Source organism: Lissotriton helveticus, chromosome 2_1 (assembly GCF_964261635.1).
Source record: "Lissotriton helveticus chromosome 2_1, aLisHel1.1, whole genome shotgun sequence".
NCBI lineage: Eukaryota > Metazoa > Chordata > Amphibia > Caudata > Salamandridae > Lissotriton > Lissotriton helveticus.
In genome coordinates, this window is record NC_136059.1 from 1,119,735,388 (window position 1) to 1,119,879,566 (window position 144,179).

The following is a 144,179-nucleotide window of genomic DNA, read 5'->3' on the forward strand; positions in this document are numbered from 1 at the left end:
GGGCTCCCCCTCCCAGCCACCATTTTAGTTTTGGTGACCTGGTGGCTGGGAGTCTAGGCAGGAATTTTTTGTAGTCGTTTTTGAGGTAATTGCAGTTAGCGCTAGTTTGATTTAAATTTAGAGTTGAATATATTAGTGGCTGACTTACTGTTAGGATGGAAGATTATCGAGTTTTGGAGGCGCTTTGTCTTCTCTCGGAAGCTGGGAGAATGGACTTAGTGATCGGCGGAGGCCGGTGCGCCCACCGCGCCAGGCCTCTGCTGGCGTTGCGGCTGCTGTGGCAGCTTGCTCGTCCCCTCGGAAGCGACGGGCGACTTCAGTAAGTGAAAGGGACCGGTCCTGTACTCGGAAACCGGCCCCGTCAGATGAGGTGCGCGTTGGGGACGGGGAGGCTCCTGGCACGTCGCGCGACACTCCGCGTGTGGTTGCGGAGGTAGCTATGTTGTCCCCCGCAGCGGTGCGCATTTCAGAGGAGGCCCAATTGGTGGAGCGTGTGGTCGGTTTGGGGCCTCCCCGAATGCTGGTGGCAGGCGTGGAGGCCGGAAGGGGAGCAAGAAGCGCTCCTCTTCGCTTACCGCATTAGAGCGTCGGCCGGAGCCGGGAGCCGGCGTCCCTTCTAGTATGTCGCGAAGGGGCTCTGTGCACTTGGGGGAGGGGCGGGCGCTGGGAAGCGAGCGGGGAGCCGGAACTTGCCTCATTTACTGTTCAAGGGCAATTTCAAGAGGAGGTCATGTGGGGGGCATTGCAGGCGGCGACATGGTGGAGACAGGGAGAATTTGTGAGGCGGTGTCCTCTGATTTACAAGGTGTCCATTTTGGTTCCAATATTGATTTGGTGGATGAACAGTATTTGGAGGAAGGGATGTTGGTCAGTCCCTTATTGTTTTCTACCCCGGCATCTGTAAAAGGAGATGTTTTGTTCATGCTAGGGAGTTCTAAAGGCGATGGAGAGTGGGCGCAAGTGGGAGAAGGGGGTTCCAGCAAAGGAGGTTTTTCTTGTTTGGGTGTGGGGCAGTCGGAGGGGAGGGAGTCATTTGGAGGTACGTCAGGCGGTGTGTGGTCCATGTCAGCAAGGGAGAGTTTAGGTAATTTTGTTCCCAGCTCTTTTCCACAGTTAGGTGGAGATTTTGAGCTAGCAGGCAGTGTTCAGGCTTGGGTGGGTTTAGATACATTTCCCTCTTGGCAAAAGGACTGTGGAGCCGTAGGATGGATGACCAGTTCTCTGGTAGGGTGCGCAGGGGGAGTCTGAATGTTGATAAGGGTAGGGGTGAGCAGCGAGGTGAGGAGAAGGGAGTAGTAAACGGGGCTAAGAGTCGGGGTCCAGCTTCAGCAGTGGTGGCAGCTATGTTGGATTGGAGTGAGGATGAAGAGGTAGGTGGTTATTCCCCGTTGGTGAGTACGGGCAGGGCTGTGCAGTTAGGTCGGATAAGAAGGCGGTCAGCTGGTGCAGTGTTTCCTAGATGGCAGGGGCTGAGGCGGCTTTGGTTCTGAGGGATTCCAGTACACCAGTCCAAACTTTTTCTTTTCAGGCGTCAGATTGGCGCGGCGGCCCGGACTCGGTAGGGCGTTGTACGTCCCAGTTTCGCCGAGGTGAAGTGAGGGTAGACCCTAGCGCGACACTTTCCATACCGCCGAGGGAGCCCGTCGCGGTTAGTATACGAAGGTCCGGCGCGACCTCACTGGCCCCAACGACTAGCAGGTCTAGGTGGTCTGCCTTACCGACGGCTATGGAGCTACAGAGTCAGCGCATCGGGGAGTACAGGCGGGTACAATCGGCTCCCCCCCAGGAGGACGTTCAGAGCCTGTGAGAGCTAGCGTTGGTAATGCAGGGTCGGGTAGGACCCGTGGTGTTGATTTTGAGAATGCTGGGCTTCAGGTGGTGGAGCCGGTTTCGCTTGATTATGATGACTACAGCCCAGAGGAAGGAGAATTACGGGAGATGGCAGGGGAGGGCCCTCTCAGGTGTCGCATAGTGTTTTGCAGGTTCCCGAAGTGGGGCAGCAGATTCGGGATAGACGAGAGTGCGGCCCATCAGTGAGGGCTCCTCGGAAAACAAATGCACAGGGATTCTCAGCGCGGCGGTCAGAGTCCGCTAGAGCAGTTTCGCTAGAGCCAGGTGAGACCAAGGTTACACACGTCACACCTAAAATGGTGTCTGTGGGGACAGCAGTAGAAGGGGTTGGGGGGGTGGAGGAGGGGAGGTTGCTTAAAGGAAAATATGTTAAAGATACAGGTGTGGGCACTGATGAGAGTCCGGGCAGCGGGAGGTAAGGTGGAGAGTGGGACTAACACAGATGCTGCTGGGGGTGTTAAAGAGCCGCTTGATAGTAAGGAATTAAAAATTAAGAAGCTGCCTTACATGGGGGTCACTAAGCCTTTGGGCGCTCATTTAATGCTGGCGACAAAAGAGCGCATTTGGATAGGTGAGTATGTTGAGATATTGACGGTTCTACTCGGGAGGTCAGGTCAAAGGAAGGTTCTAAGGAGGAGGAGTATGAATTGGCTAAGCACCCTAAAGTTCCATTGACTATTGAGAATTGGACAGCGGCTTTTCTAATATATGCAAGCGTGTATTGTGAGAAATTCCCGGAGCGCAGCGTGTCTATATTTAAATATATGGATGTGATTAGGAAACCACAGCTTAATGGGGGGAGGGTATGCACGGGCTCAATATGATGAGGAGTTTAGGGCTCGGATGGCATGGCATCCTGAAGCAAAGTGGGGGGAGTAAGATACAGATTTATGGCAGCATACATTGAGGGCGGCTTCAGGTGGCAAAACCAAATTTACAGCTAGTGGTTTGCCGTTAATTTATCAGCCCTTTCAGGGCAAGCCCACCCGGGGTGGGGTGGGAAGCGGCTCGGCCACACAGTCTGGAATTGGAGCGTGCTGGGACTTCAACAAGGGGCTATGCACTAGAGAATATTGCAAATACAGACATGAATGCTCCAACTGTAGTAAGCGCCATCCCCTTGTTAGATGTTGGGGGCCCAAACCTCCAGGTAGCCAGCAAGGGAATCAGGCAGGTGCAGGTACATCCGGCACCCCACAGCATTTTCAAGGGGGTCGGTGGGGGTAGAGGGGCGCAGGGCTCTGGGCCAAATGGTTCCTACGCCAGTTAGATTGTCAAAGCTACAACAGGCACTTCAGGAGTATGAAGATGTAGGAGTGAAACAGAAGCTTTTGGAAGGTTTTCAATATGGTTTTCATTTAGTTTATCTGGGGCCAAGGCAGAGGAGGTGGGCGGATAACTTGAAGTCAGCGTCTGAACTTAGTGGGGTGGTGCGAGAAAAACTGAGCAAAGAAGTGCATGAAGGAAGGATGGCAGGCCCTTTTGATGACTGGACGATCCAGAACTTGATAATATCACCTATTGGAGTGGTGCCCAAAAAAGAGTAAGTTGTACAAAAGGGGGTGGTGATGGACGGAGCATCTGAACCAATCAAACACTCACACCCAGTCAACAGATCTGGGTTTAACCCATCACCGTTCTTTAGCCCACTCTGCCACCCCAGTTCAGACATGGCCATATGCAAATCAGTCTGACCCTGTGCCTCATGGGAACAGTCCAGCCCGAACTGCCAAGCCATGCCTTCCCTGGACCGGAAACAAGCTTCCGAGGACCGGTTTCTGGCATTTCAGCCGTCTTCAGCCTGGCTTGCTTGAATCCAGTGGCAAAGTGAGCAAGGGACTCACGTCTGAGCATACCCTGCCAACTTATGGCGAACAAAGTGGTACAAAAGTGGGTGGTGATGGACGGAGCATCTGAACCAATCAAACACTCACACCCAGTCAAGAGCAAGGGCAGTACAGGCTAATTCAGCATTTGTCGTGGCCTGAGGGGTCTTCGGTGAATGATTTCATTGATGAGCAGGCTGCATCGGTTTCCTATTCCTCGGTTGACGTGGCCATGTCACTTGTAGTGACCGCAGGCGCAACTGCAGAGATGGCAAAATGTGACATTAAGTCTGCATTTCGGTTGCTTCCAGTCCATCCAGATGATTGGGATCTTCTGGGTATCCATTTTGAGGGTAAATGGTACGTGGTCAAAGCATTACCGATGAGTTGCTCCATGTCATGTGCTTTATTCGAATGTTTTAGCACCTTTTTGCAGAGGCATTTCACGCACCACTCGGGTCATACGTTGGTGACACACTATTTGGATGATTTCTTTTTTGTTGGTTCCCCGAGCTCCGGGGAGTGTCAGACAGCTCTGGACACCTTCCATGGGCTCATGGGGGAGTTGGGGGTGCCTTTGGCTCCTGAAAAAACAATGGGACCTTCCACAGTTTTATCCTTTTTGGGTATTGAGATCGATTCTGTAGCAATGCAGGCTCGCTTGCCGGATGACAAAAAATCTAAAATGCTAGAATTGCTGGGCTGCATGCTGTCAAAACAGAAGGTGAAGGTGAAGGAGATTCAAGTGTTGCTGGGACATCTTAATTTTGCCTGCAAGTTGGTCAGAGCAGGAAGAACTTTTTGTAGGTGATTGGGCAGAGCTTTGGCTGGTCAGCATTTGCCTCACCACTGTGTCCACTTGTCAGCGGGAGTGAAGGAGGATTTGCGTATGTGGTCCTCTTTTCTCACTTCATTTAATGGTGTGCCATTGGTCAGAGAGGAGGATTTTCAGTGGGATGTGCAAATGTTTTCGGATGCTGCGGGCAGTGGGGGTTTTGGCTTGTACTGGAATGGGAGGTGGTGTGCAGAGAAATGGCCACAGAACTGGAGGGATGGCGGGAGGACCATAACATTTCTTGAGCTTTTCCCATTGCTGGTGGCATTGACCCTTTGGGGGGAGGAACTGACACACAAAAAGGTCTTGTTTCGGGTTGACAATATGGCAGTAGTTGAGATCGTCAACAGGCAGTCAGCCAGGGATGAGCAGATTTTGAAGCTAATGAGAGTTTTTGTGCTCGGCTGCCTGAAGCATGACGTTACCTTTCGAGCTTTATACATTCCCGGTGTGGACAATGATATAGCTGATGCTTTGTCTCGTTCACAGTGGGGGAGATTCCGTGGACTGGCCAAGTAGGCGTACAGGACACCGACCCCAATGCCGACGCATCCGTGGTATGTAGGCAACGTAGGGTATTACAACTGGTGGTAGGTTCTTTGCCTGTGTCCACGCGTACAGCATATTCACTGGTATGGAAGGAATTTTTGGAGTCTGGAGCACGTGGATGTTAAGAAGCTTGGCGTCGTTCTGAAGATGTAATACAGTTCATTTTGGACCTCATAGAGAGAGGCCTTTCAAGGGTGACCATTGCAGGAAAGTTAGCAGGCATTTCTTTTATGGGGAAACTCTTTTGGGGTTATTCTCCTTCGGCTGGCGAGGTTGGTAAGAGAATGCTTGAAGGTTGTGCTAGAGAGCGGGTAGGTACTCAGTTGTCCCGTGCTCCCCTATCATGGCAGACTTTGGCTCACCTATTGGAAGTTCTACCTCTAGTTTGCAGGGATGATTTTAAAGCTTGTTTGTTTGCCGTGTTGATGGCATTAATGTTTTTTGGGGCCTTTCTGGTCTCGGAGTTATTGGGTTCCAAATCAAAAAAGGGAATTTCCTGGCGAGAAGTGTTTTTCTCTGATGAAGGGGTGCATGTTTGGCTTTCTAGTTCTAAAACTGATCAGAGGAAGTTGGGAAAAGGGGTTTGGTTGGAAGCACGGTCCCCGAAGGTTACCTGTCCATTGCGTTTAGCTCGCCGCTGGAGGACACTGCCATGGGGGCCAGACTGCGACCCTGTTTTCCAGCACATTAACGGGTTGCTCGTTACAGCATACCAACTGCACATGGTGTTGCATAAAACGTTGCAGAAGATTGGTTTGGATGGGGAGCGATATGGAACGCATTCTTTTAGGATTTGGTGCAGCGACAGAAGCGCATAATAGGGGATGGTCTCAAGGGGAAATCATGCGGTTGGGGCGCTGGTCTTCCAATTGTTTTCAGCGTTATGTGAGGGGCAACGCGGGGAGGCGCATGCATCATCCTCCTTGCCTTAAGATTCATTGTATTTTTCTTTTACAGGTTCAGTAGCTGGGCCCCAGTCTTGAGAAGTGACAGTTTGGATAGTGGGGCATTCGTTCATCAAATGGGCCCGGATTCAGGAGGCTCAAAGTTATTTTGGAACAATGTTGGGTTTTAATAATCAAATGTTCAATATTGTATGGAAAGGGAAAGGGGGTATGCTTTGGAGGGAACTCATTCCATTTTTGAATAAGGCGATGGTGAGAGGTTTATGCCCGGATATCCTTTTGATACACCTGGGAGAGAACGGCCTTTGTGGGGTGAAAGGAGTGGTTTTGTTGCGGGCGATTAAGAAGGATTTATCTTTAATTAAGGAGCGCTGGTCTGGTTGCCATGTGTTATGGACAGAATTAGTTCCGCGGTGGATCTGGAGAGGGGCAGTGAATCCTAGAGCCATTGACCGGGCTAGGAAGAAGGTGAATTCAGAGATTTCTAGGTTTTGTCGTCAATTGGGTTTTGGAAGAGTGTCTCACAGTGATATCCGTTTTGAGTCGGTTGAATTTTTCCGTGATGATGGAGTCCATTTATCCAAGTTGGGTATGGACCTCTATTTGTTGGAGTTAAGAGAAGTTTTGGCTAAATGTTTGAATGTGCAGAAGTGAAGAGTTTTTTTGGGATTTTCCTATTGGGGGGCTGAAGGGGGGTAGATTCCCTCCCCCGCCTTTCTGGGTGGCGGGGTCTATTTGTTTTTGGGCAGTTTGTGGCAGAAGTTTGTTTATTAATGGGTAAGTTGTGTTATCGACAGGGAAAGGATAGGTTGGTTGTTTTAGTTTGATTACACGTTTTGGGGGATTGACAGATGTGAAGGGGCAGGCATGGGAGTTGGTTAACGCAGGGCTTTGTATTTATAGGTTATAATGGTTGATATGGTGATGTAATGTTTTTATAATGTTTTTGTAATGTTTGAAATGTTGTATTGTATGGGTGGGGGAGGGGTCATGAAATTTTAGGGGAGGGGGCGTGGGCAGGGTTAGGGTTGTTACATATTTAGTGAGGTTTAGTTTTGGAAGGCTTTTGCAGAGGATAATTTAATATGTAATGCGCACCTGTTCCAATAAAGCGGCCTTTTCCGCATACACTTTGTCATGGTCTGCTTCACCCTCCCTCACCCCTCCCTCCCAAGCAGGTCAGCTCTGCCTCAGCTGTTCCCCGCTCCATTTCTATGCCACGGAGAATCTGTCCTGTATCCCCAAGTTTCACCCACAGTTTACTGGGGTAGCAGGGGTACGGGCCAACATGGATAATGTCGGATGTACAGGGACTAGTCACTAACGGCTAGGAGAGTCTCTGCAGCAGGCCATGCCCCTACCTACTCAATTTCAAGCATGCAGAGGTAACTTGGGGCTGCTAAGATCCCTATGAGTCAAAAACAACACTGAGGTAACAAAAACTATTCGCACAATGTAGGGATTGACTGTTGACATGCAGTTAAAGGGCCCCTATTCTATCCTGTGCCACACGTCATAATATGGGGCTTTCCAAAGTTGGTGATTAAATCAAGGTTACCCATGAAGGATACAAATTCCTCTACCACAGTATGCAAGGCTCTTGGTGTCCAGGCCAAGAGAACCGCGTCATCTTCATACAGTAATGCGGGGACCAGCAGATACCCTATTCGTGAGACATAGGTAGTTATGCTGGAAAAATGTGTATTCAAATTATTAATATAAGACTAAACAACAGAGGAGCCAAAATGAGTCCTTCATGCACCTCTCTAGCAAGCAGGAAGGTGTCCGACATTTCACGTGCAGAACCATATCTCACTTTAGCTGTTAGGTTTTCATTCATAGTGAATAAAAAGTCACCAAGATGCAAGCCAGGTTCTACAGCATTAACTGTAGTTTGACTCTATTTATCCAGATAGGCCAGGTACAGTGCGAAGTGCTTGGCTATGGTATATTTGCCTCTAATCAGGTGCAAACTACCCTGCCCACAATCTTGACGGTGCTATCAAGAAGAGCGATTGGACGATAGCATTTAGGCGCACTCCAGTCCCCCTATTTAAAGATAAGAAATATGATGGACACCACCCAGGAGCACAATATCTTATTACATAAGGAGTTATTAAAGGCATTAGTGAGCGGGCCCTGAATATCAGTATTACATTTAATAAGGTCCATGGGTACCCCATCCAGGCCTGGAGCTTTTCCGCCCAGACTTTGCCATATAGCAGCTTCAACTTCTTGTAATGTGATTAACAAAGTTGGGGAATTACTCAATTTATTCCGTAAGCGAGCCCCTACAATGTGATAGAGTATACCAAACTGCAAAAAACAATCAGAACCAGACACATCACATGATCAGAGGGGACTTACCAAAGCGTCCCTTTACTGTGGTTACTCGTGGCTGCGGATCCCAGCAGGTCCCAATCCGTTTTAAGCAGAGATTCCCTCCTCTCGTTCAAGGTGTTTTTATAATGCATCCTAGCTGCCCTTATCACCTGAGACTCTTTCAGGGAAATATGGAGCGCCTGACTGATGAAGAGTGTTGTCCTGAAACCCGTCCCAGGATGCTTGTTTCCGGTCCAGGGAGGACCTCGCTTGGCAGTTCAGACTGGACTGTTCCCACAAGGAACAGGGTCAAGACTGATTTGCATGAGTTTACAAAATCATTATTATAAAAATGTACCAAATAAAAGTAATAGGGACTCAAAATATCTTCAACAAGTAATGCTTGAAATGCAGGACAGCCAATTTCTAGGACCATGACTTCCACTTTAAGATTCAGTTGGACCCAGATAGAGACACCACCTTTCGCTGGGTCAAGAGAAGAAGGGGTTGCAGGACAGGTATAACAAGTAAACCCAGTACACTATAATGCCACTATTTTGCAAGTCAAGCCAAGCAGGATTTATTAACTTACCTTTGATACCAGTGATGTTCCAGCCCAGCTAGGAAAATGGGCAAATAGGTCCCATGGCCTCCGAACAGAGACCTCCAAATGGTGCAACAAACCCCCTGGAGAACTGATAGAGGGAGATTGCCCCACTGAGAGGGAAGGGAGTTCTAAACATGCATCCTCTGGGGTATGACCTAGCACTAGAATGTCATTCCCAGTACCATTAATAAGGGTTGCTGCTCGAGGAGCATCAGGCATCAGGAAGTCAATCTACACTAGATAAAGCATCAAAACAATTAACTACAGTCACATTGAATACATTCTTATTACACAAGAAAGTGGGGTGAGCCAGACCAGGCACTTGCAGGACACAAACCTCAGGTAACACGCAAGCTTTGCAGTAATTGCCATCAACATGAGACTTGGGTGGTTGACATTTGGTGGCCGGCAAAGGGGGAAGACAGGATTTATAAAAGTTGCCTTGGGGCAATAAAATGATGTTATTCATAACAGCAGATTTACTCATGCACCCAAACTGCAAACTTTGCACCAGATAAAGAGACCAGAAGTTCATAATGACCGTCACATTGTCGGTCTACAGTACCAGACTCTATCCATCCAACCATGTGAAGGGGAAAACCTCTGTGCCGGGCAAGCCAGTCCAGAGTTTTGTTGAAAAAGTTCCTCATGAGTCTCCTTCGATCCTTACGAAGAGTGGGGACTCCAGGTAAAATCACCACATAGGGCCAGGAGGGCGGGGGAAGGTTGTTAACTGCCTGGCTGGGATTTGAAGTGGGCCCAATGACCGTGTTCCCCCTCCCCTCTCCCAATAACAATTTTCTTGGGGATTTGAATTATACACATTTTCACCTGACCGAGGCAGTGAGACATAATAGAGAGATTTAGCCCAGCTGCCTGTACGACAAGATCAAGAGAGTTTTTATTCAGTAATAGCCTCCGGGATGGATCTGGACCAGTAACGCTAATAAAATTGCCTTGACCAGCATCCATAGCCTGATTTCCCTTAGGTACCAAATTCTGAACTGTTGCAGATGGAGGTAGCAATGGACTGAGAAGCATCTCCGAGTAAGTACCAGTGTCTGAGATTAATTCAAGTATTCCATCCATATCTTTTTTGCATACTTCAGTGTTTCGCCCTAAGGGGGACGGGTATGCTCAGATGTGGGTCTCATGCACACTGTGCCACTGGAACCAAGTTGTACCCGACTGATGAGCAGATAAATAGTGCAAAACCGGTCCTGGGCTGCTTGTGTTCTGGTTCAGGGACGACCTGGCTTGGCAGTGCCGACTGGACTGTTCCAATTGGAGCAGGGTCAATACTGATTTGCATATAGCTGGGTCCAAACTGAGGTGAGATGGTTAGCAAAATAATGATGGACTGGGATGCGGCCAGAGTAATTACCAGTGGCTAAGATTAATTCAAGCATTCCATCCATCTCTTTTTTGTATACCGCAGATGGAGGTCGCAGCCGGATGAGAGCAGTTAAATTGTACTCAATAGCATTCAGGAGGTCATTATAGGGAGAAATCTCAGCTTGGAGGAGTGCCTTAAATGTAGTAAAACAGCCCTCCAATAGTTGAACTACACAAGGCGGGCTTAACACCAGGACACTCTCCGCCCCTCCATAAATGCGGAATAAGAATGAGCCTGCTCCTGACAGTATAGTTTGTATTTTGAAAGGGCATGAAGGATGGAGTGTGATTGGTACAGTGGACGCTTCTCCAACGACTAGCTAGTGAGCTAGTTACTGGTAGCTCTCCTGTGTGATGCCCACTCTACTAAATTGGAGGTTTTTGCTTTGCTGAATTAATTTTATGTATCCCAAAATTGAAAAGCCTGTATTTGAGACATAAATGTACATATTTTCAGAACTCATAAGCTGATGTTTGGAGAACAATGGTTTAAATTCCAAATTATATTTAAACTCAATGTCTGAGTGGTACGTTATGCAGCATTGGAGAGACTTATTACTATTATTACCTTGGTGCCAGAGGCCTTGCAGCTATGGCTGTTTTATATTAGCCATGCATATTCCATATTGAGAAAGCCTTTTTTCTTTACTGCTGGCAACAGTGCCTGATGCACGGAGGAGACCACTGATGGTAATCTTGCAATTGTGGTCAATAAGGTAATCTTGTCTGTTATATGCTCACTATTACAACACCAATAATATTAGTAGTTCATGATGATTTTTGTTAGACCTGACACCTTTGGCGTGGTTCTTCCCCCATCTTTTTGCCTCTGACTCATGTGTTTTGATGCTGTGCTGGATTTCGTTTTTGCTGATTTAGATGCTTTGGACACTCTGCCACTGCTGATCAGTGTCAGAGTGTAAGTGCTCCCTCTGTAAATTGCCATATTAATTGAATATACCTGATTGGCATATTTGTATCACCATGGAGTCCCTAGTAAAGTGCACTGTGTGTGCCAGGGCTAGTGATGACAGATGCTACTAGTGGGCCTGCAGCGCAGATTGCGCCACCCACATGAGTAGCTTTAAAATGGTGACTCAGGCCTGCCAGCGCGGGGCCTGTGTGCAGTCAGAGACTGCCTGTCCCCCTGGCCAGTGTCTCCACTGGCTGGGCCTAACCCTTCCCTGTCTGTGCACATCAGTCACCCCTATGGAAGGCTCAAGGTACCCCGCTGGGCAGGGTGCAGTGTATGGATAAGGTAGAGCATGTACTAGTGCAGGTCACATGCTCTGGTAGTGGGCTGCAGCCATTTTATGTGCTCACTGCTGTAAGGCTATCTTGCTCCATAGAGTAACATGGAGGAGGCTGGGCCCATGTGATACCAGCCTATCTTCCCATAGGAACAAGATGGGACATAAGTGAAAGATATCCCTGAACTCAGAATTTAATGACACATCTTTTAGTGAAGGGTGTTTTTAAATCCTGTGTTGGAGAATAGCACTTTTAGAAAGTGGCTGTTCTCTTGTCTAAACCTTTCTATGTGCCTGGGTTTGTGGAATGCCTGTCTGGTCTGGATGTGACAGGGGGGTTGCAGAGCCCCCAGAGGAGAGGGTCGGAGCCAGCCCGGGGATGAAAGGGCCCGGGAGGTGGGAGGAAGAAATGCCTGATAAGTGCTGGGCTGTGCCTGCCTGCCTCCCCATGCTAGCTCCCTCCTGCCGGTCAACTGACACCTCTTACCCTGAAGCTGACAGGAAGAAGAAAACCAGAGACACCTCAGTGCTCCGCAACCCCCAGAACTGGTTTAGACTGGACCCAGGGCCCCCTTGCACAAAGACTTCAAAGGACCTCAAAGACATTGAGGGGTATAAGGACTACAGAAGTTTAGATTCTGAAATTCTACAAGCAAGAAGGAACCTCGGCTGGAAGGAGGACGGGTGGAGAACTAAAGGAAGATTGCCTTGCTGTGTGCTCCAAGGGCTGACCTGTTCTGCTGTTGCAACTGAAAGCTGAGGAGGAGAAAGGGGCTTTGCTGTGTGCTGTGACCCTGCCTGCTTGAAACTACGAGAGACTTTGCTGTGTGCTGTCTCTCCTGAACTGAATCTCCAAGGGCCTGAGAAGAGCTGGCCTCCTGCTTGGAACCCAGGGCTAAAGGTTCCTGAAGCTTTGCCAAAAACTGCAGCAAGATCGTGTGGTGATCAGCCCCAACGCGGGTGTCCTAATTGCCAGCTGTGTGGAGCGATCGCTGTGCTCATCGGCACAGATTCAGGGGGCGAGGAGAGGCCGTGGTGTGTTCCTGTGACTAGGATCCCCCCTGTTGATTGGCTGGCAAAAGAATCATTCTGCCGCGATCCACGGCCCCAAAGGAATCTTGCCGCCAAATCACCGTCGCGGCCCGGGGCCAGAAACACCATTTGTGAATTACCTCGCGTGTAGGAGCTGCAGCGGCGAAGATCGGAGCCGCCGCGCTCCCATTGGCTGCTGGAATCGAGTCCCCTCACTGACGCCGCGACGGGATTGGCCCGTGCGGCGTAGCGTCATCCGCGAGGCCGTACTGTCATTGGTTGACGGCCCCGCATCATCAGAGCCGAGTCCCGGGAGCCGCTCTGCCATTGGCTGACTCCCGGGTACTGAAGGGGCTCGACCGAATGGCCGCGACCTGATTGGGCCGCAGCCTGAAGCAGCCTACAAGCCACCGCAGAGGCCGTGATCTCGTCACCCCAGCGAGGAGCCGACAGCCGGAGCCACCGCCTGACCCGTCCTCGCCGAGGGAGTCCGCGTGTGTTCCTCGCCCCTGGCCTGTCGTCCCCCGAGGAGTGCTGCATCCCCCGCCGCTCGTTGGATTGTCGAGAGCGGGCGGGAGAGCAGAGGGGACCGGCCGGGGCAAGGAGCGAGTGTGCTCTGTGAGGTGCAGTGCGCCTGAATCCATTGGGGATGCAAGGCTGAGCGTGATCGGCAGAAAAGGAGTCCCAGGACTATCCGGTGAGGCGTGCTTGCTGCACTTGGGGCTCATTGCTTCAGAAGGCTGATTTGTGATAACTTAGGATTGGCACTGCTTTGACTGCTCGTTTTTAGATCCCCTTAGCTAGAATACAGTGACCTTATTGGTACCCGCTGAATTAAGAGACTTGAGACAATTTTTTTTTTTTTTTAATAAGAACTTCCTAACAAGCGCAACCATTAAGAATTAAGTGCAACCTATTATTGAAAAAGTGATTATCGTGCAAATGCTTAATATACTTGCTGAAACTAGATAAAGTTATATATTTTTATAAAATATACTTACCTGTGTGGTGGATCGGGGATTACTGTTGTGTTAAGTGCAAATGTTATCCACATTGCCTCTGTGTAGCCTAGACTGCTCGCGCCATGCTACCTAGAGGGTGAGCAGGGGTTATCTCAGAGGGTTATTCCTTCACCCTGACTAGAAGCAAGGGTCCCTACTTGGTCTAAGGTACTTACCTCTGCCAACTAGAGACCCCCAGTTCTAACAATTTTCAATGAACATAAGTAGCTCTTATTGCAGAAAAGGTTGGAGACCTCGTGGTATAGTGCATAATCCAAGAAATGGTGAAAGTAAACTCCAAGAACATAAGCAGTATGTATTTAGACATGGCAACGAATAAAGAGTTAAAAGAATATGAAGGAACATAGTGAAGCTTTGAAATGTGAAAGGACGAGTGGTGCAGCTTTGTGAAGGACAAGGATTGGGGTTTCTAGTTGTTTACAAGCAGCAGGGTGCTAAAAATCACAATGTGTCTCTTACTGAAAAGCACAGTCACTGCACCTGCTGCACCAATGAAGCCATGCACTAGGAAATTGCAGGGGCAAAGGGTATGGACGGGAGAGGAACCTGTAAATGGGTGAAATGAAACACTGATCTAGGTTCAATGGGTTTGTGTAGGGCATTGTGCCATTGCTGCACAAATGGGAGATACTGCCTACTAAGTGTCCTGGTGGCACTGCATCTGCAGCATGAATTGCAAGCGCAACCCCAGAAGTGTAGGTGCAAACGCTAGGGGTGCATTGAGGAGCCTTATCAGACCAGAGATGGATGTAGTTGTGACAACAGAGTAAAATATAAAATCTAAGTGCTCATTGTGGCAGGGAGTGCCTGATGCCCCCCAAGTGCAAGGAAGGAAATAGGTTTCTTGGTTCCTGTTTAAAATAAAAGAAGAATCATTAATTTGGGTTTAATAAGTCCCTGAGGTTCTTGTGCCCTTGTGACACTGCATCAGCTGCATGAATGGAAAGTACGCCCACTGAAGTGCAGGTGCACAGGGTAGGCATGGGAGACTGCGAGGCACCACAGAATTAAGTGAGGGAGGGATGGTTGTTTTAGGAGCGACAAAATATTTCAAAAAGTGGGCAGTGGCGTAGCCAGTAAGTCATGGGCTGTAGCTCAAGTAAGGAACTGGGCTGCTGTGCTCCTTGAGAAATAAAAAGCTAGAGCTTGTGGCGCCCGGGGCTATCCTTCAGCTTGCCACCCCCCTGGAGTGGTGCTGGGGAAAAAGGACGGCGAGCACCTGAAAGAGGTCCGAGAGACACGTAGTATCTCTGATAATAGTTACCTCAATCATGCAAATTACATGCACATACATGACACGGTCCAGGGCTAGACAGCCCCTGTCCCCAAAATAGTGCCGCCTGGGGCGGACTTCCCCCCTCGCCCCCCTAGCTACGCCGGTGAGGCGCAAGCACAATTTCCTATGAGAGGTCAGTTTTTCCACTGCATTGCCAAAAAGGCCTTTTGCGTGTGGTGCAGGCATCTGAAGTTACACAGATGTTTCTCGATTGCAAACCAAAGAAAAGTGGTTTTCCAGATGTCTGTTGAGTTTGCCACATAGTACACCTCATTTCATCTGCCATGAACTGTGCATTAGGTATCTAGAAGACAAGATAAAATTGGCCTGAGTATTGTTATGAGTCTCATGGGGTCCAATCCCATGGCCTGTCTGAACATGGAAGTCATTTCAGACTGCCTAAAGGTAGATTCTATACACAGGATACCCTTAGTCAGAATCGGACTAGCCAGTAAGGCAATCAGACAGTGCCACGCCCAAAAGACTTTCAGACAGTGCCTGGTGAGCTACTGATAGGTCAGTGTGTGGGCCGGTTTCTCAGCTGCATATATGGGCCTAATATTTACTGTCCGACTACTTTACAGAAGTATGGTGACAGAGAGCAAACCTTGGTCCTGGGGCGGTGACTTCAACGTCTTGCTTCATTCTAAGATAGATAGATCGGGCACCTCTCACCACACCCACCCCAGTGCGGCAGCAAAGCTTCACATCCTAACATGGGCGTCCGCAGACATTTTTCCAGGGGGGGGCAAAATGTTAACGTCATCACCATCCTCCGACATGATGTGTGCCAGGTGGGGCACAAGAAACACTGGGGCGCAGAACAAGGATAGACTCAATTAAATGCCAGGAATCCAGGACATGTGACTGACCCTGCAACAGGCCAACAAACACCACCTGTAGGGAAAACCCTAAACTTTCTGACAAGGTTATTTATCTCTGTCTGCTAGGTGTGCAGACTTCCGGGTCCTCGATCCAACACCAATAAAGGCTGTCTTCAGCAGAATTAGAATTTTATCAGAATACTTTAAAACAGCCTATGATTAAAGCACCAGGTTAAATATACTGTATGCAGAGTGTATGTTAGGGATTATTTGTAGCACACATATTCACCAATATTGGCTTCTTGGTGCTTTTATCCAAAGTTAAAGCACAACGTCAAAGTTAGTAATAAATAATGCAGCAATCACACACGCTAGTGATTTGCCAATGGGTGCTCCCTTTACTAGAATTCCCCGGGCATTGCTAAATTTTACACACATTCAATTAATTTATACACAATAAAATGTATAGGTCCAAGTGTTAGCTATTTTTTTTAAAAGAAACTTAGAGTCCCTCTACGTGTAGTCAATGTCAAACTGACAAAGTGCGCACGTTTAGGGATACAGTAATGGCCAGCTCCCTTATGCGGAAGCCCGGCACCGTAAATGTGCGGCACATCACAGTTCCAGGGATGCTGAGTCTTACACAGTGGTCGAAGTGGGGGAAAAAAAGTAGGGGAACAGTGGGCGGAGAATCAGAGGGCGGGAATAATCCAAGGATTGGATCTGTGGGTGGAGCCAGAAGTGTGGCCAGAATGCGCAGACATCCCAATTTGTAGTATTTGTTTGGCATTTCACTGCCCAGTTTAATCAACCAATGGATACACATGATTATTTAAGGTTATAATGAGTTATTGACATTAAAATATATTCACAAAGTGGGATATGCTTCTAATCACAGAATGTACCAAATACGATAAAATGTGGAAACACAAGCCATTTGTCTCAGAGCCATGAAGTTTCTGTCATCAGTACTTCTCCCTTTTTCCACAACAGCAGTTCAAACATGAATGGCAAAATATCCTAGTTTGCAAATGTTTTCTCTAAAATTATGGCTCTGCCATATTTGCCTCATAAGGCAAGATCTGCTGCATGATCTGACCATTTAAACTAATAAATTGTTTGTAGCTCAAACATATCAAATGTTAATATCAAATGTGACTTGTGTTGCTGCGGAGTGGATGGCCTATTGTAAAGGTTGACTGGTCACTTTTCTCACTGCTGCGTTTGTATGTTACACTGGTACTAATAAGGTAAAATCTTTCCAGAGACTGTTAGCATGTGTACACAAGTCAAAATAATAAAATGTCTGAACATATACTGCATTACGCTGCAGCCTTTTTTTAATGCATAATTTAGTCAACACTACGGCATAATGTTGTCATCCTTTGCTGCATAATTAATTCCAGTGGCCCCACAGCAGACAGCACATGTTAAAAGTGCTTGTGAATGAAGCAGGGAGACTGTCAAGTTTGCGAACTTAGTTTGGTGTGCGTGCAAATCCTGCATTGCCAATCCCTGGTGAGTTGCAGCTACTACTGCTGAAACAAGGCCAATGGAGGTACCTATGGGTGAGGCAGACTGGCCTCAAGGGCAGGGCCAGCCATAGCACTGGTGGTGTCCTGTGCATTAATGTTTGTTAGTGCCCCCCAATGATCACCTCTGCCATGGATTCCCTCACTACCACCATTTAACTGTGCCCCCCAAGTCTCCATAACCACTCTCCCTCAGATGCATTTAATTTGATTTACAGCGCCACTCATACCATTGTAAGGTGTCAGAGCACTTTACATCACACACATTACACAGAGACAATCAATATGTGTGTAAATCACTGTATGGAAAATGTTACATAAGACTAAGGACTACAAGGTGTAGGAGTCACATGACAACCATACTAGTAGCCGGTATAGTTTTATAGTGATTGGTCTGGAGAAACACAATACCCGGAATTTAAAACATGATACCATAGTTGGGGGTTCTCCTTAATAATCAGAATTGATTTCTGTCCAAAAGAACCCTTTTTGGGCCATTATTATAATCAAAGACTGGAGGGGGGGATATAACGCTCTAATTTATACCTTGCAGTTTGTATGCAGCTCTTAGATGACAGTTAATAGCTCACTGTTCTATGTTAGGATTTTAACTTATAAACTGCAAGTAACAAAAGGATCTCTCTGACAAAAGCAGTAGCCCACTGACCTATTTACATTATGTGCACTTTGTGATCTGCATGGCGCATTTTCTTTGCAGCCGGTACATTAACCCTCTGAGCTACCTTTCCATGAGTCAAAACTTCCACTAGTCAAAATTCTGATCTCTCTCTAGGAAGAACATTAATCACCAGAGTCATCGTGACATTTTTATTGTTGCTGAAAAGTGCTGGAGACCAGGAAGGAGGCAGCAAGCGTTTTTAAAACCATAATATACTTGCAAACATAATGCCTCCACCTAAAGTCAGCAGCTGGTGCGGTCACACTGGTTGCACCGCCCTAGAGCTGGCCCTTCTCAAGGGTCCTGTGACCTCAGTGACTGTTGTTCTAGGGTGTGCTGCTTCATAGGTCTGCCCGCAAGACTGCAGGTGAACTTCAGTATGGATAGTGGTGGACAAGCCTTGAAGGTTAACCTACAGCTAGGGTCCACCTGCTGGTGCAAAGACACCAGGACTTCTAAGGTGTTGCAAAGCCTTCTAAGGTCTAGCATGTGATTGTGCTCTCGCAGGAGAGTGGTCTGGTGGACTGGTTATTAAGGCTGAACCTGGGTCCCAGTTTCAAATTCAGCAGCTCTGACCATAGTGCCACATCCTCTCCCCCACTGAACACCGTTCTGCCCCACTGAGAAAAACTCCCACTGTCTTCAACTACAACCCAATTGTTACCCGCTATAAACACCTGGATGCGGCTCAATTTAAATTACGCACTAGACAAGAGCAATATGTGGCCTACCAAAAAAAAAGTAATAACATCCTGGAAAAAGCAAACACTTATAGGGAATGCAAAATTTAGCAAACCATGTGAAATGTAAGCAGGAACAACATGGTTACCTTAATGCTTTTACACTCACTATTCAGAAATCAGTGAGTGCTTTTGCCTGAAAAGTTAAGGACACGACTACAGGGCCCTGAATGGACCCATTTCAATGGCCATTGCTTATATCCTTACAAAACGTAAGCAGTATGGTAAAAAGACCACATCCCTGGAGGCAGAGCCGCAGCACACATTTTGTTTTCCAATCCACACATTGCAGTACCTCCAGGATTGGTGCACTAGTTCCAAGTCCAGGGACAACAAAGACAAGAAAACAAAAATAGCGCTTCACTGGCAAACTCTGTAAAAGTGGCGCTAATGTGTTTCAGTGTGAATAAAATCAGTTTTGCCAGTTTGCTACCACTCTGTCTTACTTTATTTAGTTATTTATCTATTTTTCATATTTTTAGCCTTTTATTCCCAATGCTGCACTTTGGAATTAAAATGTCAGAAAAATACGACATTTCCTGCAAAAGCGCCTTTCTTTTTTGGATCCATTTCACAGGGAAGCAAATAAAAGAAAGGAGAGGAAAGAGAGTGAGAACTCCGTCTTGAAGTCACGGTTTTCATGGGCGTCCGCAGGGGGGGCAAGGAGGGTCGCTCCAGGGAGGGCCAAGCTCCCCTTCTTGCCCCCCCCCTGCAGACGCCCATGCATCCTAATGCAAGATTTTAACTTAGTTGATGTCTGGAGGCACCTAAACCGGGACCGTACTGAGGGGACATGTGTCACATTGACGCACAGAGCCTGATCGCATATAGACTACTAGCTGACCACTTGCGACGTCCTCACTTGGACAGTCAAGCAGGGCAACTCCCCTGCACATTGTCAGATCATGCCCTTGTGCTTTTAGAGATCGCTTTTCCATTGGCGTTTGCCCCCGGTGCATTTTGGGACCAGGTGTTTTGTGCCGAGATTCGCACTAGTATAGATCATTTCACAACAAATGAAGGCTCGGTAAGCTCCCTTCAGGCGCGCTCTGTGAGGCCCCCTCGCCCCCCCCTAGCTACGCCGGTGGAACAGCAAGGTACTTCTCACTCACCTCAGCTGAGCCGGACGGTGAACCTTTTGTATTAATAATCGTCCGACTGACCCTGCATGCATCTCTGCCTCTGCCATGAGTGTGCGGCCCCTCCAGTTAAAGCCAGAATTTGCACGAGGAGGCACCAAAAGAATTATTGCAGCATGGCAGGCATTAGCAACGTAATTAAACGTAACTACTGCTTGCCCTGCCTTCGCGCCCAGAGACAGTAAAAGGATACACTGTTAGGTGCATTCACGTGACCTCTCCATGTCACGTTAATGCCAATCCACTGGCTGCGCAGCGCTTACACTTCAAACGGCGGCCGCGCGGTACTGGGGTCTTGGGGGCGACGCGCTAAGAGCGTTCGCCCCGGGCTAATTCGGGCATTGGTATGCCCCGCTGCTGCTCGCGGGTGGAGGTGCGCTGGCATTGGGCAAAAGGACTTCAGGCGCGAGCGCGGAACATAACGTTCCATGTTGCGCACTTCAGGTCGGGGCTAAGGCGTGAGGAGGCAATTTTGTTTGGCGGCTCGTTGTCCTTAAGTATTATTTCATTTATTAGCGGTTTTATCAGACATTATGGAGCAGACAGCCTCCTCTGTCAGGGAGGCGCTCCTGATGCTTGCAGAAGCTGGGCGTGAGGATTTACTCATGCCTGGTGTTCTGTCCCAGTCATGGGTTGGGCTGGAGAGGGGGGGGCGCCAAGCTGCCAATGGTGTTTCTGCAGCTGTGGTTGCTTGCTTATCTAGCGAGGACTCGCCGGTACATTCAGTTAAAGGTGTCCCCTGTTACAGCAAGTTACAAAGGCAGAACAGTCTCCTGGCCCCTCAGGGCTAGCTTCTGTCACTCCACATGTTGTTCCTGTCAACAAACATTTACGAGGCATGAGGAAGAAAGTCTGCACTCGCCCCCTGACTACATTTCATGTCCAGAGACGAGCTAATTTTAAGAAGCGTCCCACTTTTAAGAAAGTCTTTGTACAGGACGTTTCTAATGTAGCTTGTGCGGCCTCTAGTGGCAAGAGTGGGAATAGGCCACCATTAATTTCTGCAATAAATACAGTGAGGGCCATCAACATTTTTGGTTTGCACAAGGCAGGGAAGAAGGTCATTTCTCCTCCTTTGTCACTGGACAGACGCTTATCTCCTGTAGTATCTCAGGCCGATGGCGCTGTTTCTCACAGCGCGGTAGTCACTTCATCACCTCCTAGTGCTGTGAACACATTGGCCATGAATAGCTGTGCTGTTTCCAATGAGTGCATTCTAGGCCCCCAAAGATCTTTGTGTTCTTCTCCTTTGTTCACTGTGCCTTCTACCATGAGCAAAGATCAGGCTTCTTCTATTCAGACATTGAAGGGGGCAGGCCAGTGGGTATGGATGCCGCACGAAATCACCAACGGGCGCAGGCTAAAGCGCTTACAGCGAGATAGCACACTTTCGGCTGCAAAATATGGCGTTTTACAGTCCAGCGGGGGACAAATACTGCCAGGCACGAAAACGGGCAGTGAGAGCGTGCTGCACAGGCTTCCCTCGTCCTGCAACGACAGAAGCAGGAAGACAGGGAAGTTTTTGGCGAATTGTCCCACCCCAATTGATGGTGAGAGACTTACACGTTTCAAAACAGTTGTAAATTGGAAAGAATTTGACGGTGGTGTTGGAGATGGGGAGCGCCCTAGTGGTAGTGCTGTGAGGGGTGTTTGTGATGCTGAAGGGGTGGTAGGTCATTTTTCCCAGGAGGGGGGAGAAGATTCACTGGAGGAGGGGGAGCTGTCAGGATCTGAGGGTGTAGAGGGTGCTTTATCTCACGCTGGGCCATTGGGGGGGGCGAGCTAAAGAGTTGTCCAGCTTCTATTTCTTGCAGACCAGAGGTGGAGAAGCTGGCAATCCCGGAAGGTGTATGAAGACCTCGAGCAAAGGGGTGAAGCATGGCGCAGCTGATTGTGCGACACAGAATATGCCAGGTGAGATTCTTGCACGGTGTGCTAAATGTGCTAAGGTGGATAAAGGTGTGGGTACTGATGGGTTGCATGTCTTTTCAAAGGCTTCTCGAGATTGCGCCCTTGATAATAAAGAGGGAGGGTCAGTGCCCACTGTGAGTCAGGCACCAGTATTAGCTGAGATTTCCAACAAAGCGGAGCTTGAACAAAAAACAGTTTGTGTTTTTAAACGTCTGCCTTATATGGGTGTGGCTATGCCTTTGGGAGCACATCTAAGTAAAGCCACAAAAGATAAGATATGGAAAGGGGATTTTGTTGATGTTTTTAAACTCCTCCACAGGGACATACAAGCAAAAGAAGGCTCCAAGGAAGAGGCTTTGACACTTTTCAAACGGCCAAGGGTTCCCACAAACATAGATTCTTGGACGTCTGCATTCCTTATTTTTGCCAGTGTATATTGCGAAAAATATGCAGGCAGATCGGTATCGCTCTTTAAGTACCTAGATATCATTAGGAAAGCTGCCTCTGAGTTTGGGGGATACGCATGGCTTCATTACGATGAGGAGTTTAGGGCACGTTTATCATTATTGTCCGACAAGCCATGGGGAGAGGTAGACAATGAGCTTTGGGTTCTGTGGATGTATCTCCAGAGACCACCCCCATCTATGCACACGGCCAGTGGTTTAGCTGTATCTTATTGGCCCTTTCAGACTAGACCCACCCCGGGGAAAGGGAGGGCGACGGGGGGGGCCTGGAATAGAACCAATACCATTGTCTCTGGGGCATGCTGGAATTTCAATAAAGGATATTGTTTACGCAACCCCTGCAAATACAAACATGAGTGCTCCAAATGCGGGGGTAAACACGCCGTCACACAGTGTTTTGGGGAACAGAATCACAGGGGAACAGTTTTTGCAGGCAGGGGCAGAGGTTTTACACCACAGTTTGGCAACAAAGGCTTTTACTCCCATCAAGGTGGACAATTTATGTAATTGGTTGCTGTGTTATCCTGACACACAGGGGGCTTCGCTTTTACGCTGGGGTTTTCGGGAAGGTTTCAGGTTGGGGTATCAAGGTCCTCGAAGCCCCGGATTTGCACAAAATTTGAAGTCTGCCTGACAATTCCCACTTGTAGTGCGGTCGAAATTGTTGTTTGAAGTTCAAGAGGGCCGGATGGCAGGCCCCTTTGAACATTGCCCTTTGCCAAATTTGATTGTGTCTCCACTGGGGTTGTGCCCAAGAAGGCTGAGGGTGAGTTCAGGATGATTCAACATTTATCTTGGCCGGAAGGATCCTCAGTTAATTATTTCATTTCCAAGGAGGACTCCACCGTACATTTTGAATCAGTGGATTTGGCGTTCGCTATCATCAGGAACACAGGAGAGAGGGCACAGTTGGCAAAATGTGACATTAAATCTGCTTTTCGTTTGTTGCCGGTGAACATTCGGATTTTTCCTTGTGAGGTATATATTTTGAAGGGCAATATTTTGTCGACAAGACTCTCCCTATGGGATGCGCCATTTCTTGTAAACTATTTGAGGCGTTCAGTTCTTTTTTGCAGTGGTGTTTTACGTACCACACAGGCCATGCGAACATTACACACTAGCTGGATGATTTTCTTTTTGTAGGTGCAGCAAATTCATCTCAATGCACAGATGCGTTGCAGAGTTTCCAGTTTCTAGCAGAAACCTTGGGAGTCCCCTTAGCAGAGGACAAAACCGAGGGCCCTTGCTGTTGTCTGACATATCTCGGCATTGAAATAGACACTATTAAGATGCAGGCCAGGCTTCCGGACACAGAAATTGTGGAAATCACAGGGCTTTTGGACAAGGCGCGTGGGGCAAACAAACTGACCTTATCAGAAGCACAATGCTTGCTGTGGCGTTTAAATTTCGCGTGCAAGGTTGTCCGTGCCGGCATGTCTTTTTGCAGGAGGCTGGGATTTGCTATGTCAGGTTTGCGACTCCCTCACCACAGAATCAGGGTTTCGGCACACATGAGAGCTGATTTTGAGGTGTGGTCAGATTTTAATGGTATCACGCTTTGGTCCCTGGATGATGAGTTTTTCTGGCAATTACAGCTTTTTTCTGATGCTTCTGGTGCTCATGGTTTTGGCCTCTTTTGAGATGGTAAATGGTGTGCCGAGAAATGGCCGGAGCGCTGGTTTGATGCTAAGAAGAGCATTGCCTTTCTGGAATTTTTTCCACTTATCGTGGCTCTCAGAATATGGGGTCACAAACTGGCAAATAAGACAGTGCTTTTCAATGTGGATAACAAGTATGTGGTAGATTTGGTCAACGGCCAGAAAGCAAAAGATAGACAGTTGCTGAATCTGCTGCAATTATTTATGCTTGGATGTTTACAGCTAAATATTGTGTTCAAGGTCAAGCACATTGCTGGCATAGACAATAATATTGCGGATGCCCTGTCTCGTTTTCAGTGGGAGAGATTCCGTGGTTTGGCACCGGGAGCAGATTCGCAGAAGACTCCCATTCCCAGTGAGCTATGGATTCTGGGGATGTGAATGCTTGTCAGCTCATCGAGAACTCTCTCGCAAACAGTACCAAATTGGCTTACAGAAGAGCTTGGCGGGAATTTTTAGATTGAGGTGCCCTGTTTCGATCTCACACTGGTGGGGGTTTACGACAGCGTAGGGAGGATGTAGTGAGATTCATTCTGTTTAACATTGAGAAACATGTTTCTTCCCCAACCATAGCTGGCAAGTTAGCAGGTATTTCCTTCTATGGCAAATTTTTCTGGGGGTTACGAACCAACAGTGGGAGAAATGGGTAAGAGAATGCTTCAGGGTTGGTCCAAACAGCGGAAGCGGGGTTCACGCCAGAGAGACCCCATATCATTAAAATTATTGGCAAGGATCATCGCTGTCCTCCCCAAAGTTTGTTTTTCTGCATTTGAAGTCTGTTTATCAAAACTGTGCATGGTATGGCTCTTTTTGGGGCTTTCAGGGTATCAGAATTGTTGGGTACTGCAGTCAATGATGATTTGAAGACCACACATGTATCCTGTTACAAGTCCCACATTGAAATTTATGTAGAACATTCCAAAACTGATCAAACGGGTAAGGGTTCCAGGGTCATGTTACAGGCCATGGGGGGATTTCTTTGCCCCATGCAAGCGTGGTTGAAATTCTCCAGCATTGGAGGTGCCATTTACACTTTTGTGTTCCGCCACAAGGATGGCTCTCCATTCAAAGCATCTCAATTGTTAGCCATACTTCGGAAGTCATTAACACTCATTAGCGAGGAACCCAAGAGATTTGGTACTCATTCCTTTTGCATTGGGGCCGCCTCAGAGGCGGCCAGGTGGGGTTTCTCCGTTGACAGCATTAAATTGTTGGGGCGTTGGTCTCCCGAATGCTTTTTATGTTATATTAGACAGCTCGATCAGATTATTTCGATATTGGGTATTAATTGTTTTTTCTTTTCAGGTCGCAAGTATGGCTCATTGGCCATTTGTTCATCAAGTGGGCTGCCACGCAGGCGGATAAACGTCATTTTGGCCGCAATTTGGGCTTCTCGTCTGATGCAGTGGCCTTGTCTTGGTGGGGCAAAAGTGGGATGAGGTGGGGACACTGATAAGTGAGTTTTATTTTCAAACCATGCCGGACTTTCTGTTACTTCATCTGGGAGAAAATGATTTGGTCCAATTATCTGGTTTAGGTTTACTGATTGACATGAAAGCTGACATGGAAATTTTCTTGAAAACATGGCCCGTTGTCAGCTCATTTTGACTGCTCTACTGCCCAGGAGAGTGTGGAGAGGGGCAAATAGTTACACAGCTGTTGAACGTGCACGGAGAAAAGTGAACAGGGATTTGCAACGTTTTTGTTTCATAAATCGTATTTTTTGGTTAGAGCATGATGACATTAACAGAGCAGATTTTCACTTTTTCCGGCATGATGGGATGCACCTTTCTTTTATGGGTAATGAGGTTTATCTGCTACGCATTCGTGAGTTACTTGCTGGAATTTTATGCATCACCTGTGATAGGGTTTTTCCTGGTGGCAGATTGGGAGGAAATCAAGACAGGCAGGAAGGGTTGGGGGCATTAGGAATAGGTTGGTCAGAGGGAAGCAGGGGAGAGAAGTTGGAGTCAAGAGGTAGGCAGGAGAGGGACATAGGCTCGGGGAGGAGGTTAGGCCGAACAAAGTGGGAAATTAGTGGTCAGGGGGATATTGGAGATGGGGATGGGGGTGTTAGATCGGGAAATTGTTGATGCTATGATATGTTATGTTATTATATTATGTAATGCCTATCTGTCCAATAAAGCAGCCTTTCACCCCGAATTGGAGTGGGGCGTGGTTATTGCCAGATGGGTCTTGGGGGAGACGCGCGAAGAGCGTTCGCCCCCGGGCTAATTCGGGCATTGGTATGCCCCGCTGCTGCTTGCGGGTGGAGGTGCGCTGGGATTGGGCAAAAGGACTTCAGGCGTGAGCGCGGAACATAACGTTCCATGTTGCGCACTTCAGGTCGGGGCTAAGGCGTGAGGAGGCAATTTTGACCCGCCCTCCCACCCTCTGGTTTTGTCATTTAAAAAAAAAATTATATATATACATATATATATATATATAAAAATAAAAAAATAAAAAAATATATATATATATATAAAAAAAAATTCTTGTGCTTACACATGTTTTTCTGGTTTTTCGTCGCTTGGACAGTTGGCAGATTGGGAGGAAATCAAGACAGGCAGGAAGGGTTGGGGGCATTAGGAATAGGTTGGTCAGAGGGAAGCAGGGGAGAGAAGTTGGATTCAGGAGGTGGACATAGGCTCGGGGAGGAGGTTAGGCCGAACAAAGTGGGGAATTAGTGGTCAAGGGGATATTGGAGTAGGGGATGGGGGTGTTAGATCGGGAAATTGTTGATGCTATGATATGTTATGTTATTATATTATGTAATGCCTATCTGTCCAATAAAGCGGCCTTTTACCCCGAATTGGAGTGGGGCGTGGTTATTGCCCAATGGCCCGTTGAGGCAGCGTTTATAATTTATTTGGTACACTGACTGATAGTAGTATCAGTCAGTGTACCCAAATAAATTATAAAGGCTGCCTCAACGGGCCAGTACCGCGCGGCCGCCCTCAAAATAGTGCCGCCTGGGGAGCTACGCCGGTGAGTCATCTGTATTGAATGTATTTTTGAGGCACGAGGCTACTGAACCTGCTGCATGTAACGAAGCCTTGGTAACTTTGTAACTATGCCTGGGGAGCTATGTCGGTGAGTCATCTGTATTGAATGTATTTTTTAGGCACGGGGCTACAGAACCTGCTGCATGTAACGAAGCCTTGGTTCAGTAAGTGTAGTTTTATAGGGAAGGGACAGGAAGGCAGAGGCATGGGTTTTGAGGATGGGGGCTAGGGCGAGGGGGCTGAAAAAAACATACTTTGTTAGGTGTTTAAGTAAAGGATACAGCTGTGAGAGGAGCATAGTTTGTATTTCAGAAGTGGAACGAAAGGCATGAAGGATTGAGTGTAACTGGTATACTGCATGATTCAACAAAGGGTGAAAGTAAAGTCCGGGAAAAGAAGCACCATTTGAATGCCTATTGGGGTTTTCATTGTTTATAGGTAGCAAGGGTGCTAAAAGCACAACTTGGGCGTATTGTGGTGAAAAGCACACAGGAGAGATTACCGTCCCAGAGCCACTGCAGCTGCTACACCAAGAAGATACTCACCTGGAAATGCAGAGAGTAGTGACAGGAGAGGAATATGTGTATGTGCGAAATAAAGCAATCTGGGTTGAATGGGTTTGTGTAGGGTGCTGTCACTGTACCTGCAGCACTAATGGGAGCTACGGTCCAGTAAGTAGCTTCAGACAGGAGACAGAGCGGGGTTGGGTTGGGTGGGCAATGAAGAAGGGTGATAGGTGGTGGTGTTAAAGCAGCACAGGCATGAAACCGCATAATTTGCACTGCACAACGGAGTGAAGTACAAACTTAATGGGAGTGTGCAGTGGGGCAGGCAGTGTGTGATGGCCCCCAGTGCAAGGAAGGAAATAGACTGCTTTGCTCCTGTTTACAATGAAGCAATAGTCTGGGTTCAATGGATCCCGGAGGCTTTAGTGTCATGGTGCCACTACACTTACTCCATATATTAATATTACGACACAGGAAGTGCTGGTTCAAAAGTCAAGAAAGGGCAAGGCACGCATAGAGGCCTTAAAAGAGCAGTGATTGGGGTAGTTGTTTCAGAAGCACATGCATGCATAATTTGTAGTGTGAAAATAAGGAAATGGGCTCCCGTATGAATTGTGGAAAAATCAGTAATCTGGATTGAATGAGTTTTTGGATCATGGCGCTACTGCATATGCTGCACATAATGAAGCTACGGCTCAGTAAGCGTAGCTTAGTAGGCTACAAAGGGGAAAGAAAGACAGGCAGATATGGTATGGGCGGATGTCAGAGAACAACATTTTGCGAGTTTTTGTAAGAAAAGGACAGAATTTTATAGAGCATAGTTTGGATTTTTCAACGGAATGGAAGGGCAAGAAGGATGGACTGTAATATGGTGTAATGTAGTTCCTATATTCCCAATAGGCTTTGCCCATTGGAATAACATATCCTATAGATTAGAGGTAGGACTGAGGTCGACTAGGTCTCTATCGAATATATTAAACTTAATAGTGAATGCCAGCTAGCTCAGAGGTCACTGGAAACTTTCTCGAATTCACAAGAAGGGATTAGTTTCTGACAACCGCATAAACATGACAACTTTGTTTCCCAAGAATAAGAAAAGTATCTCTAGAGTCGTGGAAACAATAGATAAGTATTTCACTCAGTCAATCGTGCATGCTTCGTTTGGTGATGGATTGAACCCAGATCAGTTGACTGGAGGTGAGTGTTTGATTTGCTCAAACGCTCCGTCCATCATCCCCTTTTGTATCGCTTTGTTCGCCCTAAGTGTGGCAGGGTATGCTCAGACGTGAGTCCCTTGCTCACTTGGCCACTGGATTCAAGATAGCCTGGCTGATGAGGATTATGAATCCGAAACCGGTCCCAGGATACTTGTTTCCGGTCCATGGAAGACATGGCTTGGCAGTTCGGGCTGGACTGTTCCCATGAGGCACAGGGTCAGACTGATTTGCATATAGCCATGTCTGAAATGGAGTGGCTGAGTGGGCTAAAGAATGGTGATGATTTAAACCCAGATCAGTTGACTGGGGGTGAGTGTTTGATTTGCTCAAACGCTCCGTCCATCATCCCCTTTTGTATCGCTTTGTTCGCCCTAAGTGTGGCAGGGTATGCTCTGACGTGAGTCCCTTGCTCACTTGGCCACTGGATTCAAGATAGCCTGGCAGATGAGGATTAGGAATCCGAAACCGGTCCCAGGATACTTGTTATGTTATGTTAAAAAAAAAAATATTGAGCGCGACTAACACCATTAGGTTTCTTGGCGCTTATGCTGGGGGGGCAGTGAAGAGAGCGTGAAACAGAAACTAAATATAGGACTCAGTGAAGAGGAGGGTTTTAAGAAGGGATCTGAACCCGGAATATGAAGAAGACAACCTAAGAGAGAGGGGAAGGGAATTCCAAAAAGATGGGGCTAGAAATGAAAACCTAAGACCACCATTTTTTTTCCTCTTAAATCTAGGAACTGATAGCAGGGCCATCTGAGATGACCGGAGATTACGAGGAGGAGCATACGGGTGGAGAAGAGAGGAAATAAAAAGAGGACCTTGGCCTGCAAGAGATTGAGATAATGCAGCCTAACTTAAACTTACAGCGAGCAGATACCGGAAGCCAGTGGAGACTTTTTAGGAGAGGGCAAACATGTTGATCTCTAGGTTGGTGGTAAATCAGGCGGGCAGCCTGATTTTGGATCAACTGAAGTCTCTTAAGTTGGTAGTCAGGGATGCCTACATACAGTTCATTTGCGTAGTCAAGCCTAGAAATGACTAACGCAAGCAGGGCCAAAGTGAGGGCTTCGGTAGTGAGTAGGCGAGGGATTTTACGGATTTTCCTGAGTTGAAAATGGCTGGAGGACACTACTGCGCTGATCTGGGGTGTCATACAAAGATCGTTGCTAATGACAACTCCCAGGCTTTTGGCTGAATTAACTGGGGAAGGAGGGCTACCCAGACTTGCAGGCCAAAAGGAAGGTTGCCAAAGATTGGAAAGTCCCCCGACAAGAACCAGCTCGGTCTTGTCGGGGTTGAGCTTCAGATGGTTTGAGCTCATCCAATTACTAATAAAGAAGAGCGTGTTTTGAAAAGTAGTAATTGAATCATCGGAGGAATCGATGGTAAAGACCAGTTGAATGTCGTCCGCGTAATTAAACGCGGTGACACTCAACCCACGAAGGGAACGAAGTAAAGGGACCAGGTATAAATTAAAAAGGAGGGGGGCAAAGAGGAGCCCTGCGGGACGCCACAGGTCAGCTCGACCTGAGTAGCAGAGAACTGGGACAGCCTGATGGCTTGTTGGCGTTTAGTCAGGAAAGACTGCACCCAGTTCAGGGCGGTACCCCGGATGCCAGCCTCTCTGACACGGTCGACCAAAATACCGTGGTCGACCGTGTCAAAGGCGGCCGACAAATCCAAGAGGACCAGAGCCTGACAGATGTTGGTGTCGGCCCCTCTGCGCAATTCATTCATCACGGAGAGGATAACTGCCTCTGTAGAATGCGCAGGTCTAAACCCGGCCTGCTGGGGGTCCAAGACGCATGTATCTTCAACAAAAGTGCTAAGGGTGTGGGTTACATGCGACTCCAGGACTTTGCTAAGGAAAGGGAGAAGGGATATAGGGCGATAGTTGCTCATGATGGAGGGATCTGCCGAGGGTTTTTTTCAGGATGGCAACCACCTCGGCTTGTTTAAAGGAGCAAGGAACCTCCCCGGTGGCCAAAGAGTTGTTTGAGAGGGCCAAGGGGGGTTCAGAGCAGGAAGTAAAAGCTTCCCGAAGGGCCGAGGGAGGGTAACAGTCGCAAGGAGAACCAGAAGAGACTTTGTGCAAGAGTGAAAGAAAGTTGACTGTCGAAATGGGGGGAATCTGAGTTAAGATATGGGCATTGAGATGATGGCTGGAATCAATCAACGGAGAGGGGGCTAGCGGGGCTTGGACAGAGATACTAGTTTTAATTTTAACAATTTTTTCCACAAAAAATTGGTTCAGGGAATCACACAGGGATTGGGAAGGAAGGGGCGCAATAGTGACTCTCGCCGGGTTAGACAGTTCCTCAGCAATTGAAAATATATCCTTGGATTTGTTTGAGGAGTCCAAAATTCTGTTGGAAAAATAGAGGGATTTAGCCAAAGCTATGGCAGATTTATACTTTCTAAGCAGGGAGGAGAATATCGCTTTGGTCTCGGGGGAGTACCCCCGGCGCCAGCGCCGTTCTGCCTGGCGAAGACCAAGTTTTTGGGCTCTAAGGTCCTCGGTAAACCACCTCTGGCCGTCATGACAGCGCCTCGCTTTGACTAGTTTTAAGGGTGCCACCACGTCAGCAGCAGAGGTAAGGCAATGAGTGAGACCCTGTGTCTGAGAATCGATAGAGACGGATGATCCAGTGGTGGGTGGGACAGATGAACTAAGGAGGGAGGTAAATTCATTTAAGTCAGCCCTGTTCCAATTGCGTGCCAAGAAATTAGTTTCACGGACCTTGGTAGCAGGGGAGGGCATAGCTAAAGTAAAAGTAATTAAAAAATGATCTGACCAGAGGCAGGGGAGAATGAGGGGAGCAGAAATGTCCAGGCAGGAGGTCCAAACCTGGTCTAAGGTGTGACCCTTGACGTGAGAGGGTGAGTGGATGTGTTGAGTGCAGTTTAAGCCTAACATGAGGTCTGAGAAGGCCAGTGAGCCTGGGGTTTCATGAGCATCCAACGGCCAGTAATTGAAGTCTCCCAGGACCAAAACGTTAGCATTATTGATAGTGAGCTGGGAGATGACATCACCAAACTGGGCCGAGAAACTGGTCATGGTTTGAGGGGGCGATAGACTAGGGCACATATGAGAGATGATCCTGGCTGTTCCAATCTAAGTACCAGGCAGTCAGTCATGGGGATACTGGTAGTGGGCACTGGGGAGAAACGAATTGGGTGCTTAATAATGGCTGCAACCCCCCCTCCAGCTTTGCCAGAGGAACGATTGACTTGTAATATATAGTATCCAGGGGGGGATGGCCGCCAGGATATCGGGGGAAGAGTCATCTGTGAGCCAGGTCTCGGTCAGGAACAAAATGTCCGGCTGTTCCGACCCCAGGAGATAAAAAATATCTGACTGGTGGCTGACCAGGGACCGGGTGTTAAGGTACATCACTGACAGAGAGGAGTTTGAGGCTCTTACCGGTGGAGAAGTACAGGGCCTAGGCCCCGGGGCTGGTGACCTGGCGGTAGGTGAGGGGAGAATAATCTCTGGAAAGGATTTTCTGGCTGTGAACAGGCCGAGTAAGGCGAGCCTAAGGGATGATTCAGGTGGGGGGAGTGCAAGGTCGTGACACATAATAAGGGAGGAGCGGGAATATGTGAGGGAAGAGGCAGAGTGGCGTGCCCCTTGCCCCAGCCGGCCGCGGACGGGCGCAGACGGGCTTAACTCAGGCGCAACTCCGGCGCACCTACGACGTGCCCGCTGCGCTCGTCCGCTGCGCTGACACATGGTGGGCGTTTAAATAGGAGAATGACGAGGGGAGTGTGGCGAAGCTCTAACTCGCCAGCCAACCCAACCCAAGATGGCGCCCGCGGCCGCTGGGAAGCCCGTTTAAGCGGTCAGCCCACAGCAGGCAGCTTGGCTTCTAAGAGGGTGAAGACCAAAATTAAAAAGTAAGTGTCACTACTAGTAGTCAGCAGGACAATAGTCAAAGTATTAAAAAGTTAATGTCGCTGCTCGTAGTCAGCAGGACAATGATTAAAAAGAGTTGCAACAGCGCTCCAGCAATCGCGCACTAGCCCTCTGCCACCAGGCAGCTTGCGATCACTTGGGAGGGGAGAGGATCGCTCCTAAATAGGAGAATGACAAGGGGGGTGTGGCGAAGCTCTAACTCGCCAGCCAACCCAACCCAAGATGGCGTCCGCGGCCGCTGGGGAGCCAGTTTAAGCGGTCAGCCCACAGCAGGCAGCTTGGCTTCTAAGAGGGTGAAGACCAAAATTAAAAAGTAAGTGTCACTACTAGTAGTCAGCAGGACAATAGTCAAAGTATTAAAAAGTTAATGTCGCTGCTCGTAGTCAGCAGGACAATGATTAAAAAGAGTTGCAACAGCGCTCCAGCAATCGCGCACTAGCCCTCTGCCACCAGGCAGCTTGCGATCCGGTCCATGGAAGACATGGCTTGGCAGTTCGGGCTGGACTGTTCCCATGAGGCACAGGGTCAGACTGATTTGCATATAGCCATGTCTGAAATGGGGTGGCTGAGTGGGCTAAAGAATGGTGATGGATTAAACCCAGATCAGTTGACTGGGGGTGAGTGTTTGATTTGCTCAAACTCTCCGTCCATCATCCCCTTTTATATCGTTTCTACAGAGGTGCAGAGAAATAGAGAGACTGGCCTTTTCAATAAAAGGTTTTAGAACAGTCTTCTTTCTCATGCAAGAGAAGTGAACTGCTACAATCGTAATGCAGACTGCAAAGTATAATGCGTACAGCGAGAACAATATTATCAAATACTGTAAGAGCACTGTATGGTTTCTAAACAATATATAAATACATACATAAGTAGCAAGGGCTAAAAGTACTCAAATAGTGCTTTTAAAATACGCCTACCCCAAAGTACCTAACCTAAGCCTGGTACGCGGGAAGAAGTAAGAGTGGTGTAGCATAGGTTTCGTTTTTCTTTGCCAAGAATCTATCCAAGGTTTCTCTAGGTTCTAATCAGCTTCATACCTTTAGTTTAGGATAAAGGAGGTCTGGTATCTCAGTCTAAGGACTCGATTTCCCAACACCCCGCAAGGAGAACTTGGAAACACTGGAGCTGGATTCTCGCCAAACAAAATGCAGCCTTTCGATCAGTGCGTCAGCTGGAGGGTCGACTTCCTTCGGCACTTGCTGTAGCGAGCTGCGTCAGGCAAGTAGATAGTCGAACTGCTTCGAACCACCGTGTCTTGCTAGAGCAAGTGAAGGCATATTTATACCTTGAAGGTGTCTAGTTTGACGTAAAGTCGGCATAATAACGTCAGGAAAGAACCCCAAGGGAATAGTAGTTCTTTGTAAAGTACATGAGTTCTTGGACAAATCAATATTCAAGCAAGGGAATGTCCCTGACTGCTTAGGCCGATTTTCCAAGAAATCGTTGTGGCGTTTTGATATGTGTGGAAGAAGCCATGCCTGTATTTGGTCTGCATGGGCTATGTCTAAATAATGGAATGATTTCTATGCCTATATTAGGGCAGTGTAAATTGTACCTATATAAGGGTATGAATCGGGAAAATTCACTCAGATCCTAAAACGCCATACAACAATGGTATAGACCAGATTCAACAAATGGTGAAAGTAAAGTCCAGGACTATAACCAGTAAGTGAATCTTGATAATATGTAATTACACAGAGGTGGCTAAAGGGTTAAAAGAACATGAAGGGAAGCTGTAAAGCTTCGAAATGGAAAAGGAATACTGAGGTGTGTGTGTGGGGGGGAGAAAGAGTGAGGTTTATGGTTCTTTACAATACAGGTGACAAAAAGCACGCGAGTTTAGTTCAAAAGCACTTGTAATAGAAAAGAAGTACATGGTGGGAAAAAAGCAGAAGGGTGAAATGGCATATAGTGTCAGGAATCGGGAATCCAATGCTAATGTTTAACATAGTACATGCTGCAAGAAGAGTGAAAGAAACAGAACAAGGGAAAGGCATCCACCCTCATGCAGTGCTTTTACAAAAAAAAAAAAAGTTGTGGGAGGATAAAGAGTCAGAAAGCTAATAAAACGGCTATGCTCCACAGATTGGATAAACAGGAGATGAACAAGTAAACAAAAAGCCAATGGAACACAATAGGCAGATTGGTTACATGTTGCTAGCAGACCTGGAAAACTTAGGGCCAGATGTATTAAAGGGTTTTGCCCATTCTGTGTCTATGGGGAAATGTGTTGATACATATGGCCCATAGTCTTTCACAACCAGATTGCTGTGCTGTCCGGCAGGCTCTAAGATAAAAATGAGCCTTATCTTCCTGACAGACTTTGCCAAATTCTAGTCAAAAAACTTTAGGAACCTTTTAATACAAATTACAGGGAATTCCTCGAGTTGTGTTAGATTTATGGTCACAGTCTTGGTAATAGGTTATTATTCTAGACAGAATCGGGGAGATTCCTTGTTGTCATTGTCATAAGCCAATGTCACTATATTCAGACAGTTAAACGTCTTCCAAATTAATAGCAAGTTGGTTGCAAAAGGTGCTGGGAAGTCTGAACTACAAGGATAAACAGGTATTCATATTGGATAAATATTTGGACAGGCATATAGCAAAGTTACTGGACTCACACAATCTCCAGATTTTATTACAATCCAGGTTAAAAAAACGTATGAAAACAGTAGGGAAGCTGTATTGATGGAAGATTTAGGGGCATCTGTCCCTCTCTCACCACAAGGTTTAGATACTATGGGCAGATTATTTAAAAATGACTAAACACCAGATAAACTAGTAAGGATTTCTAATAAACCTGCATGCCGATGCAAGTTGTCGAACTTCATCATACACATGTTAGAGTATTGCCCCATTGTAGTGGTTGAAAAGGATTTATATTAATGAATAAATATAAAAAACTTTGCACCTCTGTGGACTAATTAGTGGTGCAGTCTTGCGTTAAACAAACACATTCCTTTAATTTTTTGTATTACAATGCAACCACAAACATCGTAGTACTGGTCACCATCAAACAATTACTTGCAATGGGATGTGGATACAATATAGAAGACGCATGCATTCATCTGTAGCAAACTACAGCAATTTGTCCCGTATGGCCTTTAATCATCTTGTCTAATTAATTATTCAGAGTTGAACAAAGATCATGGGCCTTGTCATCTTGGCATGTAAAATTACACACAATTGTCTCTTCATCTCTTTCCCATTTTTAACAATTGATGGGGGTCTTACCAATGTAGAATATGCAAAGAATACACCCACAGAAGATTAATGATCAAGTGATCTTTTATTTATGAATGATATATGTGGGCTTCTGTGAACATTAGTCCAAAGTAATTGCTTTATTCAACAGTATACCTGCTATTCCCAATCTCTACTCATCACAAGTTTAACAAAACCATATGAAATGGAATAGATGGAATTAATTGGTGTTAAAACCATGGAAAACATTTTTTGTTAAAACCATGACTAGGGGCAAAGTTGCCTGTACTTAATACACCAAACATTAGCCAAACCAACCGGTTTACATTGCACAAAGGTCTATAGTTTTCTATGAAAAAGAGAGGCTTCTTAGTTGTGAAAACACATTTTAATATGTTTATACCATGGCAGTCCCTTCTTATTTTGTTAAGGCACATCCTTGGTAGTGCCTCAAGAAAATGCTCCATGAGCTTACAATTGTGGTCTTTGTTCAAGTCTGGCGGAGTCACAAATCTCATGGAATGTGCTGAGGTTTCATGCATAATCTCTCTCAAGGAATAATTGTTCTTTGTTGGAGTACCTTGTCTCCCACATAGGAAGTCAAAAGTTTCCACATACTGTGAGCATTTAAACTGTGCTCATTAGGGCTGTACAATCATGGGGGTACTTGTGTGTAAAAAAAACTAACTACTACCGAGCAAAAACCTCAAACATTTCTTCTAGCACTCGGTTTGGTCAAGATGTTTAAAACAAATGGTGTATGTCATTGTTGGTAGATGAGTCTTGGTTATGGATCGATTTACATAAAGTTACCAAAGGCCTGATTTATAACCACAGGTGGGTTACTCCATCAGATATATCAGTCTGCCAAAATATAAGCCTCAATATGTCCTGAGATTTATATTTCGGCAGACGGGATAGCTCTCACCATTGTGATGGTGTAACCCTTCCACCGAGATCTAAATCCAAATATCTAGGCAAATGCTTCTGAATAGGTTAATTAACCCAATCACTGCCTTAAACACCCATTGTAGTCTGTTTTGTTCTAACGAGTGGTGTTGTTCTGCCTTTTAATGTCCTGTTAGTGCATAGGTGATGTGCTGCTTGGAGCATGTTTGTACCTCTGGTATTGCTTGGCACACATGTAGTCGATTTATTTTCCACACGTGGGTACTAGGTAGGTGTGCGTTTGCACATGTTTACACTATATGTGGTCATTCGGCAATGGCATTTATAGCTGGAAAATCAGACTTCAAGAGAATCAGGTATGCATTATCACAGGCATGTTAGAGCTTCTAAAGTACCTGTCTTCTGCTGCAGTTGCTTAGCCACGTTTCTCCGGTGCAAAATGATTGAACCGCTCGTGTCTCCCTTGTTGCTCTTATTTCATCGATGGGACTCTTCCAACTTCTCACCAGGACACTTTCTTACATTTTCCCGCATTCACCAGAATTTCAGTGTGCCATTGTTGCTCACCTTGAATTCTCTTCCAAGGAGCGACGCAGAGTCTTGAGGTCATGAAGGTCTGTCTGCCTCTGAGCATCCCTAACAAAAGTAGTCCTTTTAATTTAGGGAAGAGAATGTAACCTTAAGGCTAGAGCGGTCGACCGCGAAGCTGGGGAACTGGGTTAGAGTCTAGGCAGCGTCGCTCAACATCCTGTGATTCCAGGCAAATCACTTAATCTCCTCATGCTGAACAATGAATGTGTCCTTGTGTAACAAAACTGGTGCATATTTAAAAATGCTCCGATACCCGAGATCTTCTGGGTCTAGTTTGCGCTATATAAACATGTGGTTGCCGATGCAATGTATTTCCTCATGTTGACTACGGTAAACCAGCAAACACTGATTTTTTAAAAATGTTTTTAGTGCAGTTTTATACTGCACCAACATCACCCAAAGGTAGGAGAGTGCTTTATATTGGCATCAGTTACTTTTTGTGCAGTTTTATATAGTGCCAACACCACCCAAAGGTATTGGAACGCTTTACATTAGCACAAATTCATTTGTGCAAGGACACACTCATTTTTTAAGGTACAGGGAGATTTGCCCAGAGTCAAGGATGTTAAACTGAATCTCAAATCCATTTTCCCAGCACCATAGCCTGCAGCAGTGGCCCTTACACCAAATCCTCTCCCTAGCCTCAGCATCGGTCCACATTTTGTGGTCACGGCCAATTCTCTTTACCTCACCATGCCAGCCCACATTTGCTGTTGGTTGCCCGTCCACATACCGCCCGTCCACATACCACCCGTCCACATACCACCCGTCGCTGCTTGCGCTGCTGAACTTCGCTGCACAGACACTCTTCTCCAGACTGTTTTTCACTTTTTTTTTTGCAGTTTTAGATGGCACCAACACTACCCGAAGGTATTGGAGCACTTCACATTAGCACCAGTTACTTTTCTGTGCAGTTTTATATACCTCCAACGGTATTGGCGTGAACTTAGGCAAATCAGTTAATCTCCTTGTGGCAGCCCGCATTTGCTGTTGATTGCTTATCCACCTTCTGCCCATTGCTGCTTGCCCACGTTGAAATCTGTTGCACAAATCATTCTTCCTTCAGATCCCCCCCTCCTCCCACTCCGCTTTTCACATTTGTTTTTTATGCAGTTTTATATAGCGTCAAACACCACTTGAAGGTATTTGAGTGCTTTACATTAGCACTAATTTACTTTACACGGAAACCTTCATTTATTAAGACACTGAGATTAATTGATTTGCCCAGAATCAATGACATTAAGGTGAAAGTCAAACCGGGTCTCCCAGCTCTAGTCAACAGTTCTGGCCATTAGGCTACATAGCCTCCCTCGTCTCGGTCTCAGTTCCACATTTTGTGATAGCAATCAAATCACAATCTCCCTGTGGCTGCCCAAATTGCGGTTGGTTTCCTGTCCATCGCAGCTTCCCCCAGTTGAACTCAGTTGCACAGATCCCCTCTACCAGGCTGTTTTTCACTTGTGTGTGCAGTTTTATGTAACATCAAGTTACTTTAAACAAGGAAACTTACATTTTTGGAGGCACAACTAGACGAAGTGATTTGCCCAAAATCAAAGATGTTAAGCGGACACAAACTCAAACCCTGATACCAGCGCCATAGTCAGCAGCTCTGGCCCTTACGCCACACCCTCCCCCCAAACAAAAAAAACACAGCATCTCTAGCCTCAGTTCCACATTGTGATTACAGATCAATCACTTAATCTCCCAGTTTCTAAAAACAAGCTTTGGCAAAGCCAGTAGGTTTCCTCTGTGCAAAATCTGTCTTAGCTAGACAGCGCATGCGCTGTTGCGAAGAGATGTGTTGTGTTCTGTGGGCTTACAGGAAAGCCCATCTCTTACCACTGGTAAAGTCAGCGTTGCTTTCATTTTCTTTGATGCCATTCATCGTGGCATGCAGGAGTTATGCAGTCTTGTGTTTGGCCCTCCCATAGCACATGGACCAAGTACATGTTTCCTCACACAGCTTGTGGAGCTATTTTGTTCAGATTTCAAGTACTACATAGGAGTACTTGTTTTCAGGCAGTCTCCCATGTACACATACACTTACCACTAACATGCATGCGAGTGGACATAAATGCATTTCTTAAAAAGTTGTTAAAACACAATCCACTATTTGTTTTGCACGATTCAAAGGTATTCTAGCACTTGCTCTGTCCTGCCATAGCAAAAACATAAGCCGATGGTATTCATGCACTTTAAGTGCTCACCAGTTACGTTCTACAATGACATTCATTTTTGTCACAGATCCTGCTTCAATTACGGATTTTTTTTACCCCTTCATTGTTGCTTACTCGAATCATTGCTTGCCCACCTCTCCATCCCCTCCAGCTTGACCTGTCCCACCACTGCCTCCCTCATCGCTGCTGGTTTTTATTTTTTTTTGTATGATTCAATGGTATTGGAGCACTTGCTCTGTCCTGTCTTGCATTAGTCTCCCTTCTCCACACAGCACTAAAAACATGTATATAAACAATTGCATTTATTCGAAAAGTTGTTTAAACATGAACAGTTTTTTTTCTGCACTATGTGAAGGTATGGGAGCGCTCACTTCTTCCTGCCCGAGCCGGTATTGGAGCACGCTAAGTGCTCACCAGTTACATTCCACAATGACATTAATTTTAGCTGCAGATTCTGCTTCAGTTAAGGTATTTTCCCCCATTCATTGTTACTTCCTCTCCGATCTTTGCCTGCCCATGTCCTCCTGCTTGACCAGCCTCACCTCCGCCATTGCTTGTGCTTTTATTTGCACGATCAGATGGTATTGGAGTACTCGTTCCGTGCTCCGTCCTGCCACAGTCTCCCATGTACACATACCACTAAAATGCATGCATGTGTACATAAGCAAACGCATTTCTTAAAAAGTAAATGCATGAACAGCACTTGGTTATTTTTTTGCACAGTCCAATGGTACTCGAGCACTTGTTCCATACTCCATCATGCGAACCAATGGTATTTGAGTGCTATAAGTGCTTATTCATGGTCATACACAGAGGTATCTTAATTGATTTGCCCAGAATCACAAACTGTTCAGCTGACAGAGTTGCACCAGTTTCACCAGTTACCCTGTTGGCACCTCTGGCTGTTACAACAAAAACAATAATTGATGGACAGAATGCAGAACAATGTCATACATTCACCCCAGTACAGAGACCTGGGCCTGAATCCATACCTCTGGCTGTTACACCACATCCTTGCTGCACTTCAAAGCTCCTCAACTGTTTCTCACCATCATGTCCACATTTGTTCAGCAAGACCCCATCAAGTCCAAACAAGTAAAGCTAATAGATTGCAGCAGTGCTCGAGCTATTGGCAATGTGAAGGTCTTTAGCCATGTCTATCTAGCAGCACATCTGCTACGTAGCATGTCTCAAAATCACACAAAAAAAGAGCTATGATGCAGCCAGTGAATGCCAAGTCATAGTGCTTTTGTGTTCAGATTAGCAGGGCAATTAACTCAACGCAGGGGGAGGGGGCAAAGATACTGCGTCAGCACAACTTACTGCAACTCTGGACTTTCACCCATGCTGAAAAGTAGATGTGCTGCTAGAACATATGGCTGGCTAAAAGATTAAGACCAATAGGTTGGACATTACGAAGTCCTATTGGCTTTGCCAATGCTGGTTTAGATAGGAAGAAAAACTAGGTTGCTATTGGTGTGGCCAGATGTTTTCTGGTCAATCAAGAGGTCGTTAAAATAGGTTTGATACAGAAATTAAAAAAAAAAAACTTAGAAGAATTTAATCTATTCAGTGTTGGTATTGAGAAAAAAATTAAAGGGGCACTGAGCTAAACAAAATAACCTCTTTTCTGTAGTAGAGCAAGATAAAACTATGGACATTTTTAGCTGCTCTGTGCTACATCTTTGTGCTCGACTGTTGAGGTCAACCAGAAAATCGCCTCCCAACATAACAATTTCATATCTTTCATTATTTGGATTCTTACAGCAGAGAAAATGACACATGGATTATAGAAGATGGGTAGCTCCCATTGCTTGAGTTAATGTTAATTTATGAAAACGTGTTTACCGATTCTCCGCCTTATTTATCCCACACTTCATTGGCTTCAAAGTTCTCCCATTCACCTTCAAATCTTCTCTTTATTCTGCTCAATTTCAAAGAACAAATATCCAGATGGGACACGGTTACAAGGTGTCTATCACAAGGGTTAAATGTAATTTCAACATTTATGATAGTCATTTTTTAATATTAATTTATGCTGTTCTAAGCAATTATCTAATAAATCTTTAATGTAAACAAAATCAGAAAACTTGGCTTTTATACATTATATGTCCCGTAAAAATCTAAATATTGTGACCAAAATTACTAGGGCAACAATTTCAATTTCTTAAAAGCTCAAGTTGCCAAAAGCATGCAGAAGGCACCAAAAACGTCAATATTTTTGGTAGGAGATTTACAATTTGTAGGCTGAAAGTGAGGGCAGGGGGGCTTAGAACTTCAAGAACGTCCCGTGTGGAACTGTGGGGGGTTTCCACGCTACCAAACAGGCCATTATGTCGATCTGAGATCTACCAGGCCATTTCGGCTTTTCCAATACACATTCCATGACAAACCCGAAACCAGCCACTAGATGGCAGGATAATTCAAGTCATACAAATATATAAGCTTCAACCAGCAAAATCCTTCTGCCCATATTTTTTTCTGATGACTTATGAGACAAAGCAGGACTGAGCAATGTTTCTGTATGTAGGTGTCCAAACAGGATGGTCTGGCAGACACCTTTAGGAGAGGACGAAAGCACAGATCTGAAAATACTCATTAGAAAGGGCTGGCATTCCGTTGAAACCAGTTCAAGTAAAACCACACATCTGGTCTCTAAACATTAATTCAGCTCGAAGATTGTAATCGGATGTTTACGTTGAATCAGCAGATCAAAGTTAAAGGACTCCTCACACTTCCAAGCCAAGAGCTAGAGGTCTTAAATAAAATGCTATTCCCAGTTGTCAGCGGTTTCAGAGCTCGTGTTTATGTTACTGGTGTAGAATATTAAAGTAGCATTGTTGCTTTGAATGAGGAACACTTAATAGGGTCTTCCGTACTAATAAACAAGTTAAAAAAAGTAATCACTTGCCGATAATAAAGTGTGGACTTGTTAATCCAAGTTTACAGAAGAGACTTCACATAAAGGGCGAGGCGAGGACAGCCAGAAAGCGTACGTGAAGGCTCACACAAATAAGGCTTACACATTTAGCTGCAGAGTACAGAGGAAAAGGGTCGAGGAACACTCCAGTAGAAAGGGCCACACTCCGGATGAAGCAGGCAAGACTCTGCACAGTTTGGGAAACCCTCAAGCAAAGCATAATAGGAACCAAAGAGGTCTTGCTTTCAGGCAGTTAAAGCAGTCATGGCTTGAAAAAATATAAACTCAAAATTTACTTATTTTGCAAACCATTTTTTTATTACTTTATAGGTTGTACACACATTGTAGATGTATTGTATGGCCAGAGAAAAAAGTATACATGTGTAAGCGAGGAAGGAGGTTATGAATAATATTGTTTCCAGAAAAATGGTCAAGTGAAGGTGAACAGAGGGTCGAGTTACAGAAAAGTAGGAGAATGAATTCAGCAGAGGGAGAGGTTGATAGATGATGGTATAAACTGAAACAATAAGAGAATCTGGAAAGTTTGTGCCTGTATCAACTGCCATAAAAAGCGTGAAGTCATTCAAGAGGAATCCATGATTTTATTTTTCCGCCATCTACACTAGATTTATTCTTCCAAATTAGTTTGCTTTCAAAAAAGTCCCCTCCAAAGGCGGCAGTTGCGTTTGTAGGTGCTCATAGGTTGTAACAATCTGCAAGAAAAAAGGAATACATTAATATGGTGTGAAGTCTACATGGCGTGACAGTTACTTTCGTTGTCATGTTAAGTTTTAACATTGAAAAGGAGAACAAAAAAAGTATCCCTGTTCACTATGCAATTAAGGCAACTGGGAAAATAAGGAATATCCAAATTTGTCTCATCTAAAAAATAAATAAAAAAACAGGCAAGCCTGAAATCCTTTGCATTCAAGCAATTAGTTTTCACATCACTGATGCACATTTGCCCGAGCCACAGATGCCAGATGACCACAGACACCAAACACAAGCTCTGTGCAGCCTCTGGGAAAATCACTCTGGCTAGCATGAAAGTGCCAAGAATCCTGGGTATCTCTGCAGCTTCTATGTGGTTCAGTCCAATCCGTCAAGTCCTCTCACTGGGAAGTATGCTCACATCCAGCTAACAAAATGACAACTCCCTGTTGCTTCCACGTACCATTTCTGGCTACGTCAACCTTCTTTAAACTAGAAGGCATACTATCCAGGAATTTGCTACCTATCAGTGCCTTCTTGAGGAGCAGTGAGATTACACTACCCTCTTAGATAAAATGCAAGAACCACCAAATTGCCAGTTTCTTCCTACATAAACTAATTCTCTAAAAGCTCCTCAGCAATCGAAGGACCATCTTGGTTTAAACCAAAGAGTGAAAAACGCTATTCGTGATGCAGGACAAGGACCAGATCAGCTAACTTCTGTACCCATGTCTGTCTTGTTGACCGAAGTCAAACTCCACACCTTGAAAAACTAGCTTCAAACAATACGAATTGTTTCCTGCAGAACAGTCTGCGATCTTTTTCGCTTAAACACTGCTGCATCTAGCAATGTTGATGCTCCCACCTCAGGCTGGCAGGCCTTGAGGAGACAGGCTTTCAACCCTCGGCCTGATTTACCGTTAGTGACAAGCCAGGTTGGCCCTTGATGGGCCCATCTGTCATGCCTTTCTCAATCACTTAATGACACTCAATATATTTCATATTACATAGATTCAGAGCGCTCCTGCTCCGTCCCGGTCAAAACGTCAGACAACTACACTTGTCTAGACACCTTTTATATTGTTAAAATAAAAAAAGACGGGAATCATGACTGTTTAACAGTAATGCACTCCTTTTATCACACCTCACTGCATCTAGCCTTCACAGAAAAGCATGAGCTCTTGTTTATTACAGAATATATAATCCAAGGATATTTTGTGCAATAAATTCACTTATTTGCTTTAGAATTACAGGTCTGACCTTATGTACACGAATTGCCAATAAAAAGGTATATGCAATTTGCTTCCCACATGGTGAAACTTCGAAAGATTTATTTAGTTGTGAACCAGTTTGTGTAACCGTATCATATTACCTTTGGTTCTCAATATTAATGGGGTTACCCTAGTCTTATACCTCGAGGCAGTGGTAGACACCAATTTATGTTTATCACTATAGGTTTATGCTCATGACCCTGGTGGCAGTGGTAGGTGCTCAGTAAAACTTCTGCACATGACTGTTCAAGATAGAGCTGCATAACATGCTAATCGCCACGAGGATGCATCCAATGTGCAAACTGCCAAAATTAACGTAATAAATCAGCAATGTGCTAAATTCCAAACCATGGCAGCATGGCACGTGCGCCCGCACCCGCTTTATTTAACCCACATTGCCAAACAACTCACTGTTTAACTTTGTTGAATCATCCAGGTCACTTACCTGGTTCTCGTCAGCTATCTCCTGGCCCTTGGACCACAGCGGCATTCTTCTAATGTCTCCAGCCCTTTGGATGCAGATCTCATCGCTCCAAGACAAATTCGGATTAGAAAAATGGGACACGCATTCTTGAATTGAGCTCCAAGCACTAAGCAGGCAAAAAACAATATGAAGGTAAATTAGAGCCATATTATTCACACAAAGGATTCTAGTGCAAGCAGCGCTTTGATTAAGATTTCCTAGGAAAGCATATTTCTGAACACTTGACTTGGATGGTTTTGAAATACACAGGAAAGACTTATTGTATGTGATAGCCACAACATTTGAACCTGTAATTTTGGGACACTGGTAATTAATAAGACTTGCAGAATTATAAGAGTCAGGTTGAACGTTTATTCAGAGCACCAACTTTCGGACTATTCGTGCAGTTTATATGGACTAAAGTTTAGTTAAATACCAGTTTCCATGTGTAATCAATCCCAGTGTAATTCACATAGAAGACCCTTCTTAGAGAAAGTTGTTGTGCGTTAAGCACTAGTTGGCACGTTGATTTTGAACCAGACAAGTATTGTTCCAAGTGTTTTGCATTGACCCATATCCAGGTGCATTTTAATTGCAGAGCATAATAATCCTGAGCAGTCCTAGTATCTGGTGAAACTATCATGAACCCAGTAGTATCGGACGCAGGTAAACCTGAATCATTTAAGACCTGGTATTTCTTTTATCCCACCCCCTTCCAGTGGAAACTTTCTGGGGTGTAGTGTATAATTCTTTGCTACCTCGTTAGTTCTCATTGAGATTTGGGGAATAGTGTTGCCCCATTGAAATAGCCTCGATTTAGGAGAGTGGCTCAACAGATTTACGATGTCCCTAGGGCACCAGATGTCTCCGGCCATCAGCTTATCCATGTGTGCTCCCAAAATCCCTTGTGGGATGTGTCAGTTGGTATGGTCATCATGGGAGCATGAATTTTTGAAGGTCTCCCCATACTCACATATGTTGGGTTCCACCACTTTATTTCCTTCACAAGCTTTCCTAGACAATTAGATACACTAATTTCCCTGTGGCTTGTGACCATCAATTTCATAACCATTCCTGTATGGTTCGCATGTGCAGTCCTGCATGCGGTATAAGGGGGCTGCATGAGGCCATTAATTTCATGACAGTCCTCACTATCAGACTTGCCCTTCTGATAGAAGAGTTTGATCTGCTGTTGCCCTCTTGGCGACTGGGTATGCCCGTGCTGATCCTGAGTCCAGTGTTGCCCCTAGGAACACATTCTCCTGTTCGAGTGGTGGCATTTTTTCATGGTTTATGGTGAACCCAGGGCACTGTAGTGTGTGATGACTGGCATTTTTATTTCGAGTATGCCATTACCAGCTAATTGTCCAGTTAAGGGTAGACTTGTATCCGCAGTCTTCCCAGGTGTGCTGCCGCCGGTAGGCACTCGTGAACTCTGCAGATTTTATGCCAAAGGGTAGAACTCTGAACTGGTAGTGTATTTAGTCCAAGACAAATCTTGGGTACTTCCTGTACCTCTGGTTCATGGTTATATGTAGGTAGGTGTCTAGGGTGTTCCTTTCCTTAGTAACAGAATTTATGTGGCACTATCATTTTGAAGTGTTGCATTTGTATGAACTGGTTTAGATACCAGATGTTGAGAATTGGTGTCAGTGTTCAGTCTTGTTTTGGTACTAGGAAGTACACCTAGTAGACACCACTGTCTCTCCCTTGGAAATGGGGGGTGGGGGGGGGGGGGGGGGCAAGGTGGACTCTGGCTTGCTTTTTGACAAGATACTTGACCTTTCATCACAAATGAAGAGTTGCTGCTCCCACAAGGTTCTGTTAATGATGAATGCCTGCACCTCAGGCATGAATAAGTCGCCACCCCCTACCCCCAAACACAGTAATGCCCGTGCACATTAGTCTGCTGGTGGTATCTGTTGCATCCAGAGGCAATTTGAGGAAGGAGTTGGTGATGTTCCTACATGACTGACTACCCTTTCTTTTTTAACTCTGGCGGGTGCAGTATGAGCCCTCCCATTTCTTCCCTTTGCTGTTGGCCACACCTGTGGAGGATGGCATTGGGGTTCAGAATTCTCAATTGCACTCTTCTCTTTCCATCAACGAGGCCCAGCCTATCCTTTCTCTGCTGGTGGCCTGGTTGACATGAGGGAATTATTCCTCTTCCTGGCAGTTGTCACTGTGATGAAACCTGCAAGTAGGTTTTGTTTAATGAATAGGGAGTCTATTGGAATGTTTATATATTTCTTTGAGGGGGATTCTGCACTGGGTGTGATCAGTTCCTTCAAAGCTTTCTTACCCTGGTGCAGTATGCTGGGGAGCAAGACTAGGTACAGGTTTGCATTGTGCAATGGCATCAGGGTCTTTAGGGGAAGCAAGATTGCTTCAACATTCTCAAACTGGACCACATTTGTGACTGGTGCCCTCTTAATTAGTCCATCGTACATGGCTAGGCTATCTGAGAAACTCACCGGGTATCATCCTACACCTCCTAGGGAGATTCAGTGTGGAGATCCTGCCATTTGTCAAACTATCCTGGCCTCTACATCACGATGGGCTCGTCCTCCTCATATTTGAAGACTTCTTTCTGTTCCTCTTCACGCAGCTCTGGAGTCATGGACAACTTGATGTCTGGTCGGTCGTCGCCCAGTTCACTCAACTCCGAGCTTTGTGGTAGTGCAGGCATCGGACAACGGGGGTGGGGGGCTAGACATCTACCAAATGGCTGACAACAGGGATATGGGTGGTGTGGAGGTGGGATGGATACTAAATACAGGCCGACCACTAGGTGGCAGAACAAATGATTAGCATGTAAATTCAGAAACCTTTCAAACTTGCAAAACTACTAAGTTAAACCTTTGTTTTACTCTGATGTAAGTAAAACGTACGAGTCTTCTGAAAGTAAGATGAAGTTTATTCACAGAGCACAGGATAAATGTACACTTCACCAGCTGACCAGACTGTTGGAGTTCTTGAAGTAATGAAATAAAGTAATAGGTCCAGTGCACAGCTGAATTGCACTCTTCTTAAGTGTCAGTTTCACTTAGGGTAAATTAGGTGCTCCTGGGTGTCGTCCTCCACCCAGTGGACGAGTAATGTATGAAACAAAAAGTGCTATCAGTAGAAACCTGATGGCATCCCCTAGGGCACACTAGATGGCAATTCTCGCCTCCACAATTTATAGAGAAATTGAACGAAGTAAAATGTCTTGGTTAAATCAAATGTTTATTCATCCATGATGTTGAATTTCAAAAAATCAATCCATATATTTCATGATATGCTTTCTCTAGCTCCAATGCATTTCGGACATGTGTCCTTCATCGGGGAGCATATTCAAGAAGCATCATAGTTGCGGCGTCCTAAATTCAGACGGCGCAGCACGTTTGAATTTAGGACGCCGCAACTATGGAGTTCTTGAAGTAACACAGGACACAGGAGTATTCAAGAATAGTGCTGTTTAATGGCCATCCACTCTCCTCACTAAGTTATACTCCAACATTCTACAAGGAGCTTCAGGGTGGAAGATTCCAACAAGGGGCAGGGAAGAGGGGTGGACGGAACATACCAAATAGGCTAATTGTGACACCAACAGACAAGTCTGGAATGCAGCTTGGTTACGCATAACGCATTGAGAACATTGCAGGTATTCTGGAAGGAAGGGGAAGGAGAGAACACAAAGGAAGGGCTACAACTGGGAGACCATATTGAGAAGAGATTGCATTTATAACCTACTCCATATCAAAAACCAAACTACTGCTCATTCTTAAAGTGAAATAGTAACCAAACAAAAACCTGCAGAAAATGAGCAAGGGCACAAACCTGTAAACTTCATGCAAAGAAACAGATGAATGCTTCCACACCTGAACCAGGGATGTCTCAACTAAGTACTGTGGAAAGAAAAATAAGATGCGCTTAGCCTCCCAAAAGAAAAATATATAAAACCTAACATAATAAAAAGCATAATTGGGAGGCTAGTGAGACTGTACACAGATTACATGCATTTTACTAAGCATAAATAATCATAAGTATCTTGCTCATAGAATTTGGTGACCAAGAAAATGGAAACCAATTTACTAATTCGCAAAATTTGCTCTACCAGGGCTAGGAAGGAAAACTGCCACAGAGTACAGTCCCCATGGATTCCTGGACAAATATGGACCCCAAGCTTCCGACCTAAAGCACACCATCACCAAGTATAACACTAGGTTAACTGGTTGATTCTATTTCATGTGGCTCATTCGCACAATGAACTGAGCTTCACTCCACTTAGATGACATTGTCATCTAGACAAAACAGTGACAACCACCACCAAATACCAAATAAACTACAGGGACCAATAATATGTAACCACAATTTGAACCTACCAACATTGAAACAAAACAGCTCTAATGTCCAGAAAAGCCATTGTGCAATCAAGTGCTTCTCAGCTTTGAAATCAGATTCTGCATCTCGAAACATTTCTGTAAAAAAAAAAAAAAAAAAATACAGAAGTGAATACTAGCTCAAAACAAGTGGACAAAAAAATGTCTAAGATGCCAGATAACTACAAATTCTGTGTGAAGTACTTATCTATTCTAGTTTGGAAATTGGGCCTGTGCGCCTCTTTTCTGCATCCTTATAAACAAGTTAAACTCTCCAGTTTTAATCCACAACCTCGCCAATAAATAAATAAATAAATAAAATATATATATATATATTCCGAGATGGCTCCTGGTTAGCAAGACCCCAGGCGCTCCAAGATTCGGTGCAGAACTCCTTAGCTGAGCCCAGCCTTAATTATGTCGCACACCCCCTCGCAACGAGGGATTGAGTCCGCACTCACAAAGGTTTTCAAAGTTTTCCAATTTTTTGTTTATTTTCATAATATCAGCTAATCAGTCACAAAACCGACGCGTTTCGCTGCTCCCACACGCAGCTTGCTCACGGTTTAACCGTGAGCAAGCTGCGTGTGGGAGCAGCGAAACGCGTCGGTTTTGTGACCGATTAGCTGATATTATGAAAATAAACTAAAAATTGGAAAACTTTGAAAACCTTTGTGAGTGCGGACTCAATCCCTCGTTGCGAGGGGGTGTGCTATATATAAATAAACGCTCAAAAATCCCCTGGTTACACAGGAAGAATGCAGCACTCGCAGTCCAAGAGTCAAGCAAACAAACTTTAATCAAGGGGAACAGGTAAGCACAGACGCGTTTCGGCGTGAGCCTTCATCAGTGTGTCACTAGTCAGTATCATGTGTCCCATTAAAATAAACAAAGTCTTGAGTACTGACATTGACATAAGCATAGGACTACACCCCCCTCTGGCCACTATGGGCGCCATATTGGAAGGGTGTTCTATCCAAGTAGGGAACTTATCTAATACAAACGTGACTGTTCTCACATTAGATATATATATAACTACACAGCAGCCAGCTGGTTATTAGTCTTCACTAAAGACTACTGGGTGGACATACAGGCTAGGAGACGGTGACGTGGGGTAGATCATTCTAAGACACTAATGCGCAAGTTCACACATTTTAGCCCACCATCCCAAGTTCGAAATACAGCTTTATAATCAATGCACAGCAAGTGAATCCAGAAATATTTGCTATGCAAAACCAAAAGGTTAGCTTACCTGTAGAGGTTTTGAGCTTGAAAACTTTCCGGATTTATGTGAGACTCCCCTCCCCATAGAAAACATGTGAACAACAAACAAGGGGCCTGAAGTTGTATAGCATGTTGAGTAATTAAGTCTAAAGATGCGAAAGGTCACCAAAAAGGAATAAGGTATCCCAGATGGTGACCACTCAAGTGGCTGTATCTGATATCATAGGGGTAGCAGACTTAGCCAATAAATGGTAGACTACACAAAAGAGGGAGGGTGAATTCTGGAACCAGCAAGTAGATGGTGGAATAAATGAATAGCATACAAATCCAGAAAAAGCCTTCAAGATGCAGAGCTACCGTAAGTTATCATTTTTGTTTTACTTTATGCCCAATACCAAACTACTACTCCTAATAGATGGGAAACAATAGAAAGCATACAAAAAACAAGCTAAAACTTAAAGCGGGCATATACTGGCAAACTTCTTAAAAAGAAACAGATGAATGCTTCAACATCTAAATCATGATACAGGGACATCAAGTAAGCACTACGTAAAGAACAAAAATACGCTTACCCCGTCCATAAAAAATAAATCAGGCAGTACTGAGCTATTACACTTGCAACAAAGCATGCTAGTAAACTTATGTAATCATATGTATTTTGCTCATAGAATTCAGAAACCAACAAGGAAACAAATTTGTTAACAAGCAAAATTTTACTCTTCCAGGGCTAGGAAGGAAAACTGCCACTGAGGACAGGCTCCATGGATTCCTGGAAAAAGATTAATCACTGCTTTCCCCCCTCCAATCTCCAAAACGTAACAAAGATTAAACATATATATATTTACAGGGCAGTTGGAGCAGCAGCGACGTGCATTGTTTTAGTAGCACAGCGTCTGCTGAGCTTCATTAAACACAAAGCGTGGAGGCTAGGTAGCAGTCGCCGTGCTGATAAAAGGCGCATGCACCCACCAAAGTGCCCCTTGTAAATAACAAAAGCATTAATAAACTGTATTTGCAATCCCCAAAACCCCCCCAGAATTGCTCGATTTTTTTTGGGTGCTTTTATATAGCACAAGCGCCACTCTTAAGGAAGCAGTGCTTTAAATGACCACCAGTTGTTTTCCCATGGACAAAGTCCGTTGCGAAGCTGGTGGCATCTCATGGGAACGAACAAGCATTGGCAAAGCCAACAGGTAGGGAACCCCCCCAAAAATACAATGGCGAGCGTGTTCGGAAACCGGAGCCTGTGCAAGGGGAGGGATGCATGAAATGAAGAGCTGCAGGCTCTACCGCGCTGTTTTAGCAGCCATGTTGGGAAAGAGACTACCAACAGATCCGAAGCACGACCAGCAAGAGGAGCCGGGAGGTGGGGCACAGGCGTACATGAAGGACAGTTAGGTTCTTCTGCACGCATATTTGAACTCTCGTTTTTATGGGTACTCACAACCTTGGGAAAATATCTAACTGATTTTTTAATTTTTCCTCAATCTATTGATGTTTGAATGAGTCATTACTTTGCATTGTGTCTTTCATTTTTCAACTAAGATTTCACGTCTTTCAGGATGACTTAACAATTGCTTCGCGTCTGGTCTGCAGTAAACAAGTTTAGATTGCTAATTCACAGTCACTGTGTTCAGAGGACACGCCGGACTATTAGTAAAACAGCAGGGCGTAGGCTGTATTTATTTTGCGCTCCGCAATTTTACAAAACCGATTCCAATGTATGTATAAAAGCGGATCCCAAACTCCTTTTCTGAACTTTAGTTGAAAATACGGATGTGTCGTAGTGGCAGTAACAAAGATAACAGACATAAGTTGCTCGTACTTAAAACATCTGTGAATGAATTGAGAGCCCCTTAGCGCCGCATTGCTTGTTTGAACCTTAGATGTGCAATTTCGTGTCGGAAACGGGAAAGTATCAGAATGCAAACATAAGTCTAAGGGTCATGGACAGTTTATTTATGACAGTACTGCCCATAGATTCTCACGGCGCTAACATTTTCCACTTAAGACGTACTGTGTGTTTTTAGCACCAGACAATATTTTGTCTGGTAATCTAGGTATGCAGTTGGGTTTCTAGTGGTATTTATCTAGAGCAAGTGCGTGAAACCAAGGTTTAAATTAACTGAACGTTTTTTATAAACGGCTAACTGAAATCCTCTTTTTCCACAACAAGGAAGGAAGCGCTTGCACAACGACAAGAATGTTCAGGCCACGTCTGGCTACGAGGACGTGTAGTTTAGTGCCCAGACTGCACCTATCTGCAGCATGCTAAACAAGGCGTCGGGGGAGGGCAGGAAGCTGCCAGATGTGGAAATGCTGCAGCAAAGGAAAGCTGTTGCGCCCCACACAGCACTCGAGGGAGGGGGAGGAACAGCAGAGAGTGGGGTACGTGCAAAAGCTTGCTGAACTCTCCCTGAACCTTCCTTTGACATGCCTCAGATAAGAGAAAACCATAAAACTGAGACTGTAGACTGTCCCAAGGGCATGTACAAAAGCCACAGGGCGGTAACGAAAAACCCTGCAGAGCAATTACAAGACAGGGTTTTGCATAAGTAATGACGTTGCCCAATAGAAAGCTTGGGCAGGATTACAAGTCCTTTTCCTAAAATACCTCTACGCCAATATGTCTCTCTGCTAGCAGCGCTGCGAGATGCAACGCTAGCGTGACCTAAAAAAGGATATCCCGAGGGATGCTGTACAACCTGCAAGTAGCACCAAAAGCCAAAGTCCCACGGGTGAAAATAACATCCCTTCATTAACTAGCAGGCACTATCCACAATGAAAAGGATGGACAGGTCCTTGAACTTTAAAGAAAGTAGGTCCTCCAGCTGCTCCTTACATTCAGTTAACTAAACTGAGCCATATTTGAGCAGATACAATATTGTAAGTACATCACTAAATATGGAGGAGTCATGTTGACATGAATAGGTTGAGTATTTTTTTAATCATGGAAAAAGAGGACATCAAACTCCATACATTTTAGATAGGTGTTCAAATAGGATACAACTTAGCATAGGAAAGCAGAGGAGAGATGACTGGGAAAGGAACACAATGAATGTATTGTAACTTTTGTGCTAATGACAACTTTTGAAAGTTGCCACTTGGTTGCCAGATGTTTTCCAGTGACTTTATAGTTGACCTCAAGGCAGCTTTCTGCTTTCCTTGCAGGAGGTGTGAACGAGTCTCAGGAAGGAACACAAAGGGACTGCTGTTACAGGTGTTAACTGCTAGCAGAATGGTCAAAATGGAGCCCAAAAGGCATGCTTCAAATGGGAAGCCAACTTTGACAGGCAAATGAGACATGAGAGGGACTACTGTTTTTTTCGCAGACAGGCTGACTTTGTAGATAGCAAGGGGGAAGTTATAGGTCAATTATTTTTCTGTGGGTGTCTAGCCCCACACAGGATGGGCTAGGGAGCTTCACACACCAAGAGGGGCTCTGCCAAGTTGGGAGTGGGCAATATGGTGCATTCGGGGATGCCTAGATACTACACTTCACAGGAAGTCATCACGAGGTGGGAGTGGGCCTGGTAACTCATTGGTTAGAAGTCACCAAATCCCCAGAGGCAAAGAAATGGAACTAAAGTGGCACCTTGGGCATGCAGACCTCAGATCATGTTTGTAATGAAGAAAGGATCTAAGAAGGACTGCACTGCTATTCCCTGGACCCAGCAAAGACAGCACCAAAGACTGGACAGCAGCTCCTTGGGCTAGCAAAGAGGGCTGTGCCAGTGGTACCCTGCTTGAGAAAACCAACCCCAAGCCCCATACCAAGGTGGTGAGTCCAAAAGTCAGTTTGCCAACTTCCTGTTACACCTACAGGACCACAAAGAAGTAGTTTGCCTTGGTGAGTTGGTAGCCAGGAATGCCTAAGCGCGCCGAGCAGCCTGGGAGACAGAGCCCAGACCAGTCCAAACACCATAAAACTTTTCAGAAAGAAGCTGAGGTGGAAAGGAAACTATAGGCAAGGTAATTATAAAGCGGTTGGTAGATCCTAGTTTTGTGGTAGGCTTATGAGGACTATAGTAGGCCAATTTGCTTGTTGTGGTCTTTGAGTGTGCTCTGTAGCTGCAGATGGCCTTCAATATTTCTGACCGGAAATCCATTTTGGGCTTTGTAGATGGGTTTGTGGCTTGTATTTGTTTGAAGTCACAGAATATTTTAGGGTGGTGTGAAGTTCAGAGTAGATACTCTGCAGCATAGATTGTGAAACCTAGTTGACAGGGTACAGCTAAGCAATCAGCCTTACAATGTACATTAAAAAAAAAATCAGGTTCTACATTATATCTTTATATAATGCTAAGCGACCTTGGGATACGAGTGTGACCTCCATCAGAAAATTAAATCTGAAGCAATGCGGGCACCCTTGAAGTAGTAGGTGTACTGTGAGTTTTCAGAAAAGTCACAAAGGAACAACAAGACAGCTTCTTGGATGAATAGGACTCTAGGATGAATCTCATTGACTAAGCTTACATACCAGAGTCCCTCTCGCTTCTGGCCGCTAGCAATGCCCTTGCAATTGGGTATCTTAATGTACAGCCTAAAACGTGCACTAAAGTGGTTACTAAGTAGCCATATAATAGCCCTATAATTATGAACTTTACGAGACAGACCACTTCTAAAGACATTTGACTCCCCATATTTAAAGCACATCTTTGAACAAAAACTTGCCATGTAAGCCAAGCTCAACCCAACATCTTATTCATTCGTTCAAATGACGCCAGGAACACACTAAATATTGAAGGTTTCTCTTGGTCTCTCTAGGGGTATGAAACACTATACAAGAGCTACATTAAAGAACAAAATGTAGGTTGTTTTGTAGTCTATATAACCCACAACGAGGGGGCACAGGTGTTTAACCCCTTAAGTGCTGCCGTCGGCCAACGGTCGTCACGGGCACTACCTCCCCAGTGCTGCGTGCGACCGCTGGACGTCCAGTTCAGCACCGGATAATGGACAGCGCAGCACTGGGGAGGTTTGTTTACTAGCTCCCAAGTGGTTAAGGTGTGCCTTATGTATTGTGCTATGGATGGTTTCAAGGTATAGGGTCAGGAGTACTTCAAGCATGGTGGATGAGATATTCAATGTTAAGATGGCTGACAGCATGGCTATAAATGTATTGCACAGAACATTTTTGTAGGGGCAGATAGACTGGATGCTGATTTTCAAGCGAGTTGTGTAGGATGAAGGAGGAAAGGTTTATTTTATGATGCAATCAAGTTACAAAAAAGGAACTAATTAGGCCATGCTGGAAGACAAGCAGCATTAAGTGTGAGAGGGTCTTTCAAGCCAGACTTACAAAATTAGGATTTCTAACTCTCCAAAATGTTCTGAAGCCAGAAAAGTCCCCTATCAAGTAATTTGAACACCCTTCAAATAAAAGTTTGAGTTGCAGAAGTGAGCAGTATGGAGAAATAATCCCACCTTTGCTGTGCTAGGTGGGAAATTACAAGTTGGACATTGCAGGCAGGCATAAGGAAGATCTTATTTGAACTGCAAGGTTTTGACTTCTGCCAGATCGAGTCAAACATTATATTAACTTACTTTTGGATTTCTGTCAACTACATCTTTCACTTCAGTGGCTATTATCCCTAATATCACGAACTTTAGCAACGTAGCCTATAATTGGATTTTTAAAGGAATAGATTTCATAATATGGCTCCTTTATGCCTGAAGGCTTCATCATCCAATTTTTTGTAGTGGTAATAGGGTACCTCAAAGATGGCTTTGTTGGGGGGTCCGAGATTGAGCATTTAATTTAATTTAATTGTGGGTTTATATAGCGCTAGGAATCGACTCCCGGAGGAGTATCTCCACGCTTCGACCGCTGGGGAACCCGTCCTGGCTCACCCTGAGAGATGGTCCCAGAAGGGTATCTCTAAGGTGCGACCAAGCATCCCCGGTGATCTGGGGGGGCCGTTGTGAAGATGAGGCAAGCTGATGCCCAGAGTTGCCGCGTGTGGTCTCTGACTAGAGTAGGCACCGAGGCGAGAATTATCGAGTCCGCTGACCTTGGTCCACGACCCTGCCGCGTCGGGAATCGAACCCTGGTCCCGGGCCGTTCTCTGCTCACGGGTCTGCCGCCTCTAACCAGTGAGCCACACTTCTCCACATGCGAGTATTTTTTTTAATTTACTATAGAGAAACATGGGGGTAAGCCGCGGAAGATTTTATAAGTCATGCAGGATTTTTTGGTGGCAGCCAGTGAAATTGTCACTTATTTTAAGCCTGAATAGTGATCTTACCAGGGCGTTTTGGATTTAAAAAAAAAATGTAAGACTGGTGATAGACCTGGATGGGAGGCTAGGACAGGCAGCATTGACAGTCAAAGCGTAAAACAAATGCATTGGAGATCCTTCACACGGCAAATAGGTCACAAACGACAAAGCATCAAACAGAGCAAAGTTCTCAATTTTCATTTTGACATCAACCTACCTGCCAATGTGCTACAGGCTTCGCAGGAACGGCAAGGATCTGTGGAGCGCTGGTGGCATAGTTTTACACCGCAAGACTAATTCAGTTAAAACAAATTTAAAAGTTAAAGAGTTTAGAAAACAGCTGGCAAAGTTCTGCAATGTATTTATAATACATTTAAATAGATTTAGAACATATTTAAACCAAGTCAAACATTCTTAAACCATCATTAACTTCAAATAAAAAAGATGGGGCTGACTTTCAAACTTTGAAAACCCTAGGTTTACCAATTAGCACTTCACTCTTAAAAGAAAAAACATAATTCATAGCATAAGCAATCAGTGCCAACGTTTTCAAACTGTAAAGAAAAATATGGAATTTTCAGAAAAGAAACTTGCGTGACAAATTTAATGAAGTTAGGACAAAAAGCAATTTTTCCCCACATACCCACTTCAAACTACTCTGGCAAAACAATGGATAGCATAAATCCATGACTCAGTTGAGAGCAAAATACACCATGTCCATCAGCAAACATTTACAACACTGCTTTAAGCTTGAAAATGAATATGCTACTTACCAGTATGCATCTGTTCTTGGCATGTAGGGCTGCTAACATTCATATCTTAGCATTAGATCGCCGCCTAGTGTTGGGCTCGGATGATCGCACATTGTTGTCCTGGAAGAGTCTTCGAAGTATCCTGAGATAGGTGGCTCCTCCCCTGGACTACAGTGCGCATGGGCATCGGCTCCATCCCCAGATTGTTTTTCGCCATTGTGGCAGAAGATGGAGTGAAAAGTGTAAAGGATGTCCATGCTAATGAATAAATACAATAGTATATCTGCAGCTGCGACAGGCACCGGGGAGGAGGGCGGGCGATATGAATGTTAGCAGCCCTACATGCCAAGAACAGATGCATACTGGTAAGTAGCATATTCAGTTCGAGGCATGTGGGCTGCTAAATTCATATCTTAGCATAGAATACATAGCAGTCCCTCCATCAGCGGCGGTTGCCCGTGCCAGCTGCAGAAACCTGAAAAAGTGTTTTCAGAACAGCCTGTCCTACAGCAGCTTGCTGCTTGGAATGCACATCAACACAGTAGTGTTTTGTAAAGGTATGTGGTGTAACCCACGTGGCTGCTCTGCAAATATCCTCTAAAGGAATGTTCCCTAGGAAAGCCATGGATGCCCCCAGTTTGCGTGTGGAGTGCGCTCTGGGGGGTATTGTTAAAGTGCGCTTGGCTTTTTGATAACATATCTGGATGCACTTAACAATCCATCTGGCTATCCCTGCCTTGGAAATTGGGTTGCCTTTGTGTTGTGGTGCGAAGGCAACAAAGAGTTGTTTTGTTTTTCTAAAGGGTTGTGTTCTATGTAGTACATCAACGCCCTCCGTACATCTAAGGTATGGAGCATTCTTTCCGCCACCGTTTGCGGGTTTTGAAAGAATGCTGGTAAGTCAATAGTTTGGTTTAGATGAAACTGTGACACCACCTTCGGAAGGAATTTGGGGTTAGTGCGTAGCACTACCCTATTTGGATGAATTTGAATGAATGGCTCTTGGATTGTGAGCGCCTGCAGCTCACTGATACGCCTCAGAGACGTAATAGCTACAAGGAAAGCTACTTTCCACGTAAGGAACTGGAGTTCACACGAGTGCAGTGGCTCAAATGGCGGTCCCATCAGTCTGGTGAGAACGACATTGAGGTTCCACACCGGAGCTGGCGGTGTTCTTGGGGGAATGACTCGTTTCAGACCTTCAAGGAAGGCTTTAATGGCAGGCACTCTGAAGACAGAGAGGTGCTGCCTGGTCTGGAGATAAGCCGCTATGGCGGATAGATGTATCCGAATGGAAGTGTACGCTAGATTGCACTTGTAAAGATGCAACAGATAGCAGATGATGTTGGGGATAGATGCATCTAGCGGGTTGATGTCATTGGCTGTACAGTAAATGACAAAACGCTTCCACTTTGCAGCATAGCATGCTCTAGTAGTTGGTTTCCTCGCCTCCTTGATGATGTTCATGCACTCCGGAGGTAGGTTAAGGTATCCAAACTCTAGGACTTCAGGAGCCAGATCGCCAGGTTGAGCTGTTGCGGATCTGGATGCTGAATGTCTCCATGGTTCTGCGTCAAAAGACTGGGCGTGAGGCGCAGTCTTTGATGCGGCACCACTGAGAGTTCGAGGAACGTGGTGTACCAAGCCTGGCGCGCCCACGTTGGAGCAACTAGGATGAGAGTCATCTCGTGCTGCCTTAGCTTTCTTGCGACCAGCGGTATTAGAGGGGCTGGCGGAAAAGCGTACGTAAATTTGCCTGACCAGTTCATCCATATCGCATTCCCCTGCGACTGTGGGTGAGGGAACCTGGCGGCAAAGAGTTGGCATTTTGCGTTCTCTTTTGTGGCAAACAGGTCTATCTCCGGATGACCCCACTGCTGGAAGTACGGTTGGAGAACAGATGGGTGTATCTCCCACTCGTGCATTTGATGGCTGTATCTGCTGAGCAGATCCGCCATCTGATTGTCCTTTCCTGGGAGGTGTTCTGCCATGAGGAAAATGTTCCTCTGAATGGCCCACTTCCACATGCTCTGAGCCAGATGAGACAGCTGTGGCGAGTGGGTGCCTCCCTGCTTTTGAATGTAGTACATCGCGGTCATGTTGTCCGTCCGGACTAGCACGACTTTGTTGCACAGATGTACAATGAAGGACTTGAGCGCCATGAAGATTGCCATCAGTACCAGATAGTTGATGTGCATCTTCTGTTGCTGCGTCGTCCATAGTCCCTGCACTGTGTAAGTGAGCACATGAGCTCCCCATCCCTGGAGAGATGCGTCCGTTGTCAGGACAATCTGCGGCACGGGCTCTTGGAACAGTCGGCCCTTGCAAAGGTTGTGTGGAGTCCACCAATGCAGAGAGTCGTATGCCCGACTGGTAACCAACACTAGGTCTGTCAATTGCCCACGAGCCTGTGTCCACTGATTCGCTAAGCACTCCTGGAGCGGGCGCATATGTAGCCGTGCGTGAGGGACTATGAAGATGCAGGAGGCCATCATGCCTATCAACTGCATGAACACTCTCGCTGGAAGCGAGTGTTGTGGCCTGAACTTTTGGATCAGAGCCTGCATGCTGTCTATCCTGACTTGGTTTGGCTGAGCCATGGCCGTCAGGGTGTTGATCGTTGCACCTAGGAACTGCCGGACATGCGCCGGCTGAAGATGCGATTTTGGGTAGTTCAGGGAGAAACCCAGATCGTGAAGAAGGTGAATTGTAGTCGACATGTCTGCGGCGCACTGTTGCTCTGACTTGGCTTGCACGAGCCAGTCGTCTAGGTAGGGGTAGACATGGATGTTCTGCCTCCTGAGGTGCGCCGCTACTGTCGCCAGACACTTGGTGAACACCCTCGGGGCTGTTGTGACTCCGAAGGGTAGGACTTTGAACTGGTAGTGCCTGCCTTGAATAGTGAACCTGAGGTATTTCCTGTGTGACGGGTGTAGTGGAATGTGGAAATAAGCATCCTTGAGATCTAAGGTTGCTAAGAAGTCTCCCTGGTTTAGCAAGGGAAGAATCTGTTGCAGTGTAAGCATGTGGAAATGTTCCGATAGTATGTACAGGTTGAGGGGACGTAGATCTAGAATGGGCCTGAGAGATCCGTCCTTCTTTGGAATGAGGAAGTACAGGGAATATACCCCCGTGCCTTCCTCCCCCACCGGCACGAGCTCGATTGCTCCCTTTTGCAGCATCACCACTACTTCCTGCTGCAATAAGAGCAAGTGCTCTGCGGACATAGGCCGTTGCCTTGGCGGGATGTTGGGTGGAGTGGACTTCAACTCTAGGCAATAACCATACTGGATTAGTTGTCGCACCCACCTGTCTGTGGTGATGTTTCTCCAGACGGGCAGGAACTGCTGCAGTCTCCCCCCCGACAGGTGTTAGGTGGTCGGGGGGCAGTGACAGAGAGTCACTGTTTGCTTGGAGTAGAGGTGCGGGAGCTGTTTCCTCTGCCGCGACCTCTGTTGCTGTTATTCCTGTAACCTCCCTTGTTCTGTTTAGTGAACGAGGATTGTGCCCCACCTTTTGAGAACTGGGATTGTTGACCCATTTGTCCTCTGGTGACTCCACGTGCACCTGAGCGACGAAAATTGCTGCCACGAAACTGTTGTGACTGTAGGGCCCCCATAGACTTAGCAGTTTCTGTGTCTTTCTTTATTTTCTCTAGGGTGGTGTCAACATCCGGACCAAACAGACTATCAGGATTGACTGGCTGATTAAGAATCGTTGTCTGAATATCCGGTTTAAACCCTGAGATGCGGAGCCACGCTTGTCGCCTCAGCATAACGCTAGTGTTGATAGCTCTAGCAGCTGTGTCCGCAGCGTCAAGTGCACACTTGATGGCTGCGTTTGAGATTAGCTTTCCTTCCTCAATAAGCAGTTTGGTGCCCTCTTGGAACTGTGGAGGCAGGTGTTGTACAATCTGTTCTAGGGTGTCGTAGTGCGCCCTATCGTAACGCGCCAAGAGCGCCTGTGTATTGGCGATGCGCCAAAAGTTTGATGCCTGTGCAGCTACTCTTTTGCCCCCTGCCTCTAGCACTTTGGATTCCTTATCCGGGGGAGGAGCTTCACCCGTAGTCTGGGAGTTGGCACGTTTCCTGGCATTGGCGACCACAAGAGAGTCCAGTGGCAATTGTCCCCGAATGTATGCGGGGTCTGCAGGTGCAGGTCTGTACTTTTTTTCAATGCGAGGGTTGACCACTCTCGCTCTCGTAGGCTCCTTAAATATGTCCCCAGCATGCTTGAGGACTCCTTTAAGCATAGGCAGTGTCTTTACTGTCCTTTCAGAGACTGAAAAAGTGTCGAAAAGGAAGTCTTCCTCAACCGGGTCGGCATGCATGTCCACATCATGATTGGCTGCCGCCCTTTCGAGTAGTGCATGAAAACCTGCTGAATCCTCAGTCGGGGATGCCCGTGCATTAAAAGGCTGCGGGTCCTGCCCCGCACCTTGGGTGTTCTGGTCACCAGTGTCATCATATGAATCCGGTTGCACGTCAGGTTCATTGATTGGGAAATTGTACTGCTCGTCCTCATCATACCCCTCACCCGCAGAGTGTTCTGGGGAGGGAGTAGGGCTCCGTCTTGGAGGAGGCTGGATTGGTTCCGTGAGGCCTGAGGCGTCAAGGGGCACCCTCTTCTTCTTCAGTGGGATGACATAGGGGTCCACTGGCTCCGAAGTGATTTTCCTCTTATAGAGGGTCAGTTTGCCTGTGTCAGCGTCGATGAAATGCTCCGAATCGTCCTCGGATTCGAGTACTTGACGTGGAAGTGGGCCAGTCGGTGAAGAAATCACCTGTTTCTGTGCCGATTTGGTTGAAAATGCTTTTGGCGCCTCCTTCGGCGGCAAAATAAAGAGAAGTTTCCCAGACGGCTTCGCTGGAGTGTCTTTTCGCGGCTGCGGCGATGGTATCGGAGCCGACGGGGCAAAGGCCTTCTCCCTGATTCTTTTCAGCGATTCGGCTATGGGGGACGCCTCACTCACAGTTTGTGTCGGCGCTGACGAGGATGGTCTGATTGTCCCCTCGGATCCGACGTCCTTGTGGGCCTTGTGCGCGGATCCTGTCTTTCCCGCCTCCGATTCCTGTGTTCGGGGCACAGACTTCTTTCCGTGTGCCTGCGTAGCCTCCTTGGAGCCGACTTTGGCGGGTTTGGACGGCGTCGTAGCCGCTGACCCGTGCCGACCATCTTTCTTGGAGGACCCCTCCTCTGGCGTCGGTTTCGATTTCGCAGCATCGGAATCGACGGACTTCTTCGACTTTTGCGGACCGGAGGTCGACGGAGTCGATGGGGTAGCGGGCACCGTCGTTTTCACCGGCACGGTAGCCATCTTAGGGACACTCGAGTCCTTAACTTTCGGTTTCGTTTTTGGGTCGGCCATTTTAGGTGTCGTCGATCCCGACGTTTTCGGTTTCGAAACAGTCTGCCCAGCAAGTAAGTCCGTGGCCGGGCCCGAAGGCGGGGCCGTGGCTTGCGGCAACGGGTCTTGGGTAAGGCCGACAGGCGATCCCGTGTCCCGGTCGGTATCCTCGTAACCTTCGGGGCAGAGCTCGTCCCCTGAGTTATCCGCCGCGGCCCCATAAATCTCATCGTCGTCTCCTACCTCGTCGACGTATTCAAGGCCTTGACCCGCGACTCAGTCGTCGTCTCCCGGATCCGCCTCGACCTCCGTCTCGGGTGGGGAGATTTGGAGATGATGACCCTGTTCCTCTTCGTCTTGGTCGCCGAAGATGTTCTCCGGATCCGGGGCCGCTTGTTTAGCTTCCATGCGCATCGCGCGCCGAAGCTTGAGAGTCTTCTTTGAGCGGAACTGTGCACACAACTTGCACTTGCCGTCGTCGTGGTCAGGCGAAAGGCATTTGTTACACACGGGGTGTAGATCGATGTGTGGGTACTTGGACCCACAGAGCGGGCAGTACTTAAACGGGCTCCGCTCCATGTCCGAAAAGGTTTGCAGTCGTGTCGCGATGAGAAGGCCTCAAAGTTCCGAGAGCGAAGAAAACTCCGCTTATTCCGGCTCCAAGAGACGGAAGACTCGAGACCGTGCGCAGACAATACCGACGCAAGAAAATCGAGGCCTTTTGGCCGCTAAAAGTTAGTTTTCTTGGTTCCGACAGTAAGACGTCGAGACCACATCCGAACCCAATGGCGGAAAAAAACAATCTGGGGATGGAGCCGATGCCCATGCGCACTGTAGTCCAGGGGAGGAGCCACCTATCTCAGGATACTTCGAAGACTCTTCCAGGACAACAATGTGCGATCATCCGAGCCCAACACTAGGCGGCGATCTAATGCTAAGATATGAATTTAGCAGCCCACATGCCTCGAACCTCTTAATTCACATGCAACCTTCTCCTCCCTGTAGAAAAGGTGTTCATAAAGAAAGGGCCCGACAGCTGTATACAGGGAGAGTAATTAAGTCCAAAATCGAGAGAACCAAAAGGGGGAAAATATATGTGAAGACTGACCACGCAAGTGAGTTTCTTGGGCATGCAACTAGAAAATAGAGATCCACCAAATGGCTAACAGGGGTATGGGACACCGAATACAGGCCCGCCCACAAGGTGGCCAAGCAAATTATCATCATGCAAATTCAGAAACCCTTCAAGCTGCATAACTACCAAGTTAAACCCTTGTTTTATTTCATGTCAAATACCAAACTACTGCTCATTATTGAAGTGAAATAGTAAGCGTACACAAAACAGCTGAAAATGAGCAAGGGCACAAACCTGTACACTTCTTGCAAAGAAATAGATGAAGGAAGGATTCCACATCTAAACCATGATCCAGGGATGAACTATGTACTGTGGAAAAAAGAAATCTGCTTATCCTCCCAAAAGAATATATAAAACATAACATTAAAAGCATAGTTTAGAAGGAGGATAGTGAGACCATACACCGATAATTTATGCTTGGTAAAATGCATGTTATCAGGAGTGTCTTGCTCATAGAATTCAGTGACCAAGAAAATGGAAACCAATTTACTAATAAGCAAACATTTGCTCTTCCAGGGCTAGGAAGGAAAACTGCCACAGAGAGCAGGCCCCATGGATTCCTGGACAAATACTGACCACAAGCTTCTGACCTAAAGCACACCATCCCCAAGTAGAACACTAGCTTAACTGGTTGATTCTCTTCAGGAGTGCAAGTTGATTCCATATGGCTCATTCGCACCAGGAACTGAGCTTCACTCCATTTAGAGGACATTGTCAGCTATATAATAAAAGACAAACGCCACCAAATAAACTACAGGGATCAATATGTAACCACCATTTGGATTTACCACCATTGAAACAAGCATAGCTCTAATATCCAGAAAAGCCATTGTGAATTGAAGTGCTGCTCAGCTTTGAAATCAGATTCTGCATCTCTAAACATTCCTGTGAAAAACAAAAACACCAATACAGAAGTGAATACTAGCTGAAAATAAGTGGACGAGAAATGTATTAGATGCCGGCCAACTACAAATTCTGTGTGAAGTACTTGTCTATTCTGGTTTGAAAATTGGGTCTGTGCGCCTCTTTTCTGGATCCTAACAAACAAGTTAATCTCTTCAGTTTTAATCCACATCCTCGCCAACTAATACCCTTTATTCATGCATAATTAACTCTGCATAGCAGCCAGTTGGTCATTATTTATTCATGCATAATTAACTCTGCATAGCAGCCAGTTGGTCATTAGTCCACACTCACAAAACTACTATGTGGACATACAGCAGAGTTCCTCAAACTGGGGGGGGGGGGGGGGGGGGGGGGGGCGCGACACCATCTCAGGGGGGGCGCACACTCCACCTTTACATCTTACCTTTGTTCCTCTCGCTGTCACGCCATGAAAGTCTTCACCCATTTCAAATGGGGTTTCTTTTTCTTGTAGAAGTCCGGTAACAGAGGGTTGGATGGTGGGTAAATTGCCAAGGCACTACGTGCCCGTGCTTTTGTTATGTTGAGAGCAGACACATTAACCTTCCCAGGAGGGGGTTAATTCATACAGCTGAAATGCTTCTCTGCAGTGGGAGGCAGGAAGTCTCTCTCCTCTGCTAAAACCGAAAGCAAACGAACAGACAGTCTTGTTCCTTTGCGTTCTATTTCATAGCAGAAGAGACTCCTTGCCTCCCACTGCAGCTGAAGCTCTTCAGCTGTACGAATTAATGACAGTGCGAGAAACCGGCGTTCACGGACCATCAGTGCACTTAGTCGACAGGTGGTCATGTTACATTTGTTGGCAGATAGTACGAGTCACCATGGCTGGGGAAATGACCGTCCTGGGATCTGCAGCTTTGGCTCTTCTGTTTGCCGGATATTTTGCACAACAGTATTTACTGCTGCCTACAACAAGAGTCATCGAAATTGATCTTGGGACAACATATTGTTCTGTTGGGGGTGCTCCAGCCTGGCACAGGTGAAGTGAAGGTCATACCCGTTGAAAGCGGCCATCACAGTATTCCAAGCATAGTGTTATTCACAGAAGGAGACGTGTATATATGCAGGATATGATGCCTTGGATCTCGCAGATGCTAATCCCCAGAACACCGTGTATGATGCAAAACGATTAATAGGCAAAGCCTTCACTCGTGAAAGTAGCAGGTATCCGTTCAAGGTTTTACATAAGAATGGAGCTGTTGAATTTTCTGTAACCACCAATGAAACCTTCACTGTAACTCCTGAGTATATTGGACCTCAACTCTTGCTGAGAGATATCTCGACATTCCAGTTTCAAAGGCTGTCATTTCAGTACCAGCAGAGTTTGATAGTGCTTAATTTGTAAAATAAAAAAGTGCCGGTGCTAAAGATTTCTCAGAAGAACGGGGTCATTGCTATGAAAGGTCGAGGTGGTGAATACTAAGGCTGCGGTGTCTTGATTTCACCTCATGCCTCTCGCATTCACCACCAGAACTCCCTGCCATTTACCTCACACTTTCACCTTAATTTTCCTCCTTTTTCTCCCTTTGTCACTATTTTTCCGTTTTTCTCTTCCTCCTTTTCCCTTTTTGTATTTTCTCTCTAACGTGGGATCAAATTATGTTAAGAAAAAATAAGTGCTAGTACCTAAAATAAGTATTGGTGGGTCCTACCAGCAAAAACTGGCTTGAAATAAAGATTGCAATACTTTAAATGGGACAGAACTGGTAATTCGCTATAAAACCTTATATATTCAAGTGCGAAGTGACTGCCCTGTTCAAAAGCAAGCAATACTTTTAATGAACCGATTTTCAATATATCAGGCACTGTTCAGCAGAAGTACATTACTCTACGTGGGAACATACACTCCAAAACATAACTATTTTTAGTGGCACAGCACAATATAGCAACGAAGAGTATGTCACTCCCCAGAAGAACAGCAACTCTTCTTTCTTGTACTTTTGGGGGGCCGTACATAAGCACCTGGTGTATGTTTCTATCCTCATTTGTTTTTAACCCACACCGTGCTAATGCATGTAAAAGATTTGTTGCGTAAATCAGGTGTCAAGTGTGAGGATTGCTGATGGCGAGCATGAGAGAGAAAGGGAAAGAGCAACTAAGTAAGATAGAACAGAAAAGAGGAACGGAATACGAGGCGGAGTGTGATGGAGATCAAAGGAAAGAGAATTAGGAGAGATTGCTCTGTTTTCCCATGCAGCGTGAAATGACAAAACGAGCTGTAGCAACCGCTGTGTAAAAGCAAAACAATGCACTCTAATTTCATGCCCTGAAGGTACTAATTCAATAATTCACATTTGCATTCTTAGTATGCTGAGCTATATAGAGAAGTTATTTAATAATAATGTTATTAACCACCCAGAGGCAATTTAAGTTGTGCCACGCAACATACAGTGGCCCATAGTAACATCGACACTATAGAACACAAAAGGTCTGGACTAGATATCCAGAGTTGTGTGTCTTAGCTGTCACGCACTGGGAGGTGTTAGGAATTACAAATACTCTGTTATGCAGGCATGAATCTTGGCTCACGCTCACAGCTGCAACACTCACCGGGACTCGAGAGATGAGAACACTGCGCAGAGTCAGAGAGGTAATTATATCATGAATGCCATATGAGATGTGAAGACGCGTGTAGACCTGGCCCGGATACATAAGTGCCGGTGCTAAGCACCGGAAAGCACTGGCGCAAATTAAGCTCTTATTAATGAATGGTGTACAGTATAACCAATGAGACGTTGAAACAAATAAAATATGCACAAAGAAACACTGGAACAAATATAATAAACATTAATATGTACTTAGTCATTATTTGCCGGATATGGCTCGGGATATGCGCGTGGCGGTCGATTATGTAGTGTACCAGATTCACAACATCTAAAAAAATTCAGCTAGGGGGGCTCAACTTCCAAAAGTTTGAAGACCTCTGACATACAGGCTAGAGGCAGTCCAATGGCGTACAACATTCTAAGACACTAAGCTGCAAGTTCACACTTATTTCGACCCACCCTTCTGAGTTGGAAATACGGCTTTATTATCAATGCATAGCAAGTGAAGCTAGAAAGTTTTGCACTGCAAAGCTAAAAGGTTAGCTTACCTGTAGAAGTTTTGCGCTTGAAAACGTCCCAGATTTATGTGCGACTCACATCCAGATAGAAAACGTGTGAACAAACAAGGGGCCTGTAGTTGTACGCTGCTAGTTCTCCAGGAGTCGGCTGCTTGACTCCCGTTTTTCTCCACGCGGCCGGGCTTTGCTCCGCCCCCGCTTTCCTACCGACCGACCAGGCTTGGCTCCGCTGGTCGGTCAGCTGCCGCAGTTGCTGCCTACAAGCCCCTGGGGCAGACGCATCATCTTCACGCGCCTGGAGGCGCATATAGACACGCCTGGTCCCTCGTCGCGCGGGACGCGCCGGGAGAAGCCCGGGACAAGGGCGGGACCGTCCAAGGCAGTCAGAGGCCAGAGGAGGCTGGGCTGGGCCCCCTCTCTGACATCTCAATCAGCAAGGGGTGAGACATTTTGACTATGCTATTGGCTTGACGTGCTGTTAATTCAGCCCACAGGACTATTCTGCACTAACTGAGACATATATTGAGATGGCCAAATCTTTACCTAAAGTGTGTTCTGGGGGTGGGACTTTGGACGCATTCCTGAAACGAGCAGAAACTGCTGTGGCGAAAGAAATTGAACTTTTTGAAAGAAGGTTGTCTTTGGATCCACTTTGTCAAACACTTTTGCCAATAACAACTATATAGTCCCCTATAAATATTAATGACCCCTCTGTCTCCCTGGCTAATCCTCAGATTGCTAATGGGGCAGTCTTGTCCATCGCATCCGATTCTTCGCCTGTGCCTAGTTTGCCACCCTCTCCAAGGCAGCTTCACTCTACTTCAGTTATCAATAGCAATGTTATTCCAGGGAAAAGAAAGGCTAGTGACCCCCCTAAAAGTACCTTGCGAAAAGCTAAGCAGCCCAGGAATAATACAAATAAAACACCTCATCTGGGCGGGCTAGACAGGACGAAAATGTGGAGCTATATGAACATAATGCAAATGATACTATGGGGGGGCAGTATGGGTGACTTCATTACAATTATGGAAGAAAGTTTGAAAGCATTTATTACTCCAGTCATGGACAAACTAGAGCAAATAGATGGTAGATTAGACATCATTGAAAAATATATCACAAATCAGAAAGCCCCAATGCATGGTTCGAACCAGCTAGGTGTACACTCATTGAATACACTTCCAACAAGAGTAACTGATTTGGTAGACTCCATGATGACACCAGTACCCCAAGTTGCAGTACCATCTATTCCTGCAATAGTCGCCGGAGCGGGGGGTTAGCCAAGTATCAAAACGGGGGCCAGTAGGCCCGGTGGTGAGAATAAGCCCTCCAGCACGGGCTTGCTCTCGTGAAACATCGCTGCACCTCCCCCCAGAAGCCACTCCATATTCAATAATCTTGGCAAATGTCCCAAAAACACAGGATGGCAGAGAGGAACACTGGACCATCCTTAAAAACAAGGCCCTCCACTTTTTGAGTGTTAAAACTGTGTTAGGCGAACACCTGTTTAATAACTTTAAAATGGTGAGAAGGGTAGCATGGGTGGGGAAAACTATAAAGACTCAATGGTGACTGTTATTATATGTTTTGGCTGTCCAATATTGGTTGATCATATTTTGAAACAATCGGGATTTATCCTCGCTGAACCTGCCTATGTTAACATTCTCCCCCTGGGGTTTTTCTATCCTCCAAAGAATATTAGAGTGTATGAGGAAGGCAGGGACTGTATCCAGTTAGCAACTTCCATTGGGCCAGTCGCATTGAGCCTATGGTATGATGCGTTGAGCTCACTGAATATTAACGATTGACTTTGTGGCAGGGAAAGCTTAGAACCGGGAATATCCAGTTCAATTGACGATCATAGAGCGCGCTCGCCCACTGAACTAGGTTCACAGGGCCCGGTTCGCCCCACAGGGACAGATAGCAACACTCACTTGTGATAGCCTTTCAATTATTAGATTTAGTGAAGCAGATCAGGTGAGAGAGGTCTGTGGTGCGATCTGCACTAGAAGGCTTTTCTGTAGAAACGGACGCCCAGGCTTTGAGGTCTGCAGAGGAGTACGGTGTTGCCAACTTGGTAACATCAAACCCCGCACCTACTGAAGGTAATGAGTTTAAACAATTTAGAGCCAGCTCGAATGAGAACAAGATGGCGATTTTATCATGGAACATTACGGGGTTGCGCTCAAAAAGAGGGGATCCAAATTGGGAGGCTTTTCTTTTATCATACCATATTATTGCACTGCAGGAAACCTGGGACTCGAATGTTACTATTTGGATGGTTACCAATTGTTTAATAAATTTGCAATACCATCGCCAATGGGAAGATCTAGGGGGGGTCTTCTGTTATTATTTAGCCTTAAACTACTGTATAGAGCGGAGGTAGTGGCGACAAGCTCCCCAAACATTTTAGCGGTAAGACTGGAGGGTGATAATTTGCCCAAACTCCTGGTGGTAAACTTTTATAATTCTTCAACCAGAATTGATGAATTGGAACACTTAAGAGCACGGTCAGTGTTTTTAGATGAATATAATGCAAACAACGAGGCACACTATTAGTTGTTAATTCTTGGCGATTTTAATACCCATGTTTGTCACCTAAAGTGCCTACAGAACGTTGATTCTGAACATGACCCGTGGGGATGTACACATTTTGAGCACACCAAGAGCGGGATGTATCTCGAGTCTTTTATCTGAGTTTTATTTGGTTGCCCTTTCACAAGGTGAAGCTTTGTGCCCTATCCCGACCTTTGTTGGTCAAGGTCACAAGACCATTGTAGATTATATTTTTGTCTCAACCCCTTTGATGGACACAATCGGTTCGTTTGGTGTTACACAAAATGGATTTAGTGATCATAATCCTCTTAGCCTGGAAATCAACATCAGGGCCCTAAACAGTGAAAATGCTCTGACAGCTATTAAAAATTCGAATATAGCCACTACATGCCAGGGGCGGAGACTAAGGTGGGAAGTGATTACCCCTGCGGACTTTTTAGAAGATCTGTACAGGACTAATGCTGAGGATCTGAGTACATGTATCGATACAAATTCAGACCCAATTGAAATCCTCTGTGCTTATAATCGCATAACAGCACAGGTAGCGGCAAACCTGACTAGGAAAAGTAAACCTACTTATAAAAAGTGGAAACATTGGTTTGATCAAGCTTGCAGCGATACGCACACGGCGCTTCTAGAAGCTCTAAAAGAGCCCGGTAGGGACTCACACAAGATTGCTGAGGCTAGAAGGGCCATAAAAATGCTACTAAACATAGGAACACCGAGCTGAAAAATATGGCATGGGAAAAACTGACCAAAGTGAGTGTTCTGAAGAGTAGCACAAAATTTGGGAAAGTGATTAATAGCCCACTGTTTAACGAGACAGATGACCCTAATAAGGATTGTCTCATTGCCCCAGAAAAGTGGGTGGATCATTTTAGCGGTCTTTATGCAGAAACAAACCCTACATGTCTTATATCACGAGGGGGTATCGCACAGCTGTCAAAATTATTCTCACAGACGAGGAAGTATTGGAGGCAATTGAGTCCACTGCAAAGGGGAAAGCTCCGGGCCCGGACGGGGTCCCAGCGGACTTTTACAGAGTTGATCCGAAATACTGGGCAAAGATTTTAACTTCTGTTTTTAATGCAGCTACCAAATCCGGCCCCCAGCGTCCTGGGGTAAAGCAGTTATTGTCCCAATTTTCAAGAAGGGTGCAAGAGAAGATCCGGCATGCTACCGGCCGATCTCACTCTTGGACTCGGCTGCGAAAATAATGGGAAAAGCCGTTTTAGACAGACTGTCAGATTGGTTGGAAGAGAACTCGGTCGTCTCGGACTTGCAGTACGGGTTTAGAAAAGGAAGCGGTACTGCTAGCCAATGTCTAAATCTACACCTTGTCACAGGGAAATATCCGGTCGCAAAGCAGGGGGACATACATTTAGCATTCATGGATCTGTCCACTGCATTCGAACATGTAAATCGGCAAAAACTATGGATTTCCCTGTCTGACATTGGGCTGGATCCTGTATTGATATCCTTTCTAGCAGAAATCCATGAGAACACCAGCGCAGCAGTCCGTTACGACGAGAATGGGAGTCTGACTGATGCATGGCCTGTAAAGCAAGGAGTAAGGCAAGGGTACATTTTGGCTCCCTTGTTGTTCACGCTCTACATAAATAATTTGGGGGACGCAATAACTTTAGCAAGTAAGGACATCCCGAGAGTCGGTCAAAAAAAGATTCCGGCATTATGTGCGGACGACGCTGTTTTACTGGCAAGAACGGCAAGAGGTTTACAATCTCTTTTAGATCGTTTTTATAAATTTTATGGACTCTTTAGATCTAACAACAATTTTTAAAAAAACACATGCTATGTCAGTAGGTGGAGGGCGGGCGAAGAAGGCATCTTTTTTCTGTAAAGGGCAGGCGCTCTCAAAAGTACCTACATTCCCGTACTTGGGCGTTGTCTTTGATGACAGGTCATGGGTCGCACAACGCGCTTTGAAAAAGAACATTAGCGAGGGCCTCAGGTGCCCTGTTAGGTTTTGCTAAACGGTTGGGCTGTATGCCACTACCAGCTCTTTTGAAAATCTACAATGCTAAGTGTGTACCCATGGTGTCATATGGGAGTGAGGTGTGGGGTTACACTGATGTGAGCAAGATCCAAACTACAGAAAACATCTTTTTAAGAAAAGTGCTGTCGCTCCCTCAAACTGTAGCAACTTTTAATGTACATGAAGACTTAGGAGTTGGCTATATCTCAGATCAGATTGCCGTGGCCCCGTTACTGGGGTGGTTGAGAATATGGGCACAGCAAGCTCCGAATTTAAATCAACTAATTATTCAAGACTGTTTGTCCTTAGACAAGGCCTTTGCTATTCCCTGGATCCGTTATATTAAAACCCAAATGGATTCAATGGGTAGCCCTGAGCGGTTTACGAATCCTAGGGCCCTAACCCCTTCGATGCTGATGACAAAGCCAGCTCGTCATCAACGTTACCTGCGGTGCGCGGATGACGAGCTGGCTTTGTCACGATCAAGCCATTTTTGAAATTCCCGCGTACAGCGGGAAACCGCGGTAGCGGTTAAACAAAACGGCCATAAAGGCCGTAAAGTCCCAGTTCCTGAACAGGCTAAAGCTACAGAGGGAAGGAGATGAATTGGTAAAGCCATCAGTGAGAAGTTTTGTAATGCTAAGTACGGGGAAAGACATCCAGCCATACTTAACCTACATAAATAAGCCGTTTCATCTCTTTGTGCTATTAAGGTTTAAGCACAATATGCTTCCATGGCTGTTATCTTTTCCAAAAGGCTTTGCTAAAAGTGGGACTTTGGGGCCTTGCCCATGTGATAACTGTTCTGAGCAAGATATCCTTCACATGGTCTTTTTCTGCAAGTTTTATGTATCCCAGAGGCGAAAGATCACCAAAAAGGAATAGGGTATCCCAGATGGGGACCACACCAGTGGACTTAGTGGCTGTGTCGAACATCATAGGGGCAACAGTCAACAAATGATAGGCCACACAAAAGAGGGAGGGGGAATTCTGGGACCAGCAAGTAGATGGTGGAATAAATGAATAGCATACAAATCCAGAAAAAGCCTTCAAGATGCAGAGCTACCGGCAAGTTACCATTTTTGTTTTTACTTTATGCCCATTACTAAACTACTAAATAGATGCGAAACAATGGAAAGCATACAAAAAACAAGCTAAGAATGTAAAAAAGGGTATACACTTGTAAACTTCATAAAAACAGATGAATGCTTCAACATCTATATCATGATACAGGGACATAACACCCCCCCCCCCTCAAAAAAATAAATCACAGACAGTACCGAGATAGTACACTTGCAACAAAGCATTCTAGTAAACGCAAGTAATCCTATGTATTTTGCTCATAAAATTCAGAAACCAACAAGGAAACAAATTTGCTAATGAGCAAAATGTTACTCTTCCAGGGCTAGGAAGGAAAACTGCCAGTGATGACAGGCTCCATGGATTCCTGGAAAAATACTGATCACCGCTCCCCCTCCAATACCCAAAGCGTATCACCAAAGATTCAACAAATACAACCCTTTGCTGACTGGCTGATTCGTTTCAGAGTTCAGGTTGATTTGATGTGCCTAACATTTACTCAATTAACTGAGACTCAACTCCATGTCGAGGATATTAATCATAAGATACAACAGAGCAGTGAAAAACGGAAAAACATCTTCAAAGGCCAACAATCTGTAAGTGCCACTTGGACCTACCAACACTTTGAAACAAGCAGAGCTCTACCCTCCAGGAGAGCGATCTTGAATCACAGCCCTTCTCAGTTGTGAAATTCGATATTCTTCATCTGAGGAAATTCCTGTAAAATAAGTGTTTTACATTTTACATATTATATACACATACATTCCTGTAAAATATATATTTGTTTAATTGTATGTATTATCGACAAACTTATACACAACAGAAGTGGACTAGTAGCTCAAAACAAACTGTCACTCAATGAATAAGCTGCCCACCAACTACAAATCCTCTGAAGCACTGGCTCGATTCTAGTGAGGAAACTAGACCTCTACTCCTCTTTTCCTTATTCACAAAGCCAATAGCTTACACTTTCCTAATGCAAGTCCTATTGGCTATGGCAATGCTTGTTGGAAGCAAGCTAGGACAGTGCTGTTGTGGTGCTGAGTGATGATGTGGTGGTGTCCCACAGTGATGTGCTGGTGTCCCAGAGTGATTAGGTTAGAGAAAGTTAAGAATATTGCATGGGAGAAAGTAACACATACTGTATGGAAAATAGAGAGGTATAGTGTATGGGAGATAGGACAGCCTAAGAAATGAGGCATCATGTATGAGGCAAATTCAGAGAGACTAAAAAATTGGAAGGCTGCGCATATAGGAAAACAGAACGGAAAAATGAAAGTGAATTAAGAATGTGGGAAAGAAAAAGCAGAGCTGTGAGAAAGGAAAGCAGGTATTTGGGGGGATATTAGAGTGAATGGGGAAAGGAAAGTAACCTATGGAAACAAGGTTGAAAGCGAGCGAGAGGGGAAGAAACAGAGGTAAGGAGAGAGCTGGATGAAGAATGGACCATGAAAACAAATAAATAAAGGCTCACGAGAGCGAGGCCAGCAAGTTCGGGAGCGCATTCCTTTGAAGACTGATGGGGGGTGGGGGCAGCTTCCTTTGAAGTCTGATGCCGAGGCTCAGACAAATGGTGGTGTGCGAGCGGCTTCCTTTCAAGTCTGATTGAGGGGGGGGGGGGGGGGGGGGGGAGCAAATGGCGAGCGCGTGCCTGGCGCAAATGCACTGGCCATAATCCGCATTCCAAAGCCCTCTTGGCAGGATTTTCTGGTGCCCCTCTATCTCTCGCATAGCGATATAGCTAGGATCGACCTAGAAAGATGGCAGACTTGAACTCTGAAAACCTATGTTTACCAATAAGCACTTCACATTAGAAGAAAAAAAAAAAAAACATTCATAGCATATGCAATCCGTGCCAACGTTTTCAAACTGTATAGAAAAATATGGACTACTTGAACAAACTTTAGAGACAAATTTAGTGAAATTGGGGCATAAAGCAATTTTTTTACACATACCCACGTAAAACTACTCTGGTAAAATAGATCACAAATCCATGAGACTCCGTTGAGAGCAAAATACACCATGTCTATCAGAAAAATTATAAAATAAAGTCCTCTGAATCACAACGTAAGCAGCAGAAAGACACTAGTCAAATAAATTTGTACTTGGCCAATGCCAACCAAAATGTTGAAGTAAATGTGTTTAAGTCTAATATTTGTGGCTGGTATACTTCATTTGATGGTTCAAGCTCGCGTCTTAAGCCAATCCAGACCCTGGTGCGGAGATTCTCAACGCTGCAATACTTTAAAAAGGCAGTAAGGACAGTTTTCTCGTAAATATGTACTAGTGAGAACGCAGATGTAAGAAGATAATATTTTTGTAAAGGGCAGTGGTTTATTAACACCTATGTATTAAATAGAAGCATTGGCAAAGCCAATAGGCCTTGCCTATGCAAGAGCTAATGGCTTTGCCAATAGGTTGTAGCCATGCTGTGCACCTGCTTGGCTGCTGTTCAGCATGGCTAAAATTCAGTGATGTAAAAGAGTAAAGTGTTGTAAAAGTTAAGTGCTGTAAATGGAGTGTGTAAACGGTCATGGAGGGAGTGGTAGAGTGGAGCAAAGTTGAGTCGAGTGTCAAAGTGGACTGAAGTGTTGTAGAGTAGGTGGCAGATCGTCGTGAAGTGTTGTAAAGCAGAGAAGCAAATAGTGTTGAGTAGAGTGGCATAGAGGGTGTAGTGTAGAGCGGAGTAGTGTTACAGAGTGAAGTGATGTAGAATGTAGTAGATCGTCAGAGTGGCATGGAGTGGAGTAGCATAGGAGAGTGGAATTTCAAAGTGGAGTAACGTGGATCGGCATAGAGTGGGGTGAAGTTGTTCCATTTAGAATGAAGTGAAGTGGCATTGAATGGCATAAAGGGAGTTGCGTAGAGCATTGTATTGTTAGTGTTGTAGAGTGGACTGCTACAGAATAGAGTAGAGTGCCACAGAGTGTAGTATTGTTTAATGAAGTAAAGTGCCGGAGTGCAGTATCGGGTAGTGTCAAAGTGGACTAGAGTGAATTGGCATTAAGTACAGTGATGCATAGTAGATTGGAGCAAAGTGCATTGCTTTTGAGGAAAGTGGTGTTGCGTTCACTGGCTTAGAGTGCAGCGACAGTGGTGCAGAGTAGATTGCAGTGGCACAGAGCTCAATTGCATGGAGTGACTGTGCATTGTGGCAGAGTAGACTGTTTCAGAGTAGAGTGAAGTGGCAGAGAAAGCAGTCTGGAGTGGTGGAGAGATTTAGAGTAGACCGAAGTGACAAAGTAGAGTGGTGGAGGAGGCAGCAGTGCAGAATGGATTAGAGTGAAGTGATGCAGTTAGTGCAGTCGTGGCGCAGATTAAAGAGCAGTGTAAGGGCTTACAATGCACTGGCGTAGAGTGCAGTGGTAGCGCAGATTAGTGTCAGAGTGCAGTTTTGCAGAGCAGAGTGGTGTAAAGTTAAAGTTAATTTGTTTAGAGCACAGTAGGGTAGAATGGTGAAGCGTACAGTGGAATAGTGTTGCAGAGTAGAATATTGAGACTTACAGTGCTGTGGTACACAGATTGGTGTAGTTTATTAGTTTTGAGTAAAGTGTCACAGAGTGCAGCAACGTGGAGTGGTTCAAGGTTCATTGCAGTGGCATGGAGTGGAACAGTGCAGTGGTGCATTGGCGTAGAGTTGTCAAGGGAATTGGCAGAGTGGAGTGGGACACAGTAGAGTACGGTGTGTAGACTGGAGATGAATAAACTGGTATATGCATGGTGTGGTAGCACATGGTCTTTATACACAACATATCTTGAAATGAAATTACCATTATATTTGCACAGACAGTTTTACTGATAAACATACAGCGCACCAACGATTATGTGTGGAAATGTGTGCACCTACTGTATTGATTGGTTTTGATTATATTAAAAAAATATGTCCCACCACACTTCAGAATTGCCGATTAATGTGGTTCATTTATGCTTTACATAATCTGAATTATCAGTAGTTCATTTACAGACATTTAAATTTTGTGCTAGAAAAAAACAACATTGTCCAGCATACCCGAGTAGCCAGCACGATTGCAACACAAATCCTCTAACTTTCAAGTCAGAAAGAAAGGTAAACACCAAGCTTCCTGGAAGGCAGACATCTGACCCATCTTTGCATGCACAGCAAATCTGCCAAGATAAAAACAAGATTTAAAGGCCTGTTTACAGAAATTCAGTACTGGTGGTAAATAGGGTTTGGGCAAGAGAAGTTACAAACTAAAGCTGGACAGCCTACAACAAATTGAGCCCACAAATAGCAAGCAAGCAAATATGAATTTTATTTGCAAAGTTTTATATAGCGCTGGCTAGACCCGGAGGTATCAGAGCGCTTTACATGAGAATCAGCAAGTTACAGGATACATAGTTATACAGTTGAATCAGTGACTTACAGGTTAAATAGTTACAACTGTTTGAATTAAAGAATCACAGAGGGAGGGGGAGTGAAGGAGACCCGAACGGGGAGAAGAGGAAAACAATGTCAGATGACCGACTGGGTAGGTGACGGCCAAGGGGCTAGACTCCTCTATTGCTGCATATGACCACTTCACCGGGCATCGGCCAAGGTTGCTCGATCTCGGCGGTAGGTACAAACAGATTTGGTATCCGCCATGGGGGCGTCGTCATTGTTCCATCAAAGGGGGAGAGAAGGAGACATAACTAGGGGGACGAGGAAAAACAATGTCAGATGACCGGCTGGGTAGGTGATGGCCAAGGGGCTAGACTCCTCTATTGCTGCATATGACCACTTCACCGGGCATCGGCCAAGGTTGCTCGATCTCGGCGGTAGGTACAAACAGATTTGGTATCCGCCATGGGGGCGTCGTCATTGTTCCATCAAAGGGGGAGAGAAGGAGACATAACTAGGGGGACGAGGAAAAACAATGTCAGATGACCGGCTGGGTAGGTGATGGCCAAGGGGCCAGACTCCTCTATAGCTGCATAGGACAGCTCCACCGGGCATCCGCCAAGGTTGCTCAGGCTCCGTGGTAGGTACAAACAGTTTTGTAATTTACATCAGTTGAATCAGCGAATTATGGGTTATATAGCTACATCAGTTTGGATCACTGCTGCAAGTCCTATCTTTAATAAGATTGTTTTACAACAAAAAAATCTATATTTGATAGGCTTGAACCACCAACACAGACACTGTTGCATTCACCAGCATTCTTTGCCCAATATATTTGCTTACTTACCTACCCCTTATCCATAAAAACCGGCAGTGACCAGTTACTGTTAAGAAATACAGATCTATAATTGGCTAAGACCTTTTTGGTTTCCTGGTCAAGCCACTTACCACTAAGCCAATGGGCAGAATGCATTCCCATGAAAGTTTTCCACATGTCCCCTACATGTTAGCAAACCATGCTTTGACCTAAAAAATTGCTGATCAGAACAGTATTACATCATCCGATATCCTAACTAGGGTAGCCAACTGTCTTCCAATTTCCACGTTTGCCCTGCAATGAGGCTCCTCTTCGTCACAGAAGGGACACCCAGTATCACATGTTGGCTCCCCTTCACTGTAAACCTTTCAAGGTGCAAACCCAGTCACTTGTTGATAAACAACCCTGAATGTTAGGGACCTGCCCTGGAAGCATGCCCTTTGTGCTTATTCCATTAAGCCGGTTTCAAAGTGATGATTGGTTGTCAGAACAGTGGAGAGAGTAAGATTTGCTCAGGATCAAACTGTTTAAAGTATAACACCAGTGGCGGCAGCGTACAGGTACATGCGACAAAGATTATATACATTTATGACCATATTTCATTTTGGTAAACATCTCATGAAAATAGGCCGGTCTCCATTCCCAAAAGTGGTATCCAGTTCATTTATAAACCGCACACTTAAGAGCTTTTAAACCAATTGAAAACTCTCCGAATCTAATAAAACGCAGAGCAATTAATAAAACAAGCATTGGCAAAGCCAATAGGTCTTGCATTGTGAGCTATTTGATCTGCCAAGGTTTCTTAGCCAATTGCCAACATGTCTGAAAGTAAAGAATAAAAGCTGTAGGACAACCAGCGCTGACTGCATCATACTGCTTTTTTCTTTTACTTTCAGCCATGCAGATCTGAAGCCAGCGCTACTGTACAATATGGCTAAAAACAGTGACAAAGCCAATAGATCTCACATAGACCAGACTTATTGACTTTGCCAATGCTTTTCGTTGAGCGAGCACATCTATAACATTGAACAGGCTACCAACATGTAAACTAATAGGATCTTAGATATGCAAGCATCGGTGAAGTTTTTGCTGGATGCTTTGCACAAAATAGCATTAGAGGTTGATCTTGGATTTGTTCTAATAAAGAGTGTTGCAGACTATATACATACTATACCAAGCATTGGAAATGCAATAGGTCTCGCAAGAGAAAAGTTTGCGCTTTTGGTGTGGTAAATGTAAATATTTTTTAATTTTTGTTTATGTTTTGCAAATTATAAAAGTATTAATTTTGTTATTTGAAATGCCAATAGTTATAAATTTAGCAAATGTTACATCTATAGCATTAGTAAAGGTACATGTTTAGTTTTCCCGTCTTCCATGTATTGATCTGACAAATCACAATCTTTTAAAAATGTTATAAATAATACGTTTGCAATGCAATAGGGCTCGCATTAGTAAAGTTAGAGGTATTAGTATTGTAAATGACAATTTTTTTATTTGTTTTTGTTTTGAAACTAACCAAATTAATAACGTTGTCATTTACAATGCCAATAGTGTTAACTTTTGGCAAAGTGACACCTATAGCATTTGTAATGCAATATGTGTTGTATTTACATGACTTAGATGTATTAATATTAAAACAACAATGGGTTGTATTTTTTCCAATATTTAATACTTAAATAAAAGTTATTGTAATTTATAATGGCAATAGCTTAAACTTTTGCAAACAACTTTTTGGAAGATTACGTTTAGTGTATTTTATTTATTGTTTGTGGCAAAATATGGAGAAAACAGATTACTAATCTCTTTTTTACTGAATGATAAAATAAACAAACATGCACACAGGGTCTGATTGAGTGGGAGGAAGGTGATTGGGGACCGGATGTGATTTACAGCAGTCAGCTGAGTGTGTTTTGTTCACAGCAAGCCTCAAAGCTCCAGAAGTTTTGGTAAACAGTAACCTGGTCAACCAGGGAATGTCACAGCTTCACTTGAACGTTTTCATGGCAGGTTATCAAATAACCGAGTTAAGGTAAGATGTGCAAATTACATTTTAAGTCCCCCAGACACAGGTTTGTAAAAACCCACTTGCACTATGCTGCGCTTGAGATCTCTGTATTTAGCAGCTAGAGGCTGTACACTGTGTGCTGTATAAAGGCAGCAGCATATCTGCGCCACATTTTGTTGTTTTTTGTCTTCAATTAAGTCATTTCACAGCACACTGTCACTCAGGCGGGTTTATATCTGAGGTAATGAACAGGAACGCCTCCGGTAGGAGTCATGCGCTGCTTACATTTACTGTTTTCATACCGAATTAACATACATGCTGGCTCACTGTGTTACCAAGCACTATTTTCTGACAAATAACGCGAGTCGATTTCAAGTAATGATTATTTGCCCAAAACGTTAAGTTACTACTCATCCGCACGTTTCCTGGAAAAGAAGCACACGAAGGCGAGCTCATCACATAGGCAGGCAGGCAGGCAGAGAAGCACATAAAACAGAAAAAAAACATCTAAAGTGGGAGAGTTTGGTTGGGGAGAAAGACACTAGTGAGCATGCAGCACACATGGACAGCGGAACACGGGACGGGGAGAAGCACACGAAAAGCAAACTGGACCTCAACAGGGAGCGGAGGAAGATGGCGGGTAGAAGCACACAAGAGACAGCAGCTTAGGAGGAAGAAACCAAGAAATAGTGCTGGGGGTATTTGTCAGGGGAGAAGCACAAGTGGGACAGGATTTTCAAAGCGGCACGGTGGAGTGCTGCAGAGCGAGTCAGCCCTGCCGACTATTAGCTGCTGGGGGTAGGATTTAGAAAGTGACATGGGGAATGCTGAAAAGCGAGTCAGCTCCACCAATGGTTATTAGCTGCGGGGGCAGGATTTAGAAAGCAACATGGGCACACGAAGGCGAGCTCATCACATAGGCAGGCAGAGAAGCACATGAAACAGAACAAGTTAGAAAGTGGGTTAAACGAGTGAAGAGAAAAAGTATAACTAAAGATGGGTAAAAAATCATGGTAGATGATTTATGGCTCCGAGCTAGAGGAAGATAAAAGCAAACTTAAACTCCACCCACGATAAAGAGCTAGTGTGAGTAATAGAGAGGTATTATAATACGACCGGAGAGTAAGAACGACGCAAAGGGACGGAGAAAAGAATGGATGGAAAACGGGGAATATAGCACGACAGAAAAGAAAGGAGAGAAGTGAAACGACGAGGCGAACATGTGGGAGAAACGAGACACGGCCTGCTGGCCGTGAAAGTACGGCCGGCCGTGAATAATTAGGGGAGGAGAAATGCCTGAGGCAGAGCGCACAGATGGGGAAGCAACAGATGGCTGCCTTTGATGTGCACGCGTTTTTTAGGTCAATGCGCTTGTGCATTGAGCTTGCTTTTCACGGGCACTGCATCAAATCGCCCGTTCCGTTAAGCCCCTATATTCTCGCAAGCGCATTGACAGGCGAGACCTAAAAAGGGTCATCCTTAAGTGGTACACATCACAAGATGATGCTAACATTCAGAATGCAAAGCCCTGTTTCAGATAAATAATGTTGTATATTTTAAATTTTCCAGATGTCATAATCACAGCATGCTGCGCACAACTCAGAAGGATCCCTTTGAGGTTCCTGCAAGTCTGCATTCATCTAAATGGATCTTTGACTAAATATCAAGGGGCAGAATATAGACTATCCAGATAGCGTCGCCAAAATAGCGAGTCCCAATCTACAAATAGGTAAGTACTAAAATATAGAGTACAAAATAGCATTGTTAAAAATAGAGAACTAAAATATCGAATTTTTTAAATGCATTAAAACGAATATAAAAATAATTAAATACACATAAGTAAAACTAGTTAAAATAAGGTAAAGCTTAAAATTAAAAAAAAAAAAAAACGGTTTTTACATATATATTAACTTATTACAAAATAAATATTAATTATTTTTTTTAAAACATTAAAAATATAATTACATATATATATCAATAAACCCGCTATATAAATTTAAAAATATATACAATCATTAATATTTATGGAAATATTTTACACTACGTTAATTGTAACAATATTAAAAACGTTGCATAGCGTAGGGAATAAAGTTATTATTCTCACTCCCAACAAGTGCAAAAGTATGGAATGTGTTGGATAGCGATAGCGGGTGGGTATAAATGACTATTCCCACTCCAGTGAGTGGAACAGTAGGTAAAGTGTTGGATAGCAGGTGGGTAAAAATGACTATTATATACTTTTAACATACTAACATAATACAATTTAAAAAATATATATATAATTCAATTCGATATAATGACATTAGATATTAATTACCTATATGTCGATATTATTTACAACTATATTAGGTCTATTCGATATTCTGTCCTCTATATTTTTGAATCAATATTGTGTTCTCTCGATATTTAAAATGCTATATTTTGGGTGTTTATCGATCTAATTATAACAGTCCATTAATATGTACGAGTCCCACTCCCTCCACCTCTTTGCTGAAATGTGAGTGCTCTATGCCATATGCGAGAAGGAAATGGGTGAATTAAGACATCTTTGCGGACAGCCCTCATACAAATCATTGTCTCTCGACAAACATCTTTATCGGGAGGAACACCTTTCATGGAAACACTCATGTGCTCCTTTAAGACCGTTCTCTGTGGTATGCTCCGTCATCATGCTGTAACCCAGATAAGCAGTAGTCTGCATAGATGTACTCGCGGCCACACTGGCACCTAACTGATCTGAGATTTATTGAGAGGCCAAACCAGCTGGAGTAAATCAGTCAAAAGTAATTAGTCTGACACTGGTCACCTATTGGCCTTTCAGGGTACCAGACCATTTAATAAACTGAATAGTTTGCCATTATGCCACCACCTCTTTGAATACACCGCATATAATTCTAGCTGTATTTTCTGCTCTTAACAACCAAATAGGGAAAACCTAATAAAAAAAAAAATCCTGCCATATAGTCCTATATGAAAGCACGATTTAAAAGCGAACAAAAAAAAGTTAAATGAAGCGAACGTAGCATGAGCAGTCAAATATCACATGCTTGTGGCAATAAAAACCCTAAATAGGCATACAGTGCACCAAAAAATTAAAAGGATCTCTAACAGACAGAGGCACCTTATCAGCGAGGAGGGAATGTTTCAGTAACAAGAAAACAAGCACCTCAAGAGTGCCTGACATTTGACCTCCGTCTTTGAAAGCCCAGCAAATATGACCTGAACGAAACCGTATTTACAAGCCTGTTTATTAGAGAAAACGAGTTTGTATAATACTGTACATACTGCTTTCGTAGGGGGAGGTACGAACTCAAGCTCGACACCCTAAAGCAAATAAAGCCAGCAAAAAGAAAGGCAGAACACAGTTTCAAACCACAAAGCCAATGGCAAGCGACGGACAGAAAGCATTCCCAGGTTAACTTTCAGAAATTTCACAAGAGGTCTTCTTGCATAACAGATAGTAGTTCTGTCTGGTAGGTTTGCAACCTAAAAAGGGACTACCCAATAGCACACAATCTGATCAGAATGGGCAACTGGGTATATATAAAAATAAATAAAAGTCTATTAGTTTACCCAGGTTCCATGTCCTCCGGGAGTCGGTAGATTTAGACCATATACAAGGAAAATCTGCAGAATTTAACACACAAATATTTCTAGGTGTAATGGTTCGAAGGATTATAATAAAAAACGAAGTATCATGTTGCGGCGTAGTGAAATGCCCTTTAGAAAAGTTGAAGGGTCACATATCTGTTGCTTATTGCTGTATTCGGCTGTTAAACTGGTAATACGGTGTAACCAATGCGCAGTCTTCAGTGTAAAAAAACAAAATAATGTGGTACTGGCATCGCAAAATCGGCTGCATTAATCAGCATGATTTGCCTTTTCTTCCGGCCATAATTGACAATCATGCCGCATAATTCGGCCCTTCCTGCCGCGTAATTTCAGTGGCCCGGTTTAGAACCCAAACCTAATATGAATAGCAATCGCACGCGATACTATAAGCCTGACACATGTCAGAAGACTTCTTGATTTAAAGGAGAGTTTAAAATAAAACCCGCTCATATTTTTACCCGAAACAAACATTTCTGCACCCCTTGCAAATTGTCTTGGCAAATCTAAACTGGACACCCCTTGATTACGGTTTAGCACACCTTTAGTAATACCCCCGTTCACTTTGCCATTAACAAACTTGCACGTTCAGCTTACAACTGCTGAGAAATGTTGATTGACCAAAGCCGCGGTCATCTTTACACACAACGGCGTCACACTGCCCACGTCTTACTTGCCAACCACGATCATACATCAAGATTTGCCAAACATGTAGATCAAGAAGAGAGTGGTGCTCCGATTACCCGTTGCAAATATTACAAATAAACGGCTAAAAACGCTACTCAAACCAGCACTCCAGGACTTACATTGGTGAAAACATAGTATTACTTCTTCAATCACGATCTACACGGTACACGTTGTACCCACACGAACTCGAAAAGAGGTTTGACCATGTCGAGCCAATCATTTAAATAGATTTTTTTTTTTTTTAAAGCGAAAGACTCGCCATCCAATCCGAGGCCTTTTCAATCTTTCATCTACCAAGCTGTCGGATTGGTTCCGACACCAAGTAGGAAATGACGCACATAGCTATCGTAAACTAAATGAGTCACGTCTAAAGCTATAGGGACTTATCAACTACGGGTTCGGAACGAGGCCAAGACTATGCAAAAGAAAAAAAATGACCATGTGTTGGTAAAATGAATACTGTATGTTTTATTTTATATTTCTTCTCAGTGTAAGTGATGTGGTAACATAATGCACATACAAATAAAAGGTGGTTATAAATAGCGCTATGCACTTCAGTCTATCTCTTGGTTAAATACTGTAAATTACCTTGTGAGCAGTGCAGATCTCACCGCGCATTATCCGGGTTCGCCGCTTTTCTGATATGGCCGAAACATAGTACAAACCGTTTTGAAAATTTCTATTCGTGGTTCAAGCCAGTCACCCGGAAGCAGAGAAGGGAAACGGAAGTACGTCCTGGCGCCTCTTTAAATTCAAACCTAAGTTCAGTTCTGTTTGCTGTGTTGTTTGTGAAAGTTCTGTTGCGTTCACGCTGCTTGATATACGAATTGTTTTGTGAATGAAAGGGGGTTACGTTATTGACTGGTCTGGAGAAGTGTTTTTGTTTTATGTTTGTATAGTACACAGCTGTCGGGTCCATAACAAAGTTAAATTAAACATTTTCCAATGGTGGTCCTATCAACTGAAACGAGGAGATTTTTATTTATTTTATGCGTTTTTATATAGCGCGGACTTTACCCGAAGGTGTCGGAGCGCTTCACACTAGAAACAGAACTGATACACGAGGAGAACATTACAAGTGAACAAATTACAGAAGCAAACGTTAAATTACATGAGGCAAAAATGACAATTGTGAGCAAACAAAATACAAGAGGTAGCAAACGGTGCATTACAGGAGGAAAAAGTGACGTGTACTGGTTACAACAGCGTACAAAGTACAAGTAGATATCAATGTATAGTAAGCAAGGTTGTTTAATGGTGGGTATTAATATTTTGAAGGGATCGATTAGAAATAAAACTGTTTGTACATACTTCCCAATACAACTGATTCAGACGGGAAAGTCCCGATACTTCAAGTGAATTTTTATTTTTATTTTGGCGGTCTCCCGTCTGAAATATTTTCATTAGAATATTATATTTTTTAAATCTCCCACTTTCTCATTTTCAAATGCTGACATGTATGTACATATTGCGTCCTTTTAATTTCCAGTAAAATACAAAAATATACATTATTTGATAGTGTCCTTTTGCTGCACTACTTTGTGCAATACTTATCTTTCTGCTGTCCTTTAACTGTTAGAAATGCACCTACACGTTTAGCTGTGATAAAGATGTATAGGGTTAGATGGTATTTTTAGTCGCTTTTTTGATAAGTTGTTTGCGTCACATTTATGTACTGCTTCATTTGTAAACTGTTCTAGTTTTTGAATTTCATAAATGTTATTGTTCCTAGAATTTTTTTTCTGTACTAAAAAAAACAAACTGCTCTGGAGTTCTAAACTTTAAAGTTTTTAATGACTGATGCTACGTTAAGATTTTCAGTTTTCAATTTATTAATTATTTTATAGATTGATTAATGTAAAATGCTAGTTTGGCCCAGTTATTATAGGAGTTAAGAAAAATAATGCTGTCTTTGACTAAGTTTTCGTACGTACTGAATAAATTAGTTAACTATGAGTCGCCCAAAGTACAGCTCTAGACTCCGGGCAGTATGTATTGGCCGGCCTCACAATGCACCGAATGCTATTCTTTCCTGAATTTTATGAAACTATGTTTATGATCTTTCCTATCTGCATTTAGATTTTTGTATAATCACACTTTATCAATTAGAGAAGAAAAAATATTTTAAACTAAAGTATTTGGCTCCCTGCTACCTAGGCAGAAATACTTAAAAAACAAGCATTTACAATGCAACGGTTTCGCCTTTGGAAAAGTTAGAGCTATTGGCAATGTAAATGACAATGCCATTTATTTATCTGTTTTCAAAACCAACACATAAATAAAAATGTTGTCATTTACAATGCCAATAGCTCAAACTTTTCCAAAGGCGAAACCGTTGCATTGTAAATGCTTGTTATTAACTTTTCTCTTCATCACCATAGACAGTTCCCACTTTTGCCAGTCACATATTCTCTGACAGTCTTGTCTCTACTTTGCCTTTCACTTTACTCCAGTACATCCCATGCATGAACTCTCACCTCATATTTAAATCTGTAGCTCCCAGCCATATAACAGTAACAGTATATTTCGGCCAACTCTTTGCCCACCTTTTCAGATAACATCAAGTTGTAGCTTTTTGACCTACGACTCAGCAGGATGATCATGCATGTGAGCTGATGGTAGTTTTTTTTTACCAGGACTGAAGCACTAGATGACGATCTGAGGTCTGGAGGGGCACACCAGGCATAACTATCGTCAGCTCCCATGGTTAGAGAGAGCTGATCATGGGGGCAGGAGCCAGGGAGAGTTGGCTACTGGCCTCTACCAACAACACAGGTGAAGTGAATTGCAGGGCTCCTCCACGACATTAAAGCGATCTTTTGTAGAGGGCCAGGCTTGTGGGTGTTGGAAAGAGGGGACAGAAGACCTCTTTGAAGCTAAGGGAGTGTCCTCTGGCCTTACCTGTCTCATTATTCACTTGAATTGTTATTCCCCACATGTTAAGAAGTAATTAAGTGGGGCAACCTCCCTTTCTTTTATACATTTGTTTTCTCTCTTTCCTGACAGGAGATTCTAAGATCCACCCCACTGTACTGCTCACACTTCAAAGTGATAAAGACCTTGGCTGGACCAATCTTTGCAGAATAAGCAAAAGAGACAACTGCTCCGAATTTGTCTCAGAAGTAACTGTTGGAATACATAATCAGTATCTGCAGCCTCTGTATAAAAATGTGGTTGAAACTTATAGACGGTGTGCCAAGATTTCTTCACCAGACATCGAGACCTCCACACCGGTGGTGACTAAGAAACGCTCTTCTGCTCCAGGAATTCCACCACTAAATACCCTTGCAAGTTTGGGACTAAAGCTTGGGAAACTTCGACAAGATTGCCAAGAAGGGATACCCACCTCACGCTTTGAGGGAGACAACCGACTGACTGCTCCTGAGCAGAACTGGAAGTGATCCAAAATGAGGAAGACATCGCTCACAAAGACAGGGCTGTGAAGGAACGAAGGCACGACAACCCAAAGACGCCCACTATCGCATCAACAAATGATCTGTTCTGTGAGGTTGAGATACAGAAATATCGAAGTTACCCCACAATGTGAGCAGATCTGTGTAGATGGAGGACACTAAGAAATGTCTGTCCTACAGAGTTTTGTTGCAGAACTAAGCACTAAGAAGCCATGCAGTGCTAAGGAAGGCAGATTGCTGTCCAAAGTCCTCACAAAAAGAATTAGGAGTACCGGAAGAAAGCCACATTGACTAAGAAGATTGCATCCACAACTAAGTACTCATCAAGCCCACAAAGCATAGGTACCTAGCTTGTTTGGGCCCAAGGGAAAACCAAAAGCGCAAGATCTGAAAGCCACAAGTACAATAACTCCATTGCAGCCTGAATTAATGCTAGGGCTACCTCTGCACACCTCACACCATCGCCAAATACACTGCATGCGCACTAGTTAGCAGAGCTAGGGTAGGATCCGCACTCCTCGGGCTCTTGTGAAACATGTGGTGCACAGCACGTTGAACAGTGCACTGTACCGCAGGTACAAGGGAGTGGCATAAGGTGACTCCCCATTAGTTACAGAAAGATTTGAGTATTAATCTGTATATTTATTGTTTTTGGAATTATGTACAATTATTTGAATTAAGTCAAAGATTTTTAAAAGAAAAATCGTTAGCTGAATATTAAATTATTAACTGATAATTGTAGTTTATGGAGTTCCTAATCCCCATCTCCTACCTCGGTGCGTAAGCCCTGGACTGATCAACTTTGCGCCTGTGAGGGTCAGGTGCTAAACTGGTGCACAGTATTGGCTCAGTCGTAAGGATAAACCCCAGGCCAATACTGGTAAAAATCTCTTATTGTCACAGCCTGAACCCATTAAGCCCCGACTTCACTGCCCACAGCTGTCTGGAAAGGGCGCAAGAGTCTATACAGAAACACAGTGGGTCACAGTTCTACTGCTGCAAGATGAAAAAACATTACTGCAAACGACATGCAATGCAATCTGCTCTGTCACCCAAATGTATGTACCAATCCATCATTTTTAGTCTACACATATTAAAAACATACTTACTTTGCTTTGGCCTTGGCAACTGTTTTATTCGAGGTGCATAGAAGAGAAAGAAAAGAGATTATTTCACAATCTTTTATGAACAGCATATTGCAAATACATATCCGCATACACAAGTAACAACAGGAATAGGTTTGTGCATCTATTGCAACCATTAGTTCCAGCAGTCATGAAATTTGAGATCATAATGGCTGGCTGGGGCCACGAGGATGTGAGCAGTCATTCTTTAGGAGAAAAAAAAAGCCTGAGAGAGGTCTACGATTGTTAATACGTACACAGTAAGAATATTGCTGGACTATTACACCCGCCTGCTTTTTTTTAAATCTCTCTTCATCCTTCAGAAACCACTGCTGCATCTTCAGGATCTGAACCGGACTTACCTACACAACCATTTTATGTGCAACATGTTGATACTTTAGTATCTTCTCGAACACCTTCCTCTCTCAGTTACCCCTATATCAGCCCCAGTCTCCTTTCTGGAATGTCCCGCTCTAGTTTACCATTTGTTCTTTCATTTGAAACCTTCCTTTTTGGTAACCATTAACTCTGTTAACATTAAGGTTATTTTTGTTGGCTGGGCCTTTTATTAATCTTGTTTGCCATGTAATTCCTTTATTCGCTTCCAAATGACCCATTTACGTTTGGCTTAAGAAATGCTTTTTTCAGTACTCATTCATGCTAAATCCCTTTGGAAAAATAAGAATAAGGCACCTAAGTACACTAGCTGGTGTGCCGGATTTTGCGTCGGATTGTACAAGAGAGAGCGCCATGCAAGCATCGTGGTTAAGGAACAGAGGTCGCCACGCTAATATGGCATTTGTTGTTTTCTTTGTTGGCCCTGGAACAAAGACATATAGAAAATATTGACTAAATAAGTTCAGATAGCTTCTAAATTCCTTGGGGCAGATTTATGAAGGCCTTGCGCCGCCGATGCGTCATTTTTAACATGGGAAAAAGTGACGCACCGGCGGCGCAAGGCCTTCATAAATCTGCCCCCTTATGCTTTAGGTCTGAAAAAGTTAAAATTGCCATTGTCGTCTCAGCCACTGAAGGTAACTACTTTGCGTGCGGTTGTTGTCCTTATTATAGAACAGAAAGCGGTCACTCACAGAGACGTTAGCCAATGGCTGGAAGTGGAATGGCAAACACCTGCCCCATGCTGTAGAGGGCAGAAGAAAATGTTAATAGGACAACAAACTACCAAAGAGAGAACACGGCTTTCTGGAAGTCCATATAAGTATATAATAAATATAAGTTTATTTAAAAAAAAAGGTTATGGCTAATGTCAGACGTAAAAATGAAGGACCACAATGAGAATGCTGCTTGGGGGTATGGGCACTAGAATAAAGTGCGCACCAACGAGTCCCACCCTCCTGTGATAACATCCACTGTAAAAGAGGCAAAGTCGTGTATCTAGAGGTTTGCAGGTTGCCCCCTTCAGCACCTCTGTGGCGTGCACCCTGCCTCTAACGGCTGCTACACAGGACGCAGGCGGTGCACCGAGAGGGCAGCCAGTACATTTAGTTTCAGACCACTTCTGTAGATGTAACAGGAATCACAGAGCTCCCAAAAGCCCCTTAGAGGACCTGAGCCCCACAAAAGCTGGGATAAATATTAACTGGAGCTATCGCTTTGAATATAACCCTCCAGACCGCCTGACACGAAGGATGCTTCCCACCGAGAGCCTGTCATTGAGGGTGCATTTCCGGGGACCCTAATTGTTTCCTTCTGCCATCACTTACAGTTCACGCCGGTTAGAAACATGCCTCACTTTTCTCCTTACTCCTCACGGTCACTGCGCAACATGACAACTACTTCCAGGTCCGGGTCAAAGGACAGCTCAGGCAGAGACAGCACGTACTGAAGAATGAACGCTCCTTTCGCGTCACAGCCGTCCGAGAATGCGCATGCGCAATGCAACTTTGTCACTGGAGTGTCCAGCATTCCTGGCCCCCAGAGCTTCAACGTGGATTCTGGGAACTGGACGAGGGAGTCTTGGGCGTCGAGTTGCTCCGTGATGATGGTCTGATGAGCGGGAACCAGAAAACATAAAAAGGCGGAGTTGAAAAGAGCCTCAGGGTAGTCAGATCGTGCCTGAACAGTCTTGTGTATAAATATGAGGGACAAAACGAAATGGATCTGAGGTGGTGCAGGCTGGGGTGCTTTCAGCTGCACCCCATTTAAAATCCACACCTTTACTTGCGAGTGAAACTGCCCTAATGGTCTGGTGCAGCAAATACCTTTAGCCACATTGCTAAACAAGTCAGGTCCCGGGCCGCGCTGTGATTGGCTGACGTCACGGGGGTTTCCCGGCCGGCAGCCAATCACAGCGCGGCCCGGGAATGACGTCACGGGGGTGTCCCGGGCCGGCAGCCAATCGCAGCGCGGCCCGGGACAAAGGGGCGGGGCTTAAAAAAAGCACCAGAAACGCCCCCGAATCGCGTTTTCGAGAGAAAACGCGATTGACAGCCTCTGCCTCCCAATGGCTAGCCTCCATTTATGGAGCTAGCCAATTGGAAACAGAGGCTGTCCTAACCTCACTATTAGAAACAACAGATTTCGATCTGGGAGTGGCTTCGCCCCTCGCCAGGTTACGAAACCTAAAAAAAGTCTGCCTAATAGCATTAGGCTTTTGTACAGTGATGTCGCAACCTGGTCCATTTTCTTTATGAGTGGATGCATAGTTTACATTTAAGACTAATCTAAGCTGTGAGATATGTATGTCAATTAAACTGCTATACACTTGTTTTTTTAAGTGAATGCAAAAAAGAGAACTTTTTAAATCAGTTTGCATAGTATGAAATAATTGCTAAAAAATTGTTTAAATATTTTTAGTTATTTCAAAGCCATTGAGCTGATGTCCGTAATGACATTAAGTCACAAGCAATTATTTTTTATTACATTAAAGGTAAGCTAGTACGACAGTGCATGAGGTTTATGTTAAGTTTTATGAGTCATTCATTAGGTTTGATAAATGGTTGACGACATGAGAACTACAGAACAAATTAATTCACATAGAAATGTGAAAACTTCTTTTGCATACTTTTACAATTCACCTATGTTTTTCACTGACTAAGAGGTAATTGAACTTAACTAACGCTGTCAAGACTTTAAATTAATAGGTCAAACAAATAAGTCATGCTGGTGATTATAAAATGTGCCATTTAAAAACGTCATATGTTCTGGCTATATATTTCAAGGGATTATTATTTTGCATTTAATTCCTTATTCGTTTTGCTCCTGTACTCAAAGAACAACCTGTTAGAAACCTTTTCATTGTATGCAATAAGTGAGTAAATGATGGGGGGGGGGGGGTAATTCTCTGTAGTTAGGAACTCCAAAGATGCACCCCCCCGGACTGATACTAATGCAGAGTAAAAGAAAAAAACAACGACCCCATTATAAGTGTATGTTACTGCGGCTGATTGCATATGTTAACATCTTTGGTTAAGGATCCCAGTTTCACACACATTAAATCCCCCTCTTGCCTCCCTTAGTGGGACAGTCTCCTCCCTCAAAGGGGGGGGCAGGGTTACTTAACTCAATTCAACACTTGCACTGCTAGAATACTGTTCTCATTTCTTTCTTAGAGTTGTTTGCCATCTGACTTGGTAAAATATTCTGTCATATAAACAACTTTGGTTGGGGCTGCAAGAAAACAAAAATACGATTTTGTGTTCTTTTGAAGTGTTGCTAGACTCTACCTGGTTGTAAATGTTATTGTGCTTTCTTAGGAAAAAAATATGCAATATTATAATTCTTTATATGTTTGAGTATTCTAAAAGAAGACCTCTATAAGCTTTAGAAAACTGAATATATAAACTGTTGACAATGTCAAAGTATGGCAGGGCCTAATGCAAATATACTAAACTTGTGTGGGATGAAAAGGGTACCCCAAAATGGGGACAGTCAAAAATGTACCTCAAACAGATTTCACGTGTAATGGATGGTAGATGGTGTTAATCCTCAATTTCATGTGGTAATGAGTCCCCGTGTAAGGTACATTCCATACTCCAACATCAGTAAAAAACAAAAAATACAAACCATCAATAAATTGAGAAGTGAATGAGCCCCATCAATACCCAAGTTCTAGATATAAAGTTAGAGTTTGATTTCAGAATATTAAAATAAGCTGTACAGAATCAATGTCATGAAATACTCAAATTCAGATTTATATAGGTATGTAAACATCAGAAAATATTTGCAGTCTCAGTTAGCATCAGAATCTGACAGCATCCATAGAACAAGAAAGTCTTGTGGCTCACCCCCACAAATTAAGTGGTTCTATAAATTTCTTGCACAGGAAACGTAAACTTATGCAGACTCATCGTGACAGTGAATGTATAATTTCTTCAGCAAATCAGAGCACTTTAAAAAGAAACCTCTTTCTACCTTAACGTCAAAGCCCTAACCTACTACATGAATAACTGTTCAGCACCCTCTATGCTGGAGGTCTTCAAATATTTTTTAACTCTGAGCCCCCTACCCGAATTGTTTTCAAGGTGGATCCCCTTCAAAACTTTATGGAAAGATGATGTGGCCAAACGGCTTGAGTGGTAAACTTCGAAGCTGGAGAACTGGGTTTGAATCTGTGCAAGGATGCTCATCATCCTGTGGTTCTGGGTAATTCACTTAAACTCCCAATGCCTAACAAATGTGTCTGTCTCGAAATCCACTGGTGCTCATGTAAGGCGCTCTGCTACCCTCGGATCGACTTCGCACTATATAAAAAAACGAATCTCTGGGTACGACTCACGGGGCTGAGTGAGGGGAACATGAGAGATCATTTCAGGGGTACGTTTTCAGTCTCTCATAAGCCACAATAAACGTGTGGCTTATAAATGAAATTACATTAAAAAAAACTCAAATAGACAAATCACTACTCACATTGTTTGGAGTCGTTTGAACCCCTTACTCTTGGGCCCTAATGCACCTGCACCCCTAACTTGCAGGCTATACCCTCTGTCACTTAAACCCCTTTCCCATCAACCCTGGCCTTCACTCTGATAAAACACTGTCCTTTTCAGAAAACATGAACTACTATGTATTTCCTGCCTTTTTGCATCAATGGCAGAGACGTTTTAAGGCATGGACAAAGTGGGCTCTGGTCCAGGGCCCCTAATAGAGCAGGCTTAGTTCTGGAGAGTTTTTTCCTGTTGACCTTGAATAATTTTTAAACCAATTGTTTATTGAGAAATGTTGTGCTTATGTTTCATGCAGCACCAATAAAAATAATTAAATAATACAAATAAATAGTATTTTTTTTTTTTTTAAACACAAAGGCCCCATTATAAGTGTATGGTACTCTGGCCGATTGCACATTTCAATATATTTGGTTAAGGATACAAGTTTGACACATTAAAACCCCCTCTTGCCTCCCTTGTGCTTAGTGAGACATCATCCTCTTTCCAAGGGTTGGTACTTTACTGAATTCAGCCCCTACATGGGCAATGCAAGAATATTATTTTAATTTGTTTCTTAGTGTTTGCACGCTGACTAGGTAAAACGGTCTTTTATATGAACAGCTTCAATTGGGACAGGAAGTAAAAAATGTACTTTTTTTTCTCGAAAATTTTGTCTTTTGAAGTGTAGTTAGACTTTTGTTAGGATAAAAATATGCCACATTTGAAGTCCGTATATATTTGAGTTATCTAGAAGACGAAGATATATTGAAGTTTTAGAAAACTGAATATTCAAGCTGTTGTTGACAATGTGATAGTGTGGCAGGACCGAAAGCACACACTAAACTGAGGTGTGGGACCAAAATTGGGACACGCCAAAATTTACCTCAAACGGATTGCACTTTTACTGGCTCAGGGACAGTGTTGTCAATTTCATGTGGTAATGTGTCCATGTGTTAATGTACACTCCAAAACACCATTAATAAAAATCAAGGCTTCAATAATTTGGGAATTAAATGAGCCCAATTAGTTTATAAGTTCTAGATCAATGAAAGGTTAAAGGGTTTGATTACAGAATTAAAAGATAAGCAATACAGAATCAGTGTCATGAAGTCCTCAAATTCAGATTCATACAGAGTATGTAAACATCAAACAATATTTGTAGTTTCAGTGGGCATCAGAATCTGACAGCATCCCTAGAACAGGAAAGTCTTATGGATCACCCACCCAAATCCAGGGTTTTTATACATTTCTTGCACAGGAAACAGAAATGACTGCAGACCCATCGCGGCATGAGCAAATGTATAATTTCATCAGAAAATCAGAGCACTTTAAAATTAAATGGCATACTACCTTAACATCAGAGCACTAACCTACTACATGACTAATTACTCAGCACTCTCTCTGCTAGAGGTCTTCAAATATGTTTTACGCTGATCCCCCTACCCGCAATGTTTTCAAGTTCGACCCGCTTCAAAACCTTATGGAAAGAGGGAGAGGATGTGAACCAACAGCTAGAGCGGTCAACCTCTGGGCTAGAGAACCACGTTCGAATCTTGGCACAGACGCTAATCATCCTGTGGTTCTGGGCATATCACGTAGTCTCACCATGCCTAACAAAAACAAATGTGTTTGTCTCAAATGCCAATGGGCTCATGTAAAGCACTCTGATACCCTCAGGTTAAGTTTGCGCTATTTGAAACTAAAAAACCCAAAAAAGAATATCTGGGTACGAGCCACAGTGCTAAGGGAGGGGAGCAAGTGAGATCATTTCAGGGGTACTTTTCAGTCTTTCATGAGCTACAATAAACGTGTGGTGTATAAATTAAATTACATTAAAAAAACCTGAAATAAACAAAAAAATCACTACTCTTATTGTTTGGGTTTTTCTGAACCCCTCACTCTTGGGCCCTAATGCAACTGCACCTGCAGCGTTAAGTAGCAGGCTATCCTCTCTGTCTCTCTCACCCCTTTCCCATTAACCCTGGCCTTCACTGATGAAACACTATCCTTTTTAGAAGAACATGAGCTACTATGTATGTCCGGCCTTTTTGAATCAAGGGCAAAGACGTTTTTAAGGCATGGCCAAAGTGGGCACAGGCCCAGGGCCCTAGCGTTGCAAGAGCCAGCTTAATTCTGCAGAGCGTCTTGCCCTGTTGACCTTGAATAATTCTTAAACAGATTGTTTGAAATATCATTTTACTATAATTTATGTTGAATGTGGTTAATGTGTGAGTCTATTATAGGCATTTGGCCGAGAAATGTTGTGCTTGTTTCATGCAACACCAATTAAAAAAAACACAAGGGCCCCATTATAAATGTATGTTACTGTGGCCATTGCGTATGTTAATGTTATTCGGAATTTATAGAGCGCGAACTGCCGCTCCGAAAGGAGCATCCTGGCGCTAAGGAGCGAGGGAGTCAACGGAGGTGAGAATTAGATGGCAGCCAGTACATATGCATCTGACAAATTGACCAGCCAAGTTTTAAGTTGTTTACGAAAAGAGGCTTCTCGATCTAGTAATCTTAGCTCCTTTGGCAAAGCATTCCATGCCCTGGAAGTCAGGACACTTAAGAGTTTTACCACCTTTGGTTTTATAATGAAAGGTGGGAGTATTGATTAAATTACAACCTGCTGATCTCAGAGCTCTGATGGGATTGTAGCGTGAGAAGCTTTTCAAGAGATACTTAGGGCCAACATTATTAAGTGCTCTAAAGGAGGTCAATAAGATTTTAAAAAGCATCCTTTTGTGGAGAGGAAGCCAGTGCAATTTCCTGAGGGCCGCAGATGCCGAAGATTTTCTGGGCAGTTTTAATACCAGACGTGCAGCTGCGTGTTGGACGCTTTGTAATTTTTTGAGCGTCAGCTTTTTTACTCCTGCCATCAGGCCATTGCAATAATCAAGGCGGGAAAGTATAAGGGTAACAGCCACAGACTTTCTTGATTCAGTAGGAAGAAAATCAAAGTTTTTTTCAATGATTTGATGATTTTAAAACAACTACCTGCTACACTCCTTACTTGGTGGTCAAAGGACAGTGACGAATCAAAAAGAATGCCCAAATTTCTGGCCGTTTCCACCGAACTGGGAGGCGGAGTGGCCCCCTTAGGCCACCATTTGCTAGAGCTGAAATTAACATTGTTCCCAATGGGCAGTATTTCTGTTTTACTCGAATTGCATTTAAGATGATTATCATTCATCCATTGAAAGACATCAGTAAGGCAATTCTGAAAATTTTGTTCAGCCATTGTGGAATTTTTGTCGAGGGATACAATCAATTGGGTATCATCGGCATATGATGTTACCAGGATCCCATAGGATTCAATTAAATAGATAAGGGGTGCCATATAAATATTAAAAAGTAGGGGGCTCAGGATAGAAGCCTGGGGAACTCCTGAGTTAATACTTTTCTCCTTCGTGAGAAAAGGCCCCAATGAGATTGTTTGAGTTCTCTCTGACAGGAAAGAGCTTAACCAGTTAAGGGCCCCATCTGTTATTCCATTTGTTCTCAGTCTATCAATAAGGATTTTATGGGAGACGGTATCGAACGCCACCGATAAGTCGAGCAGAATCAGGACGGTGTTTTTCCCCTTCATCCTGTAAATTTTTGATGGCATCAGTTAGTTCGATGAGGGCCGTTTCCGTGGAATGCTTAGGGCGAAAACCTGATTGTTGGGGATGTAGGATATTATGTGTTTCCACAAAGTTCATCAGCTCTTGATGAACCATATGTTCGGTTATTTTACCGAGGACTGGGAGAAGGGTTATGGGGCGAAGGTTAGAGAGGTCTGAGGGGTTTTTATCTGGCTTTTTCGTCAGAGGTTTTACTGTGGCCTTTTTCCAGTCCACAGGGACAATCCCAGAGCTGAGTGATTCATTGACTATTTGGTTTATGATGGGATTCACAATGCCTATTATCTGGTGGAGAATGAAAGGGGGACAAGCATCAGATGGGGATCCTGATTTACAGGACATGATAACTTCATGGCTTTGTGCAAGGGTTACAGGCTTAAACATACTAATGGTATTCAACGCAGGTGAGGAGGAGTCTTTGGTACCCTTTATGGTGGTATAGTCAGTGGGTGAAAATTCGTCCTGCATAAGTTTTATTTTCTCATCAAAGTAATCGGCGATTTGATCGCAGAGACTTTGGGATGGAGGGATTTCTTGTTTCAATGTTGTTGGTTGGGTAAAAGATTTTACTATGGAAAAAACGTTTTTTTGTCGTTGTTGGGCTTCCCTAATTTTAGTATAGTAATCCCTTTTGGCGGTTTTAATATTGGCAAAATAAATATTCCTGTTTTGTATAAAAAGGACTTTCGCATCTTTCTTAAGGATCCCAGTTTGACACAAGTTAAATCCCCCTCTTGCCTCATTTGTGCTTAGTGGGACAGCATCCTCTCTCAAGGGGGGTGGGGGTTGGGGGGGGTATACTTTACTCAATTCAGCCACTACATGTGCACTGCCAGAATATTGTTCTCATGTGTTTCTTAGTGTTGTTGTATGCCATCTGACTTGGTAAAACATTCTGGTATATGAACAGCTTTGGTTGGAGCTGTAAGGGAAAAAAAATATGTTTGGTTTTCTAAAGTTTTGTCTTTTGAAGTGTAGCTAGACTCTACCTGGTCATACATGTTATTGTGCTTTGTCTGGGAAAAAATATGCAACATTATAAGTCTGTGTATTTTGAGTGCTCTAGAAGACAAAGATATCTTGAAACATTTGGACACCCTAAAATTTACATCAAAGATATTTAACTTTTACTGCATCGGAGACGGTGTTAATCCTCAATTTCATTTGGCAATGTGTCCCCATGTTAAGGTACATTCCAAAACACCAAAATTAATAAAAATACAACTCATCAATGATTTGGAAATTGAATGAACTCAATCAATATTAATTTCTAGATCAATGAAAAGTTAAAGGGTTTGATTACAGAATAAAAAAAAAGCAATATAGAATCAATGTAATGAAGGCACTCCAATTCAGATTTATAAAGAGTAGTTGGGCATCAGAATCTGAAAGCATCTCTAGAACAGGAAAGAGTCTTGTGGCTCACCCCCCCCCCTACCCAATATCAAGGGATTTTATACATTTCTTGCACAGGAAACTAGACTTCTGGAGACTTCATCATGGCATGAGCAAATGTATAATTTTATCAGAAAATCAGAGCACTTTAAAACGCTACACTATCTTAACATCAAAGCACTAACCTACTACATGACTAATTATTCAGCACCCTCTATGCTAGAGGTCTTCAAATAGTTTTTGCTCTGAGCCCCCTACCTGAAATGTTTTGAACTTGGGTCCCCTTTAAAAGCATTAGCTATGATCAGCTGAGCTCAATTTAGCTGGGCATCAGAGGAAACCTGATAGGTGAGGGGAGTCAAAAATCCCCTAGGCCAAGGAAATGACATGGCATCTCCTCTGCTTGTTGCCTATGCCCTCACCGTCGAACAGAACAGTTATGGAAGTGTCCTGTCAGGAAACAAACCATTCCATCCAGAGTTTCTTAATTTTTATGAACACTTCAGGCCTGAAAAAAGAAGAAAAATGCATATCCATTTATGTCTCCTTGAACATTTTTCAACTTTGAGATTAGGAGCTGGGATGGAATGCAACCATGTTTTTCTCTAATTCAGCAAGGAACTGGTCCGATACTGATAACTGACAGCTCAGACATTCTCACCCCCCTCACTTTACTTGACAAAGGGCTTTGAAACTTGATCATCACTGTGTACCAAAAACGCTCTCTCCTAGGGCTGCTCAGTAAAAAAAAAAACGATATATATATATATATATATATATATATATCTCTTCCAGATCTCCTTCCATAGACCCTGACTCATTCCAAATCCATAGTGAGTTTCCATACTTTGAAACTGGCATCATAGGTTATTTTTTCTGGTTGAAGCTCAAGTTAGACTCACCTCACATATTGCTCTCTGAAAAACCACAGAAACAGAGAATATTTTAGAGACTGTCAAAAATCAGGACTTCGTGTTCCCAATGATGCTGCATTCCAGTAAGACACACATGCCCTGATTATAAGTTTAGGTGCTATTTAGCACACCTGATAAATAACAATACCATGGTGTATGTTATTTATAGGGTGCTATAAATAGCACCTGATGTAGGTTTATGGAAAGTAACATGCTGATTTTGGTATTTTCCGCTTGATACAGTAAAAAGCGTATGCTTTTTCCCTGTTAAATTTCGGCAGTTTTGACCTGCCAATATTTAAATAGCCTTCAGGTATTTAACTCATCCAATAATTCTTAGATGTGTCAAATTAAGTAAAACTCTTAATTCTGACCTGTGCTTAAACAGGGGTTTACATATGGGTTGGATATAACTGACCCACTCGTAATAAGGCCCAACATGTTAAACCAGAGGCTTCAAATGAAACCTAACCCAAACCTCTATAAATACACTTGCTGCCAGTTCTCCTTTTGGTTGTGCCCATTAAAAGACCAGGAGGAGTCTTCTGACCAAGAAGATCATCTAGATGTGACCGAAGCTTCAGATATCTGGCAGATAAGGAATTCTTAACTACTGACGAACCATATTGGACTAACCAATTATCCACCAAATAATCTCAGACTGCACACATCAAGAAGTGCATTGAAGCATGTATCTTTAATTCCCCAAGACTATATCAACCCCACCAAAAGATCCAGAAATGTTAATACCCTCAAGCTGATCCCCACCCTAAGCCCAGGACTCTGTCCTGAAAATGACTCCGTGAGGTTGCAAAACGGAGGCACTTGTAATGTCAAGAATGCACAGGAACGTGGAAGTATGCTTCCTGCTAGTCTATTGACATGACTGTCTCATTGGGCAACGATAGTATTGATCTTCTGTAATTTATTCAGAGATTGTTGAAATGGAAACCTCCATGCTGCTGCTGGAAGCCCTGGTTGAAAGAGCATCTTCTGCAGCCTACTTCTTTAATTCTTCCAACTTTTATCCAAAAATGTCTTTCCCTCAGAAAACTCAATTTAGGCATAACATTCATCAGAGCCACCTTGCCTGTCCAAGAGTGCATCCAATATCGACAATACCCCAAAACACCAAGAAGTAAACCAAAGATGCGGCCCAATGAGCAGCAATATCTAATGCCAAATTGTTTTCCATCACTTATTGAATAGGACTAGATTCTTCCCCTTATTCCAGGAAAAATAACTAATGGAACTGGGTGGTTTGTTTGCATATGTTTGAGAACTTAAAGCAAAAATAGATGCTGTGGCCACTTTCTTCAAAGAAGAGTCCATCTTTTTGTCAATTGGGTCACAAGGTGCAGGTTTCTCAGAAACAATATAGCAAGTAAATATTCAATGTCTTTGGGAAATCCTCAGATCTAAGATAAAGATACAACTTAAGCCAGGCAGATGGGAAGATGAGATTTTAAGATACCTCCTATTCACAATGTGAATAACTTCCAAAAGCTCCAGATGTTCCTGAATGCATCACTTCAGTGAACATCTCTTATTTTGCCAGCTCAGCTAACTCACTTCTACAGCTAGAGAAGGTAGAAGGGCCACCTACCCCTACAACAGTCACCAAAAGAGCCAGTGAAGCAGGTAGTCTCCTATTCAGTGGCCAATAAACCGTTTCAGTAAAACGTATCCTTCTATCCTTTGCCTGCAACCTAACTCCCATAGATGGCTGGTGTGTCACCATACTTCCTCGTAGAATCTTTGTGACCTGAAAATGTAGAGTGCAAATCGTGCATGGATTGGAAAACAAAGCTTTACATTCTACATGACTATCTCACTGCAGTATTTTCTGTGAAATATCCAGCAATAACAGAATTAAGGCACTGCTTTTACGTTCTCAAACTGTCAAAACTCAGGACTCTTCCTTTACAAATAAATAGCACACATATTAACCTCCAACTAAATCTAAAACTCTCCTTCAGTATCCACTTCCTGTTAGTAGACTGTTTTCATATGTGGGCCGAGCCAGAACCAGAGGTTTTGCACACTGGAAGTTAATGAGGATCCTCCTGCAGTGGTTGCCCAACCGCCTCCACAGTCTAAAAGTTAGGTTTAGCCAGGAATGGGGACAATGGGGCACTAGTTCCTGCATACCATAATGCAACACAGCCGATAGTGACCATAGCCCATGACTTGCAAAGGTTAAACGTGATGGTGCAATATGGAAATAAAAAGAGGCAACACCATTAGTGCACAACTACCAGACCACCCACTGAAAGGGACATGAAAAATAGGCTATACCTAGGCCTAACGTGCTCTTAACCCCTTCCGTGCTGCCGTCGGCCATTGGCCGACGGCAGCACTACCTCCCCAGTGTTGCTGTCGGACAATGGCCGACGTGGCCCGCCCGTTTTGCGGAAGTGCCGCACTGCTGCAAAATCGCGGCAGCGGTAAACGGGTTAAGGATGGGGTGGGGTGGAGACTTTGTTGTTAAGGTTTTATTTTATGCTTGATGCACCCCTGTCAAGGTAAGGTAAAACCTTATTAAATAATGTAATGAAGGTGAGTGAACTTGGGTGGGAAGGAGGAAGGGTTGTTAGTAGCAGATGTACAATACTGACACAAAGTGATTTATAATATGGCCTCCATTTGTATTTCCACAACGCCATACAAATATTTAGTATGAAGTAAGTTGCCTTTAATTTGATTTGACAATTTGAGTTGAAGTGCCAATATAAGTTTTTAATGACTCCAGAGAGATAAGCTATGGAGCTCACTGTTCATTAAAGGCAAGCAAGAGAGTGTTAGGGCTAAAGATGGTGTAGTATTAAACGTTTGTGCTTTGGGATGGGAATACCACATTATGACACATGGTGGCAATGTAAGCACATTCTAAACAGTCAATGAAAAAATCAACGAATACCCTTTCAAACACTAGTCATTCACCAATATAGTGTTAATGGATTTCACTTCCTGCTCCATTCACTCATGTGTGTCATTAGGTTAAATGCCTTTTACTCTAGTCTTTTTGACAATCAAGTGGGGAGTTCTTTGAACCCGGTTCATCTCTGTGTTCGTATGCAAAGAAATTTGGACACAAACGTGACCATAGCTTCAATTAGGGGAAAGTGATGCAAAAGGTCTGTGGTGTGCTGTGACACGTAGAAGCACCCACGTGAAGTTGATAAATCAGATTACTTGATTCCAATTAAGTACCTGTTCACCCAGCTGCCCAATCATGTGGTTCCTAAACAACCACCACTCAACTGACAAACCTCAAATCTCAAGGCGAACATTCAACACACAATTGAGCATGTAACTAGATATACAAGATATAAACAGGACACAAGACTTGTAGCAAATCTCATTGAAGTGAGGCGAATTTAAAGTCCTAAGTACAGTGTAAGATGATATTCCTGCTGACTTTCCTAGTGGATGTGCGGCCCTGAGACTAGGGAAAGGCGGGCAACGTCTGGCCTGACAAGGGGCAGAATGAACAAACATCTGAAAGCATTTTTCTAAGTTGCTCGGCTTCCTGGAAACTAAACCTGTTTCTGCCAGCCATCTTTTATTCTACCTGCACACTCTGTGCGTGGGTTAAACCATTACATTTGTCAATGGCATACAATAGAACCCTCCCCATCTTTAACCAAAATATTGTATCTTCAAAACAAACATGTACACATTTGTAATGATGTGGTAACTTCAACAAGACTGGAGGTACGGGCCATCACAGTTCCTTCACACCAGGCAGTCCTTTAGGTGAGATTGCCCTGGAGATGGTTCTTTCTGCGATTGCTCCTCCCTCTAGTAATGTTGCTGCCTGGGTATTTTGGGGTACTGGATGGGTCCTCCGGACCCTCATCTTCAACTTAAGTTGTTGGATTGTAGTTTGCATCCCGATGTCGGGGCTCAGCAGTCCAAACTGGCGTAGGTAGTGATGTGGACTATTCTGATGAATTTCGAGAAGGCGACTTTTGTTCTTTGCTGTTTTCCACATCTAATGCTGCCCTTGCTAGTTTGAAGAATGGAACATTTAAGGTAATTGTTTCTCCTTTGTGCTGTGCCGTAATCATGGTGCCTTGACGTCGAGTGACGACCCATAGGTGGCATTCAAAGGGGAGACGGAACTTATTGTCAGGGTACCTGTCTTTCACAAATACTTTGTTCCCTGGGTGTAGATTTGATGTCCTGACCACTAGTCAGACACTTGCTCGCTGGTTTGTATGTCTTTGCCTTTGTACTATCTGAGTATTATCTATAGGGGGTGGCCTCCATTTTCGGTGGTGTCTAATGGTGCCTGTTACCACCTGCCTCATGCTGGCATGTTCTGGAGCCTGCCCTGTGGTCGAGTGTGGATCTGGTTATATTTCTGTAAAAAGGCATGTATCGCCAACTCTAGAGTTTGCTGGTTGGCATGTGTTATATGAATAACCTTCTCAAGCATGCTTCTAAAACGTTCAGCCTTCCCTTTGCTTGAGGCCACCGTGGTGTGATCCTTTTGTGTCTGATGCCCTATGATTGCTGGTATGCAGCGAACTCCTCGCCTTGAAACGGTGGGCCTTTGTCTGTTCATAGCTCCTTCAATAGACTGACGACGGCCATAATTTTCTTGAATTTGGGGATGATCTCCATGGCTAACAGGAGTCACCAACTCACTGCGGGCTATTTTGTGCAATCGTTGATCAAGATAAATGTGTTTCGTCTGTCTGGGTGACATCCAAAGTCTAGACTGGCACATACCCATGGTTGTTGAGGGCCACGTTCTGTAATCACAGGGGGTGGTTGACCAATGGCTTGGCACCATTTACAAGATCATACCATATTCTCCACTAGTTCCTCCATGATGAGAAATCAGACTTTATTTCGGAGGCAGTTCTTTGTTTTCTATATGCGTTGGTGTCCATAGTGGGTTTGTTGTACCTGTTGCAGTGAAGCTAGTGGGAATCACTAGTCGAGGTCCTCACAGTAGACACCCTTCAGCAACAGTCACTAGTTCGTGGTGCACATGGTATACTGAGTAAAGATACATCTGGCTTCTGGTGTTCAGTGTCTCCAGTACTCTCTGAGGGCTTCCCATTTACAAGACTACTGTCGCCAAAGCTAACAGTAGACATTTGTCCTGTTCCACTTTGCTGTGAATCTTGTCCATGGAGAGGGGTATTGGTCTACCACGAGCGTTGGCGTCTTCAGCATCTGCTGCTTCTGTAGGTTGGTGGGAGCAGTAGTCCACTGGATTGCTGACAACAGGCCTGTACTCCACTTGACATTCGTAGTCTTGTAACTGAAGCATCCACTTCTTGATGCTTGGCGGTGGTTTGGACGACCTGCTTTGGAACAGTGAGAAAAGTGGCTTGAGGTCGGTGGTTACCACAAACAGGTGTCTGTAGATATTCAAGTGGAAGTGCCTGCAGGCCCAGTGGACAGCAATAGCTTCTCTCTCAATCTGCAATCCATTTCTGTGAGGCTCAGTGATCAACTAGCCTTTACAACTGGGGCCCAGTCTCCATGGGGCTGTTGCCGAGTGAGAACTACTCCTAGTCCTTTGGGCTGGGGTCCACCACTCTGGGGTGGATGTGGAAGGGTCGAAATATGCCAGTGTGGTGTCAGATGAGAGGGCTACCTTGGTTGCTTGGAACGCATTGGTTTCTCTGTCAGCCCAGATCCATAGGGCCATAGATTTCATGAGGTCTCGAAGCGGCTGAGTGAAGGTAGTTACATCTGGTATAAACCGGTTGCAGTAATGCACCATCCCATGAAAGTTCCTTATCTGGACATGTTGGTGGGACTGGCACTTCGTTCACGTCTCATACCTTTTCTGGATCTGGAGCTATGCAAACTGTTAGAACATGTATCCAAAGAAATTGACCTGCTGCCTCCTGAATGAGCATTTCTCCATGTGAAGGATGAGTCCGGCTTCCTGCTTAACATCTTCAGAAGTCCGTCATGGTGTTCTGGAACAGAGTTAGCCAAAATGAGAATGTCATTGCTGATGTTGACACCGGGCAGCCCGGCTAGTAGCTCCCGGATTGTGTTTTGAAACACCTCTTCCACACTTGATATCCCAAAATACAAAAGGCGGTATCGTCGTTATCCAACATGTGTTGAGAGTGTAATGATGTATCATTTCGAGGTGTAGAGGCAGTTGGTGGTACCCTGATCTCAGGTCAACTATTTGGCTATTTTGAGCTTTCTGACGAGGTAATTGGTGGTGGTGGTGAGGTGGCGTTCTCACCGGATTGCGATGTTGAGAAGCCTTATGTCTACACAGATGCAGACTCCCCTGGTTTGTTTAGCCTCTTTATAATAATAATAATAATAATAGGCAATTATTAAGCGCCTGGCTGCACAAAACTGTGTGTCCCCGCGCTAACTGCAAATACAACCTAATCCCAAGGAGAGATAGTGTGGAGATCATCAGGGAGATTACAAGCTAGGGAAACAGATGAGTTTTTAATTTTGCTCTGAATCTGACTTCAGAAGGTTCCATCCGCAGGTGGAGTGGAAGAGCGTTCCAGTACTTAGTAGCCAGATGTCGAAAAGATTTGCCTCCCATTTTGGCTCTTGTGATTCGGGGAATTTTAAATAACATCTTGCCTGATGATCTTAGATCCCTTGTCGGGCGATGTGTAATAAGAAGAGTTTTCAAATATTCGGGGCCTTTATTCTGAGCGATGCGGTGAGCATAACAAAGCGTTTTGAACTTTATCCTCTCTTTAATTGGGAGCCAGTGGAGTTTAGATAGGGCATTTTTGGTCGATGTTCTTTTTGGGAGACCTAGCACCAGTCGGGCGGCTGTGTTTTGTACACATTGTAGTTGGTGAAGGCCCTTCTGGCTGAGACCTATTAAAAGGGCATTTCCATAGTCCAGATGTGGTGTTATTAGCGCATGGACTATGGTTTTTCTAGCTTTAATGGGAATAAGATCTAATACTTTTTGAAGAATTTTTAAAATGCCCGAACATTTTCCGGTTACTTTATTAACTTGGGTTTTTCCGGAGAGGTCGGAGTCCAGCATGACACCCAGATTTTTGACCACCTCTACAGGAGTGGGTGGTTTGCCCAGTTCACTGGGCCACCATGTTTGAGACCATATAGAGGTCTCTCTCCCCACCACCAAAACTTCTGTCTTGTCTCCGTTCAAACAGAGACAATTGTTGTTCATCCAGATAGATACAGCCAACAAACAGTTCGAGAAGTTCGTGGCCAGTTCTTTCGAATTCGGGGTCAGTTTGAACACAAGCTGGGTGTCGTCAGCATAGCTGACAATGCCCACCCCAAAACTCTCTACAACGTGTGCCAGGGGTTCCATATAGATATTAAATAAGGTTGGGCTCAGGCTTGAGCCCTGTGGAACCCCATGGCTCACCCTGCGAGGAGATGATCTGAAGGGTGGGCAATGCAGCTGGAACGTTCTGTTAGTCAGAAAGGACTGAAACCACGCAAGTGCCGGACCTTTGACTCCCATGTCCGAGAGACGAGACAACAGCGTTGAGTGCAGCACGGTGTCAAATGCTGCACTGAGGTCCAGTAGGACCAACGCTGCCGTCTCGCCCCTGTCCACCATCTTCCGGATGCATTCGGTCGAGTATAGAATTGCCGACTCCGTAGAGTAGCCCGATCTAAATCCTGACTGGGAAGGATGGAGGAGAGCTTCTTTCTCCAAAAACTCCATAAGTTGTATATTAACCACTTTTTCTATAACTTTGGCTCAGAACGGGAGGAGTGAAATAGGCCGCAGATTAGAGAATTGGGAAATGTGGATATTTGGCTTTTTCTTTGACACCACAACTGGTCCTACCAACTGTGGGGCCAGTGAGTCTTTCAATGATTCCAGCCTTCTCTAGTCTGTCCAGTTCCTTCTCAACTCTGGGCCGTAGATGGAAGGCTATCCAATGATGCTGTAGTGTTACCAGCTGTATCAACAGTATATGAGTAGTTTTGTCCTTCATGTGTCCAGTGCCTGCAAGAGGGTTCTCAGATTGTGTGAGGATGTGGGAGAGTTTCTTGGTTTGCACTCTCAGTGTGAATTTAATCAGTCCCAACTTTTCTGCTGTGCTGCAGCTGACCAACATCCCTTGGCTCCCTTTTGCCACTTATACAGTTGTGGTGACGCATGTGATTCTATGTGAAACCTGTGATACTAAGCTACCAAGCAAGGATAGGGGCTGGGGCTGGCCACATGCGAAAACCCTGACCTTTGCTAACATTGGAGGATCCGGCATGTGTTGATATATATCTGCTGACATATCTGTAGAAGCCTCTGTGTCTATGGTCGCTGTGACAGGCTAGTGACCAATGTGCAGTTGGCACTGGGGGAAACAGTTTTTGAGTGGAGTCCATGTGTCCAACAGTGAACCCTGAGTGTACTGTGTATTCAGTTACATCATCAACCATGTTTTCCACCTCCTTCTCAGTCTCAGGTAGGGCATTGACCGATTCTTTCAATTTCTTCTGTTTCGATGAACGGGGCACACCTTCGCGAAGTAGTTGTATTTCTTGCAGGCCATACAACTCCGGCCTTTTGCAAGGTAGTCAGCTGGCTGATGAGGTGGCCCCCCTCACTACCCTCACACTCTTTTTGGTTCAGACGACCATTTGTCTGGTGCCTGTCGTTGGTGAACAGCATTGACTGGTGACCGGTTCTATTTTTACTGTTCAGTTCCATGTGGGAAGCTCTCGTCTTGGACAGCTCCTTTGAACGGACGTTTGCCATATGCCCTCACTTAGCTTTGACGAGACGCACGCTTTATTAATCTGGCCTCTTCTTCTTGTTAGTCTGTAAATCCACAGGTACTAGCAAGGTTCTTGAGCCGGTCATAGAAACTGTCAATGGACTTTTCGGGCTCTTGGTGGGCTTGAGTAAATCTAAATCATTCATATTCTTGGTTTGCCATAGGCTTGAACTGTGTGTTCAGGGCTGCAACTAGTGTGGCGAAGGATTTGTGAACCGCTTCTGTTAAGGTGATGTATATTTTGTGCATCGCTTTACCCTTCAAGTGGAGCAGATGTGTTCTGTGTCTCATCAGAAACCTCTGTGGCTTCGAAGTACGGTACTAGATGTTACACCCCGTCTCTCCATCTGGGGGCTTGCATCGAGGGTGCGCCGTCAATCAAGAATGGTTCACTGACTAGTACGTTGGCTATCATACAGCAGGTGGTGAACCTGGATAAGTCAGGCTTGTAGGGTTAGTACACAGTAATCCAGGTGCAAGCAGCGCGGAGTACCTAAGCTGCCCATCCGCCTGATGAGCCAACAAACACTGTGGAACCCCCCAATCTGTGCCTCAATTTCACTTGGGGAGTTTTCCTTCCTTACAGACTGTGGACCACATGTCCAGAAGTAGAATTCACACCTTTGGATGGCGGAGTGTTAGGAGGCTTGCCCCCAGTTGCTTCAGCTTGCAACCACCAGAGGGACTAATAAGGTGCCGTTGCTTATGTCCAGGGGTCCTGTCGTAAAGACTCCCGGGTTCTGACATAGAGCACCCCTGCTCTGCTCCCTGAGATGGTACCATTACATACCAAAATACCTGCAGATTGCCCTGCAGCTCTGCCTATGCCTCGGATGGGGAAGCCACCGTATCAGGGCCCCCTCCCACCATGGCAGGCTTTGTAATCAGCTGTAACTAGTAGCTTCTAGTGATTCTTGCACCACCAACACGTGTGCCCCGACCTTATCTGAGTACCCCTCAGTGATTGCGTTTAATAAGCCATGCTTTACGAAATTAAAGCCCCTCTGTTCTGTGAACTTGTGCATTGTTTACACTTTTGTGAGAATGTTCAATGGCATCCCCAGACCTGGCCCTGTGCTAGAACCTGCAGGGGATTATCTCAGATCACCATACCTTGTAATGCCCCATGAACTTGCTGATTTCACCCATGTTTACCCTCATCGCCTGGACTAGTGCACAGCCCCCAGGGAGGTGAGGTAATTGCTCCCAAGGTGGGTTACCAAAATGTGGAGTCGAGAGACGTCCGCCACTACACTCTGTTGCAGCTTAGGGATCAAGCTGAGCCAGTTCATGCCATGAAAACTCATCCATACTATCTGTGTATAAGCAAAGCCATGATTCCAGGTTCTGGTTTTGGCCCATCTTGCCTCCCATACACTGAATGAATGGCCTATCACCCACACTTTGACCCTTATTTAAATAAAGAAATGCTCAATGCAGATTTAATTGGTTGCACAACACGCTAGATACTTGCACCTGAAGATTGCACAGTGCTGGTCATACTAATAACACATAATCAATGCTGAATTATAATACATGAAAACCCACACCCAACCCTTTTTTGTACATGATGATTTTGCAGTTGCAGTGACCGTCCCTATGAGCTACCTGACACTTAAATGTCGAATGTAACACCTGTAACAATCCAAATCTCACAGGCTTGCTTAATACTGTCGGAGGAGACCAGCCATAAAAGCTGTGGTGGCTGCCCCAATATGGAAAGAGTGCACAGATTAGTGTTTGCCAGTGTTCCTCAACAGTTCCAAGCAAGAAGTCATGACTTTTCCAAACTGGTATCTAGTGAGGGGGGAATGACCTCATGTAGGTAACCTCCCGCATGAGGTGCACAGCCAAATAAGATGTTAGGAATGCCACTGGGTAGTAGGTTTGGATATCCAAGGTTTTGACTTACCAAACCCCTTCTGGTTAGTTTCCCATCTATGCAGCAATATTGTTAGGACGCCCCCTTCCTTACTAAGGTCCTGTATGCCTAGTACATCATTGGTCTTGTTTTACTTCTAGCTGGCTACCAACTGACTACATCGGAAGGCCCCAAATATGCCAAGCTAAATGTTGCTGCAAACAGAGTGGCCTTGTAATTGGAGTATGTGGTCTTGTGAACACAGTCTATCCCTGAAGAATCTAGTACTCGATGGGTACCTTATCTTCACCTCTGGCCCAACTTTTAAGTACTGTTCTTATGTGGAACCCCCTGGTCGAATCTTGATGACCCGTCAGTTTTGCATGAAGATTTAAAAGCTGCTAGGTGCCCCGTGGCTCACGAGTGACTCTTTTTCTGATCCCTACCCCATAAAACAAAGTGCTGGGCTTTACTCTCAAGGGTTCTCCCCCCGCTGCCGTAGGTCGCTGTCATCCTACAGAATACAGAAAAGCAGATTTTGTATCCCCTCCTAGTCCTGGGGGTGAACAATTTCTCAGCTAGTCTCATGAGTCATGGTTCTACTGCAATAGGTGCCAAAGTTACAGAGAGAATGGGGGAAATCTCTGCTGTTGCTCATGGTCAAGCCTCCCGGAAACCGAAGCACTGAAAACGAGAGAGAGCATCATTCGCCACATTTTTTACCACCTCAATGTGTTGCGCATTCTAGATGTTTGCATAGGCATGCCCTCCCAAGTTCCCTCAACAGTCTAAGTATCAGTGGGCAGCTGACGGATTGAGATTTGATGATTGATTGAGAATTGATGGCCTGCACCACCGCTATATTGTCCAACCAGACAACACCCTTTTAGCAGACAATGTTTCTGGCCACAAATCAAAAGCGACAATAATGGGAAAGAGTACCAGCACAGTGATATTTGCAGTGATTTTCCTTTTTTGCCAAGCTTTAGGCCATTTCTGCACGCACCACACACTCCCTAGTATTAGCTCCAAAACCTTCTCAGTCAGAAGCATCAGTAGAAAGGCACAATTCGGATCTGCCAGCCCATGGCGATCTCCATACAAATGTCCCATTGAAATCAATTAAGAATTCGGCACACAAACTCAGGTCCATCTTCAACCCCTTGGTCAACCTGACTAGGTGGTGTTTGAGTATCACCTTTGTTGTTGCCCTGGCCAATTTCCTTGCAAAAACCCTGTCAGCAGGGATGACCCATACTTCAAAGTTCAACTTGTCCAATAAACTCTAAATGGCGCCGAGGGTTGCCTTGTCTTTCGCCATTACTCCTCGGATGCCCTGGAGCAAGGCTCTCACCTTCTCCAAAGGTAGTCTGGATATGCACTGCACTGTAACCAGTTTAATGTACAGAAATTTCAGGACCTGCATAGGGCCCTCAGTCTTCCCTGGTACTAAAGGGACCCATAGCTGATCCATCAGAGACTGAAACCTATGCAGTATGGCTACACAGTCCTGTGTTCCCACATTCCCAATGAAGAGAAAGTCATCCAGATAGTGAGTGACCTTACCTGCCCGCAGGAGTGCCCATTGCAGGAAGGTACCGAAGGAATCAAAGTAGGCACATGACACTAAGTGACCCATGGACATGCACTTGTAATGAAACTCTGCTGCCCACTTGAAACCTAAAAGATTGTCTCTGTCCTGATCCACAGACAGCAGGTGGAAAGCAGCTTCTATGCCTGCCTTTCCATGCCATGTATTTGTACTCACCCTCCTTACCAAGTCCACTGCTTTGTCAAGAATTGTGAGTGACAGAACTCAACCCATTTATCGGCCAGTCGTTCACTGGGTTGCTCTTGAGGTATGAATTTTCCTGTTTCTTTCTTTGGGACCACACCCAGGGGTGACGCCACATAATTCTCCAGCGGAGGTACTGGAATGGACCAACTATTCTCCCTACAGCTAGTTCTTTTGCTATCTTCTCCTGGACTACAGCAGGTAGCTCAAGGGCCGACCTCAGGTTCCAGGCATCCCTACCTACCAAGGGACTGACATATGGTATCCTGGAACCTTCCATAAAACTGTTTGCTCACAGTTCCCTGTCCCCGAGTTTGGGTGCTGGAGAGTGTGGAGGATGATTAACAAGGGTCCTTTTTCTTTGATCCCAGGGGGTGGCAGTGGAGGTGTGGTTATCTGGGATGGCCGGGTGAACGGAGTGGGGGAGTGGCATTGCTCCTGTGCTGCCGGGCATGATCAGGGTGGTTAACATTTATTTGCTGGTTGAGGAGATTGGGGATTTCTGGGTTCCTGGTGGGAGGCACAGCACTTAAAACACCTGTGCGCATAGTTGCATGCTTTTCCCCATGCGCAGGACCCAGCACTAAACAATCTGCATGTCCCTTGTGATGGCATCTAACCCCCTTCTTTGCCCCCCAGCGCAAACCCTACTTGTAGAAGGTTGTTTGACCAAATTTATTCCTGTGGTAGGGATCCTTCTGTGGAGGGGAGGAGGGGTGAATTAGCCCATGCATTCCATCCAGAGATGGACTTCCTTCTGATCCCATACACAAACCAAATGTATGCCCCCATATTGATGGCCTCATTATGGATAGTACACGAGTACTGAAACAGCGCTTGACACAGTTTATCGATGTTTTACCATCACTACTGCTGAAAGGATAGAAAACGCCTTAAGCCAATTTTCGATGGCCTTTTCGGGCCACACTTGATGCTGCCCCTTCTTGTCTTCCTTTTTACCACCCATGCACCTAGTGTCTGTGCCATCTTTGCCATGCATCAAGTGTATGAGGATGTCTAGGGATTTGCACTGCCATATCTCTTCTTTAGCTGGCAGTGGTTCTTGTCAAGGCAACGAGCTGTACCCTGATACTAGTGGAGAGAGTGTGATCAAGGGTAGGGAACCCCACCATTGAGGATCTCTCATTACTCACCTGGTTCAGGTTGGGTGGGGCAACAGTGCTGTTTGAGCTAGCCTTCACTGTTTTATCTATGCACCCCATGTCCAACTCCAGTGTGCCAGGCACATTGCCTGCTGTTGGTGGGGGGAGGGGTAGTGTCTGACAATGCGGATAGCTGGGTACACCGTGAACTAGTGTTAGCGCTTGTGCCAATACTGGCTGAGGCCTGTGGTGTCGGTTGTAGCATGGTAAATAGCAGCTATGGTGGCCAGCGTAGGCAGTGTTATTGGACTGGGTAAGCACCTTCTACCCCCCTCATTTTCCCAAACCATTTCTATCTGTGGCCTGCCCTCCACAGTAATAGATAGGGCCCCTTGTTGCTGTTGGGGCATAGAGTAACACACCACAGATTTGAAGCTCACCATGAACTCATCATTGTTTTCCACAACCCACCCATTATGTCCAAACTTTCCAGAGTTGCTGACGCCACATTGGTAGAGTCTTGAACTAGTGTAACCATTACTAGTGCTGTCCAAATGTTGTTTTGCAAGGGGTGTGGCCGCGCTCTCAGGGGACTTTCTTTGGCCACTGTTATAAGCTGGCTTGCTTTCCGTCTTCATCCTTATTGGCCCTAAGTCCACTTGCGTGGGCTGCTGCCCGCTCCGGCCATCTTCCTCAACACTGGAATCCACGGACTCCTGAGCTTTCATAATGCCCGTTGCCCAGTCCAGTCCTTTCCTTGTGCCCTATCCATGAATGCTGCCCAAGCTGCAGCCAAGCTGGGACTCATCCACCATTGTCATCTGGGAGAAAAGGGAGGTGCATGCCTTGGCTATCCATGACCGTGGTCCTGTAACACTAGCCTCAGACATGTACCTGAATGTGTCACTTCAGGGCCATCCTGTTAGGAAGGCGCCCTGCATGCGCCACAGGCAGCTGCATTATCTAAAGCAGGGCTGACTGTATAGTACAGTGAACACTGCCCACCCACCTCTCATTTCCAGGCTTTTGGTGGGCCCAGAAAGGTGTTTGATAGTGATTGCAGATTTTTGATCAACTTCGTCTGTGTGGAGAGAATTGGACACCTCGTCAATCTAGTCTTTCTCAATCCCTTTTTACTTCTCTCCTTTCGCCTCCCTGTCCCTTCGCTCCTCATATCTTTCTATATCACTTTCCCTCTCATTTTCTCTCCTATACAGTTTTCTAGTTCCTTATCTCCCCCTTTTTCGTACTGTTTTCTCATATCACTGTCTTTTCTGTGCCCATATGGAACACTCATTTTCTCTGTAACACGAGCAACTCAATAAGGGGTTATGCCCAAATCACCCTCGTATACATGAGCAAGGGACATCAAAAAACAAAGAAGTACAGAGGGATCAATTCAACATTTATTTACATACAAGGTACAACTAATTACCCTGATGTTCTCAATCTTATTTACATATCCTGTATATCCATAGGTCAAAGAAACTTATATACGTGTCAAAGGACGGGGTAGGGCACAAATAAACATAAATATATATATATATATATATATATATATATATATGAAACAGTCCCTGCTTACTCTCGCCTGGAGCCCAATCCTGGATACCGCAGCGCAGCAGAAGAGAGGAGACCCAAGTGCAGGTGAGCAGTGTATTTTATTTCGTCGGGGAGACGGCACACCTCAGCATGACGTTTCGGCCTTCACAGAGGCCTTGATCACATGACGCATGCTCGGGAGGAGGCAATTTTTAAAGTGCTAGTGCTAATTTTAATGTACACCTATTGGTGGAACATGGTCACATGTAAAATGACTGATATCATAGACATAGACAACATATCAATGCATAATTCGTCACGGGATAATCCCGGATGCCAGCCTGTATGGAAATGTGCAAACAACATTAAATAAAGTGCTAATGCCATATTTGTTGTTTTTAGCAATACACTAAAAAAATCACTGGATAATCCAAATTTAAAGGATTCAAAATGTAGTGCAATTTTGGCAATGTGCAATACGTCAATAAAGTGCAAAATAGTGTCTTGTAAACAAACGTCATAGTAATAAATATCAGAAATACACTTGATCTACAATATCATGTTAAAATCAGATGTAAAAAAATATATATATATAGACTATGAGTTATTCATATATAAATATATGTATAAAAACACGAATGTACAAGCATATTCACAATAAATATATATACACCAGACTTGCACTGTTTGAACAGGATGAGACCTCAGGTGATCTTGAACCCTAGCTGCATAAATGCATTTTAAGCCTGTACACCGAGGTCGCAGCATCCTGACTAAATTCAACGCACTAGCCAATCATGTGTCCATGTACTGCAAGAGGGTTGGGAGGAGAGGAGATGCTAACCAACCGCTAGGTTTGAAGAACATCGCAGCCTCCCTCCCATACCTCCATACTTAAACAAGTGACCATGAATTAAACAACACCATTCCAGTGATAAGCATAACAGTGAGCAGTGAAGAAAGAAGTTTAAGTGCTCATATTTTTGGGTTTTTATAAAGTTTTCTTATCTAAAGATCTTCTTATTTTTTATTCAAACATGCTTTATCCTTATCGATGTTATACTTAGCATTTGATACATCATGCAGCCTAAGCCTAGGCTGCACTGCACTCTGAAACCATCCGCAAATCTAGACATGTACTGGTCAATGGATAGAAATTATCAGGAAACCACTGCCAGTTGGATAACTAAACAGAAATCCTGGGTAGATGAGTTGTTACTGGATAGGGTAGAGCCTCAAGTTACACTTCTGTAGATCATTCAAAGACAAGTGTAAAAGTCTTCTGTGGAATTTTATCCCCCTGGGGCTCGACTGTCCATTTCCAGTATGTACCTAGTCTCCAATTTTCTAAGGGCACCATCCCTGTCACCTCCTCTTCTTAACGGACTCACACAATCTACAGCATAATACCGTAGAAGGGTGCTATCATTGTTGTGGTGCTCCCTAAAATGGCGGGCCACCGGGTATGCCGGGTCGTTAGTGTTTATGGCCCTTATGTGCTGGAGTATCCTCTTGTGCACCTGCAGCTTGGTACTACCCACATACCGCAGGGCACACGGACACTCCAGCACATAAACCACATATTCACTCTTGCAAGTCAGCTGTTTTTTGATCTTGCGCGCACTGGGGGTGAATGGTACTGCATATTCGGTTTTGTTCAACCCATGCTGGCATGCCTTACAGGAAGAGCACTTCCTGAAGCCTTTACTCTTATCCAGCCAATTCTTCCGTATCGAAACTTCTGGGCTGGATTTCACTAGGGCATTTTGCATAGAATATGCTCTCCTATAGGTGATTGATGGCATAGTTGGAATTTTATCACCTATCACCGGGTCACATTTAATTAGACCCCAGTGTTTAGAGATGATTTTACCAAGTGCCCCATGCTGCCTATTGTACACCCAGATCAGTCTCACTGTTTGATCCTGGGAAGCAGTAGGCGCAACCGCGACCTTGCGTTGCAAGGCCTGACTGCGTGACAGGGCATTTGCCTTGGTTATGGCCTTATCAACCACTGCAGCCTTGTATCCTCTTGCCAGAAATCTAGACCTACTGGCTTGCTGAGCTAGATGGCATTGAGCTTCAGTGCTGCTCAATCGTCTTATACGCAGCATCTCGCCATACGGGATGCTGCGTATGAGGTGAGCAGGGTGATGACTACTGGCATGGAGTATTGTATTCCCAGCCGTTGGCTTTCGGTACAACCTAGTTTCAAGTTTCTCTCCTCCTGGTGTAACTGTCATGTCTAGAAAATGTACCTGGTCTCTACTGATTGTCGAGGTAAACTTCAAGTTGTAATCATTACAGTTTAACATTTCAACAAATTGCTCAGCTTCTAGACGAGTGCCCTTCCAGACTAGGAACACGTCGTCTATATAACGATACCACCGTGTGATAGACCGCCTTGCAATGTTGGAGTGTTCGCCAAAGAGGACCTGTCTCTCCCAGTAGCCCATGTGGAGACAGGCATAACTGGGAGAGAAACAGGCCCCCATGGCTACACCCCTGACTTGCTGGTAGTATCTGTTGTTAAACATAAAGAAATTGTGGTGTAAACAGAATGAAATCATAGACAGTAACATACGGTTATGGTCAGCCATGATCAATGGTCTCATACCTAAATAGAATTCTATGGCTCTCAGTCCGTCTTGATGGTTGATACTTGTGTATAAAGACGTGACGTCTAATGTAATGAGCCACGAATCCGAATCCCATTTGATGTCTTCAATTTTCCTCACAAAGTCATTAGAGTCCTGAACAAAGGATGGTAAACTCTGTACGAACTCCTGTAAGAATGAGTCCACATAGACAGTTGTTTTTTCAAGTAAGCCCCCGCAAGCTGCTATTATTGGTCTGCCAGGGGGTTTTTCTGGGTTCTTGTGGACCTTCGGGATAAGGTATAGCACAGGCATGACCGGATTGTTATTTTTTAGGTACTTGAGCTCATCCATGCTCAACAACCCAAAAGATCTCCACCCCATCAACAAGGAATAAAAATCTTCCTGGGCTTTCTTAATGAGGGTGATGTCACTGTGTCTGTAGCAGTCTGAATCATTCAATTGAGAGAGGGCTTCCTCCAAATATGGATTCCGCGGCCATAAAACTATATTCCCTCCCTTATCAGATTGTCTGACAATGACATTCTCATTTGATTGGATCTTATGGATGAGACGCAGGTACTGATCATTCTGTGTGTATTTCTTCCGTTTAGAATTGAGCACTTTTGAATGCAACAACTTGATGTCTTTTACAGCAGCATCATGAAAGATGTCAAGATTATCATATAGCATCACAGGAGTATAGGTGGAGCGTGGTTTAAAAGATGTTAGTCCCCCTACCCTATTTGGCTCACATCCTTATGCTTCCTGGGATGTTGATTTCTCCATTCTTAGGGATTCCAAAGCCTCCAGACCAGGAGCATCACGAACTTGCAGCCCTTCATTTGTTGAATCGGTCCTCATTGGGGTGCTGCGTGTTTTACCACCCATAAAATGTTTCTGCAACTTTATCTTGCGGACAAATTTGTATAGATCAATTCTGGTGTCCACATAATTGAAGTCACATGGAGGACAAAATGTAAGGCCTTTTGACAAAATGTGATGTTCAGTCTCTGATAAGACCATGTCAGTCAGATTAATAATGGAGGGGGCAATGTCTATTACTCCTGATTGAGAGCTCACTTCCTGTTCCATCTTTTCGTATTTTTCTTCTTCTTTTTCTGCTGATTTTTTTCTTCTTCCTCTTGATTTGGCCTTTCGGCGTTGGTAGCGCTTGGCGTTGCGGATTTTATTCCGGAGCGCAACTGGGTTCTCTGGCGTAGAGTCTCGCGCCAATCCTTTCTTATACAGTCGAGTTCCTCTGCTGGTGTAAGTTTGGTAAACCCCAATTGCCCCTCACTTTGTGACAGATTGGAGTCCGAATCACTATTTATACAAGAGCTCAAATTGGACTCTGAAGAATCATCCTGCTGTGCTGCCCCTGATCCATGTCCTTGGGTAGGGCGATTTACTGTGGCCACAGCTTTAAGTCGTCTTGAGGCTTTGATGGCATCATATTTTTTCGCAAAAGTAAAAATGCGCCCTTCCGCATAGTCAGCCTTGTCTCTTTGGAATTTGTAGGCCTTTCTTTTGCTGATTATCTCCTCTTCTTTTTGGAGCCTTGCCATCATATCACTTCTTAATTTGGTACATTCACTCATACAATCCCCACTGGATGATTCAATGTCCTGATTTAACTCATCGATTTTGGTCTGCGTTTTGAGACTGTCACTCTCCGCATAGCGCACTAGTATCTGGACTAGTCTGCGCGATGATTCCAAATTGCAGTCCGCCCACTCCCTGAGCATGTCTGGGTCTTCGTAGCTAGGGGCCAGCATTACACGCAGACCCCGCGGTATCCTATTGACCTCCAAGTACCTACTCAGGGAGCGGTGCTCCCACCATTTTGAGAGTTCTCGCTTTATTAGTTTTTCCAATTTTTTTAATTTGTCACGAACGCTGCCAAGTTCATTTGCTGGTACATTTTGTGCAGATGGTACAGAGGACCCCCCAGCCGGGGAGTCATCAAACGCATTGAGCGCCACCCGTTCCCTTGCTTTCAATGCGTCAGCCGACATGCCGCTTCCCCGCTTGTATAACGCACAATGCGTTCTCACGACTGCTTGACGAATTCAGCAAATGCGAGCCGCCGAGCAGTCAGGCACACACTTCTCTTACCGGCGTAATCTATGCACGATTCGAAACACCGCAACCCGACTCCGGCAGTCTCGTAGAGAGCAGAACGCTCTCCGTGCTCCTCGTCAGGTCCGTGTACCAGATCGGCGTTCACAGTAGCCGGGGGCTGAAGCAATTACTCCCTAACGGGAGAGACAAACGACTTCCGGGTCACCAGAGGTCCTGGCTTCCTGTTGCTCCGCCGCTTGTAAGAGAAGGGGTCATCCAAATACCAGCGAAGCTCACTGCCGGTTTGTAGAGATGAAACAGTCCCTGCTTACTCTCGCCTGGAGCCCAATCCTGGATACCGCACCGCAGCGCAGAAGAAGAGAGGAGACCCAAGTGCAGGTGAGCAGTGTATTTTATTTCGTCGGGGAGACGGCACACCTCAGCATGACGTTTCGGCCTTCACAGAGGCCTTGATCACATGACGCAAGCTCGGGAGGAGGCAATTTTTAAAGTGCTAGTGCTAATTTTAATGTACACCTATTGGTGGAACATGGTCACATGTAAAATGACTGATATCATAGACATAGACAACATATCAATGCATAATTCGTCACGGGATAATCCCGGATGCCAGCCTGTATGGAAATGTGCAAACAACATTAAATAAAGTGCTAATGCCATATTTGTTGTTTTTAGCAATACACTAAAAAAATCACTGGATAATCCAAATTTAAAGGATTCAAAATGCAGTGCAATTTTGGCAATGTGCAATACGTCAATAAAGTGCAAAATAGTGTCTTGTAAACAAACGTCATAGTAATAAATATCAGAAATACACTTGATCTACAATATCATGTTAAAATCAGATGTAAAAAAAAATATATATATATATAGACTATGAGTTATTCATATATAAATATATGTATAAAAACACGAATGTACAAGCATATTCACAATAAATATATATACACCAGACTTGCACTGTTTGAACAGGATGAGACCTCAGGTGATCTGGAACACTTAATAAATATTGACCAGAGACAGAACACTCTTAATCACATTAAAATCACATTCATATCTATATTACAATACATAATACATTATATACACAACATATACAACAATACATATAAAAATCAAATAATATTTTCAAAAGGAATAAACCCTTAATAGGAATAGACTATCACAGTGTACACTCCTGACTCAAAGTAATACACTCAGAGGAAATCCAAATTGTGCCAGAGGTGGAACACCCCTAAATAATTATTTTGTAGGCACTATACTCTTTTTAAACCAACTCAACACTTAAGGGACTCCTCGCGTTTCAGCCGGTCATTTCTATAGGCTTCATCAGGACAAGGGTATAATGTCACTTCAATGAGAGCGAAGTAAACACTCTCCACTCCCTGAATTAAAGGGACAGTCTGCACAGACCCTGTACGTCTGATAGGACACAGTCCTTCGGTGCACACTACATCACCCACAAGTCACTCCTTAACTTTCGAAAGTATGCAGCTCTCATTCTTCAGGCAAAGGAGGTCCCCGTCATCCGACACAGTTCCTCAGTACAGCGATCGGCATTCATCCAAACACTTTCTCTGTAAGGTAGTCTTTTAATTTTCGCCTTCTTTTTTCCATATCTTTTCTTGTTCCCTCAGTCTACTATTTCTCTCACTTATTTCTGTCTTTTTCACTCTTACTCTTTGTTCCATTGTCTTTTGATATCAGTCTCTCCCATCTCCCCTTCATACACATGCACCACCCCTTCTTATCTCCTCCCTGCTCTTTTTCTCTATCACATGACAGTTTGTAAGAACACTGAATATATATCTTACGATCAATGAACAGTGCTAAAAAGGAATAAAACACTAAAAATAAAGTAAGCTAGAAAATTGCAATCAATGACGAAAGTCAAGCTTCTTTTAAACAGCCTGCCAGTTTCTTCTTTGTTTGCAGCATCTTCTTCAAACAAATACCTTTTAAGTCCCATACCTTTTGATCAGGAAACAGCCTAGTCTTTCATAGTCTTGGTGTCAGGGGGTGGGGGGGAAGAATCACCCACACTTCTTCCTTTAGTTGATAAATTGAGTCACATTAATTTAGGTATGTCACATCTATCTACAGTACTTAAAGATGCTCAACATAAGGTATGAAGCACTAGGTAAAAAATAAAATAAGTCATTACTGCTTACTTCTCGTACCAATTATCATGTAATAATTTGTAATACATGGTCAGCTGAGTCTGTATTAAAAAGCTGCTCAGTTGCTATATCAGTATATCCATTCACTGCACATACTTCTTCTAGATTTTGCTTTCTATTTGCTACTGTTTTCAGTCTGCAAGGGAGCGTAGATGGTCTGTTTACCATGAACTGATTAACATGCTCACTTTCCTGACAGGTTTGTCAGCATCAAAGAAACAAGTATTGTTAAAAACGAGGTGTTTCGCAAGTGCTTAATTTGAGGCAGTGGTTGTAGATAGGGCCCACCTGCACTTATTTTCCCTTATCATATATTGGCCCAGAGTAAAACAGAGAAATGCACAAAAGGAGGAAAGGAAGAGGAAGTGATGCAGAAAACAGGGACATGGGGAAAGCCGGGATTAAAAAAACATCCTGTGAACTGAGCTAAAGTGTCAAATTGTCTGGTGGTAGACCAAAGAGGCATGAGGTTGTAGCAAGGCTATGCAGCCTTGCTAATAGGCACACCACCTTGCAGTACCACCATCCACAGTGTTCGGAACAAAACTTTGGGCCCCACCATTTAATATTTTTCAAGTTAAGCACTGTAGTTGCAAACTGCTGCGCATGCTTCCTCCTGGAGGTGGTCCTTGTCTAAGGGCATCCTGAGCCTCAGTGGATGACCTCCAGCAAGGATAAACAGTGAGCTGAGTAAACCAAGGCAAGTCTCATAGCTGCAGAGTCAAAAGGAAGCAAGGCCTTTGCTACCACATCTTGACAGCTGGAGGAGCGTCTGTGTGCAAGTGCAGGTTGTTGGATACAAAGGAGCAAATCAACTAACTTTACACTGTGTTTGACGCAAACCCGAGGAAAATGTTTATTTCAGATATACTTTCCAGCACAAAACTTATTTTGAAATGGAAAGTTGCTTGAAAGTAACGTAATATAGGAAACAATAGTACCTGAAGGGTGTCCTCAACTTCCATGGAAACCTACTGATTAACCATCAATAGATTAGTTTTTCTGGGAAGAATATTTAAAAAAAAATTACTCAACATTTGTAGTCTTGTGAAGATGAAATCATTTAACTCCGTTAACACATATATTCAAAACTTGAGGGATTGTTCCCAAACGACGCAGTGACACAGTGAAGTGCGCTATTTCTATACAGTATATACATAAATAGTGACTGTGGATTATGCACAGGTGTTTCAGTATATACATAAATAGTGACTGGATTATGCACAGGTGTTTGATCTAAACCCAGCTATAGAGTTGCAGGCTCCTAAACTTCATAAAGAGTACAGTACACTTCTATAGTGTCAGCGTTTCGACCCCTTGAGGTAACTTGCACAGGGTGATCATCAGGACGAAGAATGGGAAACACCTATAAAGTGGAAACCACGTCAGTGGGTTTGGGATATTCCACATGTATTGTAAGTTAATTAAAAATGAGAGGAAGAAACCTACCCATTAGGCAGTACTCATGCAGCAAATGACAAAGAGTAGATTCATGAATGGGTCCACAAATCATCGGTCTTAAAATCTAGATCTGACAATTAAATAAAGTACTAACTGGACTTAATTGTGGCGACAAACGTGTTTATAACAAAATGTGGTGTGGGACTCATCTAGTTAAATTAAATAAAGGCTCCTAGGGCAATGCGATTGCCAGTCTTGGTATGACACTTCCTGAGGGTACGAGGCAAGAGAGGGGATGATTGAGTACGAACTCCTCAGTTACATCGGCAAATGAGGTCATATGTACTTCTGGTGTAGACTCCTTGCCAAAACCTCCCAGGGGGTGAGGTGTGTCTGCAGATTTCAATCTGTATTCTCGAGGGATGATAACCCTTAATTAAGACGGGTATATACCATGAGAAAAGAATACATATATGTAACTGACAATATTGACAGGAAAGTATCACACCCAATTTAGGCAAATATCACAGTTGGATAGTCGGTGTGAACTCAAGACCAAAGGACTCATAATTGAGGGGAAAAATTAATACCTAGGGTACGCAACACAATGAATATGTGGCCAAAGAGGTAACCAAACTAAGTTAAACGTCTTTTTGGATTGAGTAAATAATCCCATGTGGTAAATGACATGTTGCTCAGGCCATATGTTATGTGGAGATCCAACATTTGTATAAAGTCACCATTTCTACAGAACCACAAAGTGCTCATATTTTTGGGGGTAATCCAATGCTGGAAAGAACTTACCACGTGAAGTGAATGCAGAGTGTTAACCCACAGGCATGTAAATAGAGAAACAAAGGTTATTATCTCTATATACATTGCTAGCAATTATGTATCACAGTATATTGTGTCAAGGTAATGACAGTTACCCAAAATCAATTTGGATCTCCTGCATCAATCTGTGAAAGTTCTAAAAATAAATGTAATGAATGTCTAACTAATTGCTATAACCAAATATTCATAAAATAATTAAGCAGCTGTATCACATATACGACACATACCAAATTGTAATGCTTTCCATATGAAAAGGAATTGCGCTGCAAGGAAAATGTTTCCTGTAAGGTTCGTTGCATTAGTTATTGTGTTCACATACGAATATTAACATTGGTTTCCGTATCAGTAGAAACAAAAAAACTAGAAAAAATGCAGGCTGGCTTACCAATAGCTAATGAAAAGCTAAGCACCGGCACACATGTCGAACCTGCTAGGATACGGCCGGGTAGTCTTCGTCTTCTATTTTGCTGTCAGGTGCAGATCAAAACAATGTATAGCAGTTTATTAGATTACTGGTTAAAAAGCCAAGTCTTCAGGGATTTGCGAAATTGGCCATATACTGTTTTGTTTCGGATGGCTGTGGGAAGTGAGTTCCATAGTGAGGGACCAAGGTATGCAAACAATCTGCCTCCCATCCGAGATAGTTTGATTATAGGGAAAGAAAATTTCTCTTAAGTGGATGAGCAAAGGGAAGGCACATAGGGGCTGACCAGATATTGCAGATACCGAGGGGCAGCACCTATTTTGATTTTGAACATGTAGCTAAGGGCTGTGAACATCGGTTCTCCACCCTGAGCCAATGCAGGTCCCGCAGATGACTTGAGACAGAGGTAGCGCTAGGGACCCTGCAAAGTAGTCTTGCAGCAGAGTTCTGCACCATCTGCAGCCTGCGAGTCACCTCCTTGTTGGATCCAAGGTAGAGAACGTTGCCGTAGTCCAGTCTTGAGGGGATAAGAGCCTGGACTACTGTTCTCTGTTTAGACTCGGGCAGCATCCAGATTATCTTTTTTAGCCACTTCAAGATGGTACAGCAAGTGGCGGTTACCTTGACTGCCTGATGGTGCATAGTAAGCGAGTCATCGAAGAGGACACCTAAATTGTGGACTTGACTGGAGGGCAGAGGAAGTGCTCCCATCTCACTGGGCCAGTGTTGTGGGCCCCGGAGATCTTTGTTTTTACCAAGGATCAGGACCGCGTTTTTCTCTCTGTTGAGCTTCAGGTAGTTTGCCTGCATCCATGATGCAATTTTACCCAAGCCAAGCTGAAGGGGGGATGACCCAGCCATACTCTCCAAGGAGAGAGAAAAAATTATCTGGGAGTCGTCCACGTAGAAAAACAGGGACAACCCTGCATCTTCTGCGACATCGACTAAAGGTCCAACGTATAGGTTAAAAAGTAGAGGGCTAAGGATGGAGCCCTGAGGTACCCCGTAGGGTGAAGGATGGATATCAGAGCTGGTTGTTGGGGAAACGATTTGAAAAAATGCGATTGGCGAGAAAAGAAATAAGCCAATTTAAGGCTGAGCCGACAATGTCTAGAGATCTTAATGTTTTTACTAGTACGGTGTGAGATACCGTGTTGAATGCTACACTCGGGTCTAACAAAATGAGGATGACAGTATCTCCAGTGTCCAGATGACGCTGCAGCCTTTCCGTTACCCCCAGTAAAGTTGTTTCTGTAGAGAAACCAGATCTGAAGCCAGATTGTGTTGGGTGGAGGAGATTTTTGGTTTTGACAAAGTTGGAGAGCTGAGAGTGAATGTGCTTCTCTAAGATTTTTGAAAAGGCCGGCAGTAAAGATAGGCCGATAGTTGGAGGGTAGATCGGGGTCGGCGTTGGCCTTTTTTTAGGAGAGGAATCACCATGGCGTGCTTCCAGTCAGGTGGAACTGTGGCTTCCTGTAGGGAGGCATTTAAAAGTTCCATAATAGCAAGCAGAGATGGTGACTCAAGCTGCTTGAGGGCAGAGATAGGCAGGGGGTTCATGTGTGATCCTGATTTGACACTTTCTATGAGTCTTTTAAAGGAGGCTGTGTTTAGTAGGGGCCAAGTGTCCAGGTTGTTGGAGGGGGCGCAAAGCACATTGTTCTGGTCAGGATGGGTAGAGTCCACTACGGGTGGTGCAGAAGCTGTTTGTAGGGAGTTAGCAGGTTGCAAAGGAGGGGGGTTGTAGCACCGTGAGCCCACTATATCAGAGTACATTTTCTTGACTTTCTGGACAAAGAAGGAAGCAAGATACTCACATTGTCGTTTATTAAGTGGGGGGGGGGCTACCTAGGGTAGCAGAACCAGCAAGCTCCTTTACCATACCAAAAAGTGTTTTGGAGCAGTTCAGGGCATCAGAGATAGTTGTTGAGACATACTCAGCACGGGCTGATTTACGGAGATTGTGATATACTTGTTGGCCTTTTTATAGATAGTTTTGGATTCAGGAGCATAATTCCTTCTCCATCTACGTTCCAGCGCTTTACATTTGGCAATCTCTGTTTTTAGAGTGTCACTAAACCAGGGCGCTAATGGGCGATGATTGTTGACCTTTTTTTTGGAAAAAGGAAGACAGGTGTCTATGGCATTGAGAAGCCATTTTTGCATGGTGTCAGAGAGCATATTCAACATATGTTTAGAGATGGGCATGTCAGAGCATACAATATTGTTTAAAACTGTCATGTCAAGTTTTTTCCAGTCTCTTGTTAATGTTCTTAAGGTAGGAGTAGTGAACACAGAGTTATCAGGGGGTACCAGACTGAACCTGGTGATAAAATGGTCCGACCAGCATAGGGGGAGCGCAGAGGAGCAGTGAATGCTGGATAAGCTGGAAAAAATAGTATCCAGTAAGTGGCTTGCCTAGAGCGTGGGGCCAGAATTGTGTAAGTTAATGTTCATGGCTGCCAAATCAGAGATCAGATTTGTGCTGATTTTACATGTTGGGTCATCCTAGGTGTAGGTTTAAATCGCCCAGAATTGCGAAATTGGCGGTGCTCATGAGCAGAGGGGTTATTAGGCTGGGAAAAGATGAGTCCCAAGGAGCAGAGAGGTACACAAGTATTCCAGAGCGGGTTATTATCGGGGTTATGTCAAGTTTGAATAATGCTGCTTCACAATTCCTGAATGTTAAAGGCTCAAATTTACACTGAAAATTATTTTTTTAAATGATGGCTATACCCCCACCAATTTTGTGGCCCCCATCCTTCCTAACTATAGCGTAGTTGGCCGACAGAGCAACATCAGGACCAGAACTCTCATGCAGCCATGTTTCCGTGAGAAATAAGGCGTCTAGTTGGTCATTGATCAGAAGTTCGAAGATGTCTGCTTTATGCTTCGGGAGAGAGCAGCATCTTGTGCTGAGGAAAGAGAATTCCTTTATGGTTGGTGCGGCAGGTTTGGTATTATTTATGTTGCCCTTTGGAGTGGTTGAAAGTCTCTGGGTTGTATCGAGAGAGAGACCACAGCATAGGCATATTTCCTCCTTGTTATAAGGTCTTGTTATAAGGTACAGTCGTGGAGGTGGGGGGGGGGGGGTTGCGGTAAGCTATTAATTGCTTGATGAATACACAAGTCTGTGCATCCCATTTGGACCAGGGGTCGTGGCCCCTGATCCCAGTTGGGCACAAATGGGCTTGCCTTTGGCACGAGGCGGCGCGAGGTGGAAGGCATCAGGTTTAAATAGGCAGCAAGCTCTGGGTCACTGACCATCCAAGCTCCGCCCCACAATCCCCCACCAACCAGAGAGGCAAGAGATCAGAGCCAGCACCCTCCACATCAAACGGGGAAACCCCTCGGTGGACCAAGGTGTGGGCGTGAACAGGAAGAGAAAGTGCAAGAGTAGCAGCAAGGCAAGTAAAAAGCAATTGATCAGATATTTGTTTTAAAGCAGTATAACACATAAAAAGGGTTAAAATTATCGCTGGGCTAAGAGGAGCAAACCAAGACTTATATAATTTTACCAGCACTCTCGTGGCTGTGCGCAGTAGCCTCATTAGTCCCCATTTTGAGTTTTTAGTTTTTTTTTTATTGATCTGTGACACTTTGTGACACTTGAAGTTGGTTCACACGGTCAGCGCTGTGATGGGCCGTGGGTAGTTAGCGAAGACTTGCCAGAAAGCAACAACCTTTGTGGTTTCTCCAGCTGAGTTTGGAGTCAAGAATCAACCCTAACTAGAAGCTGTTTTCCCATTTGATCTCCTTCGTTGAGGAGGATCGGTGGATGCTTCCTGTTCTGCTTTCTGGTGAAAAATGTTGCTGTGATTTGCTTGTGTTCAAAGTTATCTGCAAGTCGCTGTACCATTCAGAGAGTCTGCTGAGCGATGTTTCAAGGTTCTTAGCCACTTCTTTCTCGCTAAAGGATTGGGAGAATGCAGCATCAACGGCGTAAAGACAAAGATCTGTTTTCTTTCAGTCCATGGGGATATCGTTTGTAAATAGATTAATGAGGAATGGTCCAAGAGTTGATCCCTGAGGCACTCCAGCAAGAATAGGGCGTCCTGTTGAGCATTCTTCTCGTACCGCCACGTGAAAGGTCTGTTCTGACAAGTAGCTAGTCAGCAGTTTGATCAGGTAGGTTGAAAACGTAAGCTAGATAATCTTGTAAAGCAGTCTCCTGTGCCATACTCGGTCGAATGCTTTGGCTACAAACAGGAAAACTACTCCAGTAGGCTTATGGATGTTAAATCCATGGCTAATAATGTCCACAACTCTGAGAAGTTGATGATTTTTTGAGTGTTCTTTCCGAAACCCAAAGTGTTCTTTTGAAAGTAGGTTTTTACTTGCTGGGAAGTCGATGAGACGGGCAAGAATAACTTTTTCGAAGAGCCATGTTATGGCAGGTAGCAGATTTATAAGGCTGTAGTTAGCAGGATCTTGTAGTGGCTTCCCAGCGTTAGGGAAAACGAGGACTTTTTTGTTTCTTTCCAGGCGTTAGGGAAGTACTGGTGCCGCATACATGCATTGAAGATCTAAGCAAGACGATCCACTGCGGCATCTGGAAGCATATTGATGGCTTTGTTGGTTATTCCTAACTTTCCTGGAGTCTTGTTGTTTTTCATTTTCTTTACCAGGGCTAGTACTTCATCAGTTGAGCATTCCTCAATGGTCACAGCTTCCATTTCTGGCAGGTGCTTAGTGACCTCTGGCTCAACTTCTGCTGCCATTTTGCTTGCCTGGTTAGGCTTGAAGGATGCCTCTAGTGTGTTAGCAAAGACCCCAGCCTTGTCCCTGTTGTTGCATGCCAGGTTAGTCTTTCCTTGTATCGGTGGGTTTGGTTCCTTTTTTCCAGTCAAGCGTCTGATCATTCTCCAGAGAGAGTTGTCGGAGTCCTTTAAGTTAGCTGTAGCTGCTTCACATTTTCACCTCTGTGCTGGCTTATTTGCATCTTCAGCAGTTTTGTCAGCACGTTGTACTTCTTCAGCAGGTCAGGGGTGCGATACTTTTGCCACTGTCTTCTGGCTCTGTTTTTGTAGGCTATTGACTGCTTGAATCAATTCTGAAGGTCATAGATGGAGCAGCGTTGGACTTTTTGCTGAGTAACGCTGCATTCAATAGCAGTGTGGACTGCCGCTGTGAAGTGGTGAACCTCCTGGTCGATTTCTTCAATACAGCATGAGGGACCAGTGTTTCCTCCAGTCTTCTCTTGCAAAGGCTCCAGTCTCCCTTCTTGAAGTTGTACCTGGTGTCCTGTTGGTTTTCTATCACGTCTCCAACTGTGAGCAATACTGGGTTGTGGTCATACTTCAGTGCTGTCAAATTCTCCAGCTCCATAGACTGGGAAAGATTCTTCATGACAACTATGTCCAGAACATCCGGTTTATGCTGTGCAGAGTCTGGATAGTGTGTTGGGTGAGTTGGGCCAGTGACTACAAAGTTCTTCTCCCCTGAGTGGGCAAGAAAAGCGTGTCCTTTCCTGTTTGCATTGCAAGAGTTCCAGCACTGGTGCTTCGTATTAAGGTCATCTCCAATTAATGCTGGGATGCTGAAGTAGAGTAAAGCATCCAGGCTCTTTGGGCGAAGCTGGTCTGGGGATGAGTAGCGAGCCATCAGCCTTAGAGGACCTGCAGATGACTGGATCTGTATACTAGTTTCTTCAATGCTCCCCACTGGTGGTTATGCAATCTCATGGTGCTTTACCTTTGTGCTGACGATCACTGTTGTTCCACTGCCCTTGGCTCCAGTGGTACGATCTGTGGGAAAACACACTGTGGTTTGCTATGTTGAGCTTCTGGTTTACTTGGAGATGGGTCTCGGAGATAGCGCTATACTCACTCCTTAGTTTCTATCAGGTGCAGGAGTTCCGCAGTTTTCTTTTGAATGCTGTTGGCATTCCACATCAAGAAGAGGGAGTTTCTTTTAGTTTTGGCTGCCATGACGGTTGTTTTCTTCACGGTGGAAAAGTCTGGCGATAAGATTTGCCACCGTTGTCACCACAGGGTGGATGTTCATGTCTGCGACTACTTTTGCAGTCTTCATGTTGAGTTCCTGCCAGTTGATAGCGGTGCTTATATCTCTGGATGAAGCTGGGGTGGTTGTTGTTGGTGCGTTGTCTTGTTTGGGTCTTGCAACTTCTGCATATGTCCTTCCATCCATGTGCGCTTTGCTATGGCTGTTGGTTGAAGTGTGGATTGGGATCCTGTGTGACAATCCAGGTTTATGGATTTATGTCTTCCGGCGACCCCGGTCTGTTGCTGGTGAATGGCAAGAAACCTTTTGTGGTTGGGGGAGTTGCTTACGTGGTTCGTCCTTATTTGCTTTCTACAGGTAGGGACAGTCTCAATAGGTTGCTGTGTGAGTTCCTGTGCAATTTGCACATTTTGTTGGTTCAGTTTCTCTATTCCCGTTGCACTGATTGGAGGTTTGCTTGCCTCCACAGCATACACACCTTGGCTTCCGGTGGCAAAATGTAGAGGTGTGCCCCAAGCGTTGGCAGTTGTATCACATGACCTCCCCCCGTAAGTGCTTCCGTGGTGATGGTGCAGCAGCAAAGCCTTGTGACTGCTGAGAGATCTACATGTTTTCCATCCTGGCTTGCACACAGGGTTACGACGAACAGGGGAAGCTTCTTGTTCTTGTCCGTAGGTGAGGCAATCTCGGTAATATTTTTTAACAGGATGTCTAAGTTTAGCTAAATCCAGAGTGATGTGTCCCAGGGATGCATTTTCTGGAAGTCCCCATATTAGAAAGCGCTGGGCTTTTGCTTTTGTCAAGGAGAAGGTGTGATATTCCAGTTTCTGATCAGTGAGTATGCTGGTCATACTCCTGTAGTCGTCTGGTGTGGGGAGCATGATTTTGGCGGGGGCCTGCTTGGGGCTTGATCGTGAAAGTTGAAGTGCAGTGTTCCTCCAGTAGCTCCACGAGATCGCTGTGAGTGGACAGGTTCTTCAAGATAATGGGAGGGATCTGCAATCGCTTTTTAGGACATGAAGAGGTTCCAGCTTCAGCCGTCTTGTGGTTGTGAGGGTCGGCATCGCAATCCTGGACAATTTCAGTGCTTCTGGGAGGTGCACGGGCGAGCTACGGGGCTTTTTTCGGCGAATCTGGGCACAAGTTGCGTCCTCTCTTTGATTTTGTGTGCCATTCCATTTTGTCCTCTGCAACAGTAGGGTGCGCTATGACTTTTCCATTCACGTTGAAGATCCATTGTTTGAGCTGGAGGTGGATATGAGTTCAGTTGCCACTCCTGTTAGTGTCCCTTTCGCTTTTCTGGTGGTCTTACAGCTCAGTTCAGGGGGCCGTACCATCTATTGGAGCCCTTCCCCTTGTGTTCCCTTTCTCCTCACTGAAGCATTGCTCCGGGCAAGCCAGAGAACGACGGCCCAGGCTCGGGATCCAGTTACACAGGGTCTGGGCTGGACTCTCAGCCCTTCTTCACCGTGGTACACAGCCTGGCGCCAGTCAAGCCAGGGTGATGCAGGCTCAGCGCCTAATAAGAGATGGAAAAAATCCTAAATCATCGAAAAAATCAAATTGAATAAATGAGCGGCCGGTTAGTGAGCTGAGGCTGCCTAATATAGGCAGATTCAGCAGAGAGCGCACACATGGTGCAGCTGATTGAACAACTTAAACAGGGGACCAACAATTAATAGAACCTGGAAATGTGTAAAAATAAATAGCCCGTCAATCATGATCTGCCAAAAATGTATTTAAAGAAACACAACTGTGGAACTTGTAGTACAACCAACTAAGACTTCACAAAAATATAAAAGTTGTGGGAAAATGTGGAAAAAAATCTGTTGGGGGCTGGCAAGGATTGTGGGCATCCACAATAATTCTCAAAAGGCACAGGGCACTTATTATGGCATCATGTACCTATGAAGATACATGTAAGCATATGTAATGTCAAGTGGCACATAATTTATGAATGGAAGACAAAGGGACTTATTTGGTGCAGAGTGAGTTGAAAATTCCTGCATGATGTACCTAGACCCTGTAGTAGTTAATAAAATGTCATTCATGAATGAATGGAAAACAAAGGGTATATTTGGTGCAGAGTGTAGCTAAAATTCCTCCTTGATATTCCTAGACTCTGCAATGGTTAATAAAATACATGTCATACATTTACCATAAACCCGTTAAAAATATGAAACAATGAAGAAAGTTCAGTGAAGGGCCACCTGCCGCCAGTCGCTCACCGAGTTAAGCCCATGTGCTATCGAGTCCACTTTGTCAATCCAATATAGATCTCTGGGAGTTAAGGAACTGTCATTGTTGCCTCCAGTGGGACCCAGGGAAACATGTTCAAGTACTTGCCATGTGATATCATCAAGTGTGTGTTGTGCTTGTTGAAAATGTTTCACAAGAGGTGTATCGGCACTGCTTCGGTGCTGTAGGATGCAACACTTGATTGTTTTGCGTAGTTTGGCCGATGTAGATGAGATTGCATGGACACAATTTTGCATACACTAAATTTCTAGTATTGCAATGGAATTCCGGACTCACTACTAATCCTTATCCAACTATTATATCCCGAAAACTGGGTCAGGGTGAGGATTGGCGATGGCCGAACATTATCCAATAAAATACCGGTGACACAAGGATTAAAGCAGGGTTGTGTCCTTGCCCCACTACTTTTTAACCTATTTATAGCCGACCTCACCATTGCACTAAATGAAGTTAACTCACATCCACCGAGGCTAGCAGGAAAACATATGTCAAATTTGCTGTATGCGGATGACGTTGTGCTGCTGAGTCAGACTAAAGTGGGGCTGCAAAGACTAATTGATCGAATATCGAGCTACGCAAAAGACAATCAAATGGTAATAAATGAGGCAAAGACAAAAATAATGGTAGTTACAAAGAACAGAAAACAAAAAAACAAATGGATGCTGGAACAAACTCAGCTAGAGCAGGTTGATAATTATCGGTATCTCGGCGTCTTGTTTAATGATAGTGGAAGTTTTCTCCCACAGAGGAAAGATATCACTAGGAAAGCAAATAGTTTGGTGATGGAATTTAGAACCATACAAAAGAAGTTAACTACACTGTCATATGCTCCTTTACTAAAGATCATATCTGCTAAATTATTACCAACCTTGACATATGGCTCTGAAGTTTTAAATGGTAAAGATGCACAGATAATTAACAACGCAGTGGTGAAAACCTACAAGATATTATTCCACCTACCAGATAATGCCTCGCAAGCACAGGTGAGGTTGGAGTTTGGGATAAATAATCAGCAATATGCCCGGAAAGGTCAAATTCTGAAAGTCTGGTATCGTATAAAAAATGACCTTGACAATCAATTATCTCGAATATTATGGCAAGAAGTAAAAGACAACCGGAAACTGCAAGCTGGGGCATATTTAAATGAAGCAAAAGAAGAATTTGGAATAATACCAATTTGGGAAAACACAATTACCCACGAAAGTTTCAAAAGAACAATTAATAAGTTGACTATTCATCTGTCACTGATAAAAGACAAGGAATTATTGATAAAAAGAAGGCACTCATGGCCAATTATAAATGGATACAAAAAAAAGCAAGTTAAATAATATCTTGAAACTCCTTGGTCACAGCAAAGTAAACAAACTTTTATAAGAGTACGTTTTGGTCTTTGGCCAGGTTTGTGCCATAGGCCACTATGGAAGACTATTGAGGACAATACGATATGTAGATTATGTAAAGGTGGTCAAGAAGAAATTCTGCATCTGCTATGCCTGTGCCCTGCAATAGGGGTGGAAAGGAAAGTTACCCGTAAGAGATTATTTAATGCTCAAGGAGTAAGAACATGCAGACAAGCACTAATGGCATGTCTAAACCCGAATGATGTATTAATGGATTCTGCATTTGCAAAATTGTTATGTGATTGGCAAAAACCTTAAGGAAAACATTATTTAGGTTTTTCTTTTTTAAATTATATAATACTAGAATAATTATGTGCATGGTGTTTTAAGCTTTTTTACTGCCGATCATATTTTTAAAATGTATTTTTGTAAGATTTGAATTAATCAAACAAATAAACTTGACTGCTGCTTAGTATTGCAATTCATGAAGGAAGTCTGTGTAACGTTTGCATTCACATGCACAAAGACTTTGGTGTTCAAGCAGTACTTGCACACCAAGCAATGACCACACTTAGAATGGTGTGAATCCCCTCTGGGAAGTTAGTGTAATTCTGGGTGGTGTCTGGAGGGTAGCTCTAACGAGGTTGTCCCTCAAGTTATTTCTTCTCTTAAAGGAAAACATGGATGACTCTTTCGTGGTTAGATGCTATTCCATTAGTTTCCAATGTTTTCTGACAATCTCTTTAATTCGGGTTAAAGGTGCTAATGCAGATAATGCTTCCCTATTTGTTGCCTCTTTGTTGTGGTTCTAAAATTGTGTCTATGTGGTTAAACCAGGCTCTCTTGCTTGCCTATCTGACGAGATGTCTAGGATAGCCACGTTCTGTCAATTTCCTGATCAGTACATCAGATTCCTGGAAATAATCTGATCTCTTGGTGCAGTTCCGCCTTATGTGCAGGAACTGTCAAAAGTGTTTGAAGAGAACAATGGTTCAGGGTTGGCCTCAATAGGTCCAGAGCAAAAACCCCGGGTGGGTACTGCACTCGAATAAATCTGCACTGAACTCCTGGACGTTGATCGATTTGGCTTAATGAGTGTGTGACAGATAAAGTAGTTGTGCCAGTTCCGAAATTAATTCATGGAGTACAGAACGATTTAAACACCTTCCTGGTCGGCGCGCTGCAGTCGCTGCATCTGTGGTGGCGGAACTGTCAAAAGGGCATATTGTCCCTCAGACTCTGTGGATGTCTAATGGAGTAATGGTCCAAAGTCGTGCTTTCCACTACAAAGGTGAAAGCATCCCTTGATGCACTGCTTTAAGATCCTACTGGGGATTACCCAGAGTTCCTCTATGATTCACTCCACAAAGTTTTATCTGTTCATGTCTTTTATTTTTTCACACAAAAATCATTCTTTTGCTGCTTGTGTTCATCATTTAAACATCTTGTATATACGTTTATGTTCTTATATCAGTCCAATGCATTTCGGTAATGGAGTAATGGAACAGTGAGTTCCTTTTGGTCTGTTTCCTTTACAATGAGACATAGATGAGGTCACTATATGTCTAAGAAAGGAATAGCTGTCTGGCTAATGTCAATAGTGAATTTTAGATCTGCAGACAATGTGTTAAGCTATGAATGGAAGTGGTGCAGGTCTTGTTCTGTCCCTTGCTAAACTAGAAAAACATTGCGTATGTGTTTGAAATGGGGGTCTCTAGTTGACAATGGTTTGCACCTTGGCCAAGTAGTGTCAAGGCGCAAACAAGTGCATTGTATGAGGACGTCAGTGATAGTGGTGTTCATGGTAATTGTTATAATTTTGCGTTTCATGATTTTAGTTTCAGCAGAATTCATCAGGGGACGTGGGTGTACTTCTTAGTGTGAGACGCTACATGAGGTAATGTCAGTACTTCGTCTTGCTCACAGTTTGTAATTGGTGTAGCAACAGAGACTTGATTGGGACTCATAGTTTCAACTTAGGGAGATTTCCCATACGATAGCCCGTTGGTGGCAGTCATTATCAAGGTGATGCGGTTCGAATAGCACGGACCTGTGTGAACTGATACGCAGCACTTTGTTCCGACTTACAACAGCATATAGTTGTTACCATTCATTGTATTTGTTAGCCATACTTCAACAGTCTTTTACACAGTTGGTACATTTTCTATGACCTGCAGATTACACTCCAAGCTATCTCAGTATATTTTTTGTGATGGTTGATATACTCGTCTAGTCATCCAGTAAGTTTTGATTCATCGTGCAGTTGAGGTGACGGGCTTGTATCTTTTGGTCACAATATTGTTTACGTTTTTGAGCACAAGCTTTTGTATGTGGAGAAAGGCACTATGTTTATCTGGACTTTTCTTGATTGGTGGTCTTTGGTCACCAAGTGGCACACAGTGTTTTCATTTGGTGGCTTCATGGTGAATGGCACTCATTCCACTTGTATTTTTCTTTTTCTATTTTTTCTTTTTTCCTTTTCTCCTGAGCACTGTTGCCATGTCTATGTGCATTGTTGCTGCTGTAGTAGCTATCCCTGTATGTTGAATGTGGACATCATTTTGATTCATTAATTGTTTTTCATTTTTTCTTACAGAGGCCCCTGAAGAATGGATTTGATTATCCCAAAATGCATTGGGCAATGCTATTATTTTTTGGATGTCTGTACTTGATTTTGTTACATGAACAGTGTGATGTTCACACTGTATTTATCTTTGTGATATTGTGTTTAAAAACATTTCTGCAATTGTTTAATTTCAAAAACATTATTAGCCTAATAAAGGCTTAAGCATTTGTTAAAAAGAGAAACGTATTATTGTTTAACTGTGGTGACCCTTTGTGTACATTGATTGTTTGATTTATGATAATGTGAGTATATTTAACCCGTGCTGTGCAATCAGACACCGAGTGAAGAATCACTCGCACACATGAGCCTTACTGGGATTCTTCAGCTACTGGTGATGTGGACTCTGACTCGTCCTCTGCGGATACACTGCTGGCCATCACTCCTTCAGCGGCTGTTGAGAGGGTTGGATTTGAACAGGTTTGATCCATGGAATTGGTGAGAAGGGTACCAACGGAGGGGCCATCTGCGGATGCTGGGAACAGCAATGTTTTGTCTACTGCTTAGAACAGTTAAACAATCTGGCACTTTTGAGCAATGAGAGATTCTTATTTTGCTGTGCTTTTTTATTTTGCAAAAGTGCTTTAAGAACTGAAATGTTCTTAAGCATTGTTTTTTAATTCTCTTTCTTAACATGAAATGTGCTTTTTTCTATGCTTTTATTAAAGAAGCGCAATGCTTTAAGGTTAAGTTTTAGATTAACTTTATATTTTTTAGCATACATTTTAGGAAGCTTTGTTAGTTGCCTTATGTCCCATGAGTGGGTTACATGGGAAACACCATCATTTTACATGCTCACACTCAAACTTAAAAAAATTTCTTGAATGTTGACATTTGAAACACTTTTGCTTCTGTGCTTTTACAGATATTGTTCTAAGAAATAGCTTTGCTTACATTTGCACATCTTCGTAGGCACATAATCAGAAGCCTTGAACATTCTGTATTTAAAGATAAGTTGCACTGTGCAAAATGTTGTTTATTATTGTTCGCTCAGCGGCAGCTTTGTCTGGGTAGAATCAATAATGGCAGCCTGATTGGGACTTTGGCATGATAGCATGGGTGATGTTTATTATATAAACAGCATCACTCCTTTGTTTAGTTTGAGGAGCATTTCCCTGACAGTGTGATGCCAACCCATGCCAGAATTCCATTTCAGCTTATTCCTTTTTACCTCCTGAGAGGGATGAAGCCCAGCTTTCTACCAAGACAGGTTTCCTGACAATACTTACCCATATGTCACAGGGGAGTTAGGTCACCCTCCAGGAATTCTGGCTGATATACCTACCCTAAGCACGCTAGGATAGGTAGCGCTAGGTAGGAGCAAAACATAACAGTATTTATATGCTTGCATATATTCTCTCTAAATAGCACAATTATTAATCTTCACCATTCTTGTATTGCTGCTCACACAATTCTATTTCCTTCTATTGATTATTGCAGCACACATATTTTACGCAAGAATCATAATGCCTAAATAAATATTGAAACGCCATGATGTGTATTTCTTGTGCATCTCTTTTGGTATGCATGAGTTACTAAATGAAACGGTTCTATATCTGTTACATCGATTTCCTTGGGGAGTCAGGGTTGTCATGTTCTGAGGTTGCATATTCCACCTATTACTTTTCCTGGTTAGGGTTACAACGGGAACAATAACGACAACACCTCTCCCTATAAATAGATTAATACATTGGTGGTACATTCTAAATTAGAAACAACATCATTGTCCCACAAGCCATTATTTTTTCATTTTGTTTGATCATAAAAGCTTTTTTTATAACTTTGTATATAAATTCATTTGTTTAAAAACTATTTACGGTGCAAAATTCAAGTAGCCCAGCCCCAAAGTAACATTGCAAAGGATATGCAAAGACAATATGACAACACAAACCACACAAACACCAATCATACCATACATCACTCAAATGAAAAATACAAACTACACACAACTATGTTGCATAAACAATTATAAAGTATGCAATTCACAGATCATTTTGAAACAGAAAACTGCGCCGAAGCGCGTGTCAGAGTGGAACTTTTGCCAACAGTTCCTTAGTCAGGACGCAGCAGATACAATTCACTGGGTTGTCGGATACCATCCGTAGGTCATGAACATATATTTATAATGTGGTGTGAGGGGCTCCTTGTCACAATATTTTCATGCGTGTAAACATAATCTGTGGGGTACAATGGAAAACTATACATAAGTATATTCAAATGAACAATTCATTTAGGAGCTGTGATGAAGGTGAACATTAGGAAAGACCAAATGAAAAGCCGAATGGAAAGTGCAGATGAGACAGACTCAATAAGTAGACCCAGTGTCAAAGAGGAAAATGTGCCTAATAATACCCGTGCCAAATGCCAGTAGATTGGAGATTGGGCAGATGCCCTATGCGAGAAGGAAGGAAGAATACTAAAATCCTACGGTGAACATATGCATAATGGTAAAACACACAAGATGATGGACGGAATGTTGCACAATGGCAAAACATTCACCCCCAGTCACAGATCTGGGCTTAATCCATCGTTATTTTGCTCACCAAGCCACCCCAGTTCAGATATGGCCATATGCAAATCCGTCTTGACCCTGTGCCTCATGGGTACAGTCCAGCCCGAACTGCCAAGTCATGTCTTCCCTGGACCGGAATCAAGCATCCTAGGACCGGTTTCTGGCTATCAGCCGTCTTCAGCCAGGATAGCTTGACTCCAGTGGCTTAGTGAGCACGGGACCCACGTCTGGGCATACCCTTCCCACATAGGATGAACAGCAAAACACACAAGATGATGGACGGAATGTTGCACAATGGCAAAACATTCATCCCCAGTCATAGATCTGGGCTTAATCCACCGTTAGTTTGCTCACCAAGCCACCCCAGTTCAGATATGGCCATATGCAAATCAGTCTTGACCCTGTGCCTCATGGGAACAGTCCAGCCTGAACTGCCAAGTTATGTTTAAAAATGTCCACAGGGACTCCATCGAGGCCTAGAACTTTCCCGCATTTAGATGCCATCAGGGCAGTAACTACTTCCTCATGGTCAAAACTAAAATTTGGTGTAGTGTTTAAGCGGTTGGATAAGTTGCTTCTCCCTGGTGAGTCAGTATGCTCCTGTATGGTACCATCTGTAAGCCCAAAGATCTTAGAAAAATGGCAGACCCAAGCAGTTTCATCCACTGCCACTTCAATTCGGGGGATTGAGGTTGGATCAGTTAAAAAAGGGGTTTTGACAGTTTGACAGAATGTAGTAGTATCCTTCAGGACACAGCTCTGATGCAATTTATCCCATAAGCCTTTTTTAATGTCTAGTTTACACTTTTTTAATGCCTTGTTATAGTCCCTTCTAAGTTTTATAATTTCTTCTTTATCTCTGACAGCCCTGCGCAGTGCTTTCTTCAGGAGAGAATAGGCACTCCTAGTTGCGGGATTAAACCAACCCTTTTTAGGTTTCTTGTTGCCCTTGGTTTTACATAGGAGTTCATCTTTAATTGTGTTGGTAATAGCAAGAAAACTAGCTAAAATTGGCTTTGGTGCAGAATCAGGATTAAGGCATATTTCCACTTGTGGGAGTGTACGTCTAAGCACTTTAGTTGTGATTTCAGCGGGATCGGTATTTTCCCATTTTATAGTATAACCGCTCAATTTGTCCACCCTCAGTGCCTCTTGAGTTAATAGGGTGGGCAAATTGCAGTGTTTGCGTGAGTCAGGTACTATGATAATCGTAGTGTTAGGAAAATGGTCACTACTGGGATTATTTCCAGTACTAAAACTAGACATTTGCTCTTTCATATTTTGTGAAACCAGAATGAAATTGATTAGGCTAGAGAGACCTCTGCCATTAAATGTTGGGGGAAAAGCTACTGGTGGAGCTACAAGCTCATTTGCAAATCCGAGGTCCAAGTTAAATAGGATCTCCATTAGACGATTCCCTGTACTGGTATGTGGAAAGTGGGTTAAGTCAGTCCCAACCTCATCCGCAATTCCGCATTTTTTAGTGCCACTGTTCTTACATAGGCTTAAGTTAAAGTCCCCTCCCCAAATCAAGTTAAAAGATTTGCTCGTATGGGTTTCCCGTTCTTCCAGTAGGAAGAGGAAAATTTCTTCCAGGACAGGGAGTACGTCTTGGGGCGTTAGATTATTGTAGAAATTAACTATATAATACATGGATTTTTTATTAGGTGTTATTTTGATAACTTGGAAGTTAGGGGCATGGATTAGTTCCTTTATACCCGCACTTGGGAAGTCGTTAGAAATATATATTACTAGGCCACCTTTTGCTCTGCCAGAAGCAGAGGGTTGGGCAAAAGAGTTATATGTTTTATAGCCTTGAAGGTGGAGAGAGGTGGTCAACCAAGTTTCTTGAAAACAAAGAATATTATGTTGTCGGATACCAGAAAGCCAAGAGGGTAAATCTATCTTTGTGCGCAGTCCTGCCACGTTCCAAAATATCATTTTTAAATGGGTATCAGTTTGTTTTGAACCTCCCATGTCCCTGTTGTCTATAGGACCTCCCATGACCCTATTATCTATAGGAACAGCTACATTTGTTTCCATGATTCCACTCTGCGGAGGCGCGTGATGGTCTGCTTTACTAGAAAGCGGGTCTAGTTGTACTAAGGAATTATCCCCGATGTCAGTTGGGGGGGCTCAGATACCATATTAATAGAAATGGGTTTAGTTGTAGTATTCTCATGAATAGTAATAGGATTGGTAAGTTGATCATACGTACATCCTAAATGGGAATCTGATAATGCCAGTCATTCATTGTCATCTAGGCCAGAGAGGGGATTGAATGGATTGTGTAAAGGAATATTCCATCGCGCATTGGGATTTATATGATGGTGCCTGCTAACATAAGGCAACAAGGGCCTCTTGGAGCAGACTCAATAAGTAGACCCAGTGTCAAAGAGGAAAATGTGCATATTAACACCCATGCCAAATGCCAGTAGATTGGGCAGATGTCCTATGCAAGAAGGAAGGAAGAATACTAAAATCCTACGGTGAATATATGCATAATGGTACCAGTACTGACTACTAATAGGGAAAGAGATTAGGCACATGTCCCAAGCGAGAAAAAAAAGAGAAAGAGTGCTAAAATCCTAGGATGAACCAACTTGGTTGATACGACAATACAGATGTGAAACCTCATGCAGGGTCAAGTTGTCAAAATCATGTCGGGGTTACTGTCAATAGTAAACACGGTGGACTGAAGAATAGAATTAGCACTAAATACACTGTATATCGCTACTTCTAATTTCAACACTGCATTTAATACAACTGATGCCTATAATCCAATAAGTGCGCTGGAATAGTATTAAAATAGCTATCGCAGGCATATAAGGAAGAATTCACAGAGAATCCACTAGAATAAATAGTGCCAGGATATCTAAATACGGGAGCCAATGCGTAAGAAAATGCTCATACTCTGGTGGCAGAACAGAATAATGGCACTGACCTCCCTAAATACGTATGGATGCCACAGGAGGTTAGAGCTAGGAGGTATTAGAAAGGAAAGAAAAACTTACCGCAGAGATAAAACACAACCGGATGACAAGGAAGTAGGCAGTGAGGAGGCTTCTAACTGCAATTTCATGGTTATCTATGTTTCACGGACGTCATAAGCACTGAATATAGACCCTATATGATGGAGATAATATAAAGAAAATATAAAGTCCCCTAAGGATACTGTTGGGTCGGAATGTGTACAAATAAAGTGAAGTAGACAGAGCGCATTCCCCGCATACTTTCACAGTGAAGTCCAACGAGTTGGATCAAATTTAATTAACTGATGATATGGGCGACCAGAACTGAGGATGTCCTAGTTACGTCTAGGCCAGAACTAAGAAAGAGAAAAAGAAAAATAACGAAGATGAAAAATCTAAAAAATGTCCACCTAATGAGGTGTAATCCTAGTAAACTGTCTGTCTACAGAGTACGCATACCTTAAAATTCCTTCCGAGCCGCAAAACAGGGGGTCTTTGCCTCCGTCGGAGTCAGTGAGTACACCACCACACTTTGGAAATGAATATGCTCGCTAAACTCATTACACCTGGGATACCATCCTTACAGGGAACGCATGGAGCATGGGTCGAAGTCCGGCAGAAGGGGTGAAAATGGGTGCCATCTTGGAGGTACTGCGAGTATACATGCCGGCCGCCATCTTAGACTATAGACGGTCTGAAAAGTATGGGGCAATGCAAAATGTAACACGGAAGCCACGTATTAAAAGGCTAATGGCGCATACATGTTTGAAGAATCGCGGTACCCTACTACTACCACCAGGTTGGCGGAATAAATTACGATGTAAACTATAGTCGCCATCGTAGATGATAAATGAGATAAAGTGCCAAAAATTACAAAATAAGGAAAGAAGGCACATAATACTGATGCTACTAGGAAATACATAATGGATGACAGACGGTACCCTACTAAGCCTGTGAACATAGACAGACATCTCCAGTATCATCTGAGCAGTGTGCAAGCCACATGGAGGCTCAGATGTACTTCACAGCAGCCATCTTGGTCATGGCAAACAAGGGTGTAAAGACTACATGGCCATAATTAGAAATAATGCATGAGAAAGGGTTCAAGAGAAGTTAAAAGATAGACATATGGCGAAGTTGACCTGACGGCGAGTATTGCAGCAGCACCTTGCTGCTGGTCGCGCGCGCTGTCTCAGCGCTAATTTTATCTTAAATTGCCCGTTTTGTATTTTATTTGTATTTCCTTTACTCTATCCCCTGGTTTTAACCACAGGGTCTCTGGCCACTCACCTGCACTCTAATCTTTGTTACCCACCGCTGCTTAGCGGGTCCGGTTCCGGGGAGGCTGAGCGCGGGGAGCGCCATCTTGGAGTGGGGAGGAACTGTGGCCGCCATCTCTGAGCGTCCTTGCGCTCGGGGACAGTGGGAGCTGCCTACTTAAGGCGGAGCATTTACTGGGACAGCCTGGCGAAGTTGACCTGAGGGCGAGTATTGCAGCAGCACCTTGCTGCTGGTCGCGCGCGCTGTCTCAGCGCTAATTTTATCTTAAATTGCCAGTTTTGTATTTTATGTGTATTTCCTTTACTTTATCCCCTGGTTTTAACCACAGGGTCTCTGGCCACTCACCTGCACTCTAATCTTTGTTACCCACCACTGCTTAGCGGGTCCGGTTCCGGGGAGGCTGAGCGCGGGGAGCGCCATCTTGGAGTGCGGAGGAACTGTGGCCACCATCTTTGAGCGTCCTTGCGCTCGGGGACT

At 44.3% G+C, this 144,179-nt stretch overlaps 2 long non-coding RNA genes and 4 other non-coding genes across 13 annotated transcripts; 1 reads left to right on the plus strand and 5 right to left on the minus strand.

The window, feature by feature from the left end:
* Positions 1-42,570: 42,570 nt before the first annotated feature.
* Positions 42,571-85,531, minus strand: LOC144818480 (uncharacterized). 8 transcript variants are annotated; one of them, XR_013607115.1, is made up of 10 exons: positions 85,425-85,531; positions 77,383-77,498; positions 73,991-74,091; positions 64,545-64,641; positions 63,991-64,065; positions 56,740-56,815; positions 49,081-49,176; positions 48,536-48,603; positions 44,696-44,840; positions 42,571-42,981 (listed from the first exon to the last, which is right to left on the minus strand). It is a non-coding gene; the product is annotated as an uncharacterized LOC144818480 (long non-coding RNA). The 8 variants fall into 8 exon arrangements; XR_013607118.1 differs by lacking the exon at positions 85,425-85,531 and adding an exon at positions 84,956-85,093 and having other exon boundaries at positions 56,744-56,815; XR_013607114.1 differs by lacking the exon at positions 85,425-85,531 and adding an exon at positions 84,956-85,093.
* LOC144820593 (small nucleolar RNA SNORA24) lies at positions 48,742-48,865 on the minus strand. The gene has a single exon (XR_013607875.1). It is a non-coding gene; the product is annotated as a small nucleolar RNA SNORA24 (small nucleolar RNA).
* Positions 50,955-51,076, minus strand: LOC144820591 (small nucleolar RNA SNORA24). The gene has a single exon (XR_013607873.1). It is a non-coding gene; the product is annotated as a small nucleolar RNA SNORA24 (small nucleolar RNA).
* LOC144820590 (small nucleolar RNA SNORA24) lies at positions 64,198-64,322 on the minus strand. The gene has a single exon (XR_013607872.1). It is a non-coding gene; the product is annotated as a small nucleolar RNA SNORA24 (small nucleolar RNA).
* On the minus strand, positions 73,625-73,746 carry LOC144820592 (small nucleolar RNA SNORA24). Its single transcript, XR_013607874.1, has one exon. It is a non-coding gene; the product is annotated as a small nucleolar RNA SNORA24 (small nucleolar RNA).
* Positions 85,532-87,485: 1,954 nt separating the features above from the next.
* Positions 87,486-89,363, plus strand: LOC144819624 (uncharacterized). The gene is made up of 2 exons (XR_013607483.1): positions 87,486-87,611; positions 87,843-89,363. It is a non-coding gene; the product is annotated as an uncharacterized LOC144819624 (long non-coding RNA).
* The last annotated feature ends 54,816 nt before the right edge of the window (positions 89,364-144,179 follow it).